Source organism: Poecile atricapillus, chromosome 7 (assembly GCF_030490865.1).
Source record: "Poecile atricapillus isolate bPoeAtr1 chromosome 7, bPoeAtr1.hap1, whole genome shotgun sequence".
NCBI classification, from domain to species: domain Eukaryota; kingdom Metazoa; phylum Chordata; class Aves; order Passeriformes; family Paridae; genus Poecile; species Poecile atricapillus.
This window is the reverse complement of record NC_081255.1, coordinates 9,763,406-9,867,637: the sequence shown is the minus strand read 5'-3', so window position 1 is coordinate 9,867,637 and position 104,232 is coordinate 9,763,406. Positions and strand designations below refer to the sequence as shown.

At 48.3% G+C, this 104,232-nt stretch overlaps 4 protein-coding genes across 7 annotated transcripts; 3 read left to right on the top strand and 1 right to left on the bottom strand.

Annotated features, from left to right (window-relative positions):
- The first annotated feature begins 6,849 nt into the window (after window positions 1-6,849).
- Window positions 6,850-90,622, top strand: NOTCH2 (notch receptor 2). 4 transcript variants are annotated; one of them, XM_058842445.1, is made up of 33 exons: window positions 6,861-7,025; window positions 16,392-16,473; window positions 26,117-26,376; window positions 27,061-27,396; window positions 33,570-33,692; window positions 46,473-46,706; window positions 47,494-47,649; window positions 48,712-48,900; window positions 50,047-50,160; window positions 51,263-51,376; window positions 54,562-54,795; window positions 55,258-55,368; window positions 56,952-57,144; window positions 58,500-58,645; window positions 59,136-59,255; window positions 59,377-59,529; window positions 62,428-62,656; window positions 64,922-65,123; window positions 68,275-68,428; window positions 70,034-70,218; window positions 71,303-71,435; window positions 73,964-74,209; window positions 76,106-76,218; window positions 76,693-77,222; window positions 77,729-78,076; window positions 78,373-78,515; window positions 79,288-79,498; window positions 80,094-80,190; window positions 80,669-80,837; window positions 85,080-85,381; window positions 85,633-85,780; window positions 86,039-86,136; window positions 87,028-90,622. In XM_058842445.1, the coding sequence occupies exons 1-33, from the start codon at window positions 6,944-6,946 to the stop codon at window positions 88,366-88,368; spliced, it is 7,296 nt and encodes a 2,431-aa protein (XP_058698428.1). In that variant the 5' UTR covers window positions 6,861-6,943; the 3' UTR covers window positions 88,369-90,622. The 4 variants fall into 4 exon arrangements, 3 of the variants coding, with proteins under 3 accessions (XP_058698429.1, XP_058698430.1, XP_058698428.1); XR_009277962.1 differs by lacking the exons at window positions 58,500-58,645; window positions 59,136-59,255; window positions 59,377-59,529; ... (15 more) ...; window positions 86,039-86,136; window positions 87,028-90,622 and adding an exon at window positions 53,112-53,152 and having other exon boundaries at window positions 6,850-7,025; window positions 56,952-56,977; XM_058842446.1 differs by lacking the exons at window positions 56,952-57,144; window positions 58,500-58,645; window positions 59,136-59,255; ... (16 more) ...; window positions 86,039-86,136; window positions 87,028-90,622 and adding an exon at window positions 56,471-56,680 and having other exon boundaries at window positions 6,850-7,025.
- A 2,576-nt stretch (window positions 90,623-93,198) lies between these two features.
- Window positions 93,199-95,023, top strand: REG4 (regenerating family member 4). Its single transcript, XM_058843089.1, has 6 exons — window positions 93,199-93,349; window positions 94,044-94,119; window positions 94,239-94,336; window positions 94,419-94,556; window positions 94,636-94,741; window positions 94,857-95,023. Exons 2-6 carry the CDS (start codon window positions 94,056-94,058, stop codon window positions 94,928-94,930), a joined length of 480 nt encoding a protein of 159 aa, XP_058699072.1. The 5' UTR covers window positions 93,199-93,349; window positions 94,044-94,055; the 3' UTR covers window positions 94,931-95,023.
- A 704-nt stretch (window positions 95,024-95,727) lies between these two features.
- HMGCS2 (3-hydroxy-3-methylglutaryl-CoA synthase 2) lies at window positions 95,728-99,055 on the top strand. Its single transcript, XM_058843088.1, has 9 exons — window positions 95,728-95,926; window positions 96,131-96,570; window positions 96,809-96,934; window positions 97,166-97,330; window positions 97,401-97,569; window positions 97,655-97,825; window positions 98,321-98,427; window positions 98,516-98,641; window positions 98,715-99,055. The coding sequence occupies exons 1-9, from the start codon at window positions 95,814-95,816 to the stop codon at window positions 98,819-98,821; spliced, it is 1,524 nt and encodes a 507-aa protein (XP_058699071.1). The 5' UTR covers window positions 95,728-95,813; the 3' UTR covers window positions 98,822-99,055.
- A 454-nt stretch (window positions 99,056-99,509) lies between these two features.
- Window positions 99,510-103,602, bottom strand: PHGDH (phosphoglycerate dehydrogenase). The gene is made up of 12 exons (XM_058843087.1): window positions 103,369-103,602; window positions 103,001-103,152; window positions 102,774-102,839; window positions 102,642-102,696; window positions 102,466-102,564; window positions 102,230-102,362; window positions 102,001-102,149; window positions 101,627-101,779; window positions 101,387-101,519; window positions 101,051-101,178; window positions 100,636-100,864; window positions 99,510-99,814 (listed from the first exon to the last, which is right to left on the bottom strand). Exons 1-12 carry the CDS (start codon window positions 103,504-103,506, stop codon window positions 99,657-99,659), a joined length of 1,593 nt encoding a protein of 530 aa, XP_058699070.1. The 5' UTR covers window positions 103,507-103,602; the 3' UTR covers window positions 99,510-99,656.
- Between the last annotated feature and the right edge of the window lie 630 nt (window positions 103,603-104,232).

The window sequence follows — 104,232 nt, the reverse complement described above, 5'->3', positions numbered from 1 at the left end:
TATAGATATTCAAACACTCCTTTGAGTTTAGCTGTTCTTTTGCTTGGTTTTAACTTCTGACTTGTCTTCATGTTATCTTGTTGATTAAACTCATGTATTTTATTTCTTCTCGTGGTTCTGTCTTGTTTTTACACTCCCTGATAACGAGGAGTCAATAAATTGGGTTTTGGTTTTTGTCACTGTTATCTGATCACTCAGTCTACAAATTCGAGGAACTACCTAATTATCTTACACCGTTCTCTGAGTTAATTACATAAAAACATTTTAACATCACATAGTCTCTATTTGGATATTATGCCACAGCCTAAGATAAAATTTATTTATCAAGTGACTATTTACTATTCATGTAAGCTGTATGGGGCACACATAAACTCACAGATTATATTATACCAAAAAAAAAAAAAAAAACAATTACAAGGAAATATAAATTATACCATATCAACATCTTTGTGATTAATAATAAAAATATGCAAAAGCTAATACATAAATGTCAAAGCCAATACTATATTGTCATTTATAACACCTCCTGCAGAGATGAGGGGCTTTGTCCCATGTCGGGCACATGTGGAGCAGAGGGGAAGTGTGACCTGGGAGCAGCAGAAGCTCCTGACAGCTCTGCAGCTCCTGAGCCCCTGCCTGGGTGGGTTTAGAGAGCTGAGCTGAGCTCTCCCTTCTCCCACTGCGTGCCCTTTGCTACCGGGAAAATTTCGGCAGGGGGAACAGGCAGAGCACAGAAGAAAAGATGATGGTGCAGGGTGTCCTGGGAGCACAGAGGTGAAAAGCTGTCAGTTTTGGCTGCTGACACCCCTCAGCTCAGGTCTGGGCACCCCTGGGTGTCTTTGTGGCACTGCAGGGAGCAGGGGCTGTGTACCAGGCTGTGGCTGTGTGCCCCACTGCCCACGGGCGGGTTTGGGGGACAGGGATTTCCTCCCTGAGCCATGAAGCAGGAGCAGACAGGCAGAGCTGGTTCCCAGATGCTGCCAAACCTGCCACGGGTGGGGCACTGTGGAGAGGAAGGGTGCAACAGGATGGTGAAAGCTGGCTGGGTGCTCCAGCCACCGTGTCAAATACAAACCAGGTCCCAGCACTGGCACCGCTCTGGGAGCAGGACGGTTTTGCTTTCTGTGTTGACTCGGGCACCAGCTGCTTCCTCTGCTTTGAAGCAGCTCCTCGTGCTTGCCAACCCTTCTTTTGAGTAGGTTTTGAGAAAGATCCAGTTCCAGCATCTTTTCCTCTGGGAGCCCAGGGCAGTCTGGCCACAGATGGTTCCTGGCAGCTGTTTTGCCATGGGTTAATGTCCCAGTGCTGTGGAGGGTTGTGCCTGCAGCACCTGCCCAGAGCACCCAACACCAGAGAAGTGCTTGGACAGCAATGGCCGGGGCAGCAGGGCTTGGAGTTCAGACTTTGAACACCACAGTCCTCGTTCTCCTCCCCTGTGTGAGGCTGCTGCAGCTCTGGAGGGCTCTGAATCCCACCAGGGCCAGGAGGGATGTCCCACAGAGCCAGGCTGAGGGGCTGGGAGGTCCCCTCTGCCCCTCACACTTTGCTGTGTTGCCTCAATGTGACCTTTTGGGAGGGAGGATGTGGATTTTCTGCCACCCGAAAATGAAGGCTGCTCTGAGGGCGGGGTGCTGGGTTGGCAGCTGGCCAGGGACAGCTGGCACTGGGACCAACCCTGCTCCCCTGGCCCGAGCTAGCGGCACATCCTGCCCCAGAGCAGCCCTGTCCCTGTCCCGCTGATGCTGCTGTGCTGGTCCTGAGCGCCCAGCAAGTCCCAGGGCAGGACTTGGGGCACCTGCCAAGCCCCTGACCCCCTCCCCGCTCTGTCCCTGCTGGTCACCCCCGCCCTGAGCTCTTGGGGGGTCGCTGAGGATGCTGCACTGGGAGAGGTGGGGTTTGACTCCTCCATCGCAGACACCCTCCTGCACGTCCTGCACAGGCTCTGACCCTCCTGCCCAGATGTATTCCTGGCTCTGCTTTGGCTGGAGCAGCCATGCCACCTCCCCTGCCCAGCCTGTCCCCCTTCTCCCCGGCCCTGAGCGCCGCTCGGGTGCCCCGCAGGGTTTGCCCGCAGCTCTGAGCCTCGCAGAGCATCCCACGGGCGCTCCCAGCTGGCTGTGCTCGTGTCTGAGCTCACAAACCCACATCAGGGGAGAAGGCAGAAGTTGGGGTGTCCCTGCTCCCGGTGGGGGCTGTTGGACCCTGCCACGAGGCTTTCTCAGAGCTCATTCATGGCTGCATGCAGCAACCCAGTGCGATTTTAAATCATGGCACAGAAAACCCCTTGTGCCTGAGCCCCAGCGCTCTGCAGAGAGATGATAAACCTGTTTCTTCTGTCACTGCTTCTTTTCCTTTTTGTCTTTTCCTCCCCTCTCCACCGTCCCAGCCCTGTGGGTGCTCTCTGGCCACCCCAGCACCCTCTGCCTCCCTGGCACGCTGCCTGCTCTCCCTGCAAACGGGATTCCCCAGCCCCAGCACCCGGAACCAAAGCACACCCTCCCCATCTGCCACAACTGGGCTCCCCCAAATTGGCAGCAGGGACAGGATTTGCATAGAAGAGCAGAACAAAATGTGCTTGCTGGAGCTACAGTGACCCCGAATCCTGTGCACTGGGACCTGTGTGGGTCCCTGTGGTGCCTGAGCCCGGAGACCCTGAGGTGTGTGTGGCTCCCCAGGACCTTTCCAGGAGTTTCATGTTCCTAGCCGTGAGCCCCTTGCAGCTGCCATGGAATCTCACCCCCAGCACCCACCTTGGCACAGGAGGGGCTGGTGGCCTCTGGCACAGCTTGGCTGCAGAGCAGCACAAGGCTCCTGCTGGGTGACAGGAGTGACACAGCCGCAGGTCTGGGGGCCGAGGCCGGGCTCTGGGTGCCACAGGAACAGGAGGAAGCCCCAATCCTGCTTTGCTGTGCCCCTGCCTGAGCTGATGGGGATGTGCCTGCACAGCCGTGTCACAGGGCACCGGAGGGGTGGCTGTGCCAGCACTGGGACAGGGGCCGGATTTGCCTGCTGCAGATCGCTGCTGTGGCTACCTGGAGGCTGCTGATCAAGAGGGAGAGTTCCAGACTCCCGTTTATCCAGCTGCTCCTGGATTCAGACCCAAAAAAGGGAGCCCGATGGCTGTGGTGAGCAGCTGCCCCTTCCTTAGGCCACAGCTCTGTGCCAGCCGTCACTGCAGCGCTGGCTGTGACCCAAGGGTGACCACAAACCAGTGGATTCTTGTTCCACTGCCTGCCCAGAGCCAGGGGCGTTTCGGGAGCTTAATGGCCACTCCGTAGGTCAGACCAACTTTGGTAAAAGCTGCGCAGCTCCATCTGCAATTTAAATAGTCCAGGGGCTGCTGAGAGCAGGCAGCTGAGCTAAGGCAGAGGGTACAAATTCCCCTGGCGATTAAACGGCAGAGGCGGAACAGGGAGCCCAGCGCATTCCTACCGGGCTTGATGCAGGAATGCCTTTGCACTTTTCTCTGCTTCTTTTTAAGACCAGGCTGGCTGGCAGGTAAGGTAATCATGGCATAAGCCAAGTCATGTGTGTGTTAAGAGTTTGCAGATGAGCCACAGGACAAGCTATTTGAGGCACAGGAACAAGGCTGCCAGCCCAGAGGATTTTGTTGGAAGCCTCATTCCCTCCTGCTTTTCTTAAACCTCTTGGCTGCTGACATCTTGTAACTATGAAATACCCTCAGCTCCCATTTTAATGGGGTTCCAGCTTTTCTGATCACAAAAGAGGGAGCTGGGACATTAGACTCGAGTGTGTTTGTCCTAAGGACCCCCAGATCAGGAGCAGGTTATCTGGGATAAAGACAACATTTATCTGAGATAATATATAAAACCAGGGATGTAAGGCAGGCATTAGGGTGTGAATAATATTCAATGCCACTGAATATTAGTGCAAGAAAACACAATTTATTCTGAGCAAGCCCATAAAAAACTGTTGAAATCAGTAGTTCCTTTAAGGTGGGGGACAAAAAAGTGCCATGGTCCACACTGAGCAGGTACAGATACACAGAAAGCACCTCAGAATGTTCAATTGCATTTTGCTGTCTGTGAAGGGAGCAGGAGAGCTCCTGGTACATCTGCCTGGCAGAACTCCCCATCTGGAGAGAGGTGAGGTGTTTGGGATGTGAGGAGATGCTGCCCCTGGGAGCTTTCTCTCTGAGAAAAACGTGTGGATCCTCTGTGGAACCCAAATCACGACAGGGTGAGACTCTGAGTGGAGTCATAGGGAGAGCCTGATCTCCCAGTCTTTGTCAGACCAAGTGTCAGGATTTCCCTGATTGCTGGGGCAATTCACGAACCCTAACCCTGACTAACTTCACCAAACTCTGCCGTGGATATGGAGCCCGTTGAGCTCTCCTAATCCCTCAGCTGGCATCGCCTCAGTGCCTGAGCTCACCCAGCCCTGTGCCAGGCGCCCTGCCCACCTCCCCTCGCCACCCTGGGCAGCTGGGGCTTGGTTCCCACACCTGCAGGGGACACTCCGTGGGCAGAGAGGGGCGAGGCATGGTCAGAAACCAGAGGGAAGCTGCAGGAAACCTTGCTAGAGCTCTCCAGTTCCAGTGCTGGCTGCTGGTCTCCTCTGGGTGGGAAACCGGGGCGGAGGTGGTGTGCGGTAGGGCTGCATGAAGATGAAGCAATGCTGAAACACGTTTTGAACTCCTCTGTAAAGGATTTATAGCTTAACGACAGGATCATGAGGATGATGGGGAGCTAATTGAGGAGGTTTGGCACGGGGACACAGTGGGGCACCTGTCCCTGTCCCTTTTCTGCTCTGCTCTGCTGGCACAGGCAATTCAGCTGGCCAGGGCAGCTGAGAGAAGCTTGGCCCTCCCCTTCCTAGCAGCAAATCCACTCTGTCCATCCGGATTCAGTCACTCCCAGCCACTGATGGCTGCTCTCGCCCCTTTCATCTCCCCAACAGAGCTGCCATGGGATGCTCTCTCCCATGAGCAGCTGAGTCCATGTGCACCCGTGAGGGCAGGGCAGAGCGGAGAGAGAAGAGCAATCAGCAAGTTCCCCAGAGCTGCGGGAGGGAAGCGACACCTTCCCTCCTCTTGGCTGGATTCTCCCATTGAGCCTCAGCTGCCAGCTGGAGCTGCTTGCTCCCAAGAGCTGTGCCAGGGAGGCTGTGGATCCTGTCCCTGCGCTGGGGCTCAGAGGCTTGAGCTCAGGCCAAGTGAAACAAAGTGGGGAATGAGCCACTTCAGGGTCAAGGGTGGTAAGAAATGCTCAGTGCTGAGGGGAGCTGGAAGCGGCAGCTCCTGGTGAAACACCAGAATTCCTCCTGAGGGTGCATTCAGGAGAGCACCCCCAAGCCCTTTTTGTTGTAGTCACATTCCCCGTCTGTCCCTCCTCAAACTCCCAGCTTGCCTTTGTCATCATTTTAACTCAAGTGCTGGTCAGTGCCAAGCATAATTTGATATGTGGGCAGTTTTGGGGTGTACTGGGGGCCTGGGCTCCACCTCAGCAGGTGAGGAGCTGCAGGGAGGGCGGTGGGCCAGGAGCAATCCCATGGAATGGCCATCATGGCTGTGAGGCACAACTGTCTGCCCACGAGCAGCTGTTGGAGCGGCAACGGGAGGCTCTGGCAGCTGCGCAGGATGGAGGAGGACTTGTCAAAGGATTGCACTGGAATACCTGCAAAAATCATAATGGGGTTAGGGCACTGCCTGTCCAGCCCCACGCTTGGGAGGAACTCCGGGATCTGGAGAATTACAGGGGGAAAACAGTGAGGTTTATTCATTATCCCCTCTCTCCCCCAGACCCGGTACAATCCTGCCTTCACGGGCCAGGCTGCCGTGTCAGCACTGCACACAAAGGGCTCTCAGTCCTCCGGAGCCTGAGCCAGGGCAGAAGGATTTTTAACGCTTTAAATGATAGCTGAGCACTGGGAGGGATCTTGAGGCTGAATCCAGCTGCTGTCCTCCTGAGACCTCTTCCGTGGGAACACAGGTCTCGTCCCGGGCTTTTGCGGCAGGAGCAGCTGTGGGGGTGAGCCATGGGGCAGTGAGCTTGTCCGTCTGCTCCCCAAGCTCCCCTGCTCACTGGGGTGAGCCTCCCTGGTTTTGGATTTCCCATCCCGATGGGAACACTCCAGATCCCTGCCCACACCCCACATCTGAGCAAAGGGCAGCACAGCGTGTCAGGTGGAGAGCCCCACTGTCCTGTCCTGTGGGTACAGTGGTGGCTGGGGCACAACCTGTCCTGCTGCCCTCACCCTCCATTCCCCCACCCTAGCTGCCATCTGCCCCCATCCCCACTGCCTCCCCTCCACTCCCCATCCACTCCCCATCCCCACTGCCTCCCCTCCACTCCTCATCCCCATGTCATCCTCAGTCCCGGTTCCCCATGTTCCCCATGTCCCCCATGTCCATCCCCACGGTCCGGCCCCGGTTCCCCATGTCCCCCGTGTCCCCCATGTCCCCCATCCATCCCCACGGTCCAGTCCCGGTTCCCCATGTCCCCGTGTCCCCCATGTCCCCCATGTCCCTCCTGTCCCCCATGTCCCCGTGTCCCCCATGTCCCCCATGTCCATCCCCACGGTCCAGTCCCGGTTCCCCGTGTCCCCCGTGTCCCCCGTGTCCCCCATGTCCCCATGTCCCCCATGTCCATCCCCACAGCCCGGCCCCGGTTCCCCATGTCCCCCATGCCCCCCATGTCCCCCATCCATCCCCACGGTCCAGTCCCGGTTCCCCATGTCCCCGTGTCCCCCATGTCCCCGTGTCCCCATGTCCCCCATGTCCATCCCCACAGCCCGGCCCCGGTTCCCGCCCCGTCCCCGCCCCTCAGTCCCCGCGGGACGGCGCCCCCTGGCGGCCGCCGGTGCGGGGCGGGGCGGAGCGCGGCGGAGGAAGCGGGGGCGGCGCGCGCGGCCGTGTCCCTCCGCGCGGGGCGGGCGCCCAGATCCCTCCGCCGAGCCCGTGGCGGCGGGAGCGGCCGTGGCCATGGCCCGCGGAGCGGGGCCCGCGCTCGCCGCGCTCCTCGCCCTGGTGCTGGCCGTGCTCCGCCGCGCCGAGCCCGCCGCCGGTGAGTGCCGGGGGAGACGCGGGGGGGAGGCTGCGGCGGCGCGCCGAGCGAGGGGCGGCGCGGGGGGGACCGGCCGCTCTCCGCCGGCGGCCGCGCCGCCTCCCCCGCGCCGCCGCCGCCGGGGAAGGGCACCCGCGGCCGGTGACATCGCGCGGGGGGCCCGGGGCCGCCGGCGCTTTGTGCGAGCGGCCCCCGGGGCGGGCGGGGGCGGCGGCGGGCTGAGCCCCGTGGGAACGGCGCTGCCCGGGAGCCGCCGGCCCGGGGGAGCCGCGGAAGCCGCCCCGGGCCGGCCGTGCCCGGCAGGGAGGGATGCGCCGGTCCCGGGGGGCTGCGGGGAACGGGGCTCCGAGGAGCGAGGGGAGGGCTGGCGGCGGCCGAGGCTCCGCATACCTGCGCAGCGAGCCTTTGTTGGGGACATTCCTGCACACAGAGAATCTCTGCGTGTCCCGCTGCTGTTAATCAGTGCGGGCGCGATAAAGCCATGTGTGCGCATCTGAGGAAAGTGCCGCTTTTTGTCACTGTGCCCGCTTGCGTTATGCTTGAAGCTCGTCTTGGAGCGCTGGTTCATAACCATAACTGCTGGGTTCTGGTGGAAATCTCATGGCATTTCCAGCAGCTCCTGCTCCAGGAGTAAAGCTTGTGCCGTCTTTCACCGCGTTAAAGCTGGACCAGCAGTCATTGATGAATTGCGTGCCTTCTCATTCCTTCTTTATAACCTCGAGAGGCTGGGTTGATCTTCAGATGACTTGTGAACAGTGCAGCGATGGGAGAAACTGTTAGTGGAAGTTGTTTAGGGATGAGCAAGCAAGAGAATGCTATTTTCAGTAGCTTTGCTGTTCAGTACGGTTTTGGAGTGGAATGTGTTGAATGGTTTTAACCACTTCTTGCTGGTTTGGATGCAGAGTAGTTGGGTCAGTCAGTCGATCTGTTTTGACTTTGAAATGGTCAAATTAAAAATGGTCAGTATTTGTCTCCTGGGAGAAATGTTGTTGGGTTTTTTCCCAGTAATCCACTCTGGGAAGCAGATTTAATTTTGCTAATATGTTGTGAGAATGTGGTTGGAGTTAAAAAAAGCTATTTCACAAATGCGTTTTGGCTACGTTTGTTCAGAAGGAAAATTAAAGGGTCTTTCAAGGGTAGGTATCTTAGAAATCCACTTTCCTGGTAGCACAGATTTGTGGCACATAGTAGCACCGTCATTTCTGGGAAATGGCTTACACAGTCCAGTAAGGTGGCGAACTATTAATTTTGCAAAGGCTAAACGTGGTGTCCACTTAGTGAAACTGTACTTTCATAGGAACAATTTAGCAGCTCATTGCTGGCCCGTCCCCTGAGGGGCTGAGAGAAGGAGCTGTGGCATCACCTGTTGTCACTTGCCTGGCTACTCACGCCTGAGGTGCTTGAGGTCCTCCCATGCTGCCGGAATTTTCTGCCTTTGTGGGTGAAATCTCTTCCCGGTGCTGAACAAAGGCAGAGATGACAAATCCAGGCTGAAAGCGACTCCTGTTGTTGTGAGATACTGCCCTGCATCTGGTCAGCATCACTCCCTGGGAGTGGGAGCTGCGGCTCGACTTAATGGGAAAGGGAAAGATGAAGTCATCGAAAGGGTATTTTCGGGTGCATATTCAACTGGCTTGATGCTCTTGTGCAAGAGAGGGCAGGTACCTGATGTCAGCCCTCTTGGTCAATAAATAGGAGGCTCCTGGATGCACGGAGCGCTATGGTTTGGACTGCTCAGCCTTGCCTCATCATGCCAGCCCCATGGTGCAGCAACTCGCTTTTCCAGTTTAGTTTTGCAAAGGGCTGCAGTTGAAGGTGCACTAAGCTGGGGTGGGGCAGCAACACCTGCGCGTTTGGTGAGGACACTTACCTGATAATTGCTGTGAACCATTCTCTTCTCTTCAGGTGAGGCAGAGGGATCCTGGCTGTCCAGCCCACCCCAATTATGGCTGTCATTAGCTCTGGTGCTCACCAGGCTGCTGCTGCTGCCTGCCAGCCCGTGTTTCTAACAGGTTACAATCCATTTTTAATCGGTGCTGTGCTGGTGTGCACTGCAGTTTGAGGTCTTTAGTATTCACCCAGTGAAATTCGGAGGGCTTCAGATAACGCTGACAGTGCTTGATATGGATTTGCTTATGGGAGAGCAAGTTTGACTTGATATTTTGAAGGTGTTGCCGTCTATCAAATTTGTTCTTATCAAAGATGCCGATTTAGACTTTCAAAAGGGAGCCTTATGAGAATCTGGGTAACTTGCATCACTTCCTGCAGGGCATCACTTAGTCAGATTAGAAATACGTGAAGATCTTCCTGCTCGTGTTCTCAGGACTTGAATCCTTGGGAAAGGAGGACTCATGCCTCTGGTGGCATTTGGATCTCTTTCAGTGGATGGGTTGGGTTTTTGTCAACTTCCACAGCTACTTCCCTCCCTTTTTTTTTAATTTGCTGCTGTTGCAATAAGTGGGTGATTGCCTTCAGTAGATCCTGTTGGGGCTTTCCCATTTCCAAAACTGTGCCATGAGAGGGTATGGGTGGCTGGGCTTTGAACCCAGGATGAGGAGTAGGTGGAAAAGCAGCAGCAGGACTCTGGCAGCCTGTTTTTTTCTGGGAATATATTTTCCTTAGCTTCAAAACCAAGCAGTTACAATAGTAGCTCCAGGTGTAGCATCCTTTCCTTTGAGTTTGTACTCTTGACTAGTGACTCTTCAGTGGAGCATTGATAACAGTGATTATTGTCACCCCTCCTTTGGGAAACATCATCCACCTTGTGGGGAAAAGAGCCTTCCTAAGCACATGTTAAAGAGTCATTTTGTGGATTTTTTATGTCCCCAGTTTCTCTGAATTAACTTGAAATCGTTTTGCCAACAGAAGTCAAGGACTTGCCTAGGAGAAATAGCGCTCATATCATTCCAGGCAGGGTCATCTGAGATCTGCAGAAATAATCGTTCGTTCTGTTTAGAAAATAGTCTGTTCCTAGGGCACATGTCCTTTTTTTAGACTGCCATGGGGATGAAAAAAGAGCTTTGTATCTCAAAATGGCACGGGCGTCTGCTGTTTGTTCCATGCAGCAAGCCTTCCTCTCGTCTCTCTGACATCACCCTGGATGGCTGCGGAAGCTCTGCTCGGCACAAGCTCTGGGATAACATTTCTGCACGGGCAGACATGCTTAACGTTCAAATTAATAAAGATTTAGTGCTGCAGAATGACGGAAGACTTGGGAGAAGAGGCGAGCATGGCTCCCGCCTGCCAGATTGCCATGGAAACACCAATACCTCTTCAGCTCTTTAATTGCCTTCCCTACATTTTTTTGTTGAAAACTTTTCTTTTTTTTTTTTTCCCTTTCCTCCTAACTAAGTGCTTTATGTTGCAGTTCTGGATTTTAGCTTTGTTTGGAAAACTGCAAATGGAGGAAGGCAGAGAACAGTAGCTGTGTGGAGAGATGGAGAATATGGTGACTGAAAGGCTTTCAAGCTGTGCTTCAAGCTCATCCTAAATTCTAAATTTATTTAGTATCTATTACAAAGTGAGTTTTTATGGATAGTTTTTCAGCAGCAGCGGTGTCACATGAACTGTAGCTGCATCTGTTATAAATATCAGTGTTCCTGCAGCTTCCTGGGCTTAAGACCCCAGCGATGAAAGACTTCAACTCTACCTGTGAATCTACAGGATGGTTCCCAGCTCTGCTCTTAGGAGGGTTAATTAGTAGTTTTTGCTGGTCCTAGGTGTTTAGAAGGGAAATCTGAACCAGATGATGGCAGGGCATGAAGTTCTGCATGTCCCAGAGCTTCGTGTAGTCAGATTTGCTGTTGGCATCCTCAAATTAAAAAAAAAACCAAAAAAACAACAACAAACCTGATGAATTTCCAAAGCAGAATTTCTTCACGTTTACAGGCTTGTTCTTCAGAAATCCACTTAAATATTTTCTTTTCGATTTTTTTTGTGCTTGTCTAGAGCATCAGTGAAGCAAACCAGTTTAGATATTAAAGTTTTCTCTCCCAAAAGGTACAGGGTGTTGGTTGAGCGCTTTCACACTACTCTGAGCTCTGCTTAGCTTCTCAGTTGATGAGTCTTGCATTATCCAATTGATTTCAGGCTTTTGTGTGTAAAAACATTGGAGGTGTCTTAATCTGATTAAAGTAATTCACTTTACAGACTGTTTCCATGCCCTGTAGACAAGCTTTGCCTTTAACTACTACCCTCAGTATGTGAAGTACAAAATGGTCAGCTTGTTTAAATTCCCCAAATGTTAATGGTTTCTAAATCTGAGTATAAGGCTAATTTACTGCTTTTTCACAGTAAGGATTTTTTGCTTCCTTCCCCCTCCACTTGCCTGCCATAGGATGATGTGTTCTTCAGGAAAAATAAAATAAAATAAAAAGCTATTTTCCTATTTTCAGCTAGCTGGTATTTACCAGTGGTTTCTTCCCTGCTATATAATCTCACCGGACCTGTAATCTCTTGAGGTTAGTGGACAGCGTAATTAGTCCTTTGTGGTTTTCCTCCAAAATTTGGTTATCTTTGGGTATTCTCTCCACATGTGCAGTGCTGCTTTCTCCTTCCAGCTCTTCCAGCAGCTGTGTGTTGTGCAGCTGGGGGAGCATTTTGCCCCTTTCTGCACACAGAGGACCTTCCTGCAGAACGTACCTCATGTTTCAGCATTAACTGCTTTTTTCACGCCCTGTTTTTCCTGAAGGGAATCAGCAGCTGTCTTTCTCTCCCTTGGAATTTGAGACCCCCTTGATTTGTTGTGTAACTGGTGTTTCTGGCCATGCTGATGGCTGTTCTCTTCAGGGCTGATCCACCTCTGACAAGCAACCCAGAGCATGGGATTTTCCATGCATCTTGTGTTGCTGTTGTTCGAGGGCTTCAAATCCTTTTTCCTCCTCTCCCTTCGTACATAATGGGTAGCACAGTTGAACTGACAGGCTGTTTCTCATGAATCTCAATCGAGACAGAAAATTCACTGACTGCATAAAGGTTATAGAGACCTGTTTTGTCCTTATTTTCTGTCTAATCTTTTAAATGTGTTTTTAGCTTGACTTTTTTTTCTGCATTCAAGTAGGTTGTTTTCCACCCACTCCCACAAGAAAGCTTTTGAACCTATGGGCAAGATATAATCACGTAGGACAAAAGTCTTGGTTCTGATACTGAGTTTCTATGAACATAATGAAACACTTGTGGACAGAAAGAGGAGAGAGGCACATGCAGTGTCCTCCCAAGGAGAAAGCTGTACCAGCAGCTCAGCTGTGTTCTCTGCCAGGACATTGCTCTCCCTTTGTTTAAAATTAAACCTCTGGTCAGAGCCTGCACCTTCTGAGATGCAGGATAATCAACAAAGCTACAGGAAATCAACTTCAGAGTGCCTCTTTCTCACAGCATTAATTGTTTTGGTATTTTTCATGTCTATTTCTGCTTGACTTTTTCTGCACTTGTGGGCATTACTTATTGGCATTACTTTCCTTTGGGTAGTTACAGCATCTCAGACTTGCTCTGGCTATGGCTCGATTTCCCTCTAGCAAAGTTCTCCTAAAAGTTGAACTTTGACACAGCTTCTGATCTTAATCCTACACTATTTCACTGAATTTTATAGCCCAGAAAATATTTGAATTCATAGTAGGCAAATGAAGTGTGGAAACCAAATCACAGCGTCCAGATCATCTTGGCATCGTAAAGAACACTGAGGCAGAAACAAAACTTTTCTTTTCCCCCTAGATTTTAACAGTCTCTTTAGCCAAAAAGAAAAACTAAATCTAGGCATAATTGTGCCCCAGTTGTAAGCTTTGGATTTGGATGTCGAAAATCTCGGCATTCCCTAGAGTGTATCTTGTGCTCCTTTTACAGCCGTGGTTGTCTGGTTTTCCCTCTGGCCTTGGGAAATAGTCTTGGTAGGATGTTAAATGTCAGGTTAGATTTTGCATCTCAGTGCAGGCGTGTGTGAGGGTTGGTGTGGACTCCAGGCTGGGTAGCATCACTGAAAATGCTCCTCTTGCCCTTTTCTGAGAAGGAAAGGAGCCTTTCTGAGAAGTCCTTCAACCTTGGCTGCAGTGGCTGCTGGAAATTTGGTACCCCGTTCTGGAATGGCCTGCCCTCTCCATGAGAAACAATCTTTTGAAAACCAGGTGCTGTCTTCCCAATATCCCTGTAACACACCTAAAATTCCTGAGGCTAACCCACCTTCTGGCAGTCTCGGTGGTTTTGCAAGCCCAGAAAACCAGCCAACAATTCACCATTTCTGTTTGTGTTAAACACAGAAGAAAACTGTCAAAAGCAGCTGTCAGAGCCTTGACAATGTGCTGATGCTGTCTATAAATGGCTTCTAGAAAAGCGGCTTTATCTTCTCCAGGCAAGGCTGCCTTCTCTCATGCTGCACACACCCCAGAGTATTTCCAGTTCACACATTGCATGCAGCAAAACAAACTTTTTACGCTGGCTGAGGTAGAAGGTAGTTTCTGGCACTTTTAACTCTCGAGCACGACGTGGTAGAGGAGCAGAGAAGTAGCTTTTGAAGTGATTCGTGTTGAAATGCCTTGGTTTTGCATGTGTTGTGAAATTTTTATGAAAGATATAGTGAAATACAGGAAGGCAGTGCTTTGTGCACAGAAATGCTAATTTTACTGTGAGAACTGTAGTCTTCTATTTCCCTTGTGATTTGTTTTTTTTTTTTTCCGAGAGAAATCAAATGACTCTTTAATACTTATTTTAATATAGAGTATGGCTACATTTACATTCACTTCAGCTTTACTTGCATTTCAAAGTATTTCTATTCAGTCTAAAGCTGAAAAAGTACAAATCAATTTTGCATTTGTTTTCTTAGCTTCTTTCACATCCGAAATAGTGACAAAATATATATTTAAAAGTTTATTGTCCCGTTGTCTCTGTGAAAGAACTCTAAAGGCTGGTAGTAGTTTAATGACCTGCTAAACAGCAGTTCAAGGTAGGAATAATCTGTCAAAAATTTATTTCCAAAAAGGCAAATTAATCATTACTTTGCTAGTGCCTCTCTGCTGTGTCTGTATTTGGCTTAGCAAACCAAATTGGAATATTTGGTTGGGATCCTTACCGTGAGCCATCAGCCTCTGGTTCCCCTCCGTGTGGCTGTGCTGGAAGGTGTTTTTGGCCAAGTGCTGGTTAAGCTTTTACTACGTGGGTTACAAAATAAACTGCTCGGTTCTCTCTGGGGACGCGGGTACTCGACGGGATTACAAAATTCGTGTTTGAAAGCACGAGCACAAAAGAAGTAATCCTCTGAGTATTTGCTTCACTGGCTGGAAGGGTGTGAAAAGAATGGAAATTCCAGGTGGTGAGGTGGGAACAGGCGAGGTTGGTTCCCCTCCTGGCTCTCAGAAACGTGGCAGGGATGGCTTTAACCCTCCTCCGTGTCCCTGGGTGGTGGGAGCCGTCGGAATCCCTTTTGGGATTTCCCTTGGACCCGGAGCAGTTTTTGGACACGGTGTAACCCAGCCCCGCTAACTAGAGCTAATCTTTGCTGTGAAAACAAGCTGCTGTGCTGTTAGACAGCAGCAGATGAAGTTTGGAGTCAAAGCCATGTGGATGTTGTGGTTAAATGGGATAGAAATGGTCAGACAGGTGTGAGCCAGCCCAAGGGTTTGTGCCCGCTGTGGGGGGGAATGCCGTGCAAAATCCGTGTTCATATTTGTGTCGCTGGGTAACCCTGACCTCAGGGGTTATCTGAAAGGGGCTCCGAGTGGAATTTTGTTCATTTCCTGAGAGCTCTGCAGAAGCAGCGCCATGCAAGTGCCCCTTTTTCAGAAATCAGCAGTTAACAGCAACAAGCATACTTGTATTGTGGGAAACACTGGTAACTTCCCCGGGGAGCTGGGTTTAATTTAACTGTGTTCTCCATAGGGATTGCAAGCGTGAAGCGTTCCTATAGTGCCTCGTAGTGCGTGTGACCTGTTTGTGTGCTCCAGGGTTATTGAGAAATAACACTTCAAGCCCTGGACAGCAGAACCAGAGTCTGTTCCAAGCTGTCCAGTTGCTGGACTGAATTTGGTTGGGTTGCAGGGAGATCTTGGTGGGACTGCTGTGTTAACTCTTGAGTCCCATTCCTCAGTCACCAGCATATCAGTGGTGGTTTGGACCAGCTTTCCCTGATGCCCCTTGCCGAGTTTGTATTGAAAATTTAGTGCCACTTGAGGAAAGGAAAACCATCCTTAAAAAAAACAAAATGAGGGGCAGTCAACCCTACAACAGCTGGCTGACAAGTGGGCAGTTTAGGTGGTTGGATATTATTGATGGCTTCAGGTGCCTTTCATTAAAGGCTTTCCCAAATGCAATAAGGCTGTGGAAAGGGGGTCCGTAAAGGCATGGAAGTGTGCAAGTTTGGGGCCAGGAGACAGAACTGGAGGCTGGGAAGAGCTCCTGACTTCTTGGTCTGTGGAGAAGTTCAGGACAGGGGCCAGGTGATCTGGTTCTGAGAGCTTTACCTGGTAGTTTGATGCTACTCAAATGGCAGGCTGTGGAATGGCTCCATTTTTGTGGTTCCAAAGCTCCCTCTGCTCCTGCAGTTTCCATAGTTCTCACCCTTCTGGTCACTTTGGAAGCAGCCAGGGACCAAGTGCTGCTTCAGGTCCCTGTGAAGGGAAAAGCACTTTCCAGAGCTGGAGGTTCCATCAGGACAGACCTCGCTGGGGCTTCCAGTGGACTTGGATAAAACCTGACTGGCCCTGAGCTGTGTCATACTTGATGCCTTCTTAAAAACACACTGGTGAAAACGTCAAGTTTGAGTTTACAGAGCATCTCCTTAGAAATACCAAATTCCCTGCTGAAAGTTGTTAACAGCTCTGGTGTTTTCCACTTGCAGACACGATCCTGTCTGAAGTCAGAGGGCCACAACAGTACATGTTGCAGCAAATTCTGGATTGCTGGTGACATTCACAAGGGACAGATGCTCCTGTTTCAGTGCCGGGTACCCCTAGAGATAGTCAAAAAGAAGGATAGGATTTGAGGCAAAATATTCTCTTAAGAAGGCTTAGGACTAGCTGCTTTGTATTTCAGTCCAGAATTTTGATCAGAAAGTAGTAACTGAGGACACTTAACCCAAAGTACTCAGGTGCTGACACGAATGTCTTTGGAGCTTGCTGAAATTACTGCGCGCTTTGCTTTGAAAACCTACCTTAAAGAAATTCTGTAAAGATTTGGTTGCCTGATGAACAAATCTGTATTTGATTCCTCTTTCAGTCTGGCTCTTTTGATGCTGCCAGAGATGAAATTAAACTATGTGATAATGCCTTTGTTTTTGTTCCAGTCCTATAAAATTTTCATTCCCCCGAACACTCTAACGAAGCTTTGACCTGACATGTATTGTGGCTACGGGTTTGATGGTTGTTTTCTTTTCTTTCCTTTCAGCTCTGCAGTGTATGGATGACTCCAAGCCATGTGTTAATGAGGGAAAGTGCATTCCGTATCAAAATGGTACAGGATATTGCAAGTAAGTTGGTTTCATTTGTAATCAATTTAATTAACCATTTTCTTTCCTTCGGGACCTTAACCAGAAAGGAAATATGAATTTTTAAGATTTCCTTACTGGGTTCTTTCAGCATAACAGTTTTAGCACAGTTGGTGTTTCTTTATGATGCATTAGTTCATGTGTGCTAGCTTTTTGTATTGTAAAAATTTGGGGTTCTTGTTCAGTATTTGGATTTGGATCTTGTCAGTTGGATTTCTTTGCACTAGGTTGGGAACTGAGGCCAAACCCATCACAGAGGTAAACTCTGAACCTTGTTTCCAGACCCACAAGCTAAGTTGAAACTTGCTCTCCATCTTCTAGCTCACCTTGCTTTGTAGAGCTCCAGCCTCAATTTAAATATTTTTGAGGTTTTTCAGAACTATTCTGCACTCTGAAGTGTGCCAATTCCCTTCTGCTGCTTGAGAGCAAGTAATACCTGTGAGATGCTAAAAACACACCAACAACCACCCACAACCAAACATCCACATTTGTTTGCATCATATAAATGCAATCATATAAATTGATGTTGGCACCCATCTTCACTTTGTTGCTGCATGGGAAGCTCATCAGCAGGGGCTTTGGCAGGGTGTGTTTTATCTGGAGAATATCACATCTATTTAAATGCAGTTCACCTTTCCAACTGCAGTACTTAGATTTTTTATTTTATTATTTATTTTTAATGAAGTGGTATTTTGCCAGAAGATGAATCCTCTTCGTTTGGCTGGGTTAATTTACTACATCTGCAGTAACCAGATTATTTTCTTAAGGTTGTTTACTTCATCAGTTAAAGTTGTGTCATTTTCTAGCATGCTAAGACATTATCTTAGTGCCAGCATTCTTTAAATGTTAGTGAATTTTCTCCTGTTGATTTAGCTTGGCTAACTCAGAGCTCTGCTCCTCACACTTCTCCATACTTGCAACTTCCCTAACCACAACCTTTAGTTCTCTATTAATGTGGTACACAGAGCTCAATGTACTTAAATTGCACCTGTGGCACACAAAGGGGAAATCATAATCTAATTTGAGGTTCTCAGGTTCAAATCAATACCTGATGTGCAGAAAGGCCACAGAAAAGCAAATATGTAACTTGTTATTCCCTGTAAGTTTCTTTTAAAATTTCTAACTCTTGCTGCTTCCTATTCTTTTCCTTTCCGTGTTTTTAGATTGATGTCAGCTTAAAGGAGCTGCATCTCTGAAAAGAAAGCAGGAGCTTTTCCTGCTTTTCACTTGTATTTTGAGACTGAAACAAGAAATAAGTGTCTTTTGTAGACTTTTCTGATGCGTACTTAAGCATGTTAGTCTGGAGCCAAAGTTTGTAGGTCACAACAAAGGTAATGAACAAGACTGGTCCTGATGTTGGTGCTGCTTTTACCTTCCTCAGGACATTCTCTCCAACTTGCATGTTCCATGTCTTAACAATTGATTTTTACAGCCTGAGTTGGTTCATCTGATTACCTTCTGCACTGTTTGTAGTGCAGTCCAGATCTTGACGCATTTCCCACATCACAATGGCAGCTTTGACCACTGTTACATTTTTTTAGCACACATAATAATAATAATGTTGCCTTCCTCCTTGTTGTGCAAAGTGTTCTTGCAGGTTTTAAACCAACCCCTCCTTCAAGAAACAGCTCAGTTCCTTTGCAGGTGCTGTATTAATTGGAAAGGCTAACAAAGAGCTGTATACAGAGATTAGTAAGTGTCTTTTAGTCCTGGCTCAAGCATACTTATTTTGCAGAAAGGAAGGAAAAAAGTAGCAAAACCCACCTCAGTTGTAAAGTCTCTACCTTTAGCAAGCTGATTGTTAGCATCCTGTTTTGGTTTTAACTTTTTTTTTTTTTTCCTTTCCTGCACTATGAGGAACTCTGAATAGGGGAACTTTCTCTCAGGTTTAGTAACCTAAATGACTTTCTGAATTTTTTGATGGTTGTGAAAGCAGAAATGTTTTGCTCAGGAAATTGAATTCATTACTAAAGCAAGTGGCTTGGCTTGTAAGTCTGCAGGATCTCTCAATGATTAGCAGCATCTCCACCCCTTCCACTTTCTTCAAGTTATCTGCAGTACTTCCTCTGCTGGGCAATAAGTTGTTATAGCAGGCTCTCTTCCTCCTTCTGTACCTCCTCTTGGCTGAGCTGTTTGCTGCAGTGTGTGGTCGGGCCATCCAGTCAGTCTTGCTGTCTCCTAGGTGAACTGCTGAGGGAGAACCTTCCTCAGCAATAACCAAATGTGATAAGATATGAGTAAGCACTGATAACAAAACACCTAGTCGGGATATTTGGCCCGGCAGCGGATGGCAGAGTATTGCTGAAGCAGTTTCCTCTGTCTGGAAATCCTCTGGCATCTACTGCATTAAAAGAGAAAGCTGATTTTCTGCTAGGAAACTGTGATGGTGGTGTATCTGGCATCTGTTATGGGAACAGTGGTTGTGACCCTTGTAAGGAAGCCGGGGTTGGAGCTTTATCAGATTGCTCTTGCGAGCGCCCTTTAAGTAGCTCTGTTCCCCTGGTGACGCTGCTGGCCCACGGCTGTCATCCTGTGCCACTGCTCGATAAAGTTACTGACCTCCTCTGACCTTGATTTTATATTTAGAAAATTACACATTCCTGTGTTTGAATCTTCCAAAGCCGGGTTTTTTTGTGTGTGAGAGTTCTCTTCCACACTCATTCAGCGGCTCTCATGGTGAGGATGAAGGCCTTACTCCACAGAATATGTCAGTCTGCAGCAGCACTGAAGGGGACCCGTCCTTCCAAACTTTGCTTTGCTTTGCCAAAAGGCAGGTTCAGTTTGGAGTTTGACTTGGCTTTGCACTGTGATGGGTGTTTTGTTGCTGTGATGGGTGGGGTGGTTTTTTTTCCCCTCCAAACATCTCCAGGCAGCCTTTTACACATTGAGGTGTCAAACATGAGGGAGCCTTCTTGTATCCTCTCATATCCAAAGAGAAGCAGTTGCTTAATGCTGATTGTGACCATCACAGCAAAGCAATTTCTTGTCTCCTTGCTGCTGGATGAGTGGGAAGCAGCAGTGGGAAGAGTCCATGGGGCAGTGCTGTGAACTTTGCAGCGTTCCTGCAGTTGCAGCAGGCTGGGAGCAGGGAGCTGTTTCAAGGACAAGCAGAGCAGGGATTTTGGCATGGCTGCCTGCTGCTTTCTGAGCACAGGGATCTGCTCTGCTGCAGGGGGATGCTGGATTGGGCAGTGCCTCTGCTTGGGATGGGGCAGGGCCCTAGAGCAGAGGCTCTTAAGTGATTTCCCCGTGTGCCACAGCTGTGGCCTCTCCCAACTTCCCACCCCAGTGGCAGGGAGAGAAGCAGAAGTGGGAAGGGTGTTGACACAGGGGTGCTACAAGGTTTAGGGAGGAAACTGGTCCTTGCCATTTCTTGTGCTTGGCAGGCTTGGACGACTGAATTTTTGTCTTTAGGAGTGTTGCGATTTGTGTATCCAGAAGGGATAGCTGTGCCTCTGTGAAACCAAGCACTGCTTTAACACTGAGGTCTTCTGCTGTTCCTGATGGTGTAAAAAAACCTCAAAGCTGTGCTTAGTCAAATGGGGAGGCTGGAGTGCCAAAAATTCAACGCAGCCTTTCATGCCCCAAGCTCCAGGGTTTGTACAGCTTTGTGTGCCTCTGTCTCTCCAGTGAGCAGGGCTTCCCTCGCCGTGTGCTGAAGTTTGTGCACCTTTCACATAGCACAAAACAGTCTTATGTGTGGACTGGCAACCTCTAAAAAATGCTGAACTCGAAGCAGCAATGGCATGGCAGTAAGGGGCCTCTATCCTAATTCTAGCTGTCAGTTTCAACTCCCTTGCAAGGCTTTTCACCTACCTTTCCTTCAAGATGGGTCTTCATAAATGAATTTTAACTCGGATTTAAGAGGACTTCTGGGGCTGAAGGCAAGATCCAAGACTGCAGAACTGCTGCTGAGACTGCAGCTGATATCTGCTTAGGATCTGTCTCGAGAGACTAATCACTCCTAGGGTAGTGAATGGGGAATACCCATAGGAGACCTTGTAGCAGGATGAGGTCTGAGAGTTTTCCAGAAGAGGCTAAATGCAGAAGTTGAAAGGTTGTCCCTTTCTGAGAATGGTCTGCCCTTTTCTGTTTCCTTCTGTCTCCTTTCAGAAGTTAAAGGAGACCCTTGAGACCAGAGCAGAGGAAAAAGGGGAGAGTACATGCACTGCTTGCTTAGATTCTGGGAACAGAGTAGTGATTTTCAGTGGTGATTATTTATTGTGAGTTACCTGCACGCACCGAGAGCTCCTCTTTTGTGATGGGCAAAAAAAGCCAAACTAAACCTCGTCTGTTCAGACTGTGGAGCAGCTCTGCAGAGGCACTTTCTGTGGGCTGGGAACAATAGCTGTGTGCTGCTTTAAAGGCAGGGCAGGGAGGGCCGTCCCATCCCATCTTTTGCATTCAAAGTATGACGCATAAATGGGCGCCTTGAGACATGGGAAGGAGCGTTTGTAAAGCTAACCAGAGAATCCTGTTCTCCCTCCTGAGAGGAGGTGTAGGTGTGGGAGTCAGAACCCGGGAGCCAGAGGGAAGTCTGGTTAAAATCTGTAACGAAATAGCTGGGACCCTTCTCACGTTTAGTCATCAGACAGAATTTTTTTCCCTCTTCGGTGAAGCATCTTCCAATCAAAGTGGAGGGAGTGTTGGGCTGGAGGGGGGAGAAGCAGGACTACGAGGAAATTCTTCCCTTCTCTTTTTAAATTAAAACCATCTGCTTTCTTCTGTGCATCTCCAGATGATATCATGGGCCTGAGTAGAAAACTCCCATGAACATCAAACATCTGGAAGTCTGGTTAAAATTGTCTATAAGGTGCATTTGAAGAGACTGTCTTATGACTGTGCCCAGGCAAATATAGTACAGCACATGAGGAAGTTTTTCCGACAGACCAGACATATTTTTCCAGAAGTCTATTGAAAACAGGAGAGAGCTAAGTTTTGGAAGGTAACTTTGATGTAGTTCTGTGGCAGAAGAGCCAAAAGCACAGCTTTTGTGAGTCTTCCACTTGGATTTGCAGCATTAGGTTGTTAGAGTGAATGCAGCTCTCTGGATTTGTGGATACTTCAAATTTGGATAAATACCTTCGTTTTGTTCCTACATCTCTTGTTTAGCTCCATGAGAGCCTGAGCTAAGGCAAATGCAGGCTGGAGCTGAAAAGGAGGAGGGGGGGAAAAAAAAAAAAAGGCTGAGCTCTAAAGTATTTGTGCTGGAAAGTAGCCCAGAGAGAGTAAAGGAGAAGCTTTAATTAGAAGCAGCTGCATAGCTGATGCAGCCCACAGGACATTTTCCCATTTCAAACTCTCTAGCTTTCAGAAATCATGATTTGAATTAAGTTGTATGTGAAATTTGTTCTTAAAAGATTAAATTCCTGTTGAAGTAGGTTAAGAGACCTCATGTGCTTCCAGAAAGTGCCAGAACAAACTCCATCTTCCTGTTTCTTTTTCTGAGTGTTAGATGGAAAACTGAGGAGATACAGTGGCTTTTATTTGGAAAAGATTTGGTTTCCTGTTCTGAGCATGTCATTTGGAGCTGACACAAGCTGCTACAATTTTAAGCTGCTCTGTAGACAAGTGGGGTTTTTTTTCCTCTCCTAAAGAAAACTTGAAAGAGTAGGTTGGGATGAGAGCAGAGCAGGGGTGGTGGGAAGCTGGAGCTGCTGTTGAGTTTAATCATATCCTTTAAAAAAGTCTGGGCTAAGACTGCATGTTTTCAGTGTTTGCCTCTGTTTTTAGAAGAACAATGTGGTGCCCAACATGAATCAGGAGCAAATATTTGCAGTTTTGTCTACACCAACAGTTAGAACTAAATTACTAGTATTTGTGCCTAGAGATGTTGATGATGGGGAGACATGGTTGAAGATCTGGACTGTAGGTTTTTTATTCTTTAACACTGAAAAAGGATTGCACTGAATTGCTGGAGGGCAAAATTGAATAGCTCTGTGACCAAGCACTTCTCCAGGAGGAGAAGAAAATGTTGGGTACGAGGGCCATGGGTACCTGACCTACCATCTCTCCACAGGCAGGCATGTTCCTTCTTCCAAATAAAAAGAGCTGAAGTTGAAAGAGGTTTTGCTGTTCCCTTTTGGGAGCCCTCCCTCATGTTTTTCTGATAGAAGATACCAGGACAAGCCTGGTCTTGGAGTGCTCTTCAACTTTGTACCAGAACATTTGTGTACAAAATGCTGGGCTGTTTGTGGGTGATGGTTGTCTCAGAGCACATATCTCAGCTTTCTTCTTCATACCAGCAATACTCTTCATCAGTGTTCAGGCTTCCTTCTCCCACTTGGCTGGGGGCAACTGTTCAATGCACCTTCCAGTGTCCCTGAGTGTTGGGGGTTGGAGAGAAGACACGGTTTGGGGGTTTATTTACTTGTGGACAAAACATGGTATGTTCCTCTAGGCTTTCTGGTTTGCTTTACAGCCTTTCAATGAAAAAGCACTTTAGCACTGAAATCCTAGGTGTGTTTTGGTTTATTTTGTAGCTGCTGGTGGAGTGGGTGGTGTTGGAGGATTTCTGATGGGATGGCCTGGGTGGGGTTCTGTGAAGCTCTGGTTTGTTGCTCCTTCTTTCGTGGTAAAGAGAGCTGCAAGCGCATGTGCTGTGCTGTCTGAGGAGCTTGGTGCGCTGATGAAACCGGGAGAAATCCCTAAAACCAAACCTTGGGAGGCTTCTGGGACTGAAGTCCAGCTCCTCTTCACACAGCCAGCTGCACGTGGATGCCCAGAGACGTGGTTTAGCTGTGGCTGCCCAGAGGGTCCCTGAGCAGAGGCTGCAGTCCGTGTGCAGGCTCGGATGCCGTGGGAGTGGAGCAGTGCTCCAGCTCCTGGCACAGCTGTCTCTGCTGCCTGCCAGCCCTCCATGGGATCCAGCTCCTACAAAGCCGTGCTGGAGCCTGCTGGCGTTTGGCCTGGTTTCCAACCTGGAGCAAGGAGAGATTTTGGATGCTCAAGGAGGGCTGTAGCCCGTGTGGCTCAGGCCCAGAATAGCCCAAGAGTGCCTCTCGTGTGATGTGGCTGCAGCTCACACTGACCCACGGCCCTGGGCTCTTAACCGAGGATGGCACAGGAGGCAGAGGCTGTTCTGCATTGCTATTGTCTCAGGATTTACTTTCTGTAACTTTATTAATCCTGCCTTGCCCTGCAAAATCTCTCCTTTCATCTCTGTTCTTGGGTATGAAGTTGAAAGTATTAAGGTATGGTGAAAGGAGCCTAATTTGGGTGTGGACAGCGGTAAACTACAATTACGCACATATGACTTTCCTGCTTTAGACATATGGCTAAGGCTAGTTAATAAATTTTAACATGAGAAAAAGCAGTTGTGGTCATCTAGTAATGACCCCTTGCATAACTTGGATAATAACCTCTCTGAATAGCTTTGTTTGCACTAGCGTGCATACTCTCCCTCAAACAGCCAATCCTGGTGTTCTTTTAAACAAGCATGAGTGATGGAGAAATTCCACTACAACCTTAAATGCGTTGTTCCTCTCTGCTGCTGAGAGGCTGTGTATAAGTCTGGGTCTGAAAATAAAGATACTACCCTATTTCTAATTTGAATTCATCTAGCTTAAAGTTTTAAGTGCTCAGTTCTGTTATCCTGGATCTTCTAGGCTGGGAATTATCATTAAATCCGTGTTTTATAGTCGACACTTGGAGCTTTTGGTTAAATGTCTTGTTCCCTTTGCTAAAGAGACTGAGCCACCTGAGCTTTTCATTGCGGCCAGAGTTTTCTATTAATCATTACTGTTGGCTTCTTTGAATTCACTTGAGCTCTTCCCTCTTAAAGAGCAAACACCAGAACTGATGCAGTGGCTGTACCAAGCATTTATCAGGTGTAGCATAATCTCATTTATTCCTGCTTGATATTTGCTGTTTGTACATGTAAAGTATTCCTGGCCAGACTGCCACACTAGGAATTCACATTTATCTGGCTGTTAGGAATCCCCAGAGCAAGTGTGTTGTTCCCAGCTCAGTTCCCTGTTTTGGGAGGGATGCCCTATGTGTTTTGTTTCTAGGTGTATAACTTTGCAGTGCTAAAGCACATTTTGGGTGCTGACTACCTTCTCTCTGTTGAGAACTTGTCTTCTACCTACATATTTGACCAGCATTGATGTTTTCCTTTGTTAATAATCAATAGATATGTTGAATAGCATAGGAGCAAAGGCAGATTCCTGTAGGATTCTGTTTAAAACACAACTTCATGTCCATTCTTTGATTTTCAGATCCTGTCTGGTTATTTGTGGTGTTTTGTTGTGATGGGTTTGGTTTGTTTTTGGTTTTTTTTTGATGGTGGTGGTTGTTGTTGTTTATGTGGTTTTGCTTTTTTCCCCCTCCAATCTCCACTACTTTAAAGTGCATAAGAAAAAAAAATGCTTTCTAACAATCCCTTTACTGTTACATTCCTGCTTGAGGACTACAGATTTTGTGTATTTCTTACAGCTGGCATCTCCTCCCTTCAGTAACTCACTGATTTAATAATTTTTCCTTTCCTGATCTGGAACAAAACATACCTAATGTTCACCTCTGGTTTGTTTTGGTTTTTTTTTTTTTTTTTTTTTTTTTACTATGAAATATGTGGTTCTCATGGGCTGAATCTTGGTTTACTCACAGGTTACAGCAGAGAGCTGCAAGGGGACTGTGCTGTGTGTTAGGTGTTATTTTTATCCAGTGTGTAGCCTTGCAGCTTTCTGCTACCTGCTAGAATTAAATGGAACTGGGGGGCCACAGAGGTGGGCTTTGCAGGCTTGCTTGCCTGGATCCTCTGTCTCTGGAAGTTAAATGGTAAATCTGTAGTACAAAGGCCAGTTAAAAGATGGATTACAGCTGACAAGCGTAGTCAGACTGTATTGACATAAGTTTAGGTTAGCGAGAAGCAACTGCAATTATTCTACAGTTGGAGATCTTTGTATAAAATACTGCCCTGCTTGTAGATAGTGTGTGTGTACTCGTTTTTCTGTGGGAGACAGAGGAACAATGACCTTGTCGTTCGGGTGCTCGCCAGGGGCGTGGGAGACCTGAGTGCAGCGCTTGTGTTGCTATTTGAGTGCAGGCTCGAGCGAGTCCCAGTCCCAGATGCACTTATCAGCAGGAGGATGGAGCAGTATTCCTGTCTCACGGGAGCCTCGTGGAGACAGAGCTGCTGCACATCTCCAGCTCCCCAGACGCTGCGTTTCTACGATGTTTGTATAAATATTCTCGGAAGATGGATAATACCTGGTGTTAATGCCTTATTAAACTGCTCAGTTTTCCTCTAACAAAGGGTTAGTATGGGAGTAGGTGCAAGGAGTTGTTACTCAGCAGTTCTTTAACGCTCAGGCTCTGCTGAAGTTTTGAAGGGAAGTGCAAAAGCGAGGTTCTGCATTTGATAGGGCTCCGATTGAATGTGGCATTGATTTTGCAATGAGCGATTTCACCATTTGCACTCAAGAGTCCAGTGGTCTCATTCGAGACAGTCCCACAGGAAATCCCTGTTACACTTGTGACGTCAGCCCTTAGGTTTGTTAGTGTCACCATCAATTATTGCAAACTTTTAAGACTTTTGGTGGTCATGGGACCTCGTTCCTTAAATCTTCCCAGAGCAGCAGGGCTTCAGGTGGGAGCGCTGCAATTCATTTCTTCTCTCTTGCAGGTGTCGAGAAGGTTTTCTTGGAGACTACTGTCAGTACAGGAACCCCTGTGAGAGCAACACCTGCAAGAACGGGGGAACCTGTGAAGCTGCATCCCTGATAGGAAAACCAACGTGCAGATGTGCTCCAGGATTCACGGGGGAGGAATGCCAGTACTCAGAATCTCACCTCTGCTACGTGTCCCAGCCCTGCCTGAACGGAGGCACTTGTCACCCCCACGGCCAGGACACCTACGAGTGCGTCTGTCTTCCCGGTTTCACAGGTGGGCTTCTGCATTTGTGCCTCCAGACCCCCTCCTTTGGGAACAGCTTCACCCTGGAATGTTCTGGGGCAGTTGTAATACGCTCTCAGATTTTCTAGCTCCAGCACAGGAAATGAGAGGAAGTCTAAATGACTTCATGACCAAAAAAAGCAAAGGGGAATGGGGAATCAGACTCCCTACCCTTTACACGTAAGCAGAAAAATATTTGGATATTGTGGGGTTGTCCACATGGGAAAACTGAATGCAGAAACTACTCTGAAGTGGCTGTTGCACTTTGAATTCAGAGTCTAGTTTCTAGAAAAAAAACCAAAAACAGGCAGCAATTTTGGCCAGCAGAATCTTTCTATGGGAAAACAATATTTTGATGCCTGAGGGGTGGCATAGAAATTTATTCCTTTCACTCTTGAAGGGGAGGTAGAAGAAGAGTGACTGTTGGTGTGTGTAGTACGACTTCAGGTTAATTTTATAAATCACAACATTCTATATCTTGCTGCAACCTGGTTAATGACTTCATAGTGTAACCACAAATTTATTTCCATTTCAGATATGATAAGGTAATATGCAGACATCAGTTTTCCTGTAGCAATGTAAAGATTTGGTTCAGTAAAAATTTAGAGGCAGCACAAAAGAAAAGCTGTTTTCCACAGAAATAACCTTTCATTAATCTGCCTTGATTTCCTAAAGGAAAGGAATGCCAGTGGATTGATGCCTGCACATCTCAACCTTGTGCCAATGGAAGTACCTGCACGGTGTCTGGGAATAAGTTCTCCTGCTCCTGCCTGGCTGGCTACACGGGGCAGAGGTGTGAGATAGACGTGAATGAGTGTGGCACGCCGGGGCTGTGCCAGCACGGTGGCACCTGTGTCAACCTGCCCGGCTCCTACCGCTGCCAGTGCAGGCCTGGCTACACGGGGCACCGCTGCGAGAGCGTCTACGTGCCCTGCTCGCCGTCCCCCTGCATGAACGGGGGCACCTGCCACCAAACCAGCGACTTCACCTTCGAGTGCAACTGCCTGCCAGGTAACCCTCCTCCACAGGGCTTGGGGCTGCCCTTCTTCCTGCTCTGCTGCTCCGGAGATCTTCCCTGGGAGCTCCTCTCTGGGACTTTTTTTTGGGTTTTTCTGTTGTACTTCTTCTGCGCTTTTTTTTTTTTTTTTTACTCTTGGATTTCTCAGCTTCTCTGAGCTGAGCTCTTTTGGGATATTCCCTCATGGGGAGTTCTGTTTCTCTCAGTTTTCTGGGTCAGAAGAGAACTCTAAAGCTCGTCAGGATCTTGTTTCTCATGTTTATTAGGATGTTATCACAAAACTTGGTAGGTTTTTCTAGACTTCCTACACAAGTTCAAATCGCTACAACTTGGCACACTTTGGGCTCTGATGGCACAAAATGGCCCTGAACCACACAGCTGCTTCATTTTATATCTATTTTTACTTTATTAACAATAGACATGTGTATTGTTTTTATATATTAACAAATAAGTTTTCTATATCTACTTACATAGCTAAAACTGTGACTCACTTTCAACTAATCACTCTTTGTGCTCTCATAAACTGCAGAATCATGGAGAAGAAGGAAGAAGGAGAGCTAAAAACTACACTTTTTTTCTTCCATCTTTATGTATTAAACACTCAAAAATTTATATTTTTCACTTCAGTGACATACTAAACATTCTACTACTTTCTACTTAATTTTTCATAAATCCTGGTTTACCAGGGATATTTGGAAGCCTTTCTGTCAGTGACAAATAGGATTAATTCCTTTTTGGAGAATAGGACAAACAGAGAAATGTCTCTCCATTTCTGGATTCCTGCACTCTGGGATGTTTGTGAGGTGCGAGGGAGAAGTCTCAGCAAGACTGTAGGATGTTCATTTCTGAGTGCTGGGATTTCCTGATGCAGAAAGGAAGGAAAGGGGAGATGGTTAGAAATGATGAATTTCTCTGGAAGCCAGTTAGAATCAAATAGGTGAAAGCTATTTAGAGGTAGATTGGAGGAGATTAGATTGGTATTTCATAGTGCCCATTTGGAATGTGAAATTCTACCAACATAAGCATTTACAAATACATAGTTTTGTGTTTGTAAAGTTCACTTCAGTGTTTGAAGAATGAACATGTGCTTTTTTCCTTCTCCATTTGCAACTCTCATCATCCTGGTTGGGATGCTGCTCTCATCTCATCCCATCCTCCTCCTTATCCACTTGTCAGCCTTGACCACAGGGCCTTACAAGTTGTCTTTGCATATTCAGGGTATTTTTAGGCTGATATATATATATTTTTTTTTAACTGAGTAATTCAACTCCATGGGAAAGCTGACTGTTTGGAAATGCTTTGGACTAGACTTCCTACTTGAGTGTAGTACAGTTTGGCACACGCAGACTCGGTGTGTGGTAATAGAGAAAAGTAAACTCTCTTGCCTTAAGCATGTCCCTGTTGTTATTTATGGGAAGGATGTAGCTGCCCCATTCTGTTTGGGATGAATAGAGAGTGGCTGTGTTCTCATGAGGATCACCTGGAGTCACAGGTCTGTGTGGAAGGGGCATTTAGAGCTTGGGAAAAATGTTCTCTTTTTGGAGACCTTGGTCTTGAGGTGTTGGCTCAAACGACCTTAACCGTACTTTGCCAACCTTAGTGTCTGCACAAGGACTTTCTGGGCTGTCTGAGCAAGCATGTGACTTTGAAGAATTTAACAAAGTCAAGCTTAAAGTAGAAGGATGGCTCATCTTTATTTCTGAAAGCGATTATTCTAACTATGCTTGAGGGGAGAGTGCAGTATCTTAATTAACCATTGCCCTGGAGGAATTTATTACTTTTCTGCTTTGCATCTTTTTAAAATGAAATTATAAACCAAGTATCTCTGGGTTAACAGTCTTGTCCAGAAATTCAGAATTTCCTTAAAAGTCAGATCTGTTTAGCCAGTTCAAGGACTTTAAGGCCTCGTGCAGGAGCAGCGTGGTGGGAGGAAGAAGAGAGAAAGATGAAGCTGGAAGGACTTGATCCTGTCAAGCTGATGAGACAGTTTGCTTTAGTGATTCTCTTACAGGGGCACGAGACTGAGTAGGAGCAGATTTTCCCTTAGACAAATGTGTGGGCTGGCTGAAATATGGTCAGGAAATGGAAATGAGATTTCTATAGTAACAGTTACACACCTACACTCCTCACACGTTTTGGATTATTAGCTGTCTTTTTTGACTTGTTACACAGTGTGTGTAGTGGGGGTGAGTTCATGTGGCTCTGAGAGCCTTTACTTTTCTATTTCCTGTATTTGTTTAAGTTGGCCATGCTGTTTTGCTAGCTTGATTTTTAAAACCAGTCATTTGAAAAACAGCAAAAAAAGGGAGCTGTTGGAGAGGCCCAAATGCTTCCACTGAACTCTCTGATAAAGGCAGGGCACCCAGCCATTTCTTTTTCCACTTAGTGCAGAGCATGCAGAGCAAAATTTCTGAAGTGTTGGAAAAGGTTCTGTCTGGGAAGGAAAGGTCAACAGAAAGAGAAGAGAAATGGTGGCCTGTCACGCCTAGGGAGGATGTGAACAAGGCTTGCTCCTCTGGAAGACAGTGCCAAGATTATGGATGAGAAATTCCACTTCAGACTCCCTCTCTGAACTGGAGCAATGCCGATGGTGCTGTGACTATAAATGGAATTGCTCTGGCCCTTCTGGACTGCCTGAAGATGCTGCCACTGCTGAGTGCTGTGGCCACAGAGGCAGCAGGCAGCTACATCTCAAAATGCTGGAGTGGTTTTTGATAGGATTTAGTGTCTTGTGACCTGTAAAAGTGCTTTGAAGAAACTGTGCCCAAGCAGCAGTTTAGGCACAATTAGGCTACTACTGCACTGGCCTGGAAATGAGTTCTTGTTTCCTTCTTAGCTTTTCAGTGAGTTTAATCTATCTGTAAATACAGATGGGTGAGAATGAGAGCTTGAAAAAGCAGGAAAAACCCAGAACCTGGAGTTGTGTGTCACAGCAGCTTTTCCTACTGCCACACGAGTGCTGTTTATGTACGGTGTAATCCAGCTGCTGTTTAAAATTCCCAGGTTCCTGTGTCACTTGTGGATGTACACAAACAAATCCTGCATTAGGTAATCCACAAAGTCATGTGTGTTAAGTCAGCAATTGGTGGCAAGCATCAAGTGAAGTTATATATATACACACATTATGGGTATTGCATCTATCTGGAAGGTAACCTCATTTTTTATCCGTCTGTCTTAATCATTTTTCCTCTGGGCTTTGTTGATTTAGGTAGGAACAGGATTGTAGACAAGTGGGCATGTTAGGTCAATCATAACAGTGTAGTAGCAAAAAAAGAAATTTTCCTTGAAGGAGACATAACCTGAAGCATTAGCAACTCCTTTGAATATAAGAATGAGCTCGTAGTCATAAATATTTGACAAAAAAGGACTTCATTTGGCAACTAACCTTTAATGGAATGTTAAACAAGTCAATAGAGGAAGTTCTTAGCTGGGAAAGTGATTATTCATTGTTATCCATCAAAATAATTACCCATTAACTAAGATAAGGACCCTAGGGAATTCCAAGGGCTTGTTCAGGAAACGATCTGTCAGGCTGGAGCTGGCTGTTTATGAGAGCTGGAGCACTTCCTGGGAAGAGGAAGAAGTAACCTCACACCCAGCCACCGGTGGGGACGAGCTTTGGGGACGAGCACCTGAGCTCTGAGGTTCTCCCTGGCTGCAGCCTTGGGCTCCCAGGTGAGGTGGGTGCCCCTCTGTTCCATCCCAGATGCCAGCTTGGGTAGCCCAGCTTAGTTTTTGCTCTCTGCATCCCTGATTTCCTGCCAGCAGGCCCAAAGTCTGGAGATAACATGGCATTTTTCAGGCATAATTTCCTGAATATGTGTTCCCACTGCTAACTGGCCCTGAAACCAGCTTAGAAAGTCTGGAGTGTCATTTATAGGTTGAAATAAGGCTGAAGGACTAAGATTTGGAGGGAATTGGATCTGATGCTCTGCAATGGGGTGGAGATGTCAGATGACATAAGAATAAAGTTATCTGCTTGTGTCAGTCTGTGTTTCACTAGGGGAGGAACAACATGCTGTTAGCAGTGGGAACACTTTTCCCCTTGAGGTTCTCATTCCTCAGTTTGATGTGCTTTGAGATATGGAGCAAAAGTCAGGATGTGGATTGCAGACTGCTCTCGTGCAGGGAGAAAACACAGGACAACATGTGAGTCCCAGCACAGGGGGGAGCAGGAAGCAGTGTCAGGTGTCCAAATACATCAAAACAGCGAGCTCTGTGGCTTTCTGGAAGAGAGTCAGGTTATATAACTGCAGAATTAGATCCTGGGACCCCAGCTAGAGAAAAGCTCACATATCTCAGAGCAGCTCTTTGCTAGTGTAGCTGGTTAAAATGTGAAAATACAGAATGGCTTGGTGAGGTTTTTGTAGTGGGGTGATTTCCATGCTTTATTCTGGAAATAATTGGGCCACTTTAAATTTGTGTGAAGTGCAGTGAGAGAGTTTAAATGCTTGCTGTCAGAAATTTGTTTACTAGAAAGTAGGGCTGGTCTTTGTATTATCCAAACTGAAGAGATAAGAACTTAAACCTTTTGTCTTTGTGGTTGTGGGTGCATTTCCACGCTGATCACGTGTTGGCATGAGTGCAATATGTGGTCAGTGGGATGATTCCTCCCAAGCTGAAACACAAGCTGATAGGACACCCTTGTGTTTTACAGCTGAGCCTTTCCTCAAGCTTGGTGGCTTTATACAGTTTTAAACACTAAAGCTAATTGTTTTCCCTGGTAGTTGTTCCTTTTTGCCAGGAAGGTGCTGCTATAATGATTAGGACTCTGGCTAAGCATGTTATATTTCCTCTTTGTTTTAAGCTTCCCTACTGCCATGAGATCTTTCTAGGATCTTGGGTGGAGGTTGGAAGGGCTTTGAAGGGAGAGAGTCATATTGAAGGTCTTGTAGTTTGGGTTTGGTTGTTTTGTTGTTGTTTTTTGGCAACGTTGAGCCTGTTGTTCCTTGCTGATGCACTTGATGCAGCTTGGCACTCCCATCTCTTCTGTAGAGCTGGGGAAGTTCAAGAGATGGGAATGCACATGAATCACTTCCAGTCTCTGGAGAGCAGCAGTAGTCTGGAGAAGCTGGCTCAGGGCTTTATAGTCTCATCTGCCACACAGCACGATCTGTGGTGGACCAGATGTTACTTAGAGGGGCTGTGTGACTTGACACAGATGTTATGGAAGTGTCTGGAATGGGGCATCAAAAGTAGAGGGGTTAAAGCATGATTTTGGATGAGAGAACTGTGTCATGTTAATATTACATTCCAAAGCAGTGAAGAGGCAGGGCTGGTGTTTTAAATTAACATGTGTGTTCTGGAATCATTTACTTCATCCACATTAGCATGCATTCCACTTGTGCTTTGATAAATAGCTCTCTCATCCAACACAAATGGCAGGTTTATTTAATGAAGCATGAAATAAATCAGCAGGGGAAATCAAGGGGAAGACACATCACTGACAGCTCCCTTCCCTAATGTCCCCACTTCTCCTTCTTTGAAAAGGAGAGGGAGCTCTAGCAGGAATATTTTGTCGAGTGTGTTCTTTAGGAGCCTGGATTTTCATTGGGGAAGGGTATCTGATTTCTTCTGCTTTTCAGACAGGGCTCAGTGTGTAAGCATCACTTGGGTGGTGGCTGATTTATTGATGGACTGATTGTCTAACACTGAAGAGAGCCAGATCAGGACTTCAGAAGCTCCTTTTCAAAGCATAAAAGACTTTTCTTTGACGTATCCAAGGCAGGCTGTGCTGAGGTATCCATGAAGTGAACGCCAGCACTTTTTTTTTGCCATGGGAAAAACTTGTCCTGGCTGATGCTTGGTGGGCAGTGACAAGTTTATCTCATGGTAAGCGAAATGTCTTGGTCTTCACTTTGTTTGCTTTGAATGACAGTGCTCCTTAGTCACTTAAAGAGGAACTCCTCATGTCTTTTGGGTTGTGAAAACAGACTTTGCCATCCAGCCATGGTGGAAGTGTTTTAGCTGTGTCACCTGACCCGCATGCTATTAGCAAAGGCATTCAACTAAGCTGTGCTAGGTGGGGATTCATCAGGGTTAGGTGAACGGGGACAATATTTAAGGAAAAAAAAAGAAAAAGGAGGGGAAGCTGTGTGAGGGGTGAATTCTCTTCCATAGGGGTTGGCAGCCCGTTTCAGCCTGCTGTTGTCTGTGCTTTGTGCAGGTTTCGAGGGAAGCGTCTGTGGACACAACGTGGACGACTGCCCGAACCACAAGTGCCTGAACGGGGGCGTTTGTGTGGATGGAGTGAACACCTACAACTGCCGCTGCCCACCCCAGTGGACAGGTATGTCCTGGGACAGCTGACCCCATGGCTGCACTCAGGGGCACATTCCAGAGCAACCCTTAGAGGAAAAGCTGTCAGCATCAAAACCACCGCCGTGATTTCCCCCCGAGTCGCGCTTCTCGCGTGGATGTGCTTTGGAAATGTTTTCCAAAAGCAGCAAAACGTGGCTTTGCTGTTACAGCTTGGGGTATTTCTAAAATGGGCTAATGATCATGCTGATTATAGCAATGCTGCTGAGAAATGGCAAATCTGAAAGGTGGGGGGAAAAGGAGGGAAGACAAGTGTATGTATGGTTTTTGCTGCTGTTGTTTTGCTGCCTGGCTTATTTTTATCTAGGGTTCTCTGACTAGCAAAGCTACTTTTGCTTCATAAATGAGTCTGGTTTTACTCTGAGTCTGAAGGGGAGAAAAAAGCATGAATTTCAAGAAAGTGTTATGCACAATATAAGGAAGCAGCTTACAGGAAACTCAGTGTCATATTTAGTTGCAAAATGTCTCCGTACCTCAAAAATAAACAAACACCTCCGGTTATGGGGTGAGTTTTTTTGAGTCATACTAGTCTTTCTTAGCTGGCACACTTTTTCAGCTGAGTATGGTTTTGCCCTTATTTGAAAATCATAGGGGGAAAAAAAGAGACCTAAACCAAATTTTTAAAATGCTTTTTTTCCTCTGAGCACATTCATTCTAGTTGTACAGTTTGTCATTAACTGCAAAGGAGGCTTCCAGTTAAGAACTCTCATTAACTTAAAAGAATTATGTATTCTTAAATGAAGTTAAAACCACATTAGAGTGAAGTGCACCATAGCTTGCAAAGCTCTTTGAAACTATGTGTAAATAGGAGAAAATGAGTCCTCCCCTCAATGAGCAAGTGTCCTTGCTTCTCTACTACTTCTCCACGTCCTGAAAGCCTGCACAAAGTGAAACCTGTAAAGGAAAACATGAGAGCTTGGGTGGGGAGACAACAAACCCTTAGTGACCCCTATAGTCCTGCTCCATGCCACAGAAATTATGACCCTTGTCATGATTTCTGGCGTCTGCCAGTAGCAAATTAATCTGTCTTACTCCCAAGCACAGAGGATATAATGATTGTGAGCATACAGTCTCCAAGGGATTATTGTGGCATCATAAATTGAGCTTGGCTTATAGGGTTTAGGTGGATGTCTGCTGTCAGATGAGGATGACTGCTGCAACTCATCTGGAGGAGAGTTGCACACACACACTCTGGCACAGGCAATAGGCTGTGATTCTGGTTGGTTTTGTGGTAGATTGTCTCCCCAGCTGCAGTGAAGTTGTGGTGGTTCCCTCTCTGAACCTCTTCTGGGCTCTGAGTAGCACTGGGAAAAGCGAGACAGTGCTGTGGCCTTTCTTGTGCCATCCTTCTCCTGTGTGGATGGTGTTCCCAGAAAACCTCATGGGTGTGAAGGATCCCTTCCAGGGAACCCCTGGGAAGAGAAAGGAGCTCCCCAGGCTTTAGGTTCCCATGGCTCTCTAACACAGTTTAATGGAATGGCCTTTCAGTGCAGCAGTGGTTTTAGGTGATGGCTTCTCAAGGCCCTTGTCTTTCTAGGCTTAGGTCAGAGTGGAAATAAAAATAATCTCACAATTTAGGAAGCAGCAGCTTGGCTGTTTGAACAATGAAGGTTAGAACCTCTATGGAACTCAGCTGTCCAAGTTTCTATGACTCCTCTCTGTCATCTCAGTAGCATTTTTGTGAAAGAAGCTTTTTTTTTTTTTTCTCTGAGTGGACTTCAATCCCTTTCCTTCATCTTCAATTAGAGACCAAGGAGGTGAGGAAAACAAATACATATCCAGCTTGGAGATAAGAGGAGACACTGAGGCAAGGCACAAAACAGGGAGAATGATGGATAGAGAACTTCTGCAACAGTGAAGAAAGAAGAGAGAAAAATGATGTTTTTTCAAGGTTCAAGTGCAGTTGGTGCTGGCAGGAGTAAACAATAAAACATCAGTTATTCAGCAGTAAGAAAATGTATGTGTGCAGGTCTATCCTTTACACAAAGGGGGTTTCTAACATTTTAAATCATCGCTAAGGCAAGTGAAGAGGGGAGAGCTGAGCAGGCAACTCTTTTAGAGTCTGTCCTGATAAATGTTATAGCTCAACTCTGAGAATGAACACTTCAGGAAAACAAAAGTTTCCAATGAGTTCATGAGGTTAGAGGACATTGTGTACTGCTTAAAAAAAAAAGAAAAAAGAGCCCAAATACCCATATCTGTAAGGAAACATCAGCCAAAAATGAAAGGATGTTAAAATTTCTAAAAATACCTGACAGTGTAGATATGCTGCCTTCGTAACAATCTCTGCTTTCAAACTCTTTTCAGCTATTCCTGGGGAAGATTGAATTTGTTTTGTTTTAGTTTTTATTTAATCTTTGTGCTGTGGGTGATGCTCTCTCATGTTTGTTAATATAGTTTGTGCTTCATGGCACAGTGAAGCCAGTCCCATTCCTTGCTAGAAAAAGCCAAGAAGCTGTACTGCATCTGATCAAGACAAGTTTTGTGTGAAGTATTGAAGCAACCTTTACTGAAACAGAATCTGTCCTAGTTCCTTTTGGTAGCCATCTGCCTCTTGTAATTCCCTGACAGGTGGTAGGCTGGGCTACATAACTATGCATTTTTTTGAATTAAAAAAAATCTCTTTTTTCCTGCTTGCTCCTACCTTTTGTGATGCTGTTTACCTTCAGTCTTATTTCCTACTCCTCAAACAGAGCTCACTGCTCCTTTTCTGTTGAAGTGCCTGCCTGCCTTCTCCTTCTCATTCTGCTGTTTTTTTCAGAAAGATAAAAATCTTGCTTTTCAAAAACAATGATGTGAAATTCCTGCTGTCACCAGTGTTTTTGTCACCTTCAAAGTTCTCGTATTTCACATGGTTACAGTGATTATCAATCTCACAAATTCGTAGCTGGCAAGGCGGGCTCGGGTGTGTTTGGCTGAAGCTGCCTCAGATCTTTTCCTGTTGCTGTTAACTGCTTTTTGGTTTGTTTAAAGATGACTTTATCTTGTCTCAGAATAACATTTTAATTGTTAGCACCAGTGTTTGTTGGCTCCTTTCGCAGCACAGTGGTGCAGGTGTGAAGCTCCACCTTTCCTTGGAAACAGTTCTGGGTGCTTTAAGTCTATTCCTCTGTGCATGACAGGCATGGAGAATTTGGTGTAAATGTGGTTTGAGCCAAAGTTAGCCAAAAATCCTGGCTAATGTCAGGAAAAAGTACCATGTGGAGACTGTTTTATGCTGCTGTTCCTCAGCCTCATGGTGGCCTGAGGGGCAAAGTCATTACCTTCTCTCCCTGCTCACAGACACTCTTCCCTGTCCCTTGAGCTGGCTCTGGGATTTGTTGGAGTGAGCCACTTTAACTCACTAATCTAGTAAAAAATCCTGTCCAGCTGCCTTTTTTTTCTTCCCCCTTTCTTGCTTTTTTTATTTTTTTATTTTCCCTGGGATTATGAATTAAAATTCACAGAGCAGTCTCACAGTGAGTGGATGCAGAGAGAAGTGCTGGCAGTCCAGGGCTGAAAATCATATGGAAGATTATGGTCTCCTTCCACACACATGGGGAAAACCAGCTGAGAATTTAGAGGCTGCTCAGTCATTGTAGCTACAATTCATCTAAAGAAACAAAGCTTGGTTTAAAAGGCACCTGTTGATTCTGTTGATCTAACCTATGCAGCTTTGGGTCAAGAACGAGAATTTGGGTGCCTGAAGAATGAGAATTTGGGTGCCTGAGTGATTACCAATATTAAATGCTGTCAATTCTTATGTTTTTCTTGCATGTCTGAGAAAGACTCCTGCTCCCCTGGGAACTCTGCAGTGTCTCAGGGGCTCACCATGGACCTCTCTTTGGCCCAAATCACTTTTCAGGAGCAGAGATAAAGATTTGTGCCCTCTATGGAATAAACGTGGCACATTTTGCTGCATCAGGAGCTGTGGGATGAGGCTGTGGGTTTGGGGGATGCTGTGCCCACTCTCAGGTGGGATTTGGAAGCCCTACATGATGGTATTTCATCTTCAAGCCTGGTCTGCTCGCTCCCTTTCATTATTTCTACCCCTGTGGCTGGGAAGGCGAGACTCCCATGGCAGTTGTATTTATTTAGGCTTTGTTTTCCCCTGAAAAGAGGGCTCCAGTGAACTGTATATTTTAAAATCTAGGCGACCTTTGTCTCTAAGGGAAGCACAGTGTGCTAACAGCTGACTCCACCAAAGAACCCCAGCGCTGGGAGCTAGCTTAAGCAGTAAATGTTTGTCTTGAGCAGAAAAGCTCTTCAGGCAGCAGGGCTGTGCTTTTTAATTAAAATAGCTGTTAGCTTGGTCATATGCTCTTAAACACTAGCACAAGGGTTACTTTTTCTGCAGGGCTTTAGGCAGGAATTTTCAAAGTGGGGCGTTAAGGGTTCGATTCCTATTTAATTAGAGTAATATTTGCTCCTTACCGTGGTTTTCTTTGAAAATCCCAGTCTTAAACTCTGGGCAGACATGACTTTCTTTGTTAAGAAGGGGGATAAACATCAAATGGCTAATATGTAACATTTCAGTGTAAGATAATATGCTCCCATACTTTGTTTCCTAAAACTTTCTTTGTCAAATGCCACTTTCCTCAGCTTCTGTGTCACCAAAGTACACAGTGACAAGTCATGTTAGTTTAGTGCTCAAAAGAATGCTGCCTTCTTGGGGCACTTAGAGGGTCAAAATGTACAGGAACAAACTCTGATACGGATGATCAATATTGAACATGCCAGTCTCCTAAATCATTGAATGCATCCTTGCTGTTTTATGGAGAGTGTTGATGATGATGATGTGACAGAGAGCCCTGTCAGGGCTGTTCTCTTTTCCCTCCTGGTGATCCTAGATGACATCCCAAGAGCTTTGTGTTAGCCCAGGGAGGCTGGCTCACTCTGCCATGAGGATTGCAGTCATCTTCCCCAGCAGTGATCAGCTTTCTGGTGCTTTTCCAGGCTTTATTAAAAAGCAGAGTGGCCTCTTTGGTGCTGGCTGGGATGTGTCCATGCCAAGCTTGCCGAGTTGGCTGGTGTCACTGCAGGAGCATCTCCAGGAGGCAGCTCTGGAAGGGCCAGCAGGGATTATGATGCGTTTTCTTCCGTCATGTTTGAGCTGGCAGATACAAAGGGAGCAGGGAGCACGTGGCAGCCTCCAGAGCTGGCAGCTCCAAGTTTGAGTGTACAAATGGTTTTGAAGTGCTGGACACAAACAGACTTTATCCTGTATGTTGTTTGTTTCTCCTGTGGCCCTTGATCTCGGTGTCGTGCGGAGAGAGGATGGATTTCAGAGGCATTAAAAGTTACACCCTTACTCCTTTATCCGCTGTGGATTCTGGAACACCTTCCACAACCTCCTGTTTGCTCTGTGCTGCTTTTCATTTCCCAACAGCAAGCCTGGGGTGGGAGGCAGCAGCAATAAAACACCTGAGGTGTTAAGAGCTGAGCTGATCCGATGACAGAACGGCAGCATCCAGCTCAGACCACGCTGCCGCCTCTTCCCTGACGCCCTTGGTGACTTTCCAGCAGTCCCATGTGCCAGATGATCTCTTATGGAGATGTCCTTGGGTTTCCAACAGATCTTTTATGTGTTTGGCACTAAAACAAGGTAGGGCAGAGCCCTGTGGTGAGGCTGGCTTGGTGGGTGTCTGCTGTGAGACCAGACTAAGAGGTAACAGTTGTTCCATCTCCAGCTGACTTGTTTCTGGCAGTTTCTGTCCTTTCCCTTGTACTTAAAATGAGGTGATTTGTCTTTGGGTAATTACTGAAGATGGGTTGCTGAGATAGCTTGAGAAGATGAAGCTTTCATTGTAAGTTTTGGCTCCAGCTGTTAAATTTTTTTTTTTTTTTGCCTTGCAGATCTTTTCACTTGTTTGGTATTTCCCTGATTCACTGGATTTTCCAGAGGAGGAAAAGAGAAGGACAGGGCAGAGAGTAGCTTGGTGATGTGTATTTCCTCTGTCCTAAGGAGGTGAAATGCTGTCCCCAGTCATTTCACCTGCCACCACCACCATATTAGACCAGTCTGTCATTAGTGCATCAGTTTTAATGAATTTTTAATGAATTGTGTTCCAATAATTTGTATTAGTGCCTCTGAAGAGCTCAGTCAGGACTGCCCTCTCTACCCAGCAGTCTGTGGGGAGTGATTTAGGGCAGTATTTAATGGATCAGGCCGTGCATAAGTCTCTTAAAGCCCAGAGTTTTGTGTTTGGGGGTTGTAAAATCCCTTGTAAAAGCCCATTAGTTCCACTGCATGCTTCCCAGTGTAGTTATGAAATTAAACTCTTTTCTCTACCATATTAGCCTAAAATAAACACAGATGCTTGCTCTGCTCATTACAATTGTAGATTCATCTTCAAGTGTTCAAATTCTATATTAAGCTATTGAATTTTATGATTTCTTTGATGCTATTTGACATCCATTTGAGATCTAACAAGAACAAAACCAAAACCCCAGCACCTGAGGTTTGGGAATGGCTGCCACTGCTTTGCTGCTCTGGAAGAAAGATGCTGTGAGATCCTGGGGAAGGAGCACATTTTTGAGTGCTGTGATGCTTGTTCTTTAAAAAACTCCTGCAAGGGGAAAAATAGTTGGTTTCAGTCCTTTTAGTGTAAAACTTAAGCAGGGAAAAGACCCATTACTAAACACACATGCAACTCTGACAGTGTAGTCCATGGAATTCTGTGTGCCCCTGAAGCCACCCTTGGAGGTGAGAGTATCAATCTTATTTGTTGCTTTTCCTGCAAGGAGCTGTGGAGATGGATTTGCTGAAGGCTCTAGAATTTGGATGTGATCTGGGCATCACACTTGAGATCCCTTTTGGTGTTGCCTGTTTATTGCTCATTGGGACATTTTGGTCTGGATAAAGGTGTTGCCTCTTTCAGAGAAGTTTGCAGTTCTCTGCTTTGAGATACCCAGTGTCAAAAAAGCAAATATGTAAACAATCAAATATTTTCTTTTGTAGACTTTGCTGTATCTTCCCTGCAATAACTGATGTATTATACACTTTATTAGCTCTCCTTCTCCCTTTGTGGGTTATAAATCTCCTAGGAAGTTCTTCTCTCCACTGGTTTGTCAGACTGTGAACTCTCCCTCTTTTTTTGTTCAGAGGTGGTGTCTTCAGTCCTGCAAAATGTATTCTTGACTGAGACTGTGCCATTGCACAATGTGTGTTTGCATTAGGTATTGTTCCTTGCAGTCAAATGTCTGCTCAGCAGTGTTTATTTTGTTGATTAAAGCTGTGATTGAGCAGAGGTTCCCTGCTGAGCTCTTCTAGGGAAGCTGGTGTTTCCTCAAGGAGTGCCTAACCCAAACCTTCCACAGCCAGTCTTGTTTGCCTTCGTATTTTGCTTGGCGTTGGTGCCCAGCAGCCTCCCTTGGTTGAATCTGTCTGAAATCCCAGGCTTCCTCTTGGAAAGTAGAAATGGAATTTTGTTAAAGCCACCTGTGCCTGCTGTTTCATCACCTTCTAGGTCATTAATTAGACACTCCTGTGCCTGTATGCGTTAATTGTTGCTGAACTATTTCAAGGAGCGTGGATAGTTCTGCTGGTCAAAGATTGAACCGAATGCTTTTACAAACACACAAGTGAAAAATGTGGGAGCTAAAGTATTTTTCATAGACAGCATTTTCCTGGAAATCTCAATGGTTCCATGCAATTTTCCCCTTTCTGTTTGCTGAGAAGGCTCACACAGGAGCATGAGGGAACTGAGCTTGGAGCTGATGGATGCACTTTGGGTTACACTGTCAATGCAGACATTTTTCTTGTGTTACAAGACAGAACTGGACAGAGGAATGTCCTTCCCCAGCCAGCTGTGGCCTGCCAGCTGGCATCCTGAATATACACACGTGTGGAGGAGAAACTGCATGGTCCTTTGGAGTGTGGCACTGATTACCTTCTGTCACGATTAGATTTGGTCATTTATACAAATACTGTTCCTTATCTCTTAGCCCCTTCTTGAGTCTTGATAAGATGCTGTTCACCTTCTCCCTTAGTAGTCCTTTGGAAGTTGGTTTAAAAATGCAAACATTTCTAACAAGCTGTGCTTGTCTGAGCTATGCCACTGTATTCAAAACTCACACAGCAATCTTTGGAATACTCTGTGAATTAAACTACTCTTTCAAGGAGTTTTTGTCTAGATCTGGTTTTTAGTTCCCAGGTAGCCCTTTCAGGAGAGCTAGTGACCTCTTCCTCTTGTGTGCTAAGTGACAAACTTCTTGAGCTGCTTGAAACTGATGCTCCCCTTCCAGTGAGTCTCAAGATCTGAGGACCAGTCTGTGATTCTCACCAAGTTGCCTTCCCAGTATCACTAAACTTGTAAGATATTCTGACTTCCAGTTCAGTCTGAGCCCAGTACTGGGGTGGTTGTGATTTTGAGAGAAATGGGATATTGCTGTCCCCTCCCAGCTCAGTTTTCAAGGAACTGATTTATTTTTTTTTCAAGGCGCAGGAAAGTATTTGCACCCTTTGCCCTACAAAATATTTTTAGTGATTAAAGTGTATTAGATCTGCTGTCAGGAGCTTTAGCCTCTGATACTCCAGCTGTGCATCAGCAGACTTTCCTGCTGTTAAGAGGCCAAGAAAATGTTCTCCTTTATGGAAAGTCTGTTCTGCCAAAGATGAAGTCCTCTGATTGAACTGTCTGAAGGTTCTGCATTCAGCTGCAATTCGGAATTGAATTCTGCATTCAATTCTGCTACCAAATTCTGTAAATTTGGTGGGATTTTGGAGATGTCTGGTGCTGCTTTCCAGGGTGACTGTTTCACTGACTGGTGTGCTCAAGCTAATGCTCCTCACTTTCAGTGTAGGATTGTTCTAATTTTGTGTGCTGCTTTACCTGCTATAAACCAGGCTTTACTTTCTTTCTGACATAAAGAAAGAGAAGGGCTGTCTGTTTCTCATCACTGAGATGTGGCACAACTACTTGAGGGTGGCCTTGAACCCTGTGTCTGCCAAACGAGAAGCTCCTGGAGCTCCTTGCAGTTCCTGAGGCTCTGAAAACGGGAGCAATCAAAGCAGCAGACACATCTGACCTACTCCTTATGGCTTTTCTGAGGGGAAATATGCAGGAAGTAACTTAGTTTCATAGTGGGCAAAAAGTGCCAAGAGTTGAAGGCTGTTCCCTTTTTCTACTTCTAGTTTTCAATTTTGAAATAGCACATGGACTTGCTGTTTACTTTGTACAAGGTCACTCAGAACCTGAGTCGGCATTTTACTGATTTCCCAGGCTCTGCAAATATCAAGGTCAGGTTAGGTTTTCCTTACCTTCTTGGAGCAAAGTGTGTTTCCTTTCTTGTTGTCTTTTGTTTCTACATTTCCATCAAAATATTGTGCTGTTAGTGTACTCACACTTCACTAGTTCAGCCTGTGTTTACTATGTGTCTGTAAGAAATGTAATTGAAACTAGCAAGAGCTGCAGGAAAGAAATACCTACACGAATTTGCAGCTAGATGAGTTGATATTGAGTAGTTGTAACATTCAGAAGTTACTTGGGTTATGGACATGTGTATTACACTGTGCAGCCTTTGCACAATCCATCATGGACTTTGCCCTTGGAAGTTGAATTTCTGTTCTGTGAATGAAAGACTTAATTCTTCTTCCTAAAACTCTGACCGAGCAGAAAACAGGCTTGCCAACTACATGGCTACAAAGAAATATATTTATTTTGTTACAGTTAAGTCAAAGCAGCATCCCATAAGTAAATTGTTTCAGAGAACTCCTCTCACTTAATTTTAAATCTAACTAACCTGGCAGAGAGAAGTCTTCAATTAAGAGCAAGTTCTTTTCATTAAAATACTCAATAGTAAAATGCAATAGTTAATTGTTCATTTATGCCTCTTAATATATTGAATTGAATTTCCTTTGTTTTTAAAACAAACTGCGTTAAGCTGGAGCTCTGATTCATTTTCATAATTAAACACAAATACGATTGTATTGCAAAAGGGGCACTAGAAATTGGAGAAGCCAAGTGAGGAGCAGATTCAAGGAGCTCAAATGTGGTAAAAATAAAATTTATATAATCAATTTATATAATTTAAAACGCGGTTCAATTGCTTGAAGAAGTTTAAGCTCTGTATTTTCCTTCCCTTGTGGAGGCACTGATAGATCTTTTAGGGCTGCAGAAAAATGGAATAGCCGAGGACATAGGGTTATTGCAAGGACATCAATGATGTCACTTTGTCCTTTCTGGAAGTGGAGGGTGAGTACTAGTAAAAAAAAAACCTAAAAAAAGTCCTGAGTGTTGGTATTACTTGAAATGGGAAATCACAACCAAGCCCTGATAGTTTATATGGGGAATTAGCCCATTTTTTGCTTAAAAAAAAATCACAAACAACAACAACAAAATTCCCCCAAGAGCAAAAAAAAGATGCAAGTTAACAGTGTGTGCTCCCACACTCAGTCACCTTGCCCAAAGCCCACAGAGTGTTATATTTCATATATTGAGTTATGCTGTGTTTCATGTGTTGAGTTCTGTTCACCAGTCAAAAGGCAAATGATTTTTTTTGGGAGGCACCACACTGTGGAGTGCTGTGGCTGAAAACCTCCTCCAGTTTTGGTGGCAGCAGCTCAGGCTGGCCGAGCCAAAAGGATGTGAGAGGGAGTCCTTTGATCTGGGCTGGGCCCCCTCCAAGAACAGAAGGAAAATCACTTTAATAACGAGCAAATAACATCTTGATTATTTTTTCTTGAAGGAAGGCGATTGTGTTGAGCTGCGAGGAACGCGTGACTGCTCAGAACCAGCCCCAGCTCACTGGCTCTTTTCAGGGTGGCCGCTGATAAGGCAGCACTGAAAGCTCCTGAACAAACCACTTTTAGTGTGACAAATGCATGGTTTGTTTGTTCACAATGCACAGAGGTGCTGTACAGATAACAACAGCAAAAAGGGTTTGGGTTCTCCCCCACTCTTTCACTAAGCAAGCTGGGAATTGAAGGTTAATTCTGAAAACTCTGCTGTAATTATCATTACTGTCAATTTTTTTTTGTGGTTTTTCAAGTGATAAAATCGTTGTTTTAAAGTAGTCAAGAATGGAACTTTTTTTTTTTTTTAACAATAATTTTGTTTCTTTGCCCCTAAGTGGAAAAAAAAAATATCCAAGTCTCACAGGATCAAAGGTTAGGATTTATCTAAGTACTTTGAAAACAAAAGGAATCATGAGAATAGTAGATGGAGATGGTTAAGTTTGGACATTTTTAGATTCCTGCTCATGATAAATATTTCAGTTTGGTGTATTGGAGGAGGGTGTGTCTGTGCCCTCGCATCATTATTTCTGTGCCATTAATAAACAGTGACTTACCAACATCTAACAAGTATTTTTAATTTGGCAAGCCTGAATAAACTGGAGCCCAGGTGCACTGTGACCGGCTCTTGAATTTCTTATTCTTAGAATACAGGGGGAATTCCATGCAAATGTAAATGTGCAGCAGATAGAGGAGCTGGAGAGGAGAAATCTTGTGGTAGAAGCACATTTACCAAAGAGCCTGGACCCAAATAACAGAGAGCTGCTGGAAGCCAGTGAGAGAGGGGATGGGAGGGTCACATCAAACAAATCAAATCTTACTCTCTGATAAAGGGCTATCTTCTGATGCTGTGTGCATCCTGGCAATGTTTTAGGAAGGGTGGCAAAAACAAGTTAGTGAGAAGTGTTAAAAAAAACAAAACAAAGGCAAGCTTTCAGTGCTTAGACAGTTTTTAATGAGACTGAAAGGAGAGAAATAGTTTATTAAGAAGAAGATTGTGGACTGTGACCAGTATTCTGTGGTTGCACATATGTACCCATATACCAGCCTGGGAAGAAATGAGCTGGTGCTCACGAGGCTTTATCTGTTCAGGAAACTCAAAATGACTTGAAACTTCAACTAAACAATTATGGCTTAAAAGTAAACCGTGCCATTTAATGGGAAAGATGAATAACTGTTGAAGCAAAATGTTAGTGCAAATTGTAAGTTCTCTGGATTTTGATGTCAAAGCAAGATGGATTTCAGTAAAAAAAGACTTCACTCAGTGTGAATTGCAGAGCTTTCCATAGATGTGACTGTAAAGTGAGCATCCTTTGAAAATTATTTCATACTTACTGGTCCTTTGGTTCTTTTCCTTAAATCTCCCTGAAAGTACATTTATTTTCTTGTCTCTAGTATCTCCAGTAATAAGAACATTTTTAGATTATTTATTGTGTTACTGGAAAAAAAGAAAAAGGGAAACCTCTCAACAACCAAGAAACCCCCAAGTATTTGTGGTTGTCTGTACAATACCTGAGGCAGGAAAAATCAGTATTTCAGGTGGAACACTTTTAAGAATTCTATTCTTCCTCACTGAGTAATCATCATTGAATAATTATATAAGGAAGAATTAAGTTTTCCTGACAAGTGTTACCTGTTGATACTCCTTTGGCCAAGATTTTCTTGTCATGCCATCTTTTCTCTTAGTCCCTCTGGCTGCCCTGCAGGCAGCCCTTCTTTCTTTTAGCTTCTCACCTCCTCAGAGCTGTATCTCCAATATGCCAGGGGCTGCCTGCTGTAAGGCAGATACACAGGCTCATGCTGCACCTTTTAAAAGTGGTTCTTTTAAAAGTGATTCTTTTAAATGTGATTCTTTTTAAAGTCGCTTGCAGCCCAGCTCCTGCTGGGGTCATTCAGGGATGCCTGGTTTGGTGACAGTGCTGTGGAGGTTGTGGCACTCGAGTGTGCTGGAATCTGGGTGTCACCTTGTCCATGCAAGAACCTCCTCGAGCCAGAGCATCTGAAACGCCACTAAACCGATTTGTTTGTGTGCACCAGGCCAGTTTTGCACTGAGGATGTGGATGAGTGCCAGCTCCAGCCCAATGCCTGCCAGAACGGGGGCACCTGCACCAACCACAACGGGGGCTACGCCTGTGTCTGTGTCAATGGCTGGAGCGGCGACGACTGCAGCAAGAACATCGACGACTGCTTCACTGCCTCCTGCGCCAATGGCTCCACCTGCATCGACAGGGTGGCTTCTTTCTCCTGCATTTGTCCAGAGGGAAAGGCAGGTGAGGCCACAAAGTCTGGCACTCTGATGGGAGGCGCTTCCCAGGGTTTGTGCGCTTGTTTAAAGCGGTGCGTTTGTTTCACGCGCTCAGCCACCAAAGGGAAAAGCGCTGTCCGTGAGCAAAGAGCTGCTAAAGCCCTCTAGCCTGGGACAAAGAGGTGTTTGTACCAGGCTAGAAGACAAACTTCTTGTAGTTTAGGTTGCAAGGAGAGATCTTTTCCTAGCCCCTCGCAGAATCTGTATTTGCTCGAGAGGTTGCACGTGAGTGTGACTTGCTCTATGCCCCTTATAATAATCTTATGAACCCAGAAAGCAAATTCAGATATTTTTATTTGATTGTGTTAGGATCTGGGCATCCTCACTGATACAGTGGAAAAATTGCTGGTTTAGGTTAGGTGAATCTCCTAACTACATGGAAACAAAAGTGGTCTGCATATCTGAATTAAAGTGAGCTTCATGTGCACCTTTTCAGCTGTCAGAAAAATTACCACACTGGTTTGAGTGAAGAGTTAGTTAACTGCTCCAAGGATGAGATTATGATAATGGTCAGCCATTTTCCTACTTCAGAAGTGCTGGAGACGCCTCCAAAGTAACAGAATTTGTATTTAATGTTTTATAAGGGTGTGATAAATTCTCTTCAGTAGTTCCTAGGCTCAAGGCTGTAAGATACTGCTCAAGTTTCTAGCTGTGGGAGCCTCTATTTGAAATACCAGGACACTGAATTTGTGTAAAAGACCGTCTGCCTGCTGCATCTCTCTGTTTTAATAAACTCTTGGGTGCTTCTTTAGGTCTTCTGTGCCACTTGGATGACGCCTGTGTTAGCAATCCGTGCCAGAAAGGTGCTCTGTGTGACACCAACCCCGTGAATGGAAACTACATCTGCACCTGTCCCCAGGGCCATAAGGGAGCAGACTGCACTGAGGATGTGGATGAGTGTGCAATGGGTGAGTTCTCATTTGCTCTCTGCGAGTGCAAGGATGTGTCACAGCTTCTCCACACCCAAGGACTCCTTTCATGCTCTCCCCCTTCCACTTCAGCGTCTTTAGATGCGTTTTAAGCCTCGTGTGAGACCTGGGGCGAGGAGCTGAGCCGGAATAGTTGTCCATGTTTGAAGTGGAATGTGAAAAGCAGTGAGATGCTTAACCATTCTTCCTCGTGCAAGAGGGCTTTAGGCCTGTGTGGGGAGTGCATGCAAACAGATGTGATAATTAAGCTGTCCCTTAGAACTGCAGGGTACAATGAAAGTGCCGCAGTTCATGTGGGAGCTGCTGCGGCTACAGCCTCGGTAGAAATATATCAGGGCTGTTTGACAGCCAGAATATGGCTGGATCTTTTGAGTGCCTTCCAAGACTGGTGACCACGTGGGCTTTTAAAGCAGTAGTTCTCTGATAGCATGCTGTTGTGTTGTTTTGGGGATTAACTGGACTCTTACAGGCTTACTCACAGTTTTGTGAGTGCTCGTTCATGCTTCTAGAGCGTGGTGCGTGAAGGTAATGCCTAACCAGCACTCATAGAAGGGTTGGAAAGAAGCACTTCTTTGAATTTTGTTCCTCAATCTGCCTTGGACAAGAGTGCTGTTCCTTTTTGAAAACACAAAAAGGACAAGTTTGGTTGTTTTGTGGCTGTGGCGGCATCTTGTCAGCCTCAGGAATGAAGTAAATGTAAAATGTGATCTGGAAATAAGGCCTTGAAAACATCATTAGTTCTCTAACCCCTGCTGGCTGATACTTTTCTCTGCAGAACTGTCCTTAGTAACATGTAATGAAGCAGAGTTACTCCTCTGGTCCCTGATAGTGACAGCCATCCTTTTTACCCCTGACAGACGAGTAGCTGCCACTGCTTTCTTCAGTAGCCTTTCTCCCAGAAGCATGAACAGTGTCCCCCAGTATTACTTGCCAGAAAGGAGTGCCCACTGGAAAAGACCATGATTAATAAAGAATGCTGTGTCTTTCCTGCTCTGAGGAGAGGTTTTGACACACACACACATGTCCATACTTCTCTTGCAGCAAACAGCAATCCGTGCGAACACGCCGGGAAATGCGTCAACACGGAGGGCTCCTTCCACTGCGAGTGTTTGAAGGGCTACACAGGACCTCGCTGTGAGATGGACATCAATGAGTGCCACTCAAACCCCTGCCAGAACGATGCCACCTGCCTGGATAAAATAGGAGGGTTCACTTGTCTCTGCATGCCAGGTGAGGGGAGTTTGTGACACAGGTGGGAGAAGGCAGAGCTCAGGGAGGGCTGCCAGCTCTGCTCAGGTGGAACACAAAGCTGCAAAGGGGTGAGGCTGAAGGGTGAGAGAGAGCCTGCTGGGCTGGCACCAGCCAGGAGGAGCTGGCATTTGTGTGTGGGAGGGAGAAAGCAATTAGAGGGCTGAGAAAGAAACCAATCTCTGCATCAGCAAAGGAAGTTGGCCTTCTGAGCTGGGTATGTGTGATAATATTTGTTACTGTGCCTGGTAGAGTGCATGTGCAGAGTCTTCTGCTTGTGAAAGCAAAGCTGCTGCAACCTTTAAAAGAGTGGCTGTGTTTTGAGGAATGCATATGATGATTTTGGAGAATGGTGTTTGGGGTTTTTCTTTGCTTAAAATACCCCAAATAATGCAAGCTCCTGTTGAACTGGGGAAGTCACTGTAAGAATAGCTACTTGGTTGAAATTGTGCTTGCAAAATTTGCATGGCCAGTGTAACCAGTGACCAATGTTAGTCTTCTGTTTTGCACCCTGATAGAAAGTGGTGAAAGAAGAAAAGGATTCAAGTTGCTGGTTGCACAGACTTATGAAGAACTAGAAGCATAAATATAAACACAATGACAATTTTATCATATAAAAATATATGATAAAATTGTCGTGGTATCAGCTGATACCATGACAATTACAAGGAATTTTTATTAATATAGTATTTATTAATCTTTAATATGTTTTAAAAGGTGGAATGCTAGTTCTCCAATTATTTCACCCTTCTTAATGTTTTTCTTGTGCTCTGCCTTTAGCTGAAAGCCCTGGAGCCAAAACTATCTGTTGTGTTTGTTTGTATACCTTTTACAAAGTAATTAACATAACCCCTTCTCAAGTGGAAAAAAACATTAGATGTGAATTCAGCATAGACTTCTGCTATTGCTGGTTAGGTGAGCCTCTTCAGCAACAGTGAAACCTACACAATCAATCCCTTTTTAACCTCTGGTGTATGTTCTTACCTCATAGTTTCTGTCCAGACTGCAAACCTGCAATGAAACTCTGCTTAGACTTTCAGCACTGGTATAAGAGGCAGTTATGCTCTCAAGGGCACCTTCTACAGCCTTCAGTCACCTCTTCTCATTCATTTTTATTTTTTTTGACAGGTTTTAAAGGAGTTCACTGTGAAGAAGATATTGATGAATGTCTAAGTAATCCCTGTGTGAACAATGGAGTGTGTCTTGATAAGGTCAACCGCTTCCTCTGTGTCTGTCCTCCTGGTGAGTTCTTATTTCTGGAAGCTTTTCCTGCTTCACCCCACCAAGGGCTGCACAGATGTTGTGGGATGATGTGTTTCTTGTGAGTTTCTGTTGTGAGTTTCTGTTGTTCTTAAGGCAGCAGCTGTTTGAGTGAGGTGCCATCACTATTAAATCAGAATAGTTTCATATTGGTTGCAATAATATTGTGCTTATAAAAGGGCAGGAATTGATAAACACACAGTTGGACACCTCAGCTAAAAGGGCAACTGGCAAAGTGAGCTTCTGTTGTTGTGGAAATTATAGTGAGGTTCTCAGCATATTTCAGAGGCCAGACCCTCTGCAGGCTTTTTGTCTTTCTCTGAGGATTTTAGGAAGAAGCTGGTTTTGCATCAGTATTGTTCATGCTGCTTGCATGAGGAGTGAGATGAATTTGGCTCCACTAGAAAAGGAAAAGAGCTGAGCTGAGGGATCAATGTTAGCTGTAGAGTGGACATCGCTTGTTTTCTTCATGGCTTACCAAAAAATTTTGAGTACAGAATATTCCTGACATGCATCCCTTCTTATTGACTAATGATCTTCAGCCTCTTGCTTTAGCTCTTTCCTCCAAGAAGAATTCCTGATGGTTTTTCATTTTTTAATTTTTCTCAAACTGCCTGAGGATCTGCATCACCTGACATCACCTGTCAGTTCTTAGTTAACTATTTCAAGCAGTATATTGGAAGCTCCAGTGCTATATTGTATATTTTGTATTGTAGCACATTCCACTCTGCTGTAGTGATTCTCGTCCCAGGGCTCTAGTGATGTATGCACTGTTGTTTTATTTTTAGCTACTTGCTTTGATTACCTCAAAGATTTTCATTGGTGGGCTCTCAGTTTTACAGGCAGGCATGCTGCATTATTTCTGTTTGATTTGGCCATCCCAGCTTTCAAGCTGAGGCTCCTTTGACCTGGAAGACAGAACCTTTGGAGGGTGGGTTGGACGAGGAGCCAATCCACCCAGGGCGTGGTGTGGATTTGCTGAGCTGAGGTTTGGGTGGGTTTGAGGATGTGCCAGTGGGTAATCCCTGACAGTGCAGCTGTCTGGATGAGCTCCTGGGTTTCCATCAGTTTCTGTGCCTTTCAGGATTCAGCGGTGCCGTGTGTCAGATTGACATAGACGACTGTTCCAGCACGCCGTGTCTCAACGGAGCCAAATGCATTGACCACCCCAATGGCTACGAGTGCCAGTGTGCCACAGGTCAGTCTTGTGTTCAGAGCCCCTGGATGGAGGTAACCTAAACACCTGAAAGGCTGGTCACCAAGATGTCAGTGGTTTTTTTCTCTCTCTCTCTGAAATTTGTTTGTTGCGGAGCTTTGTCCACTCCTTTGTGCAGGGAATAGTATTTAAGGAGAGAAAGCCTTTCACTTGTGGCAGTTCAGTTCACAGTTGATGGGAGCTCTGGCCTCCCTCTTTCAGCACCATCTTTTGCTTCTCAGAAGATGACAGCTTCTTCTGTATTAGCTATGGAACCCACACATCAACGTGAAGGCTCTAATCTGTGGTTTACCTCCCTTTCTCCCAAACCAGATTATATCATGTGCAGTTGAAAAACAAGAGATGGACAGAGCAGTGCTGCTGAGCATTCTGATTTCTGCTGCATCAGGCTATTTTATGTCAAAAGCTAAGACTGAAATGCAGTTGTGGAAGAAATTCCACTCAGCATCTGCCTGCCAGAGAGTGACTGAAATGGTTTGTCAGGTATCACACAGAAATTTTGGAAGAGCTGTGGCTGGAACTCAGGTGCTTTTTTTTAATGCCTGGTGAATTACATATTCAGAAGCGTCAGGTTTAATGATAGGATTTTCTTATCTTCAGACCTCCAGGGGTGATGTAGATGTGTTTTTATCTTCATTTTTACATCTGGTCAAATAAGAGGGTTCAGAGCTGTTATATTCTAATTCTCACTAAGGAGCTACTCTTGGTTGCTTTCAGTTGATGGTGCCTGATACACTGCTCATGATACAGGTTCAGGTAGGAAATGCCTTGGTTTTGGCTCTTCTGTCAGGGGAGAAGCTGAACAGTTCCTGGAGCTGTCCTAGTCCCAGTAATGTGCAGTGAGGTTGGTTAGATTTATGTGCAACTTTTCTCATTTTGGATCATTCCAACAATCAAATTATTAAGGCATATTTGACTTCACTGCACATTAGCCTAAAAATAGCCTTGGTTTTCTCACACGTGGTCTCCAGCATTCCCAAAGTTCCTGAAGAGGCATTGAATTTGTTGGAAGAAGGAGAATGCAGTAGTTGTGACCAGGAGAGAAATTATTGCTGTGGTCAGAATTTTCCTTTTCTTCATGGGACAAACTAAGCAGACACTTGCAAAAAGAAGGAAAAGCTCAAATCTCCTCCAAACTTGGAAACTGTTTGAGTCTTTCTCAAGCTGGTGTGTGTTCTGGTTGCTTTCATTTGCTGAGTATGCAGAGCTTATCAGGCCTGGGAGGGTTTTGGGTGGTGTGGAGGAAGACAATGTGGAGAGCTGTGCCTTGAAAAGCAAGTTCTGAGTTTGGCACTAAAACTGCATGAACCGCCTCAATACAGAAATTCTGGGTATCCCACCTGAGAAGGGAAGACAATTGCTTCCATTAAAGCAAAAGGTGTATGGAGCATTTTCAGGCTGAAATCAACCAAATGTACACTACTGAAACAGCAGCTCTTAGTAAAACTCTTGGTTAAATCTTTGAAAATGGAAGAGGGACTCTGTATTAGGGCTGCTTTCCATCCTGTCTGAAGGATTCTCACAGTCTATATTCAAATGGTTTTTGCCTAGCCTAGCCCTTGTCTGCAGAGAGAGAAATCATGTTTTGGGGAGGTATGTTCAGTTAAGAGATCCAGAAATATTCCTGATCTCCAAGTGGCCCAGTTGAGCCACAATAGCAGGCAAGGTAATGACTTTGGAATGAACCTGTGCTAAGTGTTATATTTAATATTGACAGCCTTCTGTAAGACTGAAATGTGGAATTCTTCATGGGGGCAGGTCAGTTACTGGACAATAATGTTTGAGTATGTTCTTGCTCTGCTAATCTCATAATATGAGTGATGTGTTCCCTGAATGGTAATCGCCGGCTGCCGACGTGATTGAAAACTGCAAAATGTTTGGCCAAATGCTGTACAGATAGCTCTATTTACTGCTTGCTTTTTGTCTTTTCTTTCCCTTCTGGCATTATTCCACTTCTCCTTCCCAGTGGTAGATCATGGCTTTTCTTTTCTTGGGTTGTTTCAGGTCTCTCCTCTTTTATTTGTCTCTTCCCTTTTTTTATTTCCCCTCCCTCTGCCACCGTTTGTCCCCTTATGGGTTTGTTTTTCCTCCTTCCCTAACATCTTTTTATATCCATCTCTCTAACTAGCTTCCCTTCCCTCTCCCCACCCACTTCCACACCCATTCATCCAAGCACACGTTCGCAGAACTTGGAAATGTTAGCCGTCACCTGGTATGTTTGACCACAGAAATAACCACAAACCTGTGTGAAAAATGGGGAGCCTCTTATCCACTTAAAATGCTCAGGTGAGAACCACTCTTCAGCTGTTGAAATTCCCTGCAGCTTGGTTTGTATCAGTCTCCGGTTGGTGTCTTGAAATTTCAAGTTCTGCCTTCCTGATCTTCAGCTGCTGGAAAGCAGCACGAGCTGTTGCTCCAAAACCTCAGCTCTGAAAACCATTTATTTGAAATTGTCCCCTCTGCTCAATCATGGAAAGCAGGGTTCTTGAGGGAGCTGTTGGCTGCTCTTAGCTTTCCAAACCCTTTAGCCCTTTTTGTGCATAGGTTCTGTCCTTCTCTGTTGCTCAGGATGTTTCCCAGCTGAAGCAGAATGAAACAGGCCAAACTGCTGCTTTGTTTCATTGCTCCTAACCCAGAGGTTACATGCAGCCTTCAGTGAGTTTGCAGTTGGTGCTTGATTGCAGTTACTGAAAAGTTTCCCAGTGAAAGAGGCAAAGAACTTTCTGATAAGCAGAGCTGCAGAAGCTTTGATATGAGCCAAGGGAGTTCCCCTTGGGGAGGTTTCAGCAGCATCTTTGCAGTAATTTCTCATTCTAACAAGGTCAGCCCCACTCTGTCCCCCTGCTACTGTGTAGAGGAAATAATGGCAGGAGTGTGCCTTCAGATAGTTCATACTGATGCAAGTAGATATTTCTGATGGACATTTACATGTTTCCTCTCGTGGATACTGTTCCAAATAAACTGAAGGTGACCACTTGCAGTGCCAGGGTTCTCTGTGCATGGTGTTGTTCTGTAGTGCTGTGAAGAGAGCAGAGTGTTGTGCTCCAGGGCTGGAAATGCAGTTGAGGTGCCCGGTCACCCCTTGTGCTGATTCTTGATACAATCCTTTCTGTATTCACTACCAGTTAACTCCTTCCTTACTCCTCCTGCTGATGGTTTTTCCTCAGGTTTTACTGGCCTTCTGTGTGAGGAGAATATCAACAACTGTGACCCCGATCCGTGCCACCACGGGGAGTGCCAGGATGGCATCGACTCGTACACGTGTGTCTGCAATCCTGGCTACATGGGTGCCATCTGCAGCGAGCAGATTGACGAGTGCCACAGCAATCCCTGCCTCCACCAAGGGCGCTGCATCGACCTGGTCAATGGCTACCAGTGCAACTGCTTGCTGGGCACCTCAGGTGTGTAAAACACAGGTGGAAGGCTTGGATTCAAGCATGTAATTATTTCTTATTGTGTGCTAGATTTGAGACAGATGATGAGTATCATTTTCACGCTGCTTTTCCTTGCTGAACTTTGGTGTGTTTGTGTGGATTGCCTAACCCTTAGTGCTGCTGCAACTGGTCTTGGGAGAATTTGCTTCCTCTTTACTCCAGAAAAAATGAGGCCTGCAGAAAGATTAGGCAGAGTTTTCAAAATGTGTTTAAGTATTTAGTACAAGTTCAATAGTCAGCACCCAGTGGCTCAGGTGGCATTCCTTGGTGTTGCAGTGCTTCTTCATCATCACCTGTTTAAATTGCCCACAATGTGACTTTGAAGCAGGTGGGATTCTTAATTTGGCTATTTTGGGAAAATAGCTTTGTTGCCTTCTTTGTAAGATTTACCCTCATTACTCCTCTAATTCCATTTCTTTTTTAATCCAGGAGTAAACTGTGAAAACAACTTTGATGACTGTGCCAGTAACCCCTGCATCCATGGGGACTGTATTGATGGCATTAATCGCTACAACTGTGCCTGCAAGCCTGGATTTACAGGTAAAGTCAGCTGGCCAAGAGCTCGGAATTGTTTTGAAGATAGTTATCCCAGGGAAGCTGTGCTTCGCATACTGACTGCAAGGGATTCAGCTGGTATCTCAGTGAACCCTTCTAATCTTTGGATCTTAGCATCTTACGTTACAGCCAGTCCCACCAAGCAGAAAAATGGCCTAATCTGTGCTGTGAAATGCCATTCTTGTTAGGTAATTAAGTCCAATTCATGGTTCTTGGTTTTATAACAAATAAACCCACGTGACTTTGGTTTATTATTTACAGCCTCTTTCCAGGGACAGAGAGAGATTATGAGCAATATGGAGAGGTGTTTGATTAGACTCCACGTTGGGCTTTGACCATGAACAGTATTTCTGTTTCTGTAAAATCACAGCATTAACTTGGTGTTCTCCATGAGTTGCTTCCCTTCAGATGAATAATCTGATTTTTTCAGTACTTCTCTGTCATAGCATGGTCTATTCTGTTTTCTTTTTTAAACTACAAAGTTTCTCTGGTACAGTAAAAGTGGGGCTGAAAAAATGAGTGGTTAGACACCTCTGGGTCCATGTTTAGAACTCTGAGTCAACATCAGGACTATTTCTGATGACTAAAGCACATCTTTACCACTGTTTATAAGGGCATTTGTGTTTTGAGCCATGTAGGGTAATACAAAATAATTATTGTGAAGCAGTTGGTACTGTTTATTACAGCTTTCTCATCACGTTTGTTACTGTTTATTACTGAATGATTCTAATTAGAATAGATCTGAAAAGCATTAGAAAGAGCACTAAAAGGTTTCATGTGTCTTGTGCTTTTCTCTTGGGATCTTTCTAAACTCCTGGTGCTCCTTCCTTCCTTCCTATGGCTCTGGCACTCTCTAGTCCCCAGAAGATGAGGGATGATGCTGATCACTCATGCCTATCACTCCCCTATGATGCTGGCATTCCATATTTGTTATCCTGCTGGATCTCTTAGTGTTAAAATAATTCAGTAATATGATGAATTGGCATATTCCAGTCTTTGGGGAGCCGGCTTGCGTGGGGTCTTGTCTCTCTGTCCTTTCCTTCTGTTAAAAATGCTTTCAACTTACTGCATCATTCACTCTGTTTAGCTTTCCAGCCTCACAAGACCTTTTGGTCACTGCTTCAAGGATCTTGCAGTCGTAACCAGAGGCAGGCAAAACAGGAAACGGTGTTTTTTAGCGCCCCTTTTGCGCAATAAACCACAAGAGCTGTGTTTTCTGCAGACATTTGGGCAGTATTGGTTACTCCAGGGGTAGGCACCTCAGAGCAGAGGAGCAGGCTACAGACAAGTGGAGCTCAAGAGGTTTGTTGCAAGCATGATCCAGCTGAGTGATTTTTGCTTTCCTAATCAGCATTAACGGGTGATTTTCAGTGGCGATTCTGGAATGGTTTGTAAATACTAGCCCGAGTGTCAGTGCTGTTCTCCAGGCACAGGAATCTCTCAGAAACGCTTCTCTTGGCTTGAGTTGGAGGCATGTGAGCTCCATGCTTGCTGAGCTGCATCTTAGGGTGTGTTTTTGCAGAGATGCAAAGCCAAGGCTCTTTCCAGAAGCCGTTTTTGCTCCGCAGGGCCCCGCTGTAACGCGGACATCGACGAGTGCACGTCCAGCCCCTGCCACAACGGCGGCACGTGCGTCAACGAGGTGAACGGCTTCCGCTGCGTGTGCCCCGAGGGTTTCCACCATCCCCACTGCCAGGCCCAGGCAGATGGCTGCCTCAGCAACCCCTGTGTGCATGGCAACTGCACACACACTGCCACTGGGTAAGGACTCCACAAACCTGCCTGCTGTGTTCTTGCTTTCCAGAATTCTGGTTTTCTCTAATCTCTCAGCATCCCAATTTGTCTGCTGCCTATGACAGTGAGGTGTAGACCTTCATCCACCAGCTGGTGTTTCAATCTGGGTTTTTCTGTCCTGCCTTGTGGTGGTGCAGGGTGTGCTGCCACCATCTAGAGGGAGGGTTTGGTGATTCTAGTGAGTGGAGTGAATGCAATTAAAATGAAGAAATGGTTCCAAATTAAATCTTGGGGGAGCAGTAGCAATCTATTCCATCAAAACCTAAACATTGAGCACAGGTGACTCTCATTATTGGCTGGTGCTTTTCTTCCTAACCAAACACCACAGGCTGACAACTTTTACACTGGGGACAGATATTTCACCCAGGACACTTTGTCCACTGCTGAGATTTGGTCAGCTTTACTCATATTATTTTGTGTCTGAGAAGAGAAAGGAAGATTATCTCTGCTTATTTTGGTGGCAGTAGTTGCTTCTGAATCTTCCCATCCAGGAATCCCAAATGCTGCTTTTGGGAGCCCTAAATCAGACTTCTTTTTGGTAATGGTAAGTTTGGGGATGTTTTGTCTGTTAAAGTTCTCAGCTGTACATGGAATAGCCTCCCAAATACGTGCTGCATCCTGGGAAGTGTTGTCAGCACTTGGGCAAGGCAGTGGTTGGCTGCTGCAGGTAGCTCTGTAGGGCAGGAAGGCTGCCTTTATTGCTAATTCAGCCTCCTTGTAAGCAAAAACAGATTTTTGTTCATCTTGTCTGTCATCTGTCACTCTGCATTGAAACCCATGTAGGGCTCACATTGTGCCAGGTGTGTTTGCAGGGCAGTGTGTTGTGTGGCCTGAGTCCAGGCTGATTCAACAAGTCCTTCCTTCTACATCACATGGGTGGGGTGTGTGCTCTGCTTCAGATTTTGAAACGTGATGGAGAAGATTGCTCCTGCTCCCAGCCAGCTGTTTTCATTTGAAACCACTATTTGGTATTAAATCAGTCTAGTTATCTTTGGAACCTATTGTTCCCCTCCACTTTTTTTTTTTAAATCTTTTTATCTTTTCTGTCTTTGTTTGAATATGTTGAGATGGTCTTATCAAAGCAGAAACATATTGCTGGTTGACTGAACACTTTGTGCAAACTGTAGTGAGGGGAGTGTGGTTTTAAGGGCGGGCTTATTTTCAGTATTTTCAAAACTATACAGCTGGGGTAAGCAGTCTGAAGTAATTTAGGGCTCTTCTAAAGAGAGTTCTGGTTTTCTTTCCAAAGCTAATCTGCAGGAGAAACTGGTAGAGGAGTTACTTCAAAATGCTCTAAAACTAGTTCTGTTTTGCCTTTCAAGGTACAAGTGTGTCTGTGACCCAGGCTGGATAGGAGATTACTGTTCAACAGAAGGGAATGAATGTAAATCAAACCCATGCCAGAATGGAGGAACTTGTGAGGATCTGCTGAATGGATACAGATGTACCTGCAGGAAAGGATTCAAAGGTGAAAACTCAGAAAATTTGTTATATTTTCCCTTTTTACTTTATTGCACCTTTAGAGTAATTCCTTTTCATTAAACTTCGTGGAAATAGCGATCAAGATGGGAAATGCCATGGCTGTATGAAGTTAAATTACAGTCAGCTCCTGTAGACATGATACAGTAATAGAATACTTAGCAAGGGCTTGTCTAAGCCTTAAGAAATGTCCTGTTGAAAGCTTAGCTTAATTTTCTTTGTAAATGATGAAATTTACATAAATGCCCTGGAAATTGGAGGGGCATTAAACTCAAAATGACCGTGGCTGGTTCTACACTCAGCCCATGAGGAGTGCTGTGCTCTCCTCTTCCTTCAGCTGAGATTTTTCAAACTGTGCCAGTGCTGTCCACTGCAGCGTGGGATAATCATGTGAGTTACAACCTCTTTGTTCATTCTTCCAAGAAGCACCGAGCCCTTAGCAGCACATTCTTCTGCTTTTTTCCCATTCTGTGCCCCAGGTGTGAACTGCCAGGTAGTGGTTTCTCCTTGTTCCCCTAATCCTTGTGAGAACTCCGGAATCTGCCAAGAATCTCCTGACTCTGAAGGCTACACCTGCCAGTGTGCCCCTGGCTGGGAAGGTGAGGTGGATTTGGGTGGATTTTGGGGGCGTGTTGCGCTCTCAGTGCTGAGCAGCGCTGGCCTCTTGTCAGGGGTTCTTGCTTTGTGAAGGCTCTCACCCTCAGACTCTCCACATTTCAGGGGAAAGATGCACAGTGGATATTGATGAGTGCCTCTCCAAGCCCTGCAAAAACCACGCTCTGTGCCACAACATCCAGGGCAGTTACCTGTGCGAGTGCCGGCCTGGCTTCACCGGCGGGGACTGCGACAGCAACATCGACGACTGCCTGTCCAGTGGGTATCAGCACATTGCTTCCCACTTCTCCCTAAAAATAACTTTGCTGACTGCTGTTTGACAGATTTTGAACTGTCTTTTAGAATCTCTTGCCAAAAGGAAAAAAAAAATAACAACCCCAAGCTTCAGGGTGATGTTGTTGATGACTTTGTGATGTTTGAGTCAGTCAAAATCCAGTGTGTTCAGCTGCTAGAAATGGACCACGGTGTCCTAACTGATGGCAGCTGTTGTTCCCAGATCCTTAACTTGAGAAGGTTCTTAGAGTTTACATACTTGAATAAGAAGTGCTGTTAAATGCAAAATTGTATTTGCCTGAAATTTTAATGCATCAGGTTAAGGTGCCACTGCAGGGCTTACCTGTATTTCAACGTTCAGTTTGATTGAGGTGTGGTGGGAATCTGGGGTATAGCAGTCCTTCCTGAAATGTCTGTCTGACATTAATATTCTGGGAAGAGTGGGTCCTGTTGCAGTTCCAGTTAATCCATATTTGGAAACAAATTAAGCAGCAGGAAGGCCCCCTCTGTTCTGGAATAAGTATCAGTTGCAGGAGGGTAGCCCATACACTGATGAGTACTGAAATGGCTCAAATTGCAAGAAAACAAGTATTAATTTCACATCCTTGACAGTGCTGTTTATAAAGGAAACCAAATACATAGTAGCTTCTTTTTCTTACTGGGCATATTCTATATCATCATCATCAGATAAAATCAGAGTCTCCTGAGAAATGTCACGTGTTTAAAAGTTCATCTTGTTGCTATTTGAAAAGTGCTTTATCAAACCTTGGAGGAGTTCACAATGCTGTAATTCTTAGATTGTCTGAGTCTTTAAAAAAACCCAACCAAATGACCAGAAAAACACAAAACAACTGCTCCAAAAAAACCCCAATCCCCCTTTTTTTAACCATCAGCTTAAAACCATAATGGAGTTTTGAAGACCGTAGGCAAACTTAGCAAATGTGAACTTAGCAAATTGTGTTTTGCATTGGGAAAAAAATAAAAATGTAAATTCATGACTGCTGTGGAGAGGGATCCAAACAAATCTGTTAGCAAAAGTTACCGTGGGAGCCCCCAAAGCAGCACTGCTCAAAGAACTTCTGAGGTGTCTGGCTCCGCCTGAGCTTTTGATTCCTTCTTCCTGAGCAAACAGGTACAGCACAAAAAGTGTCACGGTGCAGTGACCCAGAGCTTTGCTTACTGAAGCCAACAAAATCATTGCCTGTCCTGTTAGTTTTTGTGTGGGTGTCCGAAGATAAAAACGCTCTCCAAGTGTTCATCTTGTGCTTTTGAACAGCTGGTTCATCTCTCTCCCTCCTCCCCAGTGTTCTGAGAGCTGTGAGGTTCACCCCGTGTTGTCTTAGGCAGCACACCCATGAGGCTGAAGAAGCATTTCACATTACTGCCACAGCTGATTTCATTTAGCATAACAAAAACCTTCCATGCCTTGAGCCAAATGTCTTTAATCTATGAAGCAAACAAACCCTCCAACAACAGGAACTTATTGAAAAGTTGATACCCGAGTCTCCTTCTTCTGTCAGTAAATGTGTGGCACAGAGAATTAATGCACAGCTTTTGGCTTCACTCATACGTGGCTGACTGCCACAGACACAACATTTCATAGCTGCCAGGGGTCTTGCTTTGAATGTGCTTTTTCTCTGCAGTAGTCAAATGACCTTTAAATGGATGCAGGTGTGTCTCATAATACAAATTTTTAACATGTGAGCATGTTTCTCAGTCAATAAATGAGCTTTAATTACCTTTCACATTTCTTCATTTCCCAGTAAACAGAATTAGCTTATGATGTTTCTGATAAACTGCAAATTTTTGGTGGAGTCTATTTGCATTTTCATGTTCATATTTTAATAGTACTTAAAGATAATCCTAAATTAAAAAAAAGGCTTGGTAACCTATTTTTCAACCCCCCTGCTTTCTCCCTTTTTCCTTCCCCCTCCCAGTTCCCCTCTCTGCCTTCATATATTAGGCTTTTGCTCTGTGGAATGCAGAGTAGAAAAGGAATCTGGCTTCAGGAATGTGGGTCTTAAATTCAAAAGTGGAAGGAGAAAAGCAGGAAGAAATTACTGAGCAGCAGAAATCTTTCAGGCAGATTGGTACTTGTGGAAGCAGAAGGAATACAGTAGTAGGAGGTGGCTTAGACAAAAAACTGTGGTGAGCAAGTAGCAAGAGCATGGCAGGGATAAAGAAGATACCAAGAAATGCAGTGATTGAGGAGAATCCAAGGTGGTGAATGAGTTTGTGATCTTTTCTGTCAGCCTTTCCCCAGTCAGTCTGTGATGCTGGGAAAAACATCAAGTGCTCAGTAATGCACAAGTGCTGATATAAGTGCTAATATACACCTTCGATTTGACTGGACTGCTTTCATGCTGAAAATTAAACACACAAGTTGTCTCTTGTGTTGAGCAGAGTCTAGAAAAAAAGAGAGTGTGCTGAGTCCTCTGATGAATAAAACTTGGTAAGGAAGAAGCAACAGTTGCTACTCTTTGTTGTATTAGTAGGCGTCTGTCACAAAAGCAGCATTTGAATTTCAAACCAAGATTAAAACCAAGATTTAAACCAAATCTTGGGTTTTGGTTGAACAATAAAACAAAAGGCTTTGGGTTTTGGTTGAACAATAAAACAAAAGGCTTTGGGTTTTGGTTGAACAAATTCCAGCAGAGAAACCTTTAGGCCCTGAAGGTTGGCCTTGATCCACACCTTGTAAATTTGGTATTGACAGTGCTTTGCAGTCACCTGTTCCACAGAGTGGCTCAGAAAAACTTCTCAGTACTCTGTCACACTCTGGGCTGTGTGACATCTTTTTTTTTTCCATAGAAACCACTTCTCTAGACCTGGCCCTTCTCTATCACCCATTTTTACACTCACCATGGTGCTTTTCTGCCCTAGATCCCTGCCAGAACGGAGCCTCGTGTGTGGATGGGATAAACTCCTTCTCATGCATCTGCCTGCCTGGATTTCATGGGGATAAATGTCAGACAGACACCAACGAGTGTCTGAGTGAGCCCTGCAGGAATGGGGGCACCTGCACCCACTTTGTCAACAGCTACACCTGCAAGTGCCCGCCGGGCTTCGAGGGAACCAACTGCGAGAGCAACATCGACGAGTGCACCGAGAGGTGAGGCACCTCTCCTGCTGCTCCTGCCCTCCAGCCAGGCCTGTCTGAAGCAGCTTTTAACCAGGGGAATTCACTTTTCCTGCCATTTGTCACAGGCACACTTGTGATTCTTGCCAGGAAAGCTGGATCAGCTGAAGCGCAGTTGCCTGGTCCTCGTTTTCTTCTAGCAGTTGCATTATGGGGTGAATGTGACAGTGTTTAACAAAGGTTAAAACAGAGATGCTAGCTTATTGAGATATAAATAATTCATATTTTTACAAGGCCATTGTCACCTAGGGGAGGGGAAATAATTGGTTATGAATGGTCACTCTGTTGAGAAATATAAAAGCATAAATGGAAGCAATGGCCAACTGTTAGAAAGGCAGGAAAAGTAAATTAGTCCTGAGTTATTGACAACAAATAATATGAAGAGGCAACCAGGAGAAACACTAAATCCACTAAGTTCTGTACTGGAAAGATTTAATCATTAGAGGTCTTTTAATGCTCACAAATTGGTTGTGGTTTAGCAGTGTTGAGATAAAACCTGAGGTCGTTCTAAAGGGGGAGGTGTGGAAGTGAGTTAAAATGCTCAACAGCTGGTCCTTATATAAATGGTTCATGTGGTAGTTTTAAGAGCTCTTTGAGAGTTAAACATGTGATTCCATCATCTGCCTGCATATTTATTTTAAGCTTCTTTAGGACTGATGTAAGTAACTTCAGATTCTCAAATGGGAAACAATTTCTAACAGATTCTTTAAAACTTGCAATGGTTAAAAAAAATAATTAAGAAGTAGTCTGTTCTAGTCTAGTTACCAGAGACAAATTATGCAAAACTCTTGGTTTTCTTAAGTATTTTCTGCTCAAATGGAAAAGATCTTTCCTGCCTTTTATAAAATTGCACTTGAGGAGGAGGTATTTTAATATCTTTTTCTTAAGAGCAGGATTGTGTCACTGATGAGGGTGTGTTTAATTTGCACAACAGTTGTTGAATGGAGTGAAGTATGCTGGGGTGTTTTAGCAGAACTCCTGGCTCTTCCTTGAGGTTCATCCTGTTTTTGTTTTTGTTATCAGTCAGGACAGGAACCAGTCTTGCAGGTATGAATTAAAGATGTAGCAATTTTCAAGGCTCTGCCAAGCTAAACCAGTCACACCTTCTCAACCAAAATTACCCAGCTCTGCTGAAGAGCACTGTGGTGGTTGGCTGATTTGAATTTGGGTCAAATGATTCTTCCCTGTGTTGTGTGAGAAGCTGCCCTCTCCTTTTTGCTACCTGGTTTCGGTGAAACACACCAGGTGATTGCCACTTTGCTCTCCCTCTAAAACAGAATTCAGCCTCCAAGACAGAGGAATTTCTCTGATAAGCAGTTTAATGTTTGATAAGTAGGTTAATATTGACATCCCTACCGTGATCACAGAATTGCAATGTTTAAAACTTGCTTCCCTGCACTGTGAGTTCAGGGAGCTGAGTCAGTGGCTCCTCTCTTGGCAGGGCACAAAGCAGATAGCAGGCATGGATTTGGTTTGTGAACTTTATCAAACTGATTATCTCAAGTCTGATCTCAGAGGAGCAGGAGCTCCTCTACAGGGAAAACGGAGTCAATTTTGCATGAGGCATCGATTCTCCAAACTTTCCCAGTCACTTCTCCCTAGGACACCTAACCTGGCAGAATTTCTTAGGATGAGAAGACTGGGGAGGAGGGGGATAATTCCTTTGATCTGAGTTTTGCCAGGGCATGTATGAGTAGTTTTATAAATCAGGACTTAAGATTCTCATGAGAAGAGAAGGAAGGGATTTAGCAATACCAATACTTCCATATAATTTCAGTGAAGAACATGCTTGTGTTTTGCATGTTGTATAAACTTCTTCCTTGAGAAACAATACCCCTGACTCCTTTGAAGATTTAAAAAAAAAAAAAAGGCAAATTGTTTTGTTTCTCATAATTTGTAATACAATTGTAATTTGTAATAAAATTTATCAGTTTGAGCAAGCCACACGAGGGACTGTTTGCGGTCACATTGAGGCTGGGAAGATTTCATTAAACAAGTTACATCCATCACTAATGACTCATTAAAACCCTGCTGTAGTTTCTTGGTCTGCTGGGGCAAAGGTGAGCTGGAGGGTGAGCTGGAATCCCCTAGGATTGCTGTTTTCTGATTTATGCTTCTTCAGCCAGAAGTTAGCAGCGGTTTTATCTGCTTTTCTCCCTTACTTCAGTCATGTTTATATTCTATCTGTGAGCTAATTGCATTTTGTCTCAGCTTACCTTTCTTCCTCCTCTCTCGTAGCTCCTGTTTCAATGGAGGCACTTGTGTGGATGGGATCAATTCCTTCAGCTGCCAGTGCCCTCTGGGGTTCACAGGGCCCTTCTGCCTGACAGAAATCAACGAGTGTGACTCCCGTCCTTGCCTCAACAGGGGCACCTGCGTGGACAGCCTGGGCACCTACAGGTGTCTGTGTCCCTTGGGATACACTGGCAAGAACTGCAAGGTGGGTGATGTTGGAGGCTGAGACACAGAGTGTGTGCCCTTGTCTCTGATGCCAGGCTCTGAGATCCAGGAGAACAATGAATTTCACAGAACATGAAATTTATAGATGTGTTTTCATGGTGTTACATGAAAACAACTGTTAGATAGAAAAGCTAAAAGTGAGTGTGTAAATTAGAAAGTTTTCTTAAGTCACTGAGTTAAAAAAAAAAGTTAAAGTTTAGAGTTTAAACCAGTTTAGAGAACAGAAGACAAGATGGAGGATTTAGGGTGTTGTCTCTTTTCCTTCTTCTTCATTTTCTTCTTCTAGAGTTTTTTGGCTAATAGTGATTGGATAGGAAATGTCACAGTGCAGCACACAGGTGATGGATCATTGGGTCACTAAGAAAAATAATTTACATGTCTATTGTTAATTGGATAAGAATAAGTATAAAAATAAAACAGCTGTGTGGTTTGGGGCCATTTTGTGCCATCAGAGCCGAAGTGAGCCAGAGGGGCAGGATGAATTGAACTTGTGCAGAAAGTCTGGAAAAGTCTGCCAAGTTTTGTGATAACATCCTAATAAACACAAGAAACAAGATCCTAACGAGCTTTAGAGTTTTCTTCCTGACCCAGAGAGCTGAGATAAACAGAACTCCCCGTGAGAGATTATTCCAAAGGAGCCCAGCTCAGAGGAGACTGGGAAATCCAGGTGTGAGGAGAAATACAGCAGAATCTAAAGAGAAAAAAAAGTTTCAGGTGACTTCTGGTGGCACTGCTGTTTGAGCTGTCCAGCAGCAAAGAGAGAGGTGTGAGGTGCCAAATGGAATCTTGTTCCTTCAGACCTGTTAGGTGCCCCTATCCAAAAGTGGAAATCACAGAATGGGCTGGAAAAGACCTTAAAAATCATCTAGTTCTATCCCCTGGCTCTGTGCAAGAGGAGAAAAGTGGTTATTTATGAGAACAGGTGTCACTGGAACTTTCTAGATTAGTTTTCTTAAATGAAAGCCAGCTGTTAGCCTTGAAAATGGCTGCATTTCATTCAAAGCATAAAATTGTCCTGATTGAAGACAGAGTGCTGTATTAAATAAAAAACAAACCCAGCAAACAAGCACAAATCAAAAACCAGAATATCACTCTGATTAGCAGTATTTAGATTTAACTGGTTCATTTTTTACAGGAAGGTAAATTTTAATCAGGGTTGAATGTAATTTTATTTTTTTTTTTTCACAAGAAGCCAGAAAATGTTTTGAGGCAGTAAATGACATTCTTGTCCTATCCACAACCTCAATAAAAATCTCAAGCCTTACTTGCACACTTCAGGCAGTTTAGTTTTCCACAGGAGCTGCAAACCCTGTATACTGTAAATGACTGACTAGTGCCCATTAAAAACCCTTAACTTGGCGTGGCACAGTGGAAACAGAGTGATGTTTTCCAAATCAGAGTTCTTTCTTTTGATTCTGTTCTTATCAAAACAGCAAGAATGATTTGAGACTATTTCTGCTTTTGGATTGGTTAACTCTGTATTGGCTTCCTTCGCCAGCAGTCTTGAGTGCTGCCATTAAAAAAAAAAAAAGGTGAATTTCTTAAATTGCTGGGAAACACTACAATTTTGTCAGAATTTTTTGCAGCTCTCTTTGGTGCCAACTTGTCTTTGTAAAGCAGCAAATGTTGTAAAGAAGCATTTTAGTGGCAGTGGGGGAGGTGCTTTTACAGAAGAACGTTGCTAGACATTAAATTGTCAGGTCTGCTTCTAGGTATTGCTAATGGAGGAAGTGAATGCAAAGTAATGAAGTGATAGAAAAAAGCAACCCCTCTGCTCCCCTAATTATGGATTCTGGGCACACCACTCAAACCTCATTGGGAGAATTAGCATTGAGAGTGATCGTGCAGTACTGTGAAGTTCAGTAGTTCCTCTTCTGTTATGTTTGCTTTGTTTTTACTGGAGAAAAGGATTAATGTTCCTTTCCCCAAATTAAATGCTGTGGATTCTCAGAAAGTCTGCTTTATGTTCAGAGAGGCTTGATTGTAATGTATTACCCATTTTATACAAGGAACCAGAACTTTCTAAATTTAGATAAGTACTACTCAAAGCTGTATTGGGGAGATTTATAGATTACAGCTACAGTGTAGTTCTTGTCTTAGTGGTAAACTGGCCTGACCTAATTAGCAAAGCTAAATAAGCAGCACAAAATCAGACAATGATTCATAAGTTTTAGAATTTGCATGTAAAACAGTCAGCTACTCATTACAAATGCAGAAGCAAGAGCTCGGTGTTTTTTCTTCTTCACGCTCAACTACATGTGATAAAACTTAATTCCAAGTTTCCTTTTGGTTGCCTGTGAAAGCACAGATTTTTTTTTTTTTTAACTTTAATCTTTGTGAGGAGACAGTTTGCATCTGAAAAGCAGAACTTTTTGCAATTGAAATTGCATTTTACAGCCAAAATTCACTGCTACTCACTTTAAAAACCTCCCCCTTCCTCAAGTCAGCTTGAAATCCATCAAATAGCTGTATTAATTTGAAGATGAATTGCTTAAAAAAGGAAATTATGTTTAGTGGCTAGTTTATATTGTATCAGACAGTTATTTTGGATCTTTCATAGGATCATTTTACTGAGTTTTAGACTCTGTTTTTATATGAAAAATCAAGAAAAGCAGCATGCTTTAGCCCATCTTCAGTTCATAAAACTATTGTGTGGTTTCAGTCAAATCTTGGAAGACACAAAAAGTCAGAGAGACCAGACTGCAGGAAATGGGGCCAAGAGCAGGCATGGTGAGCTAATGATAGAGAGGAAAATTATGGATCAAAATGTGGAACACATCTGTCATCCTCAAAAAAACCAGTGCAGATGGGGGGAGTGAGGGAGAATAGCTGGCAGCTTCCTGCTAGTGTGGAACTGGAGAGCTAGTCTGAGATAAAACCTGCTAAAACCAAAGATCCACCTTCATGGTGAGCTGTGAGAATTCTGAAATAGTGCTGCCATCTGGGGTTTATTCCTCTGCACACCTGAACTTTGCTAGGCACTGCCAGAAAAGTACCTGGCTGGGGCTTGGCAGGTACTGTCCTGCTCTTTCCAGTGCCCCAGGGAGCCAGAGTGGCTTTCTTTGCATCTGAGTGCTGTTTCTCCTGCATCTGCTGTTTTTCATGTATTTCATGGCTTTTCTCCTCTGCAGTCACTGGTGGATCTGTGCAGCAAGTCTCCCTGTAAGAACAAAGGCACGTGTGTCCAGACCCTGGCCCAGACTCGGTGTGTGTGTCCTCCCGGCTGGACTGGCGCCTACTGCGACGTGCCCAGCGTCTCGTGCCAAGTGGCAGCTTCACAGAGAGGTAAATCAGCATCCTCTGTGCTCTAGCTAAAAACATTTCCCCAGGAGAAAAAAACATTTTCTCCTTCCCCCCTGCACCTGCCCCAGAGAGCTTTGCCTCTGGGTGGTTGATGGTGGTCACTTCTCAAGTGAAAATACTCCCTGCAAGGGCGTGCTTGGGAGTCAAGGCTTTCTTGATTCTCCCCATCACAAAATCATCAGAAAGGGAGAGAAATTAAAAAAAGAAAGAGAGAATGAAACAGTTTATGAAGTCTCAGAGTTTCAATAGCAGTGTATTTCCAGAAAGTCTGCCTTTCTGGAAATGCTTGAGCTCTTCATGCTAAACCCCAGGCAGGCCAGGTTTGAGATGTGTTGTCCTTGTACAAAAAAGGCATCTTGGAGCTCATGGTAAGCAGAGAATAATCATTACTAAGTGCACTATTTAGCCTTGTAGGTTATACCATGGCCCCTCAAAGTGCTAATTTTCTACTTCAGGCGATGTTTATGTAAAAGATTTGGTTTTTAAGTGAATTTGTGTCTGGCAACATGGCTTGCAGCCCAGGCAGATGGACACTGTCATGCCACTTTTGTGCAGGAAATCCAGACAAGCAGATTGAGTGTGAAAGGAGAAAGTTCCCATACTTTTTGGGGACATTCTAGGTACAAACATTGAACCTTTGTAGAGCAGCAGTAGTACTCCAGGTGTGTATTCACCAGCCAGTGCTAAAGCAATACAGCAGCACAAATACTTCATGCCAGTGTTGAATCCAGTGATCCAAAGAGGACAGAGCAGTGACTTCGTTTTCAGGCCAGTTTTGGTTCTGACCCAGTGCAATTTAAGGAGTAACCCTTCAATTTTAAAGCTGTAACTTTTCAATTTGTTGGTCCTACCCACACCCATCCCTGCCTGAGATCCCAGTGCCGGCAGCAAGAGCATTTGGTGTGTTTGCTCACACAAAAGCAAAAAAGGATAAATACTCAGGGCACAGTGATACAGAGAGGTAAATAGAATATTTCATGATAAATACTTAGGGCAGAGGGATACAGAGGGATAAATAGAATATTTAATGATAAATACTTTAGGGCACAGTGATACAGAGGGATGAATAGAATATTTAGTGATAAATACTTAGGGCACAGTGATACAAAGGGGTTAATAGAACATTTACTGATCAATACTTAGGGCAGAGTGATACAGGGGGATAAATGGAATATTTACTGATAAATACTTAGGGCAGAGTGATACAAAGGGATGAATAGAATATTTAATGATAAATACTTAGGGCACAGGGGTACAGAGGGATAAATAGAATATTTAGTGATAAATATTATAAATACTTAGGGCACAGTGATACAAAGGGGTAAATAGAATATTTACTAATAAATACTTAGGGCAGAGTGATACAAAGTGACGAATAGAATATTTACTGATAAATACTTAGGGCAGAGTGATACAGGGGGATAAATAGAATATTTAATGATAAATACTTAGGGCAGAGTGATACAGGGGGATAAATAGAATATTTAATGATAAAAACTTAGGGCACAGTGATACAATGGGATGAATAGAATATTTACTGATAAATACTTGGGATACAGAGGGATAAATATTTAACCTCGGTTTCAGGAGTGCCCGTGGACCAGCTGTGCCAGCACTCTGGGCACTGTCTCAACGTGGGGAACAGCCACCACTGCCAGTGCCAGGTGGGGTACACGGGCAGCTACTGCGAGGTGCAGCTGGATGAGTGCGAGTCCAGCCCCTGCCAGAACGGAGCCACCTGCCGCGACCATCTGGGCGGATACCAGTGTGAGGTAAGGCTGGGGATGGGCTGGGACAGGGCTCAGCTCCTGGGGCACAGCAGGATAAAGAGAATATCTACTGGTAAATACTTAGGGGACAGTGATACAAAGGGATGAATAGAATATTTGCTGATAAGTTCTTAGGGCACAGCGATACAGAGGGGTAAATAGAATATTTACTGGTAAATACTTAGGGCACAGTGATACAAAAGGATAAATAGAATATTTACCGATAAATACTTAGGGCAGAGTGATACAAAGGGATAAACAAAATATTTACTGATAAATTCTTATGGGACAGTGATACAGAGGAGTAAATTGAATAGTTAGGGATAAATTCTTGGGGCACAGTGGTACAGAGGAATCAGAAGAAATCAGAAACACCTGCAAGTGGCAGAGTACCTTCAAATAGGGGATAAAAGCAGCCTGCACCTGGAAGGAATTTTTCATTTGGCTTTAGCAAAAACAGTGCTTCTGAGAGGTTTTAAAGACTGAATTAAGAGGTGTGATTGGAAGGAGCTGTGGGTGATGAGCATGTGAACTCTGTGTTATTGGAGAGGGTGGTTCTTCTCTGGAAAAGCTTTTTGCCTGAGGTGTGGTTTATATTAAAATATTTGTAAAATGTATTCAAGGAATATTGTATTTTCCCTGTCGGATGGGCAAGATATCCCTTGCCTCTCAGGGTGGGAAATGCTTTCCACTGCTGTTTCCTAAGGCTGATGCAGAGAGCAGTGTAGGCCATGAGATTATTGTATATCAACCTCCCTGAGCTTTCCAGAATGGCCTTGGAAGTCCATGCCCAGTGGGAAAGGATGAGTTTTATGTAAACCTGAAGCCAAAACTACCAAGCCACTTTCAATGCTGGAGGGTATCAGGATTTGACCTGTTTTGCAGCGATCAAACCTCTCTAACTCAAATTTGCAGTGCCCTGTTAGGTGTCCCATGGTCGAATTGTGTGCTTTAGCAGCCCTTGAAAGCACGTGGAGTTGTTCAGCTCCAAAGGCAGCCCTAACCTGCCCCAAGGAGGGCTCCCCTGTCCTTTCTGAGATGCCTTTGTGTGCTGGCAGAGCACCCACACTCATTTCTGTGCCCGCAGTGTGTGGCTGGATACCAGGGGGTCAACTGTGAGTATGAAGTGGATGAGTGCCAGTTCCAGCCCTGCCAGAACGGGGGGACCTGCATCGACCTCGTCAATCGCTTCAAGTGCTCCTGCCCACCAGGAACTCGGGGTAGGAAACTCAGCCATCAATAAGTGAATATTACAGGAGGGAGGGAATTTTCCTCTCTGACTGCTGGTTTCACCAGTTGAAAGGGAATGCATTATGTTCTTTGAAGAATGTTCCCAAAGTACACTGGGTCCCTTGAGACACATATTTTCTCTTTAAAAATAAATGCTGCTTTTCCCCCCCCCCGCCCCTCCCCTCCCTTTTAATTTTATTTTTTTTCTTTTAAAGGAATAGGTCGTGGCAGTGTCCCTTGGGAATGTATGATCTCTCTTTGGCAATGTGGATGCATGATTTTGCTGTTAAGGTCTCTCCCAAACCTATCTGTTTTGATATAGTAAATCCAAGGTTTCTTTTTGGCTAAGGTGCTATGAAATAAATAGGAAATGTTCTCAGTTCTCGCATAACTTCCAGTATCCTTTATTTGCTTAAATTTTTGCCCTTCAGTGTCCTCTGTCCTGGAGTCTTTTGGACTTTTTGGAGTCTTGGAAAAGCAGCTGAGTGACTCTAGTCTACCTTAAACTGTTTCAGCATATTTGAGCTCTTTTATTAAAAGCTCCTTTTAAAAAAAAAGGGATAAAAAATAGTCCACAGTTTATATCAGTAGTTTTCAGTAAGCATAATTCCACAGACTGTTTATTGTCAGGTTTCCTGAAACCTAGCCTTCCCTTTTATATCTGACCTATGAACCTGGCTTCTACCTTTGAAAATATTCAGAATTTAACCCATTTTAACCCATCAGTAAAAGCTTTATGTTATTTTTTAAAGTTATTGCTCAAGTTAGTTAAAAATTTTACATTGCTCTAGCTTTTTCCTTCTGAAGTGTGTCATCTCAATGTAGGTGAAATCTTCAGATGTCAGATAGAACTAAATTCTTGGTTCATAAATTAAATTTAACTACAATTATAAAATAATATATTTGCCTCCTTCCCATGAATATCACCAGTTCATTCCCTTCAGTGTGGCTCTCAGCTCATCTCCCCACTCTGGATAAATGTTTATTTCATTGTAAATCATTGCACTACCAAATCTTCATGCATTATATGTTCTTAATATTATTCTTTAATTAAAAAAAAAAAAAAAAAGGCAAAGGAAGTGCAATAAAAGAAAAGCAGAAACAAAACTGCTTTTTAGGTCTCTTCATCCTAGAGTGTATCTATGTACCAGTATCTGCATTGCCAGGATTTCTGTATTCCATCAAATCCCCCACTATCCTTTGAGAGGTTCTGAGTGTACTGCTTTTAACCCTTCAGTCTTCCTTTGTTGAGATTAATTACTTTTTGGACGTGACAGATTTTTATTTTTAAATTAAAGGAATTGGAGGAGGCTTGATACAGTTATTTAGGGTAGTGAAACTTAGCTTTGGTCCCTGGCCCAGTTTGTAATTAATTAAAAATTAATTAATTAATTAGAAAGTAAAAAGCTACTTTACTGGTGCTAGTATAAGCATCCTCCATATCTAGGTGAAGGATTTTACTTGCTGTGGTTGGAACAGCAATAAACTTGCTCAGCCTTCCCTCTCCATCCCCTCCTGCAGTGAAAGCAGAACCAGACCTCGTCCCTTGAAAGGAAATCCCACAAGGGAGGAGAAGAAATTGCCCTCCCTGGCTGCTGCTGCTGGGGGTTTGCTGTAGGTCCCCAGAAGCCAGACAGGAGGAAATCAGTGTTTTAGCTGCTTTTTTTTGTTAGTTTGCTTGTTTTAATGCTGTTGCCACAAATGCTCTTTGCCCAGTTCCAGGGGAGCCTTTCGAGGACAGCACGGGGCTCCCGGGCTCTGCTCAGTCTCAGGGCTAAATCAAGTGCATCTTTTTTTGGGCTTGCTTTGGTTTTGTGTTTTTAATTATGCCCTTAAATTAAGTCAAGTATGAAAGCTGCCAAATACCAGGATGGCCTAGCACTGAGGACAGCCTGGATGAAAAACACATGTACCCTCAGCTTGATCCCAAGCTGGCTGTCTGCAGAGGGTGTGGAGCATATTAAGCTGGGATTTTTACCTGCTTATTTCAGGGACTGTGTGTGGCATGGCCTAAAACTTGATGAGAAGTGTAGGTGATGCCTCCAGAGGCTGCCTGGAACAGGGGCTGGACAGAGTTAAAGGAATAAAGCAGGGATTTATTAAAAGGCCTTCAAAGGATGCACTTTGGGCAGTGCAAGAGCCTGGCCAAGGCTACACCCAAGATGGAGGTTATGAGTTTTCACACTTTGATCAGTTTTGTTCATTTCCATATTGGGGTTAATTGTCCCATTCCAGCTGCAGGTGATGCAGTCCCATCCTCCCAGATTGCTCTCCTCAATTCGCTGCTGGTTGTGCTTTTTGGGGCTGGAGCTGCAGCGGTGTCCTTGGTTGTGGGGCTGGAAAAGGATTGTTGTGTGTGCCTGAGCTGTGAGGAGAACTGGCTGACACTTCACATGAAGCTCAGAGTTACCAATGCACTACAGAACCTGGGAAATATGAAAGCTAGAACTTGAGGCATGATAGGAAAGGCAGCCACAGCTCTGTATCCTCAATGTGTCCCTGCTCCCTGTGTTTCCAGGCCGCCTCTGTGAGGAGAACGTGGATGACTGCGCCGCGGAGTTGGGAGTTCCGCGCTGCTTCAACGGAGGGCAGTGCATTGACCAGGTGGGGGGCTACAGCTGCCTCTGCCCCCAGGGCTTTGCAGGAGAGCGCTGCGAGGGGGACATCAACGAGTGCCTCTCCAACCCCTGCAACCCTCGAGGGAGCCTGGACTGTGTCCAGCTGACAAACGATTACAGGTGCATCTGCCGCAGTGCTTTCACCGGTGAGTAGTCGTGAGAAGCTTCCAGTTTAAAGGCAGCATCTTGAGAAATGGAAGTTCTGTCCCTTCCTGGCAGTGCTACTTCCCTTCAGAGTGTCTGATTGTTTCCCTACAGCATGTTTCAGTTTTTAAACCAGTCTTTCTTTTAAACCTTCTAAGAAATTTGGCTTCCAGAGCTGTCTCGGACAAAGGAACCTCCTGAGACACTCGCCTTCCAGGACTTTTCCTTTCCTGGTGGTACTTTTCTTGCCTTCATAGTTTCACATTTCTAATATTGAAATTGTAACAGTTCATGTGTCAGCTTATCTGTGGCTTTTCCTTTTGCTAAGCAGCCATATGAATTTTCTGTATAAATCAGTGTCATGGTGTCATAATTAGCTTTTGACCTCCTCTTCTGTTCCTCGCTGCCTTTCCTCCTTACCCTGGTGATGTGGTCAGGATTCTATGCATAGACAGGCTGCACATTCCTAGCTCCGTGATCCTCCCACAGCCCAGCTTCAAATCACAACTTTGCAAGAATTTCACACTGTGCAGGCTTATGTCTCACTCTCTCTAGATCTCCTCTTTGTTAGTGTTGCTGCTATTCTGCTTTCTGCCTCCCACTGGGCTTAAGTTTGCTCTAATGGTCTCCAGATGTGTCTTAGCTTTCAGCTTTCCATTTTCCATGTCAGTTTAACTTCTTATGCATTCAGTTTTCCTCCATTAAAGCCTTTCACTTTCCTTGCTTACCAGCAACCTTTCCTGCATGCTTTACCAGCAGTTTTTACTCTTCTTTTTTTCTTAAAATTTAAAGATGCTGTGATTTTTTCCATTAAATTTCTGAGTTTCAGATGCAAAGAAATCACAAAGATGTGCGTTTGAAGCATTCATGTAGTAGCTTTTGAATTACTTAATTAATTGAATTAATTAATTTTGAATTAGTATTACTTAGCCTGCCAGAAGTTCCTGAAAGAGTGATGTAGGAGGGAAGTGGAGCTGGTGGGACACTGGTGCAGGCCATCAGATGGGTTTATTTTAAGCCTGTCTGTTAAGGTTGCTTTTATGAATTATTCCTCCTGTGGCTTCTGACCCTCATGGAAGGGTTGCTGGATGTTGTGCTGTGGGGAGTGCTGCACCCCAGGAGGAGCAGGGAGAGCTGCTGTGTCTCAGACATGGAGTCTGTCTGGGAATGTCAGGCACAGAGGGGGAACATGCTTCCTCCTCCAGCTGTCTGTCTTCTGCACATTCCACACTGACCCCTCTGCCTGGGAGGGGCTGGGGTGGCTTTGCTGTGGTCTGTGACTGGTGGGATGCCAGGACTCTGTGGGCAATCCTGCCCTGTCTGCAAAGTCTTGGCTGCACATGTCTGGAGACTCCTATTAATGCTTTCCTAGGGGGTCCAAGTCATGCTTAGATCATCCCCAAGCTTTTAGAAGTTTGGTGTCAGTTTGACTCTGGGAGCTGCTGCAAAGCTGGTCAGTGCAGTAAGATCTCTGTCTGGCTGATCAGTCTGAGGAGACTCTGCTTGGTTCTCCTGTTCCCTCGTGGTACATCTGGTCCTGAGGGTTGTTCTTTCATGTTACAGTGTGGTTTGCCCTTGGCCTCACTGAGCATCTCCCAAAAAGTACAGAAGTCTTAGGAAGCCCCAAACTGCTCCATCACTTTCAGCCTCTGTGCCTGGCTGACTTGGAGACGACAGCAGCACATTCCATCTTTGTGCTGTGTTGAGTGTGCTCTGGAGTTCAGCTGTCTCCAGGCACACCTTGTGCATGCTGGGGTTGTGCCTTCCACTGCTTGTGCAGCTAGGTGGAGACCACACCTCATCCAAAGAGATGCTCCCTCCAAAAAAGTCTGTCAGGAGCGCTCTGGGGTGATCTCTCACGTGTTTCTCTGCTCTCCTCTCCCTGTGCTCCATCCCAGGCCGTCACTGTGAGAGTGTCATCGACGTGTGTCCCCGGAAGCCGTGCCAGAACGGGGGCACCTGCGCTGTGGCCAGCAACATGCCCGATGGCTTCATCTGCCAGTGTCCCCTGGTAAGCACCACAGCACCTCTGCCTGGACTCCCTCTGCAGGGAAAGATTGGACACTCCTTACCCACATCCCTTAGCTCATCTCCTTAGCAGGGAGATCCAGGGCTCCCAGGTGTCCCAGGAGAGTGATGCTGCCTGTTGCTGTCCCAAACAAGTATCACAGCTGGCTTTTTTGTCTTAAAACTACCTTTAAATTACAGTTTGTTTTTGGTTAGTTTTTGCAGTCCTGGGTTTTCTGTGCTTGCTGCAAAGATTCCCCTTGTTTGTGGCTCTTCTAGGCTGTTTTCAAAATGTAACAGAGCCTTGTGATTTCCTAGTTTACCCCTAGTTTAGGTCCAGAAAGCCATGTCTCCTGCAGTGAGGCTAGAGGAGTTACAGGGGAGGAGGGATTTGCACATGACACCTCTCCTCAGAGTGTTGAATAATAGGTTTGTGCCACTGATTGTTTTGCCTTTTTTTTTTTCCCCCACCCTCTAGGGTTATTCTGGAGCCAAATGTGAGTTCAGCAGCCACAGTTCCTGTGGACAGGTGAAATGCAAGAAGGGGGAGCAGTGCATCCAAACATCTTCTGGCCCACGGTGCTATTGCCCCAAGCTGTCTGTGGGAGAGGAATGCCAGACAAACCCAGGCTGTGCCAGTGGCCCCTGCCAGAATGGGGGCAGCTGCCACCCTCATTCTCAGCCTCCTTACTACTACTGCCAGTGCCCTGTTCACACCCAGGGCAGCCACTGTGAGCAGCCCGTGACTTTCAGCCCGGAGCCCCGAGGATGTCTGGATTCCCAGTGTGCAGAAAAAGCCAGGGATGGCTATTGTGATGAAGACTGTAACACCCATGCGTGCCAGTGGGATGGAGGGGACTGCTCCCTGACAATGGAGGATCCTTGGGCCAACTGCTCCTCCTCCCTGCGCTGCTGGATGCTGTTCAATGGGCAGTGTGACGAGTTCTGCAACACGCCTGAGTGCCTGTTTGACAACTTTGAGTGTCAGCAAAATAGCAGGACGTGCAAGTAAGGCTCGATGCTGAGAACATTTTCTCTGTGTGGCTAACATAGCTCCTGCCTGTTGCTCCCTTCTCTCCCATTGTTTCTCTTGCTGTCCTCAGCATCCTGGAGTTTCTGCTGCTTTGTGCATTTCTCGTCTATTTTTGGAATTTTTGTGCTGTGCACTAAGTGGATAACCCAAATAATGGTAATGTGTTAACCTGCTTGGTGGATGTGCCCTGCTTTCCCTGGAAATGTAAATAGGAGGCATTTTGCCTTGTACTAGATTTTAATGGAACTGCCTGCTATCCTGAATTCTGCTCCATACCAGCCATACCTGTATTTTAATCCCAGCTGTGTTTGCTGCCTCTGAACGTGTTTTCTAGCTTGTCTGCGGCGGCACTTCTTTCTCTTCAGTTATTTGTGCCACACGCTGCAGCTTTGCAGTGACAATTCTCCCTTGGCTGAGGCAGGAGGTGTTAAGACACCCTAGCAAACAGGATCAGCAGTTCTCTTGCCTCTCCCTGCCCCAGGTACGACAAGTACTGCGCGGATCACTACGCGGACGGGCGCTGCGACCAGGGCTGCAACAGCGAGGAGTGCGGCTGGGACGGCCTGGACTGCGCCGGCGACAAAGCCGAGAAGCTGGCAGAGGGCACCCTCATCATCGTGGTCCTGATGCCCCCTGACGAGCTGCTGGAGGATGTCCGCAGCTTCCTGCGCACTCTGGGAACGCTCCTGCACACCAACCTCAGGATCAAGCTGGACTCCCAGGGGAACCTCATGGTGTTCCCCTACTACGGGGAGAAACCGGCGGCGCGGAGCCGCCGCTCGCTCGTGGTGGTTCGCAAGCACAGAGAGCTGGAGCAAGAGGTCATTGGGTGAGTGGGTTTCTCTGTCTCCCTCTGGCCTTGCTGAATGCTTGTGGAGCATTCTGGACTTTCTAAGGCTGCAGGCTGTTTTTGTAAATGGGAAAATGTAACGCTGTTACAACCGCCCAGTTCGGCATTGGGTAGAAAGATGAACATAAAAGGTAGAAAGATGAACATAAAAGGTAAAAAGATGAACGTAAAAGGTAGAAAGATGAACATAAAAGGCTGCTGCAGTTTAACCTACTGCTTTGGCATAAGTTTCTGTCACTGATTTATTTCCATGCCCTCTTCCTGTGTCTCTGCAGCACCAAGGTGTTCCTGGAGATTGACAACCGGCAGTGTGCAGAGGACTCGGAGCAATGCTTTCACAACACAGAAGCTGCTGCAGCTCTCTTAGCTGCTCAGGCCATCAAGGGCATGCTGCCCTATCCTTTTGTGTCTGTCCAAAGTGAGTAATTGCAGAGGGAAATTGCCTATTGAGGGAGGCAGTCATCAAACTTGGGCTTGCAAAATGCTCAGGTTATCGATGATCATCTTCTTGTGTCTTGCTGTTCAGTGTGGTTTCTGGGAGGGAACTTGTTTGTCCCCAGTTACAGGAGTGTGTTTGTGCAAAGTGCACAGAGGGGATGTCTGGTTAGTAAGGCAGGACATTTAATTTAGAGCCCAGTCACTTCACTACTTGTCAAATCAGTAATCTCTCGTGCTGCAGCACTGCAGGGGTGATCTCTGCACTGAAACCATTTGTGTGCTTTAAGCCATGAATTCAATGGAAAAGGTGCCATTTAGAGAGAGGCTGGGAGGCATTCCTCAGTCCAGTCTACCTGAGGATTTCTCTTCTGGCAGTAATCTCTTTGATTTCTGCTCCATCTCCCTCAGTCTGAGGCTCAGCTGCAAACCTGTTCTAGATTGGCATTATTGCTTTTCCTAGCTGGGCCATCTTCATGTAGATCAGCTCTCCCTATGCCAAGTGAGGGTGGCTGCAGGAAGGAGCAAGATCTTTGACTCAGCAGTGTGTACTCTAAAAAATACTTCAAGAAACCAGATCAAGGGAAGTCAAAAAGAAGTTTTATGTTCTTACAGCAGTCTCAGTGGAGCCTAAACTCTGTGCAGAGATGTTATGCTGCCTGTGGGAAGGACTGTGCTGAGAAAAGAGAGTCTGTAGGTTGAAGATTGTTGTCTCCACTTTGTTAATCACACCATGTTTTCACTGGAATTTTTAGGTGAGCCCTTGTTACCACCAAAGACCCAGCTGCTTTACCTGCTTGCTGTGGCAGCTTTGATCATCCTGCTGATCCTTCTCCTGGGTGTGATGATGGCTAAGCGCAAGCGCAAGCACGGTTCTCTCTGGCTGCCAGAGGGATTCATCCTGCGCAGGGATCCCAGCAACCACAAACGCAGAGAGCCCGTGGGGGAAGATGCTGTTGGACTCAAGTAAGTTTGCATTTAGGCCACTGACATTCTGTTTATTAGTGGCTTGAGGATTTTGAGAATGAGGCTGAAATATGGCACTTAACTCCTTAGAGAAAGCTTCCTTTTAAGCTAGAATTTTTTAGGCTATTCCTGTAAATTTAAAATCATCTGGTTTGGACAGAAGAATTTTAATTAACTGTAGTGTATAAAATGCCAGCAAGAAATCTGACCTCCTGGTTTTGTTTGGTTTCCTGATACTGAGCAGTATAGATCAGCAGCTGGGCACTGTTTGCCTAATTTTCTCCTGGAATAGGTGAGACATTTTTAGGTTGATAGATGACAGCAAACTCCTAATATTTCTAGCTCAATGCATCAAAAATGTGACTCACAAGTAGTGGAAAGTTTCTAAAGTTTCATGCAGTTTTGGCTTTCCACTGAATTAAACAGCTTTTCAGTTCTCAGTGCATTTAATGCCACTGTTGGCTGCCTGAAATCTGTAATTTCTTGGTTCCTCTGCAAGCTACCAAACTCCCAAGCACCCCTTTGTAGGACAGTTTAAGTTTCAGCAGCAGCACCTGCTCAGGCTGCAAAGTGACACGTTCTCCTTGTTTGTCAGAAATCTGTCAGTGCAGATACCAGAGGGTAACCTGGCTGATCCTGGGACAACTGAGCACTGGGCAGGTGATGGTGGACCTCAGCCAAAGAGAGCAAAGGTAAGGAGCTCCAAGACTTAAATACCATCTGGAACTGCTGGTGAGACAACCCTCTGCATTACCTTCCCTTGCTGAAAGCCTCCCTTGGCCTAGGGATTGGTAATAAATTGTTAATGGTATCTGAGGAGCAAATCCTCACGTTAACACTGCCACCACAGTGGAGAAAGTAAAGTCACCTTCTGTTCCAGGGTCCCCTCCCTACAGCAGCAAAAGGGACAGGAAGGTTTAATGTCATGTCTTGCAGTTCAGGCCTGATAATGAATGGTGAGAGGATGAAAGCTGAGAGTGCCAAGCAGAAATAAATGGAGACCACCATTAGCTTAAAAGAAAACAAACCCCCCCAAAAAAGCAAAATGTGACAAAAATCCCCACCCAAACCCTGAGAAACCCCACCAAAACTAAGAGCACCCTGAGAACTTTGAGGATCTTTGGCCACTTGATGTGAATTTTGAAACATCTGCTGTTTTGGTGTGCTCAGGCTGAGGACCAGGCCCTGCTGCCAGAAGGGGACGAGCAGATTGACCAGCGCCAGTGGACACAGCAGCACCTGGAGGCAGCAGACGTCTGTGGCAGCACCTCCCTGGCCCTCACACCCCCCCAGGCTGACCAAGAAGTGGATGTTCTGGATGTCAATGTCAGAGGGCCAGGTCAGTACTCGGTGTCTGTGTGTCCTGCCAGCCAGCAGCCCCTCCTGTCTCCCATGGCTGGGGCTGCTGGTGGCACAAAGTCAATGGAGTATGCAGGAACACCAGCAGGAATTCTGTGCTGCTCAGGGAAAGCACAGGGTGCACCCCTGAAAGAAAAAGCTGGAAAGCTCAAACCATGCTCTGTAGCACATGGAATATCGTGGAGCCAGGAGGAAAAAAATTCACTTACCAAGCACCTGTAGAATCTCATTTGTAACAGTGTGTGCCCAAGTGATACTGTCAGAAATTCTGAATGCATAATTGTGCTGGAAATAACCCCCAGTTTCTCCAGCTGGATCACTGCAGAGATCTATGCCAGACTTTTCTAAGGACCAGCTTAGCAGATTTTATACCTGAGGTGTCTGTTACCAGTTGAGGAAGCAAGGATGGCCTTTTCCTGAATAAGAGGGTTTTTTGGCAGACAGTCTGCCCTCATTAGCAGTGTGTGAGGTGTCTGTCCTGAGCAGAGCAGCAATGCAGCAAGATTGTTCACAAATTTTTATTTTATCCCCTGATTTATATCTCCAGTTTAGGATGATCAAGTCATTGAATTCATAACAGAACTGTGGATTTTGAAGGTTTCTTTAACATGCAGGCAGGTTTGCTCTCTCTCAGTCCCAAGTGACTAGATGCACTGGGAACCCTCTTCTGCTTTTTATGTGTGGTACTAAAGCTGCATGAGCTGGTAAGGGACAGGGAGGGTCATCTGGTGACAGCTGATCTCTGAGTTCTGAGAGGAGACAGTCAACCAAGAGCTTTATTCTGGCTGAAGAGCTGCAAACATGGCTCTTGTTCATATGCAGAGAGGTGGTGCTGATGATATTGCTGCAATTCCTGTTTTTACTGCCTTTTGTGGGAATATTTCCATGCAATTTAAGGATGGCTGGACCCATTCTCTCAGTTCCTTTCTATTGTCTTTTCTGCTCATTGACCCGTTGGCTCTCCTAAATGCAAAGGGAAGGAGGGATTTTTGTGTAACGAGTGTGAGAACATAAACCATCAGTTTCTGCCAAATTTAAGCTTTTCTTTATTTCCCCCATTGAAACTTCTAGTTGTGTGGCAGGGTAAAAGCTTTCCAAGTGCAGGCAATAATGTTCTTAAGACTCCAGACTGCTTATTTTCATGTTCACCCAAAGCTTTGTCCAACAACAGCAATGAAATAATACTGACCTGTGAGTTGTTTTCCTGCCATCCAGATACAATTGTGAAGCTTCCAGCAGGCTGCTCTAAGTTATTTCTCTCTGTGGCATCAGAAGCAAGCAGCTGTCAGGGACAGAAAAAAATTTTAAAAGTCTGAGAGATGTTGGAGTAACGGGTTAGTAAGGAGGGGTAGGATTCCTCACAGTTAATGTGGCTGTTTCTCTGCTCTGGCCACCCTCATTTTTGCAGGCAGATGGAAAAAATGGGCAGTTCCCTCGTGTCCCAAGAAGTCTGAAAACTGGTTGGTTCCCACCCCAGTAATGCTTTGCTGCCCCTGATTAATTACAAAGGGTGCTCAGGGTGGCTGAGCTGAGTGCAGGTGTCTGTGCTGGAGCCACCTGCAGCTGGCTGAGTTAGATCCTGGCTGCAGGTGCAGGCTGTGAACAGTGGAGATCTCTTCCAGAGAGAGGAGCAACACCTCAGTGTGCCAAGGGTTTGCTCCCTCTCTTAACCCAGCACCTTCTGCAATCTCTCAAATTTAGGGGGATCCAAGAGCTGTCCTCCAGAAGCATCACCCAGAGATTTTTGCTGTGGGTTCCTTATAGCCCAGCTTTCAGTACCTTGTGCCTGTCTGTACCTGTCTGCTGAACTCCTGACTTTACTGTCTCACTCTGCATTGTACATCTGCTGTCCTACTGAAAGAGAGAAGAGTTTTTACAAAATGCTGCCACCCTCTTTGTCTCCCCACACTATTCTCGTCCCCCAGAGCAGTGAGGACATTCTTTTCACTGGAGTTACTGTGAGTGTGTAACCAGGGTAATGCAATTATTGGCATAACTGGTAACACCACCTATAATTAAAATTGATGAACTGTCCCTATTATATGCCCCTCTTTTTTTCAGTTACTAAAACTTCAGTGGTTTTAGGCTGGAATTTTCCATGCTGGGTGTCTGCCTCCAGCTGGATGCTTTTGGGTTCTTTTCCAGCTCTTTGAGAGAACAAGCTGGAAGGAGGAAAAAAAGACATTGTGTCCACAGCTTTTTTTTTTTTTTTTCCCTCCAGTAGTCCATCAAGCACTTAATTATGACTGTCTAGCTGGATGTGCTTTTGCTAGCCTCATAAAACCAACCTTGTGTGGCCAGCTTGCAAGGCTCTGAAAAGAGCTGCACATACCTGAGAAACTTTGTGGAGGGTGGCAGTTAATTATTCCAGGGATTTAATGCTGTGCTGTCCCTGTGGAGAAGCAAGGCACGAACGTCCAGGACAACTGCAGTGAATTGAGCAAGCCAGACCTATCCTGCAAGTGCTTTTTCCCAGAGCTGTGGTGCTGGAGGAAAGGAAAGCTCCTTTCTGTGCTCAGCCTCTCTGCTCTTTGTGTTGTGGCAGTGCTGAGGAGGCCACAGCCTGACTGGAATACTGAGGAGTGCTCATTTGGGACAAGGGAGCAGAGCCCGCAGTGGGAGGGAGAAGCACAAAAGCTTTGGGAGAGCAGCAGAGAGGGTCTGTAGACAGGACTGGATCTCAGAACTGAACCCGTGCCCATACATCAACACTTAGCTGCCGTCCAGCAAATCCTGGGAAAGGAGCGGGGTGGAAGTCCAACAAATCCTGGGAAAGGAGTGAGGTGGAAGTCCAACAAATCCTGGGAAAGGAGTGGAGGTCCAGCAAATCCTGGGAAAGGAGCAGGGTGGAAGGAAGGCTGTGTGTCCTGTGGTGGGGAGCCACTAGGAGGAGCGTGCAGGCTGCTGGAGCCTGGGCAGAGCCCGCTCCTCCAATGCCCGTAGATTTCTAGAAAGTTTTGGGACTGTCCTAAAGCAGAGAGCCAGGAAGACTCAGGGATCAGAAGCTGGGAAATGGGAGCAGGGCATTAGAGCTGTGTGTGTCACTTCCAGTAGGAGATATCACCTCGTTCACGTGCACAGAACGCTGGCGTGGCTTTGTGCAGCAATTGAGAGCAGAGGAGCTGTTGTTTGTCCCCTGCTTGCCCATGGGATATATCAGGCACTTGCTGAAAAAATTACCTTGTGTTTCTCCTGGTGGGCTCCATTAGCAGAGTGAGGTTCCCTTCTACTGCCATCTCAGTCCCTCCTGCTTTCCAGGTGCCTCTGAAGGATGTGCAGAGGAAAGCAGTAAAATCAGCAAGGAAGCATTAGAGTCTACGGCCACAGTTTTGGGGTTCTAGGGAATATCCAGGCTGCTGGAACTGAAGCACTTGGCATTTTTATGTGTTGCTGAAAACAATGTGGAGATGTTTTAAATCTTAATTATCCTGCATCAAGGAGGATTTTAACTAGGATGAAAAATTAGCAGCATGAGGTGGTCTTCCTGCACTGCCCTCTCCGATTAGCAGAGAGGGAGATTGATCAGAGGGAGCTGAGTTAAATTAGAGGTTTGGAGGAGCCTTGCTCCTGCCACAATGCGGGGATCCTGGCTGGATGAGTGTGACTTTAGCCTTTGTGGACATCCCATCACTGGAGGCTTGAGCAGAGTAAGATCAGTATCTCCCAAAGTACTCCAGACTGTGTCAGAGTACTCATCCTGGGGCATTTGTCAGCTTTGGGTGCTTGACTGTCACAGCTTCAGGATCCTCACATTAACCTTGCTGTAGGTATGAACATTTCAGTTCAGGTGAATATCTGAAGTCAATGTCACCAACAATCAGTGGCAAGTTGTTCAATAACTTTTCCTTCAACTGTTTGTTTTCCCCAGGGATGTGGTTAGAACATCTGTACAGTTACACTTGGTTGTCAGATGACTTTTATTTTTATAGCCCTTGCTTTTCTCAGTTAGCCTTTACTTTTTGTGGGAGTTTTGCACTTTAGCAGTAAAGGGTTTTTTTTTTTTTGTTTCATGATGATTTTAGTCTTTAGAGGAATATCTTCATTTCTGTGGGGTTTGCAGTGGGTACTCATGCTTGGAAGGAAGACAACTTTGCTAACTGTTGGGATTTAAGAGGAGGTCTGGGTTATAGCAGCTGGAGGGATTGTAGCTCAGGGGAGAAGGATTGTAGGAAGGTTTCCATGCCTTTGCCAGGTCACCATATCCCCATCTCCCCCTCTGCAGACGGCTGCACTCCGCTGATGTTGGCATCGCTGCGCGCGGGCGGCTCCGACATCAGCGAGGACGACGAGGACGGGGAGGACTCCTCAGCAAACATCATCACAGACCTGATCTACCAGGGGGCCAACCTGCAGGCTCAGACAGACCGCACCGGGGAGATGGCTCTGCACCTGGCAGCCCGCTACTCCAGAGCCGACGCTGCCAAGCGGCTCCTGGACGCCGGGGCGGACGCCAACGCTCGCGACAACATGGGCCGCACCCCTCTGCACGCAGCTGTGGCTGCTGATGCCCAGGGCGTCTTCCAGGTATGGAACTGGAGGACTCAGGGCTGTTTTACATCCAGTTTCCTCAGGTATTCGTAGCTTGAAGAACTCGGGGTGCACAAATCGTCTGGCGTGTATTTATTTGGTCTGTTTGGTCACTGTCACCTGTTTTCTGGGTCCTTGCATTTCCAGCGCTCAGGCTGCTTTGTCGTTGTAAAAATTTCTCCTGAGATTCTGCCAGATCCTCAGTTTTGGTCTGTAGTGGCATTGAAAAAAATTTCCCTCTTGTCCAGATCCTAATCCGTAACAGAGTGACAGACTTGGATGCTCGGATGAATGACGGGACGACCCCGTTGATTCTGGCTGCACGTCTGGCTGTGGAGGGGATGGTGGCCGAGCTCATTAACTGCCAGGCTGATGTCAACGCCGTGGATGACCACGGTAACGTGAACACCCTGTGCCAGGCTGGGCAAATGTTTGCCACAGTGTGAGCAGGGAGGGGTGGGCTCCGCTCTCCCAGAGTGGGGACTTTTCCTGAATTCTGTAGCTAAGCCACGCACTGGGCTGTCCTGCGAAGTCCTCCAGTGGGAATAAACTGCAGGCTGCTGCACAGTGGCTTGGTTAAACAATCCTGGAGGGGAAGCAAAATAGCAGAATAGCTCCTTGCTTTGTCACTGACGTTGTTGTGTTTCCCTGCAGGTAAATCTGCTCTTCACTGGGCTGCTGCTGTCAACAATGTGGAAGCAACACTAGTACTGCTGAAAAATGGAGCCAACAGAGACATGCAGGATAACAAGGTACAGTGTGGCTGTGCTCAGCAAGCCTGTGCTTCCCAACTCAAAGCATCTCTTCACTTGGTAGTGAACCAAGTTCAGATTTTCTAAACTGGCTACTCAGTGCAGGTCTCCCAAAGCCAGACTGGAGCTCTCCCCAAGTGCTGGGTGTCTTGCAGGGTTTCTGGTCTGGGAGAGCAGTTGTCTTCCTTGTTTGGCCAAGTGCTGGGTATCAACGCTGAGCTGCTTTCCTTGGAGGGAAGGAATGCAAGACACAGCCAGTGGTGTGTGATGGGCAGCAGGTGAAGCTGCTGGTGTCAAACAGCTGGATTCCAGTTAGGAGACAGAAATGTCTGGTGGCACAGCAGCAGTCGTGTCCTGTGAGGTTTCCAGGGATCTCAGCGCAGGGTGGAGATGGGGGACAAGCCCCTCTGTTTGACAGACTGCACTGTGCAGATGTTCTGTAGCTTCACTGTTAGTTTTTGCTGTGTCTTAGTCCTTGATTTCTCTTCTCTGCCTGAAGTGTCTTCTTTGGATTATTGTGTATGGCTCAGCAGTTTTTAGAGCCACCAACAAGCTCTAGTTCCTTACTGGGCTGTTTTAGCCTTTCGCACCTTTCCCTCATAGGGGGCAATAGGAGAAAGGCACCAGGTGTTTTTGTGATTCCTACAAGGATCCAGGGCACAACAGTGCCCTTCCTGGTGGGAAAGTTCAGCCTGTGCTCCACCACTGTGTACGAAATTACCTGCAATATGCCTTTTCCAGTGGGCATCTCTCAGGGTGGGTGGCTCTTGGAGACTGTTGATGTGACACTGCCTTACACAGTGCTTGCCACACCATAAGGGATTGTTGTGAGCTGTCAGTCAGCCCCCACAACACCCAAGCTGCTAAAATATTTACTGTCTGTGTTTCCAGGAGGAGACTCCGCTCTTCCTCGCAGCTCGGGAAGGCAGTTTCGAAGCAGCAAAAATCTTGCTGGACCATTTTGCCAACCGAGACATCACGGACCACATGGACCGGCTGCCGCGGGACGTGGCCCAGGACCGCATGCACCACGACATCGTGCAGCTCCTCAACGAGTACAACGTGGCCCACAGCCCTGCCGGCCACCCCGGGGCCATGCTGAACTCTGCCCTCTCCCCGGTCATCTGTGGCCCCAACAGGTCCTTCCTCAACCTGAAACACGCTTCGCTGAGCAAGAAGTCACGCAAACCGAACGCCAAAGGCATGCCCGCCGGCCTCACCAAAGATGCAAAGAGGAGAAGGAAGAAGTCCCTCAGCGAGGGCAAGGGGCAGTTTTCAGAGAGCTCAGTGACCCTGTCACCGGTGGATTCCCTGGAGTCTCCCCACGCTTTTGCCTCTGAACCGACCTCTTCCCCCGTGATGCCGTCGCCGGGGGTGCTGCACTCGTCGCCCAGCTCGCTGCTGGCCGCTCCGGCGGTGCAGGCCGCGCACACCATGTCCTTCTCCAACCTGCACGAGATGCAGCCCCTGGGACGCGGCTCGGGCACGGTGCTGCCGTCCGTCAGCCAGCTGCTGTCGCAGCACAGAACCACCCCTCCCAGCAGCGGGCTCGGCAGGCTGCGGCCGGGCAGCGTCTCCAGCGAGTGGATGAACCGCATGGAGGTGAATGAGTCCCAGTACAACGAGATGTTCGGCATGGTGCCCCAGGTGATGCATTCCCACCCCGGCGTCTCGCAGCAGAGCGGCTTGGTGCAAGCAGAGGCCAAGCACCTGGGGGTGTCCCGGGAGTCTTTGCCCCCCATCATGACTTTCCAGCTGGTTCCCAAGGGCGGCATAAACCAGCAAGCGCTGCCGCAGCAGGCCCAGTCAAACTGCGCTCAGAACATGGCCGGCCCCCTTAGCTCCATGTACCAGATCCCAGATCTGGCCCAGCTGCCCAGCGCCTCGTTCTCCATGGCTGCCATCCCTCAGCAGGACGGGCAGGTGGCTCAGACGGTCCTCCCGGCCTACCACCAGTTCCAGAGCTCGATGGGGAAGTACCCCACGCCTCCCTCCCAGCACAGCTGCTACTCCTCGGCCACAGAACGGACTCCTAGCCACAACCGGCACTTACAAGGGGAGCACCCGTACCTGACTCCGTCGCCCGAATCTCCGGACCAGTGGTCGAGCTCTTCCCCGCACTCTGCCTCCGACTGGTCCGACGTGGCGACCAGTCCCAGCAGCAGCCAGCGCGGGCCGGCGGCCGCCCACATGCCGGAGCAGCAGCGGAACAACATGCAGGTGTACGCCTGAAGGCTGCCCACGCTGCAGCCCGCCTAAAGCGGACTCCAGAACTCATGAAGGTCTTCCAGGATGGAAATGAAGAACCATTTTAGTATCCAAGAGTCTTAATGAGCCCAGGATGTTCTTTTGTTGGAGGGACTGTGGTCGCTGTAGACTTTGTATGCTTTTGTGCTAAAAGGAGAACTGTAGAAGCTGGTGATGGAGAAGACCAGCTGGGTCACTTCTAACCAACTCCCACGCACCTTGGACGTGACTGCTGTCTGCACTGGAGTCTCCAGTCTGCTTTTAAACACGTTCCACCGTTGCTTTGGGGAGACAGCTCTTCAGCTTCATGCATCTTGTGGTCATTTCTCCAGAAATTTAGCCAAAACCAGCTTTTGTATCCTTATTTTGTTACTCCTCCTGTTACCCACGTAACCTCTCTCTGAAGCACCTTCTACTAGTTCTCCTCGAGTTCAAGTTGCCTTGTCTTGACACAGCTCAGAGCTGCACCCACATTCCCAGCCCCGCTCCTTCCCTGGTCCGCTCTTGCTCAGCAAGCGAGCCGGACCTCCCAAAACACCTGCAGGTCAAGTGACGCCTCCTGTCACGCAGCTTCAGCCTCTCCTCTTCAGGAGTCTTCGTCTTGTAGAGACCCACTAACACCCCTTAGCGTTCTCACTGCCTGCTCCCCGGGTATTACGAGATTATATATACATAATAGTCTTTTTAGGTTGTTTGTTTTGTTATTTTCCCTCCTGAAAATGCTGGTCTGACCTGGTCTTCCCGCCCGTGGGCCCATCTCTTCCCCGAGACACCCGTGACCAGTGTGACACACTACCCTCCCCATGCCCCTGTCCCGCCAGGGGTGTCCATGCCCGCCTTGGTGGGCTCCCGTGCCAGAAGAGATGCACTGCAACCGATCCAGGCCTTTTGGGACGAGCACGAGTCTTTCCAAAACTGCTAACGCAAGCTCCCAGCGTTCTTGCACAGTAATCCCCTCCCCTCCATCCAAGGGTGGCTGTGTGTCCTGTCCTCCAGATACCATATGCTGCCTCTTTATGGTGTCATCAAGAAGTGTCAAACACGCGGTTACGTGTTTGTGGAGTGTGTCCTTCTGCGTCAGGAACGACATCCAGCCCTTTGAAAAGCGTCCCTTGTGCCGCAGCCCCGGGACAGAGCTGCCTCATCCTCCCCTCCCGGCAGCCAGGAGCTGGGCCATGGCAGCACGCCAGAACAGTTCAGAAACCATTGCCTGCCGCAGTTTGGTGCACAGGTTTGGGGCTGTCCTCTGCTCTGAGTTCAGCCCCAGTGCACATTTCCCAGCCGAGGTGCCCCACGCGCTCCATGGGACTGTAGGGTCGCGCGGCCGCCCCGGTAGTTTTGGGGTTGTGGAAGCCGGCTGTCGCTGACCTGAGGCAAACAGCCGCTCTTTCCACGACAGCAGCGCTTCTCTGAAGGGCTCCAGACCAGCCAGCAGCCCAAGTGAACATTGGTGGGGATGGTTTGGAATGCTGCAGACACGTCTTCCAAAGAGCTCGGGGCTGCCGGCTGCTGCCAAAGGACTGAAGGCCGCTCCCCTCCGAGCCGGCCATCCAACACCCTACCGTGTACAGTATTGTCTCTGCTGTTTCTTTCCATTCTAATCAAGACTCAAAGTTGCTTTTCTTTTTTTTTCTTGGGGTTTTTTTTCCCTCCCCCCCCCAATTTCACTCAATGGTACATGAAGGCAGGGCCTCAGGAGGAGCTGGGGCCATCGTTTTGGGCTGAAGTTTTTAATTCTGTGTGAAATTATCGCTTCTCACGCAGCGCTGGCCCCTGAAGCTCAGCTGCAGCTGACTCAGACCTCCAGGGGGGTCTGTCCAGGTACACGTTTCACTGCAAATAATGAAGTGTTGCTACATCAATGCTAAAGAAACAAAGGGCTTTTGCTCCCTAGCTCCAAATAACCAAGTGCCTTTTTATATATGTGGCTACCTTTGACAAGATGAGTGCTTTCTGTGGAATGAAGCCGGTTCTGTGCCTGGCCTTGTTAATACGATGGCCCTCTGCCTTTCTTCTCTTTTTTTTTTTTTTTTTAACTACTTGTAAAGATAATATCTCCTTAAGGTGGTATTTTATCTCGTAAGTTTGTAGAGTAACCATTCACACAGCAGCATTTTCCTATATTAATAATGGAAAATATTTGCTTATTTTTACATTTTTTATAAAAGTCTTTTATGAAAATAGTTGCTGCCAAATGTATAAGCAATTTTTATCCCCAGAATAAAAAGTATGTGCCCAGTGTCTGAGTGCTGCTGTTTTCATTCTGTTTTCTGGCTTAGAAATGAATCAGGGGTGCTCTGTCTCAACGCCACAAGAACCCCAACACTCAGCTCCAGCCAAGGGAGCTGGAAGCAGCCTGGTGTGGATTTTTAGGCACTTTGGATAAGAGCTCTCACTTGCCTGTGGGAGCCAGGGAAGGGCTTTTAGAAAGGTGGTGAGCCAGTGTGGGTCGGGCTGTGGGTTCACTCAGGTCCTCTCCCAGCAGGGAGGAGCACCCTCATCCCTGGTTTGTCTCAGCACTTGAACCCTTAAGATTGGAACATCGAGATCATTGAGTCCAACCTTTAACGTGGCACTGCTGTGGTCACCCCTTAACCATGTCCCCAAATGCCACATGCAGATGTTTTTGGAGCATTCCAGGGATGGTGGTTCCACCACTTTCTGGGCAGCCTGATCCAATGCCTGACTGGCCTTTCACTGACAAATTCTCCCTCATATCTCATCTAAACCTCCAACTTGAAGCCATTTCCTCTCACCCTGTTGCTGCTTACCTGGGAGAAGAGACCAGCCCCACCTGCCTCCAGCCTCCTTTCAGGCTGTTGTAGAGAGTGATAAGGTCCCCCCTGAACCTCCATTTCTCCATTTCTGAGAACATGAAGATGTGCTCTTCTCCAGCCTGTGCAACAGGGAATCACCACTCCTCTGTGCTGGTTCAAAGAGTCTGACTTGAGCAGTCAGAAAAGCGAGTGTTGGTGGTGCCATGCTGTGTTTGGAGCACGGAGGTGCCACTGAAGCCTTGGGCTGTGCTGCTGCTCATCTGGCTCTTCTCCAGCTCTTGCTGTGGACCCCCAGATGGAGCCAGCAGCTGAATTACAATGCTGAGCTGGGGTAAAGCTGCTGGGGGCATTTTAAGGGTTTAATATTCAAACTCAGTGCAGCTCCTTTATCTCCTGGCAGAGCCAGCTGGGCGAGTCCAAACCTCCCGGAGGCATTCATCCATGTTCTCGCACATCTGTGCCAAAGTTTAGCGAGCTCTGTGCCGAGGCACAGCTGCACTGAGCTTTCTCTGGTGCTCAGGCTGAGACTTGAAGCTGTGTCTCCTCAGGGCTGTTCGTGCAGGTAACACATCCAGCCCGGGATGGCCAGGGGCTTGTGCAAACCTGCCGTGTTCCATCCAAACTCCACCATCCAGGCAGGGAGCTGCCCCATCCCTTATCTAACTGAGGAGTGCAGGAGCCTTAGGCTCCTCGAGGGAGATTTTTCACGGTTTTTCATCAAGCCAGGGTGGAGTCCTGCTGTCTGGGGAGTCGCTGTGTTTGCAGGGTTTCACCATGGATGTGTGGCAGGTTGTTTCTTTCAGAAGCGATAGCAGGCAGCAGCTGTGTTTGGACACGAGGAGGTTTCACCCCTTGGATCCCCAGGGATGCCTGGCGAGCAGCAGCAGCTCTGTCACCGTGTGGGTGAAGGAGAAGGGTCTGATCCTCCTCCCTCCCCGGGGCAGAAGCCAGACCTGCCTCTGCAGGCTGGCAGGGAGCTGCTCCCTGTGGGTGTAGCTGCGTGTTTCAGCAAAAGCTGCTGCAGAGGAGATCCCATGGCAGATCCCGGGGCTGTACACGGCTGGAGCCTGACAGCAAGCTCTCCGTGTGGGGGAAGCAGGGCTCAGCCCTGGCTCTGGAGGTAGCTCACTCCTGGCTCACACCAGCGCTGCTGAGCACCAGGCCCCCAAGGGCAGCTCCTCTCCTCCCCACTGGCCTCCACCAAGGGTTTTGGGGCAGGAGAGGCAGGAGCTGGAGGCAGCAGGAGCCACGGGACAGGCAGCAGCACGGTGCTTCAAAGCTGCTTTGGTCCTTGAGGAGCCAGCAAAGGGACGATGCTGAGCAGGAGAGCTCCAGCTGCCTCCCATGGCTGCAGAGGACACTGTGCCAGGGCCAGGGCTGTGCCAGAGCTCCCCGAAGGGCTCCAGCTGCGGGGCCAGGAGCTCAGGAACCGCCCGGGGCAGGGGCAGCGAGGGGCGGCTGCTGCCGCTGCTCTGGGAGCTGCCCCTTCCCCCCGGAGGGACACGGGGTGACGAAGGCTCTCGTCACGGCCGGGCCCGAGGGCTGGGCACCCTCCCCGCTATCTGATGGCACCGCCAGCCCCCGGCTGCAGGCTGTTCCCACATCCCGGCGTCCCGCATCCTGCTCGCCAACAGCCCCGGCAGTTCAAACAAGGGCGGTGTGTGGGTGACGCAGGGCACAGCCGGGCAGGGCCCGGGGCCCGGGGCTGCCATCCCCCGGGGCTGGGCACACGGGCACCGCCAGGGGCTCCGAGCCGCCGCCGCTGCTGCCGGGGATGCTCTGGCCGGCATCGGGCCGTCAGCCCCGGGGCTCGTCCCCGGCAGCCCCCGGGCTACCCAGGGCTGGCACCCCTGGAGAGCGAGCCCAGGCTGCTCTGGGCTGGGAGATTATATCTGTATCTCGGGAGCAATTAATGATTATTGCAGGGGGTTTATTGACCAACTAGGACGGGTTCTTCCTGTCTGTTTCTGGAGATATGTTAAACGCAAACAGAACGCAGATCTGGGCGATTTTCCAGGGAACTGGGGGGGGATGGAGGGGGGTCGGCAGTAAGATTTTTATGGAGGGAATCACCTGAGTTGGGCAAACACAGATGCTGGCGAGCAGCAGGCTATAAAGGGCAGCTCCTCTCCTCTCCTGTCCCGGTGGCCCTCGACGAGCCGCTATTCCTCACCATCTCCGGACACCAGGTGAGGAAGAGAACCCTCACAAGGCAGCTGGGGATGCTCCGAGCTGGCTCACGGGAGAACAGGAGCTGGTCCCTCTCCCTGGCAGCTCCTGCGGGAGCCGAGCTCTGCCCTGGCTGGATGGGGCAGGCTGTGATGCTGCATTTTTCAGCCCTGCGTTGACTTTTGTCGCTGCTTCTTTGAGGGGAAGACGAGCTGAATCTGCAAATCGGCCCCAGTGCCCGGGGATTAGCCGGGATAAAGGGGAGCTGCGCTGATGTGGCCGATTTGCCTCCCCAGCCCGGGCAGCGCTGCGAGCTCAGGCTGTGAAAACGCGGCCGTGCACGGAGTCCCTGCTGCCCCAGCTGTGCCATTGCCGGGCTGGGGTCCCCCGAGCCCAGTCCGCCACAGCACCCTCCCCTCGTCCCCACGGAGCAGCCTGGCTGTCCCTTCGGCCTCCTGCCGAGCCTGGGGCTGATGTCCGAGCGGGACAATCTGCTGCCGGTGCGGGCTGGGATCTCCAAGGCTCGCCCGGGGCAGGGGATGCGGGCACGGGGCAGTGACCGGGGAGCGGAGAGCGGGGCACAGCCTGCCATCCCCTCCAGGGGCTCCGAGGGGCCAGGCTCAGCCCACAGCGGTGCAGGTTTGCACTCTCTGGGCACTGGTAGCATCCTCTGTCCCCAAAGGGACCTTGAGTGACCCTCCCGAGCCTTTACAGGGAGCAAGGAGGATGGCGGCTGCGGCCAGACTCGCCCTCCTGCTGCTGGGCTGCGTGGGGCTCCTGCGGCCTCTCGGTGAGTGCCACGGCTCGGGGGGCAGATGCTGGTGGAGCTGGGCCAGGGGAGAGCCACGCTCTTCTCCAGGTAGTGATGCCACCTGTCCCTCACCCCTGCCCGCGGCTCTCCCCGCACAGACGGCAGGTACATAAGCTACTGCCCCGAAGGCTGGTCCTACTACAAACTCAGCTGCTTCAAGTACTTCCCCGAGCCCCGGACCTGGGACGAGGCTGAGGTAAGGCCACAGAGGGGGACAGAGGGTGACAGGGGCCCCCCGTGTCCCTGGGACCCCCGGGCACTGACAGCTCTCCCCGCAGAGCCGGTGCCAGGACGTGAAGGAAGGCGCTCACCTGGCCTGGGTGGAGGATTCCCACGAGGCAGCCACCCTGCAGAGAGCCATCTCCTACTACCAGCGAGTGCAGCCCGTCTGGATCGGACTGCAGAAGAGTGAAGAGGTGAGGAGTGGGCGGCAGGAGTGGCGAGGGGCTGGGGGACAGCGGGGCCGTGCCTCTGACCCCCCCTGTCCCTGCACAGAGCCAGGCCTGGCAGTGGGCGGGTGGGAAGGAGTACAGTGCCGCCAGCCAGGTGCCCGGGAACGGTGCCCAAGGGGGGAGCTGCGCCGTGCTGACCCATCACAGCGGTGAGTGCCCGCTCCCTGCAGCCACCCCCGGCCTTCCACCGCCATCCCCTCGGAGGGCAGCCGTGGGCACGGCTGGTGCTCGCCCCCGCCAGCCCCCTGCTTGTGTCTCCCGCAGGTTTCTCCGTCTGGGCCAGTTCCGAGTGCTCCCGAAAGCATCACTACATCTGCAAGTTCTACCCCTTGCACTGAGCGCAGCCCTGGCCCCGCGGGACCCGGCGCCACCTCTGACTCCTATAAAAAAATCTTATAAAAAATGAAGCATGCGAGTGCTGTGTGAGCTTGGTGCTGATGCAAAGCCTGGGCTGGGCCGTGAGAGAGAGAGAGAAACGAGCTCTGCCGCGGCTCCCCGAGCTTCCCGGCTTCCAGAAGCTTCTGCGCTGCGGGTGCGGGCGAAGCTGTTTGGGGATGAGTCCCCAGCCAAATAGCGCAGGAGTCTGTGCGGGGCAGGCGGGGGGGACAGGAGCATCCCCGGAGTGCAGACGGCTGGCACAGGGATGGCTGGGGGACGGGAGCTGCCGTGGGCATGGGGACAGGCGCTCCCCAGGTGCACACAGCTCCACAGGGACAGCGCGACCAAAGGTCCCTTTTGTGTCACTGCTGTGTTGCCACAGGCATCACGTGGCTGTTTGCTCTGTTGCTTTGAAGACGGCTCTGCCCCCACCCAGCTGATGGGGTTTTGCTCCCCCCCGAGCACGTGTCGGACGCGGAGCGCAGCCCGGGCAGCGCGGATGTGCCGGTACCGGAGCCGGGCCGCCCTCTGCTCCCGGCCGGGGCCGCACAGCGACCGCAGGGCCCGGGAGAGCCCGGCACCGGGGCTGCCACCGCCCCGGGACAGCCCCGTGTCCCCAGGCTTTGGGGCACAAGGCGAAGACACCCCCAGTGCTCCCCCCTCCCAAACCCCGCCGCCCCTGCCGTGTTGGCTGGCGCTCGGTGACCTTTGAGCGCCAGGGTCCGGCAGGCTGATAAAGGCCGGGAGGGCTGTGCCGAGCTGCCCACGCAGTTTATAAAAGCACTACGCAAAGCCCGTCCCGCTGTCCATCTGTCCGGCCGGCCGTCCCTTCGTCCGGCGGGGATGTTGCGCTTGGTCGGGCGCGCCGCGCGCTGCTGGGGGGCCAGGTGGGCACGGCCGGGGCCCGAGGGGGCACCCCGAGGTGTCCAACATCCCCCGGCTTGGCAGAGGGCATGGTGAGCATCCACGTGGGTCGGGGGAGCTGGGGACATAAGCAGGGTGAGGGTGGGGAGCTCTTAGACCTTGGTGGGGAAGGGGAGCCTCCCCCACTGCCAGGATCTAGCAGGAATTTGGAATGCTCCCAGCCTGGGCATCTCCCCAGGGCCACCCTCTGTCCCCAAGGCTGCCGTGGGACTGTTGCCACTCCCTCTGTCCCACAGCCTCTCCAGTGCTGCTGGGACAGGTGGCTGGCCCAAGGACGTGGGCATCCTGGCCCTGGAGGTGTACTTCCCTGCCCAGTACGTGGATCAGGAGGAGCTGGAGAGGTTTGATGGCGTGGAGGCTGGCAAGTACACACGGGGCCTGGGCCAGAAGCAGATGGGTTTCTGCGCTGCCCACGAGGACATCAACTCCCTGTGCCTGACCGTGGTGCAGCGGCTGGTGGAGCGCGGGCGCCTCTCCTGGGACGCCATCGGCCGCCTGGAGGTGGGCACCGAGACCGTCATCGACAAATCCAAGGCCGTCAAGACCGTCCTCATGCAACTTTTCCATGACTCCGGCAACACTGACGTGGAGGGCATCGACACCACCAATGCCTGCTACGGGGGCACGGCCTCGCTCTTCAACGCGGCCGCCTGGGTGGAGTCCAGTGCCTGGGATGGTGAGTGCAGGCAGGGACGTGCTGTGGGGCTGGATGCTGGCTGGGTGCCGTGGGATGGGGGAAGGAGGCAGGAGGTGGCCTGAAGCCCAAAGATGCTCCAACTGCACCTCTCCCCCACCCCTGCTTCTTGCCCTTCTCGGTGTGACACCTGGCAGCGTGGAGTTGGGAATGCAGGAGGGCCGTGGGATGGAGTCTTCCAGCCTCTGGTGGCCCTGCCAGTGCCTCTGTCCTCCCTCAGGTCGCTACGCCGTGGTGGTGTGTGGGGACATTGCTGTCTACGCCACGGGGAACGCGCGGCCCACGGGAGGTGCCGGTGCCATCGCCATGCTGGTGGGACCCAACGCCCCGCTGGTGCTGGAGAGAGGTGGGCATCATGAGACCCTGGGGGTGGTGAGCTGATGGCTGCTGTCCCTGGGGGCCGTGTATCCGTGTCCCAGCCCTGGGCAGAGCTGCTCAGCCAGACCCTGGAGGGGTCTGCTGCCTGGCTACATCGCTGTGGGCACCATGGAGTGACTCGGGGAGGCTGCTGGGTTCCAGGGGTGTTTGCCACAGAGGGCTGGGACCTCTCTGACAGCTGGCTCTCCCCTGTCCCCAGGCCTGCGTGGAACCCACATGGAGCACGCCTACGACTTCTACAAGCCGAATCTGTCCTCTGAGTACCCGGTGGTGGACGGGCAGCTCTCCATCCAGTGCTACCTGCGGGCGCTGGACCGCTGCTACGCCGTGTACCGACGGAAGGCAGAGACCCAGTGGCAGCAGGGTGAGTGGCAGCGCCCCCGAGGTGCCCATGGCAGCCCCCTGGATACTGATGGCCCCGTGTTGCCTCCCAGCTGGCATCCAGAGGCCCTTCACCCTCGATGAGTTCAAGTACATCATCTTCCACTCGCCCTTCTGCAAGCTGGTGCAGAAGTCGGTGGGGCGGCTGCTGCTCAACGACTTCTTGGCCTCCCCCAACCCCGACACAGCCTCCGGCCTCTACAAGGGGCTGCAGTCCTTCCGGTGGGTCCCTGCACCGTGTCCCCCATCCCTCAGCCCAGCCAGGGAAGTGCTGGCCTGGGGTTCCAGCTGCTCTCTCTCTGGGCAGCGGTGTGAAGCTGGAGGACACCTACACCAGCAAGGAGGTGGAGAAGGCATTCCAGACAGCCAGCCAGGATATCTTCAACAAGAAGACCAAGCCCTCCCTGCTCCTCTCTTCCCGCAATGGCAACATGTACACACCGTCCATGTATGGCTGCCTGGCCTCCCTCCTGTCCCAGTGAGTTCCCCAAAACACTGGCTTGGGGAGAGGGAGGAGGTCATTTTGGGGAGGGCTCTCCCTGGCTGGATAGAGGGGCAGAACTCATCTCCCAGCCCTCCTCTCCCCCTGCCTCAGCAGGGACCTGATCCTTTCATTGCACACAACCCCCAGTGTGGATGCATCCTGCTGCAGGCCATCTCCCTGCCAGACTTTTCATTCCAGCATGCTGGAGCTGGGCCAGTGCATAAAGCCCTCCTGTCATCACCAGGAGGATGAAAACCCCTGTTGTCATGCCCAGTAGAATGAGTGACCCCATGGGAAAGGAGTCATGGGAACAGACAGGCTCCGAGGGGAACAAAAGCCTTGTCTTGGGGCTCCCTGGCACCACTGCACTCCAGAAATGTGGCCCCAAATCTGCCTGCCTACAAAACCCCCTGCACTGCCCCCACAGCCCTGTATCCCCACCTCCCCCTGAGCCCAAATATCCTGTAACCCCCTCCTCTCTCTCTTCAGGTGCTCAGCACGGGACCTGGCCGGCTCCCGGATCGGCGCCTTCTCCTACGGCTCGGGGCTGGCTGCCAGCATGTTCTCCTTCCGTGTCTCGCAGGATGCAGCCCCAGGTGAGCCTCGTGGGGAGAGGGGCTGGGAAGGGAGGGAGGCGTGGGGCTGTCCGTGGTGCCAGCTCACACGTGGGGTGCCCGTTGCCAGGCTCACCCCTGGACAAGCTGGTCTCCAGCCTGGCTGACCTGCCCGCCCGCCTGGACGCCCGCAAGCGCGTGGCCCCGCAGGACTTCGCCGAGATCATGAAGCGACGGGAGGAAACCCATCACTTGGGTGAGTGGGGTTGGGGTGACCCTGCCCTCTTGGGACCCCACAGCACCCCTGAGCATCACTGCTCTCCCTGCAGCCGACCACGCTCCCCACGGCTCCCAGGCGGATCTCTTCCCCGGAACCTGGTACCTGACACGGGTGGATTCCAAGTACCGCCGCGAATATGCCAGGAAACCCATCTAGAGTGGGATCACCGGAGTGGTGAGCCCTGGGGAGGGAGATGCTCTCTTTCCCGCTGTCATCCCTGTTCATTCCCTGCTTCCAGGGAATATTTCCGTGCGGGAAAGTTTGCTTTGCATGGGTGGGGAATGGCCAGCAGTGCCTTGGCCCCAGAGCTGTTGGAGACGGCGGCATCTTCTGCAAACATCGGAGCAGTGCAGGGGAATAAAGGTGCAGATGGGAGGGGGCAGCAGCCCAGCTCTGGCTCCTGGTCTTGGTTGGTCTCCTCTCACCCCAGACCCCTCCCAGTTAACAGCCACCGGTCTGGCTCACAGCTGCTTACAGGATTTATTTCACGGCCACCCGTCCTGTTAGACATGGGATTATGCCCTGACAATTTTGTGGAGTCATGTAAGCCCCAAACTCCCAGTCGCCAGTTTAGGGGGGAGGAAGATGGCATTTTCCCCATGATGTCATTAAATTGAAACATCCTCGTGGCAAAACCCCTGGGCAGGAGGGCACTGGTGGTGCAGTGGCTCACAGGAGGGCTCATGCCCCGTGCAGTGCTGCTCTCTGGGCCGTGTCCCAGCACGGGACTGTGGCCAGACAGGACCTCAGCAGCCACAGGGACCTTTGCACCCTTCAGCAAACAGCAGCAGGAGGGAGGGGGTTTGGGGTTGAGGACAAAGGACCACACAGACAAGGCAGCACATGCTCTCTCCTTCCAGACCTTTTATTGAACGTGGGGCCACCCCAAACCCAGAGTGGGGGTCAGGGATGACCATGTGCAATGTTCCCCTGGCTGGGGAAGGGTCCAGATGCTGTGGCCGTGGGGAGAGTCCTTGTTGGCAATCGGGGTCTACAGCAGGTGGAGCTGGAAGATTTCCGTGACACGAGGCTTCAGCTCACCGAGGTTGGACAGGGGGGCTGAGAGCCCCACAACGCTCCACTGCTCCCCTGCCACCGTGCTGGAGCTGTGGTAGGACAGGAGCTGGCCCCCTGCCTTGCTCAGCAGCCCTGGAGAGGAGGACAGGAATTAGGGAGCACCTCCCTGTCCTCCATCCATCCATCCATCCATCCATCCATCCATCCATCCATCCATCCATTCATCATCCATCCATCATCCATCCATCCATCCATCCATCCATCCATCCATCCATCATCCATCCATCATCCATCCATCCATCATCCATCCATCCATCCATCCATCCATCCATCCATCCATCCATCCATCCATCATCCATCCATCCATCATCCATCCATCATCCATCCATCCATCATCCATCCATCCATCCATCATCCATCCATCCATCATCCATCCATCCATCCATCATCCATCCATCCATCATCCATCCATCATCCATCCATCCATCCATCCATCCATCATCCATCCATCATCCATCCATATCCATCCATCATCCATCATCCATCCATCCATCCATCATCCATCCATCCATCCATCCATCCATCCATCCATCCATCCATCCATCATCCATCCATCCATCATCCATCCATCATCCATCCATCCATCCATCCATCCATCATCCATCCATCATCCATCCATCATCCATCCATCCATCCATCCATCCATCCATCCATCCATCCATCCATCCATCCATCATCCATCCATCCATCCATCCATCCATCCATCCATCCATCCATCCATCCTCTGCTGTAGCAGGGGCTCAGCTCTAGGTTGGATGTGGGGCTGTCCCTGCAGCTCAGGGCTGACACAGGGACTCACCAGTCAGTGTGGTCAGAGCGCTGGTACCAGAGGTTTTGGGGACTCACCAGTCAGTGTGGTCAGAGCACTGGTACCAGAGGTTTTGGGGACTCACCGGTCAGTGTGGTCAGAGCGCTGGTATCAGAGGCTTTGGCTCTGTAGATGAGGAGAGGGCCGGACAGCGGGGCCGGCTGCTTGAAGGTGGCCCCGTTGATCTGCTGCAGGACCGGGGTGCTGCCTTGCACTGTCCCTGTCACCTGGTGTGGGGTGCCCTGCAGGGACACCTGCAGCAGACCAGTGCTGCTGTCGGGCTCGGGGGCCACATCACTGTGGGTGGTTGTGACCTGCCAGAGAGACACGGCCGCTCAGTGCCCAGGTCCTGTGGCTGGGGCAGGGATGTCCAGGGAAGCACCCCAGGGAACCCCCAGCCTCAACGCTGCATTAGCAGCACAGGAAGGTGTCCCCAGGCTCTTGCTGCGCGGTGGGGAAGGTGCAGCAGGCTGTGGTGCAGAGCACAAATGTCCACACACCTTCAGCCCAGCCTCCTGGGCCAGCAGTGTGGCGTTCACCAGGGTCACCTCCTTCTGTGTCCCTCCAGCCAGCATGCCCGCAGCCACAGCAGGTGTCAGGTAGCTCCCAGCCTCCTTCAGGGCTGTCCCTGGGGTGCAAGGAGGAGATGTGCAGGAGCCAGCAGCAGAGAGGACAGGCCCACAGTGGAGTGGCCAGCCTGGGGCTGGTCCTTCCACCCACTCAATCCATCCACCCATCCATTCCTGCACACTCTAGAGCTCCAATCCCACTGTTATCCACCTTCCTGTCTCTCTGTTCTCCTGCCTGCCCATCGGGGTGCCCACACCCAGGCTCACCTAGGGTGCAGACCTGCACACTGCCCTGCACTTGCTTGCCCGCCACGCACAGCACCGTGCCCAGGGCCCTGGCCAGGGTGATCCAGGGCTTGGTCTGGGGTGCAAAAGCCTTGCTGAGAGCCTGCCCATTAACCTGGGGGAGAGAGTGAGCAGTGAGAGCCTGCCAGGGGCCCCACATGGAGCATGGCACCCACAGGTGACAGCTGGGGCACGGGGCTCAGGTGCTGCAGGGGGACTCACTACGCCGGTCAGCCCCTTCCCCGTGGCCATGTCCACGATCTGCATGGCGATTTCCTTGCCGCAGCGGCTCTGTGCCTCCCGTGTGCTGGCGCCCAGGTGTGGGCAGGAGATGACGTTGGGGTGGTTCACCAGGTCACGGTCCTTTGGGGGCTCCTGCGGACACAGTTCCATCCTTCCATCAGCTCCCAGCACCTACCTGAGAGCTCGGAGCGGGGGGCGTTTACCCCACCTCCTCCGCAAGGAGGGAACCTGAGGAGGGCTGCTCCTGGTCCCAGCCCCACAGGCTTTACTAGGCTGCCCTGCCCTGCTCTGGGCAAAATGAAGGTGGTGCTGAGCCAAAGCCAAGCTCGGGGGGTCCCCACAGCCCCGCTCACCTGTGTGAAGACATCGAGGGCAGCCCCACCACACTGCCCCGACTGTAGCGCCCGCAGCAGCGCGCCCTCGTCCACGATGCCACCGCGGGCACAGTTCACCACCTGCACGCCACGGCGGCACTTGGCAAAGGTGCTGTCGTTCAGGAGCCCTGCGGAAGGAGGGCTGTGAGCAGAAGGGGGCTGCCCCAGCTCTCCCCAAACCTCCCCTGTGGTCGTGCCCCCTCCATACCCGTGGTGGAGGGCAGCAGCGGCGTGTGCACCGTGATGAAGTCGCAGCGGGGCCAGATCTGCTCCAGCGGCAGCTGCTCCACACCGAAGGTGGCTGAGACATCGGGGGTGATGATGGGATCGTAGCCTATGGTCTGAGGCAGGGCGGGCACTCACTCTCACAGCCTGGCAAGGCGCCTCTGGCCAGGTCAGGAAGGTCTGCGCTCCCCATCACTCCTCCCTGCCCTGTCTCCTCACCTTCATGCCAAAAGCCTGCATGCGGGTGGCCACCTCCCTGCCGATGCGGCCCAGCCCCAGCACGGCCAGCGTCTTCCCGTTCAGCTCCATGCCCATGTACTGGGGAGTGCAGGGACAGTGAGGCAGCGCACCCCACACGGACACCCCCTCCCAGAGGTGCTTCACCTGCCTCCTACCTTCTTACGGTCCCACTTGCCCTCCTTCATGGAGGCGGCTGCCTGCGGGATCTGCCTACAAAGGATGCTGTGGTCAGCACGGGGGAGGGGGCTGCAGGGCGCCCCTCTGTCCGCACCCTGCCTTGTGCTCACCTGGCCAGGCACAGGATCATCCCACAGGTGAGCTCGGCGGCGCTGAGGCTGTTCCCAGTGGGTGTGCTGGGGATGGAGAGCGGTGTCACTGGTGTGTGTCCCCTCCCCCGGGCTGACGGGGGTCTGTGCGCGCAGGGTGGTGCGAGGGGTGGGGAAGGCACCCTATGGAAGTCTCCCCGGCCTCCCCAGGATGACAGGCACGGATGTCCCCACACTCCTGCTCTTACTTCATGACCAGGACGCCCTTCCTGGTGGCTGCCTCCACGTCCACATTGTCCACGCCGGTGCCAGCTCTGCCCACCACCTGCAGCCTCTCTGCCGCCTCCAGCACCTCGGCCGTGACTTTGGTGGCCGAGCGGACGATGAGCCCATCGCAGTCCTAAGGGGTGACAGACACGGCGAATGGCACCAGGGCTGCCTGGGTCACGGGATGGGGACAGCCGGGGTCCGGGATCCGCCGTGCGAAACCGGCCGGGCTCTTGCATCAGACGGGAGGCGGGGACCGGTCGAGGGGCTCCGCTGCCAGCGGGGACCGCCGGCCCGCAGCAGCGCCCACCCAGCCACCCAGCCACGCGTGGGTGCAGCCCTGCCTCACCCGGATCTCCCGCAGCAGCTCCTCCTTGCTCAGCCCGGGCTTCTCCTGCACCCGGAGCCCGGCGGCCTGCAGGATCTCCCGGCAGCAGGGGTCCAGGCTTTCGCTGATCAGCACTTTCTGCAGCTTGCCCAGTGCCATGACGGGACGGGACGGGGGTGCCGGCTCTCTCCGCACGCCGCCCAGAGGCTGCTGCTGCCCCTCCGCCGCGCTAAAAGACCTGCGAGCGGTGCACGTTTTTCGGGCTCATTGGGTCCCGTCTCCATAATCCCACCTCCTTCCCTTCCCCTCCCCGCCCCAGCCCGCCCGGTCCCCCTCATCCCCCCCTCCCCCGGGGGAGGAGGGAGGGAGGAGGCGGGGGGAGCGGGGCCGGGGCTGGGCCGTGCCCCCCAGCAGAAAAGGAAGGGGGTGCCCCGCCAGAACCCCGTGGGTTGGAGAGGCACGAAAAGCGGGGGCAGCGTGTCCCGACCCTGCACGCTGCCGTCCGTGCCTCAGTTTCGCCGTCCCGCGTGTCACAGCTCAGTAAAGCAGGAGGGGGACAGCAGTGGCAGCCACGATGGTGCGGGTGGGTCCCCACAAAGCTGGGGGTGCCCAGCCCATGGCGAACCCAGACATGCCCTGCCCCAGGAGTGGGGCAGACCCAGACCCCCCAGCTGAGAAGCGAGGCAGGGCTGTGGCCACTGCCCACCCCCGATTTCGTGCCTGCTGTTGAGCAATCCCCCTGATAAGGGGCCGGGGACACGGGGCCAGCCCTGGCCACTGGCTCCCAATGCCGTGGGGTGCATGGGAGCCACCCAGCAAACGCCCTCCAGGGGCAGAGCCAGGTGGCCGCGTCCAGTGACCTCTCTGTGGGAAGTGCTGGCTCTG

Excerpts from the sequence above, each read along its gene's own strand:
- NOTCH2 (XM_058842445.1), top strand. The coding sequence starts at position 6,944 with ATGGCCCGCGGAGCGGGGCCCGCGCTCGCCGCGCTCCTCGCCCTGGTG. Across the intron at positions 59,256-59,376 it reads GTGTGCCCCTGGCTGGGAAG|GGGAAAGATGCACAGTGGAT; the intron begins GTGAGGTGGATT and ends TCCACATTTCAG. Across the intron at positions 80,191-80,668 it reads CTCAGCCAAAGAGAGCAAAG|GCTGAGGACCAGGCCCTGCT; the intron begins GTAAGGAGCTCC and ends TGGTGTGCTCAG.
- REG4 (XM_058843089.1), top strand. The coding sequence starts at position 94,056 with ATGGCGGCTGCGGCCAGACTCGCCCTCCTGCTGCTGGGCTGCGTGGGG. Across the intron at positions 94,337-94,418 it reads GGACCTGGGACGAGGCTGAG|AGCCGGTGCCAGGACGTGAA; the intron begins GTAAGGCCACAG and ends CTCTCCCCGCAG. Across the intron at positions 94,557-94,635 it reads GACTGCAGAAGAGTGAAGAG|AGCCAGGCCTGGCAGTGGGC; the intron begins GTGAGGAGTGGG and ends GTCCCTGCACAG.
- HMGCS2 (XM_058843088.1), top strand. The coding sequence starts at position 95,814 with ATGTTGCGCTTGGTCGGGCGCGCCGCGCGCTGCTGGGGGGCCAGGTGG. Across the intron at positions 97,826-98,320 it reads CTGGCCTCCCTCCTGTCCCA|GTGCTCAGCACGGGACCTGG; the intron begins GTGAGTTCCCCA and ends CTCTCTCTTCAG. Across the intron at positions 98,642-98,714 it reads GGAGGAAACCCATCACTTGG|CCGACCACGCTCCCCACGGC; the intron begins GTGAGTGGGGTT and ends CTCTCCCTGCAG.
- PHGDH (XM_058843087.1), bottom strand. The coding sequence starts at position 103,506 with ATGGCACTGGGCAAGCTGCAGAAAGTGCTGATCAGCGAAAGCCTGGAC. Across the intron at positions 101,179-101,386 it reads TGTGCAGGTCTGCACCCTAG|GGACAGCCCTGAAGGAGGCT; the intron begins GTGAGCCTGGGT and ends CTTGCACCCCAG. Across the intron at positions 100,865-101,050 it reads CCCAGGAGGCTGGGCTGAAG|GTCACAACCACCCACAGTGA; the intron begins GTGTGTGGACAT and ends TCTCTCTGGCAG.